The sequence below is a fragment of the Haemorhous mexicanus genome, chromosome 10, assembly GCF_027477595.1.
Source record: "Haemorhous mexicanus isolate bHaeMex1 chromosome 10, bHaeMex1.pri, whole genome shotgun sequence".
NCBI classification, from domain to species: domain Eukaryota; kingdom Metazoa; phylum Chordata; class Aves; order Passeriformes; family Fringillidae; genus Haemorhous; species Haemorhous mexicanus.
In genome coordinates this window covers 14,882,813-15,013,821 of record NC_082350.1, presented here as the reverse complement: position 1 = coordinate 15,013,821, position 131,009 = coordinate 14,882,813, and the positions used below count along the sequence as shown (strand labels likewise).

Here is a 131,009-nt window from a genome sequence, read left to right as displayed (position 1 = left end):
TCCCTCTCACATTCACCCTTCCTTTCTCCCATGTGTTCTCTTCCATTCAAACAGCCTTCCTCTTTTCCTCCTTCAAAATACACTTCCTCTTCCTTTTTTCTTGCAGAACAGATACCCTCTTTTTAGTGCCACTTCCAGCATTCAGTAATACAACATGCTACAGAGAAATTATGTGAAAGAGAAGAAATAACTGTTCTCACTTCTGTAGCATGACCCGGGACCTCAAAAAGCTTTTCACACTTGAATAGGCTGTTTCAAAAAACTGCTGGATAGCAAGTGAGTATTAGTGCCATCATCCTAAGACTGGCAAAACAGTACTGCAGTAGCTATGAAGAGCAATTGGCCTAGGGTACCAAGGGACAAAGACCAGGCAACTCCTGGCCTGATGCTCAGTGCATTTCATTTAGGTGCTGTAAACTGTAGAGGGAATTAACTGGAGCAAGATCCAGAAATAAGATGGAGCCTGAAATATATCATCTTAGAATATTTTACTGCAGTTGGTAATTAGAGCATGATGAAAAATGGGCTAAATTCATCCCTCATTTCATGGAAATTGTACCCAGTTTTAAAAATTTCAAAGTAGACTCCAGAAAGAGCTCCCTTTTCTGTACTTAGCACTGCAGCAGCTGTAGCTCAAAGCTTCATGTGGCATGGGACTTCACCAGGAACAAAATTGCTGACTGGAAGTGCTCTATTTTCTCCATCTGGTGGCTGCAATTTCTGCTTTGTATTATTGCAGTACCTTCTAAGCTGTTCAAGAGTCCTTTGTGCCTTGCGTTGCAGAAACCTGGTCCTGGCCTGTAGAACAGGCTGTCTGAGCAGATAAGAGGAGTGACAGAGCAAGGAAAGGAGCTGCTCACATGGAGAGAGTCGCTCAGTGGCAGACCAAGGATCCTGCTGTGCCATCTTCCTCCCTCTCCTTCACTGGTTTTGCACTCAGCTGTGCTCTTCCTTGATAGCTGGATCCTGGCCAAGACTTCTCCCTTTTCTTCTGTACACTTTTTCTGTGGGACCTCAATTCCCAGGTCTGCACCAGTCCCAGTAGGAAGGAGCCCAGAGAAGCACCAAACTTGGTTTCACATTAAGCAGGACCTCACTTTCGTTGAGCTGGTGATATCCTAGTGTACTGCAGCTGCTTCACTGCTCTTCAGAACTTTCCCTCCATAGCAGTCCCTAGTCTGGTTCTGTAGCAAGGCATTTTTGGGACTCCTGGACAGAATTGGAATGTCACAGAATGTCATGATGTAACCAAAGCACTCCTTGTGCTTCTTTATGTCAGGTCTTCCCTTCCTTCTGATGCCAGAAACTTTGCCTGTATTTCATTCACCCTAAAAATATCTTCAAAACAGCATTTACAGGTAGCAGTCTTCAGGCTCCACAAGGCTGGGATCTGCAAAAGCTGGGTTTAGTGCAGACTCAGGGCACACAGGGTCCTTCAGATGAAGTCTGGACTCATGATGTTTCCCTGGCTCTGCTTGTCAAGTTACATGCTTCAAAAGGGCAAGAGTTTGAGGAACTGCAGTCACAGAGCCCCATCACAGCACTTCCAGACTCTGGAGACCTGGAACTGGCAAGGAATTGGACTCCTGTTTTGTATTCATGGTTCCCTCTTAATTTCCCCCATTTTTAGGGTAAAATGAGCTCAATTCTAATAACTAATGCCATGAACTCCATTAGTTTCACCACCTGGAGCTGTTTCCACATGGCACATGTGTGGTCACAACTATTAAATTTGCCAGCCAAACTAGCATGGATTATACTCAGCTGTGTCCCTCTCCAAACACCTAGTGTCCCTCAGGTGTCTCCCAGAGAAAATGACAGACTCTGCTCCCTCCTTATTCCCCCTCCAGGAACCACAAATTTTGTGTCTGTAGCTAAAAATCTGGATGATTTACATGCACAATCTCAATATGCCAACTATTATGTCAGGCGAATACCATCCAGCACACACCACAATCTTCAGACAGTTTTAAAAAGGTATGTGTTGCTTCCTTGACAGACTTAAAATTCTTCTCCAGATTTAAAAAAAAAAAAAAAAAAGCCTTCCCCTGTGAAGAAGAGTTGTGATCTGCATCCTGTCAGTGGAACACAGCATCGAGCTGTCTGCATGGGAGCAGAGCTGTGCTCATTAAAATTTTTTGAAACAATAGCATTGCATCTGTCATAGCCAGCCTCAAAGTACCCATAATCAGGATGCTTAAAACATTTTCTAAAAGAATAGCAGATGCTTTTAAGTAAGCTTCTAAGAAGCAAACTCCTGATTCTCAACCAGCTTCAGACAACAACTATTGAAAGTCCCCAGGTGGATCATTTACTATTCTTGCCTCAGTGTCTTTTTTTTTTTTTTTTTTTGTCTTTTGCTTTGGTGAAAATATACTAGTTATGTGTTAATCTCATTATTGTAAAGTGTCATTAGATTGTAGCCAGGCACCTTTGAAGTTGTTCTGAAAAACTTCATAGTCTCTAAGTGGGCTGGCTCAGGACCTCTATAAGCAATGTTTGTATAGATTTCTGCTGCTCATTTCCTGGATTTATGTTATTATTTTGAAATTGGGATTTTCTCAAGCAGTAAAATTTGGATTAATATCTGAGCAGTGCTTTGCATTGCAGTGCTGCGCTGAAGCTAATGCTTTGGTACAGGGATATGACCAGAACATTAAATCCCTCATCCATGTGCAAATTTCTGCTACATTGAGAGGATAGAGATTTGGTGTTTGGGTTTGATTCCATACATAATAAATAAATTTTGGTGGGGCAGTTTGGGGAACACAAACAGTATGACATGCTCCCTTACACATCTATATGCATTATGTATAGTTTGTCTACTCACTGCTGTTGTTCATTTGCAGCTAATTGCTTGTATTACAAAATATCAAAACCCACAAATTACAATCAGGGCCCTATTGTACTGGAAACTAGATATAAATACAATGAAGAAGTGGTCATTAGCACTTCTATTTCATTTCCTTGTGTGCTCAGAGACCTCACTGGTGACTCTCTTCCCACCCAGGAACGTTCCCAGTGGATCTGTGCCTGCAGTGATGTACAGACCCACCAGACCCAATTACACCCTTTCTTGAGCCACCCCTCTGCTCACAAGCTGACTACCAGCAACGGTTTAAGTTTCCCATGGTATTCTGCAGCTCTTGAGCAGATTTCAACACAGCACTTTACATGCAAACTCAGTAAAACAGCAACTGTGATGTAGACATTCCTGCTGCCTCTTTGGAGCCTCGTAATGTACCAGTCTCAGCATCATTTCTTACTTCAAATTCCATTGCGCAGTGGCCACAGCTGTGAAATGGCTGTAGCTGTAAAAGATGGATATTTCTCCAAGTTTGAAAACAAGAAACACTCCAACACCCAGACTCTCCTATGAAGGACACACTTACTAGTTGTCATAAGGGTGTGGGGAAAATAGAGGTTTGCAGGAAATGCTACAATTCCCTGTGGCAGCATCTACACAAAGAGGAAACCCTCCCTTGGTCACATGTTTAAAGCCAAAAGTCCCTTTCTTCTGCCTTTCCCAACATTATGCTTCCTGTTAGAATATCCCAATCTGTAAATGATTGTCAAACCACACTGACTTATATATCAATTTCCTTCTCATTAGCATGAAGATCTAATAGATTTCTTCATGTCTTTCTATAAAAATACATTAACATAAAACGAAATTCAGGAGGCCTGAGCTCTGTACTGTATTTAACTGCCCTGCTTCACTAAAGAATCTCTCTGCATCTGGCCCCTGCAGACAAATTTTTAAGACCTCATTTTTTGTACTGTTTAGAAGCAGTTTCGACAGAGCTTTGGCTGATGCATGGGTTCATATCTGAGAAAGGGAAAATCTGAGATGGATAAACAAAAAGCAGGAACAATCTATAATAACAAAAAAAATTCTCCTGTAATTCTTGTGACAGCCTGAAAATGTGTTAGATAAAACATTTTAGAGGTCTATAATAATGAGTAGGAGTTTGTGTCCTGAACACAGGACTTGTCTGTCTGCCAAGACAGACAATTGCAAATAAAAAATAATGAAAGAATTGGAGGGGAGGAAGGAAAGGAAAGATGAGGAAAATCAAGGTAATTGTGCTTTTTATGAAAGGTATTAGTGAGCCAGGACTTGGTCAGAACTGCAACACACATGAATGGTTTTTCTAGCTTTAGTTCAACTTATAAATCTAATAACTAACATAATCTGTTTTCCACTTCCAGTACTGAGCATGCTGTTTTCTGCTTTCTGGGATGGTGTGTATTTACTCTTAAGTGTTTTGTGTTAGCAGCTGGCATGTGAATATCTGCAATGCAAGTGGATTCCTGGAAAATGAAAAGCACCTTTTAGTCTGAGATTATCAAATACCTTTTGTCATGTGGACTTTAATGCATGGGTATGCAGTGTTGGGATACCTGGTACAGGTATGCAATGTTGGGACAGCTTTGTAACATTTTCCTAATTTAATTTCTCTCAAAAAACCCTCAGTACCATTCAGTGCTAGAATCCCTCTGTGACTCCTGTGTGAAAGCTTGAAACGCTGTCACCTGGAAAGTCACATAAATCGTTGTGTTTCTTCTTCTATCCTCACCTCTTTTGCAAAAACAAGCAAATTCTGAGGTTGCTGTTGACATCCTTCTTCCATTTTCCCTACTGGGCACTTTTAAGGGAAGATTGAGGATAGATGCCTAAACTTTTTCTGTGACTTCTCTTGTTCCCAGATCTGCAAACCCTTGCATGTGGCAGCCTTAGCTGTACTGCTTAAGTTCAGGGTAACTCTGGCAGCACATGCTGGAGTCAGGCACCATTCAACGTGTTCCCCATCAGGTGGTGAAATAACAAATCTGTTGAAAAAGCACACAACTACACTCAGCAAGGTCTTTTCTTTCAAGGTCATAAAAGAAGAGAGCAAAAGCAGTTAGCATAAACCAAAAAAGGAACAGAAAAATGTCGCCCTGATTTTCTAAGATTTTCTAAACCTTCTGATGTTTACCTCCTTGTAGAGAACTTTATCGCACACTGTCTGGAGATAACACATTGTTTTGCATTCCTTTACGGAGGAAGAGAGACTTGATGAACTGTTAGTTTGACCAGTGACATTGGAGAAGTGGCACGGTCACCCTCCAATCCATTGTCACCTTTAGAAAACTATAAATGTTAGAGTCAAAAAATAAACTTCCTCTTTTGCTCTTCACCTTAGAGCAGCAGTGTGCGTCTCGTTCTTTCGTGTTCGATAGCGACAGAAAAGCCCATCAGAAATGGAAAACTCTCAAAGCAGATACTGTATAGCTTTTACTGCTGACCAGGGGAATAGAATAGGAGCTTGGTACCACTCCCAAATACATAAAGCACTTGACACTCCCCCACCACACTGCCATTGCAAGCATTTCTCAGATGCTTAAGCATGTTAACAGTGAGACCAGATCTGTGTAGCAAACCACTGCGAGATCCAGTTTTCCCTAGGTTGCAGTATTGGTATATATGAGGTGGAAGTGAGGGTGCTGGGCAGGGTTCAGGGAGTCCTTTTCTCTCAGTGCAACAAGTACTAGGGGAGGAAGAAACAGTCTATGTAGAGCACAGGCTGCTCAGGAGGGAGCTGGGATTGCCGCTGAAAGACCTGGCTGCTGCTCAGCTGAAGGAAGAAAACAAGGAATTGATCAATTATTGCTATATTACACATGCAAACATGGATCCTTGCATGCAAGCTTCCAGGCTATGATCAAATTCCACTGTCAACTTACTGTGTTAGTTTAGGGACCTGTAATCCAAAGTAAAGCTCTTTGCATCTCCCTAAAGCTGCAGAGTTTAGGTGGGAACAAGGGTCTGCCAACAGTAACTCCATGCAGGATAAAAACCTTAGCATTTTTCTACCTTCCTTGGCTATGTGATGCATTTTCACAGGGTTACAAAGATGATGTCCTGCAATTTCATGCACTCCTTTTTCCCAGAAACCAGATCTCTGGTCTCTGCTGTCTATTTTTGCCCTTCTTACTCTAATGAGTGTGCATTATAAAGAAAGGTGAACAGCATAATAGAACCCCCTGGAAATATTTGTAAATAAAAGGCTTTTAGAAACCTTTTATAGGGAAGCCCTATAGACATTAATAGATAGTGAACACTTTTCTAGAGGCATTGTTATTCCTCTAGTCTATACAATTCAATAGTGAATTATATTCTTGCTATCAAATCCCAAAGGATGATTCAGAAAACCATTACAAAGGAACTAATTCTCTGTAATTTTCTACAGTAATTAAGATAAAAGCCTTTCAGGGTCTCCTATATTACACTGCATGGGATTTTTCCACAGGAAAACAAATGATAAGTTTAAATTCCCCCTGGTTACTTAAGCAAAGTAAAGCCAGTAAATAATGAAGGTTTATTAAGATAAAATTTCCTTGCATTTCTGTGGGAAATTCAGTTAATTTCAGGAGACAATGAGGGCCAAAGACTAGGCTCCCTATATATAATTTTATAAGAGGTCATCAAACTCCACCTTCTGCTAGAGTCAAAGAGTTTCAGTGATTTTGCCACATCTTCCATTTGGTCTGGCAGGGAAGGGGTGCTCTGTGGGGGCGTTGCACACAGCAGCAGGTGCCATTCCAATAACACAGGGAGGCTCAGTATAGCAGTGAGCTCAGGGCTCTGAGAACCCTGGCACATCTGGGAGCTGCAGAGGGCTAACTGAAACACCACTTGTGTATCCCCCTTGTGTACTATCCCCCTTGGAAAGCTATCTGAGGACAGAGACAGTGTATCTAGAATGTAGTACTGTGGTCCTGTGAAACCCATGTGGTTTTTTAGCCCCTGTCTCCACATTTGCTGCCCCAGGAGAGGCAATAATGACCTCTGCAGGGAGCTCAATGCAGAGCCTTAGGAAGAGGTCACATATAGAAGAGGAGAATGAGACATAAAAGCCATGGTGACATATCGTAGAGCTTAAAGGCAAATATCACTCCACTGCCATGCTTTGTTGGAGCTCCCTTTGTGAGCTGTGACCCATGCTTTGGACTACATATAGCTGAGGTCAGACCTCAATGAAAACCTGAGCTTGATGACAACAATAAGAGCCTTTTCACTGACTTCTCTGGGTTTCTGGTGTGAGAGATTTGTCCATAGCTCTATCTTAAGTGTGGTCCAGGAAGTTCCCTCTCTGCCCATCCTAATGGCTTTTCCTCCAGCCTCCTCCACTCCACCCTTCTCCTCCACCACTCTTTGAGGCTGACTGTGAACAGTCCACAGTAAAATGACAATAGTAATAGCTTCTACTGTGTGGCATTTCTCATTCCCAGATCCTTTCAGAACCAAGTGCTTTAATATCTCTTGCCTTTTACATGCAGCTTATAGCTAGTTCTTCCTTGGAGAAGCCAGAGCCAAAGCTGGTTATAAATGATAGCACTTTGGATTTAGTTGTCTTCACTAAGTCTTGTGCCTGTATCTTTCCCTATTTCATGACCTGCATCCCAGACACATTGTGAAAGGAAGGTATTCCTGTTTCCAGGAGCAATGGCAGGTCCCAGCTGATTATACAAAAAGGTCATTAGGGGCTGGTATGTCTGTGAGAAATCATCCCTTACCTTAGCAAAGAATGAAAGCCTGCAGAAAATGGCTTATCAAAGATGTTCATCACCTCTGCTTCCCAGTGGGCATTTGGAGGTGTTGGATGCACTCATCAGTTATGAGACTTCCTGCTGGAATTGCTGCATCAATTAGCCACATGAAAATTGTCATCCTACTCTCTCCACTTCAAACAGATCTTTCATTTCAGTATGTGGTGCTCTCTTCCTCTTTATTCCAGAGTTATTTATTTAATCTGGTGGCACTGCAAAATTTCCTGACCTTGATACTTATTGTGCCTCCATGTACCAAAGTGTGACTTTGATCATGTCACTGTCCCAACCACTCTAAATCCTAGCCACTTATCAGTAAACTTAAAGTAAGTCACAATACGTTCAGAAACAAATTACTTAAAAGATAAATCTTCACTCCAAAACAGTCCCCTTCCTGTGTGGAGTGTTTGAGCTTATCAGTGGGCGTTACAGAAGAAGGGAGCAGTACGGAAAAAGCCTGTCAGCAGTGTGAGCAGGTGAACAATCTCCTTTCACTGGTGGCCGAGCTTAAGGAGGAGTAGAAAGACTAAGGAGTATTAGGGGAAGTGAATGGGAAATAGATCAGTGGGGTTCTGCCCTTCCATCCCTGAGGGATGCCCACCAGGAGTCAGAGGACTCCCGTGTCTCTCACTGTCAGGCAGTGGACACCTGGTGCATGAAAGGGAGTGGAAACGAGTCCCCACTCAGGGAGGTGATAAAAATTCCCTCCAATTCCTATCACCTACCCAGCTGCCACTTCAGAATAGGTATGATGCCCTGGATCTAGAGGGTAGACAGATGACATAGAAGAAAATGATCTGCCCAGTGAGCCTCCCAATTACATTTCATCTGTCAGATGGATCGCCACCTCTAATACTAAAAAAAATAAAAAGAAGGGCTGTTGTAGTGGGTGACTCCCTTTTGAGGGGAACAGAGGGCCCCTCAGATGCTAGGCTCAAAACTGGCTGGCTCCAGAGTTTTCAGGGGACTTGTTTTATCTAGCTATACAGATACCCATTCAGCTGTAGCCAAACCATAATAAATAATTTCCTGCTATTCTTACAGACAGGTGTTTTGTTCCTATGTGACAGCAAATCCACACATTTTCAAAAGCCTTCTGCCCATATGTGATGTTTGCCTTAGTGTACAGTGGAAGCATACAAAGGCTCCCTCAGTACTCTTCGATGAGATTTTTGCTGCACATGTCTTTTAGCAGCCCCTTTACATGAATGAATTTTATACAAACAAAATAGTTTCAAGATTCTTAGCTGAAAAGCACTATGTAGGTGCCTAGGGTTATTTTCAATTAACAATATCTAATTCCAAGCACACCATGAATCACATTTTTCTTCTCTCTTTAGAGCCAACATGTTAATCCTTTGAAACAAAAATGGCTGCATTTTAATGAGAGTTTAAAGGGGTGAAAGTTCTGCTCTAGTACACTGAGCATAATAGAATATTTTCATGATGTACATCTTCTATCCACTCGCTTTAATTTTCAGAATAATATCTGGAGAGCAGCCTGTTTTATCTCTGGGCTCTCCTCATTCACTCCACTTAGCTTTCACTGTGTGTATTATAGTTAATTTGGAGTTGATATTTGCTTTTCCTTATGGGCACAGGGTTACAGTAACACCAAAAAGATTACAGTGTTGTCCTTTCCAGGTTGGCTTGCACATTATATCTCAGAGAATTATTAATTATAATTGTGTTTTTACACTCTATTTCCTGGTATTAGAACATAAGATTTCCTTCTTGGATTAAGTCCTGAGCTGAAGATGTGCGGTATTAGCACAAGAAAGCTTTTCAGTGTCTGGCACAGACCCCATGTGGGTCTGCAGTGGGTTGGCTCATGTCTGTCCCTTAGTGATGGTGAAGCACTGTAAAGCAGCAGGCAAGACCACCCGTAAGGGTAGGAGAGAAGTTGGAAGCTAAGAAGGAAATTTCCTATCCCATTAATGCGAGGCCAATACGTTGTCCACAACTCCCCTCTAGTGTGATTTTGTGTCTTTCATAATCTGGTCCTCTGTTGCTTTAGCCAGCATTCAAGCCAGGAGTGTGAGGGAAAATGAGGTGTCTAAAAATACCTCTGTGTGCTCTTTCCCCACTTTGTGCTCAGCTCTAGATCTGAGAAGTCCAGGTAGCTGTTTATGTTGCAGATGGGAAGGGGTGGAAGTGCCCATGCAGAAGGTTTTTCCAAAGACTTATTTCTTCTCCTCTGAGCTCTGAGCTGAAACAGGTGAAGCAAGTGGATGACACCAGACACTGGCTGTGAGCCCAGTGTGATCAATTCAGTGCAGAGGTTTGTGTTTCCCACTGATGTATAGACAGCTACAATCTAACTTCAAACAGACATTTTAAGCTGGGTAAAACTGGCTTCTTCACTTTATGGGAAAAAGGAGATGTAAGGAATCCTGTATAATATTACTTCAAGCCTTGAAGAAAAAGCCTACCTTTAGACAGAAAGTCAAACTGCTTGAATTGGGCATCTCACAACTTCCTTTGATTACTCTGATCAGGGCATGTAAACAACATGCTGCTAAAGGAAAAGAAAATAAAGACTTTAAGTAGGAAGAAAAAAGGGTCTAACAGCTGCACAGGAATGAGTAAAATAGACACAAAGAACCAGCAAAATATTTTGGGTAAAACTACAACAAATCGTCCTTTCGGCCCACCCAGCCCAGGTACTGAGCTGCCACCCACTGCATTGTATCTGAGACAAGCAGAGGTGGGCAGGTCCATAGTGCAGAGGTGTTGTGGAACTGATAGACAGCTGGCTGACCATGTTTTGGCTGCAATGCACTGTGGCTGGTGTCTCTACCTATCCATGCTCTCTGCAGGTAATTTCGCTCCTGACTCCTCAAGCTATCCTTTCTCAGTTCTGTTCAATTACTGTCAATGAACTGTGACTTTTTAGTTTGCTTTTAAAGTATATTTACTCAACTTTCCAGCAGGAAATGTGTAATAGAAGCTGTGCCTGCAGCATGCCAGGAACCTGACACCGTAGACTGTGTATTAAAGTCAAAAGGTTGGTCAGTCAGTCATCTTCTGTCCATCTCTGTAACACCAGCACATTTTACTGTAAAATTTGGAGAGCTGTCACCAGTTCTCCCCATATAGACCCCTACAATGAAAATGTCATGGGTAAGATAAACTTCATTTTCTTGCAGATTTCCCTAACTACACCAATTTACCTTTTCTAACCAGCCTACAATATGTTGGGGCATTCCGTGCAGTGTGGCTTCCCCAAGCAGATCTATGAGCCTGCAAGAGTAAACAAGTTTTAAACTTGTTTATCTGTCTACTTGAGGGTCTTCATCCCAGAAGGGAACAGTCAGCATTGATGCATTCTCCAGTGAAAGTGGAGGGTGGAAAGAGGCCTCCAAATTTAAAATACAATTTTGTGTATGCAAATCCTTGCAGATGCAATAAATTTTTACCTGCCTAGTTACCAAAATTAGGGATAGGATGAACTGTAGCTATAATGATGAAGTAGACAATGACAACACAAGAGCACCTGCCAGCCTTATTCACACTCAGGAGCCATCAGATACTCTGTAGTTATATGTGATGTGTGAGCATGGGAAAAATGGACATATCCTCCATTAACAATCTGCTGAAATTTTTAGGTCATTTTGGATTATATATAAATTTACAGCATCTTGCATTACAAATGAAACCATAAAATCATATCCTTTCTTCCAGTAGATTTACAGATGGGCATGGTTCTCTCCTGGACTGGTTCATGGCAGTATCTGCTTCACTGCTGGGTCTGTACCTCTGCAATTTCCTTCCTCTGCCACATCCACTTACCCTGGCTGCAATCTCTCCAGATGTGACTGACGTCACTTGTGTCCAAATGAACTCAGGACAGGAGAGAAGCAGTAGCCAGAAAAGGACAATGTGTTAGTATGCTTATTTGTAATGGTGGCTGGATTCTCATGGCTCATTTAGACAAAAGCAAAAGAAAATTAATTTGCTGATGGAAATTAACTCTACAGGCATAACAGAGAGCTTGCAAGACCTGATCCTTTTTCCACTGAGGGATTTCAGATGCAATTTTCATTGAGTTAAATAAAATTTCCCTGGTATTAGCAAGGAAGATCAGGCCTTACTTTCAGCATGCTGATTAAAATATACATGAGAATTCTCCCCTCCATTGTGGCAGAACAAAAGCCATTCTCACAGCTCTAGCTGGAGAGGCTTTGGGCCAAAATGCATGTTAGCGTGTTACCTCAACTGACTGATTTTCTTTGCTGCACTGATGAGCAAACTAGGAGTCATCAACTTCAGCACATCGCAGGAATCAGGGCACCTGTCCCCTTGCACTCTGTGCTCTGCATGAGATGAAATAAAAAGCAAGTAGATCAGTGCATGTGAAGCAGAGCAGCTAAGTGAGCACTGAAACAGACTTGCAATAGCCTTGGCCTGGCCTGGCCTGACCTGACCACTCCCTCTTGACCCAGATTTACACCTCTGCCAGTTCAGGTAATGAGCATCAGTTCAGATCTTCTACTCTCTCCTAACCAACATCTTCACTAACAGCAGAGACAGCTTGTTCTTAGTAAGCAGGCAGGAGATTTTATTACTTTGATGGCGTAAAAGAGAAACTGGAAGGAAGATAAGAGTCCAGAGCACCACTTCCAGACCATGTTTCAGCATATTAAGTGCTTAATAGCCATACTGGTTCCCATACTCCACCAGTACTGCTGCTCATTCCCATTCACTTGCTGCAATGAACTCCCTTGGCCGTACAAGGGTCTGAGACTTTGCTTACTGGGCCAGTAGTGAATATATAGTTCCATTCTTTAGCCATTTTCTTCTTCCAAAAGCCAGGTCAGTTCCCTATTCTTGTTCATAGCATGGGCCTCAGAAACAGTTGCACTGATATAATTAAGAGGGTAGGTGGGGTGAGATGTAGGCCATGAGTATTCCCCAGATTGCTGACTTCACCACACCTTCAGAACATAAAACCCTGCCCCATAATGAAATCTCAAAGGGTAAAATTCACCTGAACACAAAAGCCTAGCACAAGAGCAACATGCAGTTTTAAAAGTCTGATTTTTTATTAAATATTGCTCATGTCAGAAATGTTTAGTTCTAGTTCACAAGAGCTGGTTATAAATTCAAACTTGTCAGATGCTGAAAAAAACAAAAAAAACCAACCAAACAAAAAATAAGTAGGATCTTTGTCTCAGAGAGCTCTCAAACAGGCATGAGTCTGTGAAGAAACACATGGCCAGCATGACAGATGGAGAGTTCTGCAACCAAATTCACCCAGCATCACATTCCTAGTGTTGCAGGAAAGGGGACTTTCCAAAAAAATGAAAATCACAGGTTTATTTTATTTTTCTCCTTTCATGTGGAAAATCTATAGAAATATGACATTTGTATCATCTGTCCAGGCTCACTGGCATGGTTTCAGTGACCCTCAACGTTTCTGAACATTTTGTTATGAAACTCAATTCATCAGGGAGATGTTAGAAATTGTCATGCAGCCTCACCATGTTCGAGTCTGATTACCCTTGACCAAGCTGGGTAACTTTGCTGACATTTTTCTCATCTCTTCTCACTGACAAGTATTGAAAAGTACAGAAACAGAGCCAGGCTTTGTCCACAGACAGTGAAGACACACATACACACAGAGTGAAAGCCCTAGGAAGTTTTCCAGAGCCACAAAAGACTAATATTCACCTTGCCATACTTTGGTGATTAAATGCTTCACTTATATTGTAGAGCAGAAAAAGCTGTTGAGATTATGGGCGTTAATGATGTATTATTCACAGGTCTATAACCCATAAATAAATACAACATTTCCTTATATTACAGACAACAAACCTCATAGCCAAACTTCTGTTCCTGCAGCAAACAAATTTGGATGGACAGTCTCCTGCTGCAAACAAAATGTGTATTTTGATATCTTGGAAACATGGCTGCAGTGTCACTGATGCCAATCAGCTAAAGCTCTCAGAAAGCTCTGGTGCTTCAGCCACATTCCTAAAGAAGGGTTTAGGAGATTACCCAGAGACACTTGGAAAAGCTGCCTGTCAAAGTTAAGACATGTGTGATTTAGGAAGAGCCACCCGTACCTTTTGGAGCTGATCCAACATGCACCGAAGATCTTAAAGTAAATTCATTTATTGACTGCACTCTGCCATGGATGGATTCTCATGATGAAGAGACCAGGATGGAGTAACAGAGTGTTATGATTAACAGAAGTGGATACAAAGGACTCCTAGAAATCACTGCAGGCAGGTTAACCTTGAGCAATGGAGCAGCCATTTCCTTCAGCTTTGTGGCAAACAAACAAATTTTCACAGGACTCTTTCCCTGGTCTGGATCTTTGCCCTTATTATGCCAGTGATGTAGTGTGAAACCTCAGGGCTTGCTGATCAGTGAACTTTTGAAAGGCAGCCTGCAACACAGTAAGTTGCAGAGTGAAAATGGAAAAGCCATTCTTGATTTACTCAAGGAGGAAGTGCTAGTAACCCAAAAGCAGAATGTTTCCTTCTGAGCAACCCTGAACCTTTTTATAAAACCAAATCAAAAGATGCTTATACTTGGATATCTACTTAAATCACTGGAATTTCAAGAGGTGGAGTTCCCATGGACAGTCAAAGATTTATGGATTTGAGAAGGTAAATGTCAGTACATTTTGGGTGAGCAGAATGGCGTAGAATCAGACACAGGCTATGGAGAAGTGTGAATTCAGCACTGAATCGATATTTCAGTCCCTTGTCCATCAAGACAGCCCCTGCTTCTCTTTCTGACTGATTAGGCAATGAGGTGAAATGCTGGTATCAAGGGTAGCTGTTATTCACAGCTATATCTTGTGTGTCTTTGCATTCAGAAGGAATTTTATTAATCTGTCAAGAGAAACAGGTCAAGATAAATTTCCAAGTTGTGTGGGAGGATGCAACCATGAAGCTCACAGCAACAAGGGCCCAGCACAGCAGCCTTGTGTTGACATAAGCAGATGGCAAATGTGGAGTTGTGAACTGGGGGCTGGCTGAATGGGAGCCCCACTTTTTTCCCTGCACTGAGGTCTATAACAATCATGCTGCAACACTGGCTGCAGAAGGTTAATTTTGAGAATTTGCCCGACAAGTCTGACCTAATGAGATGTAGAAGTGAATGCGTGCAGCCTTGTCATTAGAGGTACTCATTTCCTAGGTGGGCATGTGATTTCCCGTTTCCTTGGGCTAGGAAAATAACATAATTATACTCTGAATTAAAATCTGCTCAGGTTTAGAGAGAAGCAGGGTCTGATATACATATTTTTGAATGGATGTCACATTGCCATTGCACAGGAAACAGTATCAATTTCTCTTCTGTGTGAATTTGTATTTCAACATGTCAAGAGTCACTTTCATTTATACTTAAAGTCCAGAATTAATCTTAGTGCAAACTTTGAAAAAAAAAATAAAGGCATTCCCAGTGGAAATTAATAGATAGGTGACCATCTAGCTTCCTAAGTTCTGTTCAAGGAGTAAGACCAGTTGCACTGTTGACCACAGGAGCACAACTGTAATCTGTCAACAGATTTTCATTTTTATGCAGGTTTTTTTTTCATTTAATTTTCATTTTCTTTTCATTTCTTCATTTACTCACTTTGTACTTGACTGTAATTTTGCACTGTGGATATCTCATATTTAAAACATAAGTCTGTTATTTTGCTGTAAAACCATGCAGAACTCTCTTCTTTCTACAGCTCCCCCATTAAAATTTCACAGATGAGAAATTCAAGCACTAGACTCTTGCAGACCAGAGCCATAAACAAACCCTCTGGATTGTAAAGGCCCTAATTTTCACAGACACTTTACTCAGAAAGGCTTTGGGCTTAAAATGCCCATAGCTGAGAAATGGAAATTAGATTGTAAGTTGCTGGTTGGAGATATGCCAGCTTTATTCTGCTTTGCTTCACTTCTGCTCAGCTAGAGGATCATTGACCCAGTGCGGCCTTGAATTTGGATTGAGAGCTCTCTTCAGCACTTCACTGTGTCCTGCTGTTCATGTGAAAGGGCACCATGTTTTAGGGATGTGTAGTAGTCCACAGCCCATGCAGAGGTTGAGGATAACCTGCTTTTTAGGGACCAGATCTCATTTGAGATGGCAGGGGGAGCTCCACAACTCACACTCCTCTCCACATTCTGCTTATATCCCAGCCAAGCTCTTTTGTTCCCTACTCCCCCAGAGCAGCACTTGCTGCTTCACTTATCTCCACAAAGCAGAGGATGTCCTCTTTGCAGCAACACCCCACAATCCTGCCCCATATGGATCTGCAAGGATGTTCTGATTGCCTCTTTCATTAGGAAGGAGTGAAAGTCTCCTCTCTGTGCCCTTGAAACAGTGAGTCCCTGCTGGCCTTACAGACTGCCAGGATACTGAGTGCTATCAGTCCTGCTGATTCTGTGGGTGACAGAGCTCTGCAGACATTCCCTCAGGCTGTCCTCTCCATGTTAATATGTTATCTGGACTTCTCCAGCTCTAAGTGGGTCATTTCCTCTCTCATTTGTTTCATCTCATAGAACCCTGGAGGTTTGCTCACATTTATTTTTGGCTCTGGTGGAACAGATTTCCCTGTTTCAGTTTGATTTACCTTCATTCACAGACATTTATATTTCTCCTTCTTAGAGAGGCCAGTATTAAAGCAACACGTTCTTACTGGTGGTACTTTTGTAATCAGCATTTTGCTCCTTACTCCCTGGGAAGCTGGAAACCCTGTCTCCATTAGTAACCTACAAGTGGCTGGAAAGGTGCCCAAACTGTGCAGACACCTGTGCTGTGAGGACAGCTCCTGTGCAGATCAGGTCTGGATTGTAGGCTCCTACAAAGCTAAAGATGGAGGATGGGTTTCAAGCATCAACAAAGCCAAGAGTTCAGCCTTCAGGCAGGGAGCAGACAGTGTGGCCAAGGGCTGTTTGCCTTGGCATAGAAGGAGTGCCCGGAAAGCCACTGAGGGCTGTTTCCCTGGGAGTAAAGGGTGGTACTGAGACACACTCCACAGAGCACAATTTGAGCTCTCCTGCAACTTGGTCAGACATAGACATTATCCCTCACCCCCCGAGATACATCAGGAGGATCCATGGGCTGGGCTGACAAGGATGTTTGCTACAAGTTCCTTTTACTGGTAAGGGGGTAACACTGCTCACACAGCTGGAAGGCAGAGCTCAGGCCCTGCAAGCAGAAATACTGAGCTGAATATTATTCCCTACATCCAGCTGTAACTTAAAGAGCAAGGGAGGGCTGCTCCCTCCCCCACCCCATGCTTCAGGACAGGGATTATGGTGTTTAAGGAACCATGAAGGAGAAACTCTCTCAACAGTATTTCTAGTCTTCTCTGCAGCCTATTCTTGCCACTGTCCTGACAAGTGTAAATCATGTCTCAGTGTAAATATACCCAGTACATCTGTCACATTCAGGTGGCAATATTGGCTACGCTGTTTGTAAATCCACTGAGAATAATGTATTTGTGCTGTGGGATGACATCCCATAATGAGATTGTGGTATTCCATAGCCTCAGATTTGCTCTTTGTGACAAAGATGGATTTCATGAACAGAAGGCTGCCGGGAGATCCCCTAGACGTAGGGGACGTTCATAAGCTGGGGATCCTTCTAACCTACTCAGCCATAACTGAAATACAAGGGAGATACTTTTTCTCTTGCTTTTGAAACCAACAAATAAACACCATTAGCTGCATATGTGGCCATATATTTGCATTCAAAACACAACAAAGCACAAAATAACTAAATGTAAAAAAGCACTGTCAAGAACTGCAAATATTTACAAGCCAGCCTATCATATTGATCCAATTACCTCTTGAGTCGCAATCTTATTTCTCTGTCTCCGAGACCAGCTGTCTTGGCTTTATTTAAATTATTAGTCCTTCAAAATTACTTTTCTATGCTACTAGATTTCATATTCTTTACTTACATCATCACATGTACAAACATGGAAAAGAGTTTCATGTAAGTTAATAAAATACAAGAGAACCCAGGGTGTAATGTGAACTCCAAACCTCTAACCATGCAGAGCCCAAGGCACTTTCTGGAAGCTGAAGTCCTTCCTCCAGCTGGTGTGAAGCTAATGCTGCCTGCACTATGGGGAGCTGTAGCCAGTGACTCAGGGCATGCTCTTAGCCCTAATTTCCCACAGCTGGAGCACAGACACCTCATGTTACAGGTGGGCAAAAATATGAAAAAGCAAAGTGAAGCAATCTGTCTGTGGCCACACATGTGTGTGACCATGCAGAACAGGTCTCAGTGTTCCACAAGCCTGTTCTATCAGTCCCTGCAGCTGGAGCTGTGCATACTCCTCCTATGCTGGGTACTGGATACTCAGATGTATAAGAAAATGTGTTTCTGTAGGCTACTGCTTTGCTTCCCACCTTCACATGCCCCCAATATAACAGCTGATCAGGGCTGAATAAAGGTAAGAGAGGCTTACACATGAATTAGCACATATTTGAAAGCTGCCATTTCCCAGGGCTGATTTGGACATCTGGGGCCAAAACCAGCACTGGGGGGAGTGGACAGGGTTTCCCTTACATCATCAGTGTTGTGTCTCCTGAGTCACAGTGCGTGCTTGGCTCTCTCTCTATGGCCTCAATCAGGCAAAGGGCTTGTAAAGTGGTGTAAAAGAAGCATTGATGGGATTTAACATAAAAGGTAGAATCAGGCCACTGAAACTGACCATTTAAATCCAGCAGGTCACTGATTCTTTTGTCTTGATCTGAACTGGAATAATCAAAACCTGGCTGGGTTCCCCTTGCAGTCTCTCCATCACACCATCGGAATTTCCCTGCATTCAGAGAACACTCCCACTGCCTCTGTCCTGCTCTCTGAAGGAACAGTTAGTCTGAATTATAGGTTCCCTTTTTAACCACATTCTCTCAGAAATCCCAAATGCCAAAGACTGCACATCAGCCTGTACAATCTCAGCCATTCTAATGCACACATCAGTGATTTTTCCCATCTCTGATATATCAATGCTGTTTACAAAAATAATACTGCATATATATTTCTTCCCTTTAAAAAACTGTAGTAGTGTGACTGCAGTGACAGCCCCACATAACTGCAGAGGTTCTGTCCTAGAGACACTGCTGCCAAGGGGTGAGCTTGCCTGTAAACAAGAGGCTCGTGAAGCCTATGGGTATAGTTTCTAGCTTGTATTTGCATTAGAAGTCCCACAGGTTTTGTAAAGCAGGTAATGGGAGAACTTTTTCCCATGTTTTGTGAGCCATATTTCAGGTTTATAATCACCAAAGGACAGAAACCTCTCCTTGCATTACTAATCTTCAGGAAATGTCATGGCCATCACCACTGAAGATACTAAAACCAAATTTATCACTGGAATCTGGAAAAATGCTATTCCCATGGTATCCTCATTTCTACCTTGCCTGTCCAGACATTTGCCTGACACTAGTTTCCCTTCCAGAAGAGGCAGTGCAGTTGTGCTGGTGTACATCAGATAACAGAGATCCTGCACCAAGGCTGGTTCTGCAGAACTGGCCTCAGCCAGTGTTCTGCAAAAGAGAAGAAAACCAAGGAAAAAAATCTTAGAAAATAATCTTGGAAGACAATTTCCAAAAACATGGGGTGCTGCTGAGGAGCTCATAGAGTACTTTGAACATCTATTTTGCCTAGTCCCTCTGATTTCTACATCTTATCAATGTACCAGCCTGAAAACTTAGTAGCAGATATCTTTGGAAACTGGAGGTTTCTCCTCTATAATGTATCACCAAAGGATGTTTGGAAAAGTCCTTTGGAAAAGACTTTTATAAGCAAGAGAAAAGGCAGACAAGGTTCCAGACAAGATGAAAAGGCCTCACATCACACCAGGAGAGGCTCCGGTTCAGGCTGGGCATCCATAAGAATTTATTCACTGATGAATATTTATTTTTTTTTAATCAAATTTCACTGGACTCTTCCCCATATATTCAGCTCCATTTGCTCTAAACTCCATGATGGCAGCTCAGCATGGGACTGCAGAAGGTGTTCCAGTTGGAGACAATGGGTACAGTGGGAAGGGAAAGACAATGAGTGCTAGCCAGGCTGCCACAGAATTTGGCAGTTTGGGATGACATAAGTAAATAAGTTGAATGGCTCTATAAGGTGATCAGTGGCAAAATGGACTGCTGTTGAAGTAACTGTAGTAACTTGGTTGTGATAAATTAATGTGGATGTCTAAAAACTGGTTTCCCACACTGTTTGTCATATCAGGAAAGTTGTATTTTATCAGTGACGTATTTCTGAAATTTTCCCCACAGCTACAAGCACTTGTGATACCTATATTAACTGTATCTCTCCCTGCAGAGGAATGTCATGTGGCAAGAAACACTGAAGGATTTTGCTGGTCCTAGAGCAGGGCAGCACTAAATAAGCAAGCCCAAGTCTCTAAAAAGACTGCTGCCAACTCCAGTGGGACCAGTGCCCGCTTGCATCAGCACGTGATTCACTCACAAGAAAAAGGCCTAGTGGTGGGCTGGATTTTTTCTTAGAACAACTCTCTTGACTTCAGTGGAGTTTCCCTTGCCATGAACTTGTTCTGACACACTCACATTGTTCAGTCTAGCAAAGTAGCAGAGGCTCTGGCTGGCAGGCCGTAATCAAATTCCACTTCAAGTAACCCAGGCAGCCTGCTGCCAGAGGTTTGGAGCAAGGAGGGAGGCAGTGTGCCAAAACCATCTCCTACAGAACTTTTTTCTTTCCTATAATTTAGTTATACTGATGCTTACAAATGTATTTTAACATAATAGTAGAAAGACTTGTGTTGGAAGGGAGCTTAAAGATCATCTAGTTCCAATCCCCCTGCCATGGGCAGGGAAGTCAGTCCCTGGACCAGGCTGCTCAGGGCCCCATCAAACCTGGCCTTGAGCACTAGAAGGAGTGAGGCATCTGCAGCTTCTCTGAGCTGCCTTTGCCAGCACCTCACCACCCCATGAGTAAAGAACTAAAGAACTTGGCTCTAACATCTAATCTAGATCTCTCCTCTTTTATTTTAAAACCATTTCCCCTCCCTATCACTATCTGCCTGTGGAAAAAGACACTGTTCCTCTTTTTAAAGGCCTTCTTTAGGTACTGGAAGGCTGCAGTAAGGTCTCCCTAGAGCCTTTTCTTCTCCAAGCAGAGCTACCCCAGCTCTCTTAGCTTGTTTTCATAGGAGAGGAGCCCAAGCCCTACATTTTGTATTCTTTGTGGCTGCCTCATCAGTGTTCAAAGCTCAGGGTGACTTCTGATTAAGTAGCCAGACCACCATCCGTGGAGCTCAGCATCCAGTCTCCTGCAGTGTTTGCTGTGGTCACGAGCAGCACGAGGAGGCTGTGAAGGAGTTTGTGCTGGCTCCTCTCCAGGTGCTCTTTGCACCTCTGGCTTTGGGAGGCACTCTCGCTCTCCTCCACAGACACACTTGCTCTCCTCTGCTCCCGGCTCCTGCCACTGAGTGTGACAGTGCCTGCCTTAGTAATAGGAAGACAAGAGGATTCTGTTCCAGGTTGCCAAGGAGATGCTGAGTAAGATATGCAAAGTCAATTACTTCACCAGAAAACAGCAGCATGAGGAAGAAAAATAAACCTAAGCTCTTTCTGAGATGAGCATGATTATTTCTCAGAGCATGGGACTAGAATGTTAGAATGACTAGAATCATTAGCCATTTGTACCTCAAATTCTGGTAGGATATTGTTGGGAAGAAATAAATGTACACTGTATTATGACCTGGAACAGGAAATTTTATTTAGAAAGTGTTTGGAACAGATAGGCACAAGTCTAATGTAGGCCTAGTATGAACTACTCAATTTCTTTGAAAATGCTGGAAGACATCTTACCACACTGTGATTTGTAGGAGCTGAGGAATAAGACACTTCCCTTGGCACACTTTCACACAGAAATTCTCTTCAGAATTTCCCATGAATAATTTCCCTCCGACAAATTGTGACCAGCTCTCTCCTTACCCTTAAGAAAGGGAAGTTGGCCATTGCCAAAGTACTAAATGATGGACTTCACTAGTGGATTTCAATGAAAACAAAAGGACTATTTTTCATGAGAAGATAAACACTTCCATACACCAAAAAACATTTGTGGGAGGTTTTAGCTTTCTCTGGGAGGTCTTAGCTTCCTCTGACCAAGGAAAAAGCCCTCCCCTGTTGCTTCTCCCTCCCTTGTCTCAGTTAGTTTCAACCACAAAACTTAACAACAAGCTACCATGGCATTCTCTTAACAGCCTGACTGGTGCCCAAGTCAGAGGAGGCTGACTTAGTTGAGTGAGATTCCTCTTTGATGAAAATTGATTCCTTTTCTTTTCTGTTTCCTAGCATAGATGGTCGCAGACACTGGTATCTCGATGGTTGCTTAGTTGCTGTGATTGCAGAGACACTGGGTTTGGTCACTTTGAGGCTCCCTCCATGCCAGTGTTTCTTTTACTGTTGCTGAGAAAAAATGAGATTTGGAAAACTGAAACTAAACTTCCATGACTGTCACAGTGGGAATCCAAAACCTACTCCTGAATTCTTGGCAACATTCTGCAAATACTGTATCTTGTGTGAATCACAAGTCTTGACTGAGACACCATTCAATCTGCTCTGCTATGTCTGATTTGCATTCAGATTTTTTTTGCTCTGTTTGTTTCTTATGAACGCATCAGAGTAGTCAATGTGCATCCCAGGGTGGTGTACTGGAAGCTGTATCTTGGAGCCTGTGACTTCAAAAAAAGCCAGCAAAATTCTTTTTTTCACTGGGCTGAGCTCAGAATCTGTTTTTCTCTATAAAAAGGTCCATAATTTTTTGAGTATTTTCTTTTTTTTATTATTTAAAATTAAATTTAGCTGTGGTTGAATAGACTGACTTTATAGCTGGTAAAAATGTCACTCTACAGTATTGCAGGTGTAAAGGTAAAGCTATATAGTAGCTTAATAATGTTATCTTTTAGATAAATCCAATTGTGATTTACAAGCCCGTGAAGCTTGGAAGTTCTTATAACAAAGGATTGTTTGTGGGTCTGTTGTTGTGGGAGTGGCCTTCAGAGGATATGAACTACAGGGCTGCTATTACTTATGGCAGCCCCATGGTCTATGATTGCCTGTCCCAGCCTAGTGAGCAGGGATTACACACTGTCACCTCTCTGCAGCTGAGCAGGGGCCATAATTTGATTGCTCTCAGAAGTCTGGGGGAAAGACTTCAGTCCATCTTAAATTAAAATTATAGATAGCAAAGGTTAACAAGCATGTGCCAGAACATTAAAATCATCTTGGCTAAATGCCCATCAGTGAAAAGGAAAGATCTTTTATTTGTCTAAAATAAAAATCAGAAGGATATGGCAACAGGTTTTCTAGGATAATGAATGTGCTTTGTTGCAGCCTGAGATAAATGAAAATGATGATTACATTTGTCACAATCAGAATCACAGAATGGTTGAGGGTTGGGAAGGGACCACAGGAGGTCATCTAGTCCAACCTCCCTGCTCAGGCAGGGTCTCCTGGAATATGTTACTCAGGTCTATGTCTTGACAGTTTTTTATTATCTCTGGAGAGTGAGACTATCAGTGAGACAGCTATCAGGCGAAGGGTCTCCCATAACTGGTCTGCAAGCATTCTTGCAGGAAAATGTTCTGGCCTGATACAGTCTGGCAACAGTTTGGACTTCTTTTTTTCACCATGCCTCCATCACCATTTTCAGGAGAGATTCCCACTGGGCCAGTTCAGGATATAGGGAGACCAGAGCCTAGTTGGAAGTGGGTTGAATCCCTTTCACATTATTATTATTATTGTTATTATGAGACTTCATCTTTCCTCTTCTCCTATTCTGAGACTATTCATCTCTACCAATGCAGAACAGATTGCTGGTTCAGTGCATCCCCACTTCTCTGTGAGTGAATGAATCCCACTGGCCTATCCTCTACATAGTGATAGAGAGAGTGCTATCCAACATCATACAACTTTACTGAAGCATCAGCAGGTGCAGCTGAGGCTGGGGTAGCCATATGCCTTGTTTATGTAGTGGTGTGCTTTTGTTGCCCTGTTATTACATAACAGTCATTAACTGGAAAGTTGTAGAACAGAGTTTATTTGAGAGAGCTGATGTCTCCCACCAGGGACCCGAGAAAGAAAAGATTTCCTGACTACAAAAATGTCTGTCAAATGTCTGCCTCTGTCAAAGGCTTACACAGCCAGCACCTTCTTATGGTTAAAAATTTCTTTTAGAGAAAAATATATTCTAAGAAGCAGGTCTTAATCCTTCAACTATTGCTACAAAGAAGCCTTAGAATAAGAGTTCTTGCAGTATAACACTTTGGAAATGTATGTGCCAGCAGTGATAAAAAACTGATACTTGGAAAACAAATCTGTTTCAGTTGTGTGCACTCAGACATTACTTCTGATTTATTTAACATGCATCTTCTGTCCAGTCCATCTGAAAAAAGACCAACTTAATGAATCCCGAAGATGTAAGGCTTTTAAATATTTTCATTATATTGTGGATGAAGGAAGAACTGTGGGGTGGTGAGCATCAGACAACAGAAATAACATTGATATGTGTCTTGATTTTTTGTAAAGCAGCCATATGGCAAAGTTTTTTTGTTTCTGAATAGACAGCTGAATACTTTCAGAAGTTGCCACACAGGAAATCCCTAAGGAATCCTTACAGCAAAGAGACAGGTGGCCACGAGCTGTCCCACCACACATGTTGCTGTCAGAATGGAAATACAACCATAACAGAGCTACAGCTCTCTGTCCCACAGTAGCAATCAATTTCTGCCTGCCTCATCTGGCATTGCTTTCTTTAGGAAGGAACTCCTTTTTCTGCTGTGCATTCCAGGTCTCTGGTTTGGCTTGGCTCCAGGGCAAAGAGGAATTTGTGGAAATTGGCAGCACTTTTAGCTGCAATCACTGAATACCTTCCTCATCTTTAGGCAATGAATTTTGTCATCTCCTCCTTTCCTGTTGGCATCATTTCTTGATAGACAGTAAAAATTTCAGTCATCTCGTGGATAGAACATTTTCCTGTTCATGAAACAAGCTGAACCTGATTTAAATATTAACATTTATTTGGCTGCAAAAATAAGCTCCCCACACCCAATGACCTGTGCTCTATTCTACCCACAGACAGGAGCCTCACCCAAAATATAATCCAAGTTCATTGTCCTGTCAACGTAGACAGTCTTGTTCAAGCCAGAGAGATTTTGACAGTCAAAGGCAGGGCCCTCAGCAAAATTATTTTGGCTTCCAAATGGGTGAGTCTAGAAGAGACACTCTGCTTAATCTCTGTTATGATGATACACTGGCAGATAGGTGCTCTGTAAGGCAGAATGGGTCTGGACCTAAACATTTCTGAGATCAAAGTCAGTAGGTAAATTGCTGGTGCATTTTACTGAGTCTTGACAGGACACAGGAAAATTACATTGATTAGACAAGGTTTTACTGCCACCCACAGATTGCGTGTCCCTGCTAAGATCAGGCTTCACGTCAGAAAAGGGGTAGTACAAAAGGGCATTGATAGACAGGCAGGGCCTGAAAGACCTTGAGTCCTGACAGATGAAGATGAGAGAAAGAAAGGGTTTCTGTCTCTATGCTATAGGCGGACAGTGGAGGATCTCCAAAGTGCATGCTGCTGCTCAGGGCCCTGAACCCGCTGATAACACTTGGTGTAACTAAAAATCTTCATTTGGACGGGCAGAGGCAGCACCCTTTGACATTACCTTGAGCTGGCACACCTCTCATCCTGTCTTCATAGAACCATGGAACAGTCTGGATTGGAAAAGACCTTAAAGATCATCTAGTCCGAACCCTCCTGCCATGGGCAGGGACATCTTTCACTAGACCAGGTTGCTCAAAGCCCCATACAGCCTGGTCTTGAGCACTTCCAGGGACAGGGAGTCCACAACTTCTCTGGGCAAGCTGTTCCAGTGCCTTACCACCCTCACAGTAAAGAGTTTCTTCCTAATATCTAATCTCAATCTACTCTCTGTCAGTTTGAATCCATTTCCCCTTGTGGTGTCACTACATGCTCTTGTAAATAGTCTCTCTCCACCTTTTTGTAGATTCCCCTCAGATACTGGAACGTCACAATTAGGTCAGCTCTATGCCTTCTCTTTTCCACATGGAGCAGACTTACTAGATCTGTACTCTGTGAGCACAGTTGGAATTTCCAGACTAGATTGGTGATTGCACAGCCACTCTGGCTCTCCAACCCCCAGGTTCTGTTAATTTCTTGGTATCAGATTAAGCATGGCCAAGTCAACATCTGAATGCATACTGGAACATCCACCCTTCTCTATGTGAACAGGCTGCAAGGACCAGGATTTAACCATGGGTCTTCTGTCCAGTACCTAACTGCAGTATCTAACTGAAAAGAAACTTTCATGTTGGCCTTCAGTAATACCTTCATGTATTTCAAAGCTGAAGAGTTGGCAGAGGGCACCTAGTTGCACACATTTCACCATCTACTTGTTTCAGTCTGAGGAAGACTCAGGGTATCCATGGGCAATAGCTTGGAAATAAAACTGTGATATTTCTTTAGTAACCACTGCAGTAAGAATAGATAAATAGATTTCATTGCTCAGTATCATTCATTACCACATAACTCACTCAAAGAATCCTGATATAGAGACATGATGAAACAACCTTGAAGAAAAAGTTGATTTTCTGTGAAGTTTAAAATCCTTTCAGAAATTTGAGGGAATTTCCTAATTGGTCTTGTATAGATTCCTTTTACATCCTTAGTGTGTTAGGTACTATCTTTTGTCCATATGTACCTCAGAGTATGTCTCTTCTGTATTGAGACAAGTTTTTACTCACAGGTTTCAAGAAGGGTTTGTGATTTGTGATGCTCCTATCTAAGGAACCTACCTTGTTGTACCTGGAAATGTTGAAAATATTAAGCTATCTAAGATGCACCATCTGTCACTTTCAGATGGGAATGACTACAGGGCCCCTGTTCAGCTTCTACTCTGCACCATTAACCTGAGAATCAGACAACCCTTAAGATTTCATTTACATAACACTCTCAGTCCTGCAATGTCAAAGGGCACCAGTTGGAGTATTCCACTCATCTTTGTACTTTCTACAAAGTACAGTCTGCTCCAGTCTGGGAAATTAAAGAACATGACTCAAGACATATCTACACAATGCAGTGCAATGCAGAGATTTTCAGATACCACCGATTCATCCCATAGTGGAAGTTCCTTTGACTCACAGAAGTCATTAAAAACTATGAGATTATGTATAGCTTCCAGAGATAAAAATTCTGTTACAAGGCTTCAGATCTTTCAGTGTCTTCAAAGTCCCAGAGATTATGTTAGTTAGGTGTGAAGAGTTAAAATATTTTTCTGTGTGGGTAAACATTTAAATGACACACATTTGTAGTTCCTAGTAAAAGGCAGCCTAAAAGACCAACAGATAACTGGTACAAATTGACAATCTTCTGGTTTACTGTGTCAAGTCTTCAGGATATTTCACTTCTCCTGCCTATCTTAGTAATAACCTGAGGAAACTTGGTTTTCAGAGACCATCAGCAACTCAGCTGCTAAAAGTCTTGAAATGGACGCAATCAGAAAAAATTTGCTTTTGAGAATTTGAGCCATTAAAATTAGAACTCTTCTGCTGTCTTTATTTATGAGTGATATTGCCAAACTGAACAGTTTGGGAGAACCTAAGCCTCAGGCTTGGCTTCTCTGGGGTACTCCAAGCAGAACACGTATCATTTAAAAGCACCTCCCCCAAAATCAGTCAAAAAATCTACTTGGCTTGTGCTTTAAAATTCTAGTGACTTTTTCCTTGTTAAAGGCTATTATGTTCTCTCTTGGAAAAGTAATAGTAACTTGCTTGTCGAGAAGTGCATTTAACAGAACTGCGCTTCTTTAACACCACATCTGTTCAACTTCACTACAGTTTAGTCAGATTCCTGCAACTGAATTTCCTCTTCTGGCTCCACTTAGTGCATTTAGCAAGCTCTGGACCAGCTGTAGGTGAGTAAAGCCTCATTTACCCAGCACCAAAGTGCTGCTAAGGATTAAACAGGTAAATTATAAGGAATCAGATCTAGTATCCTGCTTCCTCTTCGCTATCAAGCTGCTGCCTCAATTCTACTGGACACAGACACATAGGAGAATGTCCACAGCCTGATCAAAGTGACAGGAACAGCAGAGCAGCTCAGACACATGGAAGGAGGAACAAAGTGCTGTGCTCTGCTCCTAGAAAGCAGCAGCCAAAGCAGTGGCAGATCAAATAGATCATATGCAAGTACTAAAACAGCTGAAGTGTGAGGAACTAATGAAAGCCACTGGTAATGCCATGAGGCAGCAGAAGCACTGAGTCTCATGTTACTGATAACTTTAAGGTATCATTACAAAACTGAGGAAATACTTCCCTTTATAGCATGTTTTAAGAAGAGAGGAAGTTACTACACACAAGAAAGTTATTTCACCACAAGCAAAAAAGTGTTAAAAAAAATCAAAAACAAACCAAGGAAACCTCTTGCCTTTATACAGCCTATAGATTCCAAGATTAAGTAATTTCATAATGACGTAATTTAAAAGTACCTAGGCTGCTTCCTTCACTGTATTCTCATTCCCTGTAGGCGTTATGCCATTTAAGAACATTTTTTAATATGATTTATCCAACAATATGTTTTCCAATATTCTTCGCTTCTTCTACCTGCTGTCTTCCAAATTACTTCAACATTTTCAGCAGGTTTCCTGAACCTTTGACTCCAGACTAATATAGCATGCTTCATATGAGCAAAAATGTTCAGTTAATTATAGCTGCCACAGCTGACTCAGTTTTCCCAGGCCCAAGTCAGATCAGCCCTCTGTTTATGATATTCAATTCTGCTGATTTTACACTGTGAACATCCAGTCTGTTGGAAAACTTCTTTAGCCTTTGAATTACTTACCTTCCTTGAATTTTAGCCTGTATTTTGGTCACAGGAATAGAGCTGTGTATTTCCCTTAAGTGAACATCCATGTATATTACATGCACTACAGATCTCTGTACCACCATTCTCTAGGTTGCCTTATCTAATATATCCATAAATGTCTCATCTGAACACCCTATCAGTCATCATTTTACGGTTTCTTCCATATCATTGTGCAGACTATGAAACAGCACACACCCAAGAAATCAGCCTAAGCTCCACACCCAAACTGCAATAATCCCTTGTTTATAGTTACCCATGGGTATTTAGCAAATAATTCAGCTGGGAAAGGAGCTCCTCAGGAATTAAAACATTCTCACAAAAACAGTTAGCACAATGCATAGGATGTGGCTTTTCTAGAGAATTGCATTGACTTCCAACTGTACTGGCTGCCAGGTAGAGATCATGTAAAAATATTTTTAATTACAAGGAGGTTTACTCAGGTATTCACAGCATGTGAATGGCCACACACAGGTATCTTAGATATCAGTTCAAGCAGGATAACTCTTTGAAAACATCCTCAAACATCTCTACAGCCTAAGGCATCAGCAAGTCTTTAACTAAAGGACCACAGCCCAGTTCGATCACAGCCATCATGTGCAGCACTGGGATTATTCAAGCGTTAGTTGAATAATGGACTAGCCCTAATGGTTCCCTCCTCCTCACACTTTTACCCTTGCTTCATTTTAGGCAGCCTTCTCAGTGTCTGATGGTCTCTGGAGATAGCAGAGGTGACAAAAATTAGCAGGAATAGCATCAAACAAGAATAGAGAAACTACTGTCTTTCTTCTGTTATTGCCCCCAGTTTTGGAGCCAGGGTGTTTAACTCCATGAGTTTGGCTTCAATCTAGTGCAGAGAGAGAATTATTTGTGAAATTCAGCCCTAAAGTTTGGAGGAACAGGAAGAAAGGACTATGCCTAAAGATATATGCAAGTGCAGGAAAAAAAATTGTTTGCCAAACATTGAGGAGATTTAGCCTCAGTTTCATAGAATTCCAAGTCTGGAATCTGCAAAATGTTCAAGAAAGCTCAAAAGCATCTGAGGCCTTGGCTAGGCTTACCGAGATCAATAGGGCAAAACATAGGCCTGCCAGAAGATGTTCTTAAAACTTTTATTGAAAAGGTCTGAAAGATAAATATGATCTTATCCAATCTCAGGAAATGAATGAAAAGCCAAAGGCCATGGTAGCTGGATATTTGACTTAACAAAAAAGCCCAAGATTTTCAGACATGTGCGAATCTAGAGAGCTAACTGAAACAATTCTTTTCTCATTTTTCTCATTTTGTCTGAAGATATTAAATCAGTTGACAGCTTTGTACCGTCATCAAGAAGTGGCTTGCAATGAAGAAGTAATTCCACAGGTCCAGTGGCTTGCAATGAAGAAGTAATTCCACAGGTCCACAAACAGGAGCAGGTGCTGGACCCCAGCCAGTTACGTGCCAGGCTGTGCTGTCACAGTGCACATCAAAGCTCATTCTTTTAACACCTGGTATTGTGAAAATGAAGTTTGGACTCAAGGAAGAAATCAATGCCATCAGCTTACTCAACAACTGAATTTCTCACTTATCAAAATCAGACCAGACACGAGAAAACTAACTAAAGAGTGACTCTGGCATGAACAGAAAATCGCTATGGCATTACTGCAGGATGCCCTGAATGTGTAAGCCCCACAGGGGACTGTGTAAAAGGTAAAACCATCTCAGCCTGAAGAATCTTTCCCTGTGAGGAGACAGCTGGTGTGACACACTGTGGACCTGCCCACCATAGCTTCCATCCATGTACCAGCCTCTTCCTTTTCCCTGTCCGTGGGAGCACCACACCACAGCCCCCAGCTGGCTGCAGCACAGGCCCCTCATGCAGCAGCGCTGACCCCCAGGCCTAGGGATGGCAGCCAGGCCCAGGGACAGGAGCTGGGCCTGGGGACCGGAGCCAGGCCCAGGGACAGGAGCCGGGCCCGGGGACAGGAGCTGGGCCCAGGGACAGGAGCTGGGCCCAGGGACAGGAGCTGGGCCCAGGGACAGGAGCCAGGCCTGGGGACAGGAGCCAGGCCTGGGGACAGGAGCCAGGCCTGGATGCAGCAGAGGCTCTGTGGGCAGCCAGGACCCAGCCTACAGCCAGGCAGGGCTGGGCTGCTGCAAGGCCAGAGTGTGGCCCCAGGCTGGACTGCTTTTAGTTCAGGTTTTGTGTACCAAAATCAACTCCTTGCTTCTGTGACCACCTGTAAATGCCAGCCTCTGTTTCTGCATCTCTGGCATGTGCCTCAGCCTGCTGGCAGGCAAAGGGAATGTCCTGAGCAAGGCCAGCTGTAAGCCCAGGGTCTTACAATGGTGGCTCTGAGAGTGATTGACCATCATGTCTCCCAAAGCACATTGTCTCAGGGAAGCCTGGCAGTGCCTCAGCCATTTGCCTTAAGGAGAGAAACCTCATCCTTCACCTCACTTTCTAATGCACAGGTTTTAATTTCCCCCATGGCAACCACAATGCAATTTGGCCACCTTCATGCCTTAAAGGTTGTAATCTGCTCATGTGCCAACAGGCTCCATCATTGCTGCTGTTTCTCTTTGGTAAAACCTAGGTGTTTTACAAATCATGTGAGTGCTCCAATCCCTGAGCTAACCAGGTAATTTCACTCACATTTTTCCTCTACAAGACTTGCTCATTTCCTGTGAAGAATTAAATACCCTCAGAAATCTAGGCTGACTCACATGGGATGCAGGAGACCAAGGTACAAGAACTCACCCTGCAGAACAGACATTTGAGATAAAGGAAAGGCCAGGTTTCCTTTCCAGTCTGTGACGTCTGACAAACCCTATCATCTCTTACTGTTCCACCCCGAAAACCAGGAACAAAGCAGCAGCTCTGAAATCTCAGCTTGAGGAAAAGAAAATCAGAAATAAGGGGAAACTGCGTGTGCAGTCACACTCAGTCACACTCACACACGCTCACTCACACTCACTCATACTCACTCACTCCTAATTACATTTTTAAATCTTCATAATGGAAATGGTCAAACACAGGAATCACAGAAGGACCCAGATATATTGTGATGTTTCCTTCTTGATTGGGCAAGGGCCAGACCAACCTAATATAATCTTGGAGTTACTTAAACTTTAAGCAGGGTGTGAACCAGGTAACTTTTAGAACATCCTTCTTTTTTTGATAATTCTGCAATTTGTATGCATTGCCATGGGCCTGCCCAACTAGGGAACCTTGACTGATATAATTCCAGATGAATCAAGGCATTGCTGTAATTTTACTCATACAATTACACACACAGGCATACTATCCTGAAATAAGGGTAGAATATTCTAATACTATTGATCTGGTCTGCAAACTGTAGTATTACTGTTCAATTTTCTTATGTACAACAAAAGAAAGAAGGCCAGATTGCATGTGGTAGACATATCTGCTCTCAATGAGGCATCTCTGCAGGTGTCTCATAAAGAGTTTTCCAGCTCTGCATTTTAAAGCATGTTGAATTTGCTTACTTCCATAGAAGCTTCTAGATTGCTGAGATCATATATGATTTTGTTGTAAGGACAATTTATTTTATCTTTCTGAATCATGTTAATAGCTACTTATGTCCTTGCTTTTATGAGTGTAACACAGTGATGCTTTTTATAAAATAGGGATGTAATAAATCACTGACTTGATTGCCGTGGCTTTGGTATCCTTGTTTCCAATAACTAATCGTTTCCTTGATTTGATGTTCATTTCCCAACACACATCCTCCATTCAGGCTTTCTTTCAGCAGTGAGATACTGCTTTGCCAACCCCTTCTATCTACTAAATGCTGAAATAACATATCCAGTGGCTTTTCTCTTGGGTCCATATCCACTGCTGTAGGCACTCTTTCTCTACAGATTATAATGTATTTAAAGGTTGAAAGATAATTTCTTAATCTACATCTAAAAAGCATTCTACATGAATGTGTTCTTTTTGATAATTAACATTTCAATTTACAGTAGTTGATAGTCTTCATCTTTTATCTATATGTGTTTGATTTTAAGATTCAGTGGCAAACAGAGAAGCTTAGAAGTGTGTAAACTTCTAATTTTGACCCAAAGCAGAACCCAAAATGAAACATTTTCTCTTGATCAAAATATAGTTATGTTATCTAGAATGTTACACTTTGAGTGGACTCAATATGTTAGAAACTGCTATCCAACTGTCTTTGGTTTCTGAAAATGGAAATCACAGTCATTCATTTAAAAAAAATCATTTTCTGAGGCCAGCTACATGTCTTAAACTTTGTTCACACAAATTTTTTTGTGTATATAAGCCTGCAAACACACCCAGGTGTCACCTGGAGTACTAAATGCCTTGCTGATGAGGAACTCTGTGTACCTCAAGAGACACAAGCCTTGTTTTCCTGCATAGCTCAAAACTCAAGTACTCCAGTGTAAATACAGTTCACTCCAAAGCAAACAACAGAATCACTTTGCTCTGAACCATCAATGACACCAGTGAGTTCCATTTCAGTTTTGTTCATTTCAGGTGTTCATTTCATTTCAGATGCAGAACAAAGTGCAAGTAGCAATGCATTCCACAACCTTCATACTTTGCTAGGGTCCAGAGTGGATTTGGTTTATGATCTGTGAACAGACTGCAACAGGTTAACTTTCTCTGATTGTAAAAGTGGCAGGAGCTGCTGGACTGAGACTTTTCTTAGCTGAACTCAGTCACCTCTCAGTGTGTTTTTTTATAAAGTGATCAGGGTGTTACCTGTGATCTAGGTAATGGAGAGTACTGCATAGCTCCAGTAGTCATGGCAAATGTAGGATTTAGATCAGATAAAGCCATATGAATATCTTTTGGCAAGTTTCTTAATATTTAAGTAATTTATAATTTTACATCTCTAAAAATTTACATAAAACCGAAATTGTATTATAATTTTTTTTGTGAAGCAACTGTAGTAACAAGTTATAATAGCTTAATTGCACAAACCATCTGCTATTCAGAGGGCTGTCTTCCAGAAGGGGCTGTAAGGTAACTATACCTTGGGACTGTAACTTGCGAGGAAACAGATTTATCCAGAAGACAGGGAATGGGAGAAGTCATCCTTTGTGAAATGACCAAGAAGAGTTAAGAGGCTTGCAGGATTACACAGCTCATGAGGAGCTGGGTTGGAAGGCAAAGGTCCCAATTCATTTGGGATCTGTAGCAAAAATAATGAAATAGACACAGACAGCTGTTTAAAATCATGTTCAAGTAAGTGAAAGGCTTGCTGAAGCCAGAGTGCTGATGAGAGGAGAGACAATGCAGGCTTCATCAGCACCAAAGGAGTCTGCAGTGGTGAGCTGAAAATTCAGACCTCAGCATTCATTAAGCCAAGCCTGAGATTGCTAATTTTTAACACAGCTGCTGCTGTAATACAAGTTATATTTAAAGAACAAGCCAGGAGCCCCATTTATTTAGATCACTATGAACTAGGACCAGCACCACCGGCTTTAAAAGTAGAATACTGAAATTCAAAGAGTGCAATAGTGGAATCAGACCTCTGTCTCTGTAGGTAACTTGCATTTACAAACCCATGGACAAATAAACAGCAACACTCTGCCTCTGAAAGAAAGTGTTATCAGGGTATGGTCTCTGCTTACCCCAGGTTTGTTGTGCAGTGTAGATGCAATAATAAATGTAAAATGTATAAAGGTGCAGATATAAAATTACTGAACTCCAGTGAACCAGAGACAGTTGCTTAGATTATCATTGAACCATGTAAAGAAGGCAGTTAAAGAGATAATCTAATTCTTCCTGCCAGGGAGCTACTCCCAAAACACACATTCAAAATTGTCTTTTATATTTTATCTATTATCTTATCTATTATTAAGAGGCAGACTTGGATAATTTCTGGGCTTCTATAAACTGATTTAGTAATCTTATGGTTGTAAGTGTAGCCCCCCCCCCAAAAATGAAGAAGAGTTTTACCTATTACAGTCTTTTCTTTCTTCAAATATCCACTGGAATACCAGCAAACCCTCTTTTTTGCATTAATTGGGAGGAATTTTATGGTTTTTACCTCCGTATCCTGGAAATAAAATATATTGTGGTAAGAAAGGCTGCCATAATAGTTACAGATTTAATTGTACATTATCTATATAGTACACATTTGTAAGCACTGAATAAACTCATGAATGTTACCTTGAAAAAACATTTCTTTTAGAACACAGGATAAGAACACTATTTGCCCTCAGGAATTTTGGCCCTAGGTAGTTGACCACAGAAAATACTGGCCAAAACGCTGCTATCTTTTTATTTCTATCATCTCTGCATTGTTCTAACCATGAGAAAAAGAATGAAATCTGAATCTGGCATCTGTATTCTAGTAAGAATGCCACATTTCATTTCCAAATTGATTATAGATTTCAGACCAGGAAAGAGATAGCTTGAATTTCAAATTGAAGTTTCAGTTTGGAGAGCCAGTAGTTAAAAAACAGCCTCAGCTTGTGCTCAACAGAACGCAAACACTTTACTCATCAAGCAAACATCCAGCATCCAGTTATAAGACACATTTTCTGTGTCCTATCAGCCTATCACCATATATTACTCAACAGTACAAAAGCAAGATTAGTTACACTTCTGTATTATCTGAATTTAACTGTTTATAGATTTATGGGTGCTGACTGCTTGATTTATAACCCCTTGGTGAATGTTTCTCAGAGCAGTGACTTGAGTGTAGCTCCAACAGGAGTCCGGTAAAGAGAGATCTCTGAAGGAATGGGACATCTATCAGTGCCTTCTCACCCACAATGTCAGTAAAGGCAGAATGGAGCCATAGGTCAGTGAGAATTCCAGAAACAGTAACAGAGGTAATACATGCTCAAAAAACTGACTCAGTCATTTGTGATGACAGAGGAAGAAATTATTAGCTGAACAGAAACAGAAACAGCAGGAGAATGCTTTTACTTACAAAAGCTGTATCAATTAAACTGAAATTGATGCAAAAAACCAGTGCAGTTAAATCTGTGCAAAGCCCAGTGAGATACAGTTACACTGTCTGAAAACCAGAGAAAGATCTTTCATTTCTATGTGCAAATTTACAGAACTTAATGTATTCTAAATTAAGGGAATCTGCACAGAAGTCTGCCATTTAAGGGCAGCCATTTAGTTAATTAATTTAAATTTTTTAATAGATATAGCCTCAGAAAAAATAAGTCTTGAGATACACATGCTTCAAGTGCATCCCAACAAGACAGCAGCATTTCATATCAGGCAGTCACCTCTCTTCTTTGTGCTAGGTAGCAGTGTAAGCAGCCTCCTGTAGTGTCACTGTGAGGCTCAACTGGCCTCAAACTGATGCCTTAGGAGAAAGAGGTTTTGTGTAATTTCCCCCATTCTTTAAGCTTTTCAAGCTCCCTAGCTTTCAACTGATTACGACACCACAGACTGAGCATTAGCTATTCAGTGAATTGCAATTGCTATTCATCAGAGAACACTTGGATTCAAGAAAATGGGAGGAACCAGATTTAGGTACTTGAGGACAATTACACCTATTGGAGTAACTGTGCAGCAAAAGCTGCACTAGACAGCACTCACTAAAATGGCTGAACTGCTGATTTTGCTTCTTTTATTATTTGATTTATCTTGCTTGGGCTTTTTTTGGTTTTGTTTTGTTCTGTTATTTTCTTCATTTTGCTGTCCCCCTGCGTGCATATCGAGCTGATTCTATCTCTTGGGAAATATAAATTCATCCTGCAAAAAATTAAGAGAGTCTCTTGAAGTGACCCTTTCTGACCACCAGACAGAATAAAGTTGTATGCAGTATTATCTGTCGTTTTGAGGGTGTTGCATGTCACACTGATCATTGACAAGCCCTATTATTGGCATCTTCTGCTGCAGATTTAATGTGGGAAATGTCTTGTATCACCTAAAGGCAAATAGTCCCCACAATCAGCCCCCATGTGCCTTGTCAACAGGCAGCAGGTGAAATATCTAATGTTGGCGGCAGATGGAGTGAAATCTGCTGTCAGAAGGAAGCACAGCAGTACAGAGCACTAGCAAGCCAGTCATAGGCATTACCAACCAGGTGTGCACCAAATGTACCCTGGATTTAAGGCAGAAGTACAACAAAAGCTGGTGAGATTCCCTGCAAATGCCCTTCCTTAGAAAGAATTTTATCTTCACTGTATTAGCAATTAAGAACAGATGTTGCTTTTCAGATTTTTCAGGTTACTGGGCAGTCCAGCCCAGTATTTTTATACAAAGGGCAGTGTCTCCCAGGCACCTTTCAGAGATACAAAGCATGCAAGTAGAGGAAAGAAATAGCAGGCTTGCAAAGTGATCAGATTGACTCTCAAGACTGTGGGATACTGTCACATCCCACTGGAATAAAATGACAAGTCATTTCCTTGTCATCCTTTCCACATGGAAAGAAGGTTATTAATATTTGTCCCTCACTGAAAAGCCTTAATCTGTACTTCAGTTCACCTTTCACAGAGTACCTGAGATGGCAGTATGTTGGAGTGACAGAAAAGTCACAGGAAAAGTCACACAGCAAGGCTTGGGGGGATGTTCATGGTGCTGCAGGGCTTCACCTGTGGGTGAGGAGGAGTCAAAGACTGTGTGAATGAACAGATGGTTTATCAGAAGGCTGCTCTCTTTCCAAGACAGACTCACATCTTGTCAGAATAGTACAGAGCAGCACCAGATTCAGGGCAAACCCCTTGCCTGCAGAAGGAAAGCATGTGAGTACATGGAGTACTGCACCCCACAGCAGTGCTAAGCACATCTGTTGCCTACATTTCCACCTGCTGGACCAGCATCTCAGGTGGCAAAGGGATTCATTCAGCCCTGCTGAAAATGCAGTGTGCACTATGCATCTGTGTCTGGTGGTCACTTGTATTCTCCCTGTCCCACTGAGCTCTCCTCAACTGAACTGGAAAGTGTGGTCAAGGGTTTTGTGCAGGAAATGCGTCTCTTTTGTCTCTAAATCATAGAAATCCTCTTCCCTCTTTACTGTGTGGCAAAGTACACACATTATCCTAGGAAAATATTTGCACTGGAGAGGGATTATTACCATCAAAAGAGCATCTACACTCTTGCTTGGGAGGGGCTTGCAAAGGACATGGCATTGTGGCAGAATGCAGGCCCAGGCAAATTGTCAGCACAATCCATTAACATCTAACTTGAAATACTTTTGTGTTTCTCCTTAGCCTCCCTTGATCTGCCCCTATTTCTCTTTCTTCTGTAAGTTGCCTCCTTTTGCCTTAATGAGTAAGGCAAAAAGGAGTTAAGAAATTCCAGACTTAATTTATGAGGGCTGAATCATCTTAATCATCAGAATGTAATAGAAAAGAGAAAGTGGTTGCAACTAAGAGGCCACTTTTACAGAAATGCCCACTCCCAGACTCATCCTCCTTTTAGATTAAAAAAAAAAAAAAAAGAGTCATTGTCTGGGCTTTCCTGGCAGTGCAAGGAAGCACTGTACACTTTATGATGCTCCTTTGACTGTCATCACTCATGAAACCAAATGGAGTAGGAATTTGTCTGCCTTTGAGCTATTTGTTGCAGGCCCCAGTGCAAGAAATGCTGCAAAAGAACAGAATGGTAAATGCCCAAGTGTCAGTGAGAATGATCCACCTGCTTTTTCTGGACTACCAGCAACTGACAGAGACTTCACGGAAGCCTAGAAAATGATCCCTTATTTTTAAGCAAGACCTATATGGTATAAGTAATATTTCAGCAAGTTCCTGAATTGTGCCCATGACAACTTGACTGTTGTGAGTAAATTGAAATGTTATCTGCTCTGCTGACTGCTAGTTTCAGAAAGAAAATTCAGTCAGAGTGAGAAATCTCACACAGATTAGCAGTAAAAGCTGGTCAGGAGTTTTAAAATGGAAAAAGTTGTCTTGCTATCTATGTCAGAAAAAAATCCCTTTAAATTTCCAGACTTAATTAATATGCAAGAGCAACAAGAAAAATTTCTAAAATCACATCAATTTCTCTAGCAAACAGCAAAGGGTGTCAAAGAAAGTGATGCAGAGTATGAGTCCTCAGTTCATAGGTGCTTTTCTCAAGGTAGACAGCCCAGGGAGCATGATACGTGGTCGGACAGATTTTTATAATCGCCTCCACCCTCTTGTCAATATATTCACCTGCTTCACCGTAGATCATCCCCTTTTCCTCCTTGCTCAGTACAGCAGGTGGATTACTATGCAAACTGCACTACACAGAAGATTTAACTCTGTCTTCTAGCATGGGGACCCCCTGGCACTTACAATACATTTTTATTTTACTCTGTATTTCAGTGCCAAGGACCACAGGGTAAGTAGCACACTACTACTAAATGTAGCTTAATTCAGGAAGATTAGCTGTTAATGATTAATATCCTTTCTTCACTTTTAAAATGTGGAATTTTTCTTCCCTTTTTAAATTATGAGTGTTGTACAATTGAACCATGTCATTTTAAAAAATAAATAATCTAAATTTGTTGTTACACTATTCTGCTCTGGCTTCTGTCTGAGAGAGAAACCTTTAACATCTGGACTTCTAATGGAACATCTGAAAAGAAGAAATCAGGACAAATAGCCACAATACTTATAAAATTCTCTTGACTCTGAATATACCTACAGTAACCTTTGCTTTAGGATTTGCCTGATGTGTAACAGTTTTAAGATAGCACTGAGTAGAGACTGAGTGGCAACAGGGGGGATAATAAAGCCTTGAGCAAGTTCCTAGAAAGTCTTTGCTATTATCCTGGTGCTGTCTGAGCTGAGATGTATCCATCCATCCCCCGGCAGTTGTCTGTGGACAGGAGAACTCCCCTCATTCCACTTCAGTGGTATACAGAGCAAAGGATCCCTCTCACCTTTGACTCACTCTCAGAGCTTTGCCATGAACGAGTAACTTCTATATGGGAAGAGAAATTCAGACATGGGTAAAACCCTGGGTCTATTCAGTTATTCAGTGAAACACCCAGAGGTGTAAATTGAGGTCCCAATATGCTTATTTAAACAGTTTTTGAGTCACTAATTCCACAAGGGTTTCACCCTGTTTTTTTCTTGACAGGATCAAGCAAAGACCAAGAGGTGGCTTGAGGACATGGGATCCTGAAACAGGTAACTGTACTGCATTGGTGCTGATAACCATCAATACACTTTGCACATACTGGCTCCTCTTCCTCACTTTCATGTGTTGTATTTTAGCTTACCTCACCAGATGTGATTTTAACAATAACTCAAGGCCATTCTGTGACTGGACCCAGCCTTGCAATGTCAACCAGGGAATGTGGATACGAACCAAGCATGACACTCCAACTGATGGAACAGGTCCTGATGGAGACTATCCTGATGGAAGTAAGTGCTCATTTGTGGCCTCGTTGATTCTCCTATTCTGACTACCTATTCTCCTTTCCTTGAAAGAGAAAAGAGATTAATGAAGCCCTTTGAAATGTGTCTTGTTTCTTTCATGCTGTCACCTGTCTTCGACTTTTCATCATACCAGAAGCTTATTACGCTGACTTGCGCATAATAGATTGGATATCTTTATGAGTGTAAGAAAGTAAAAGAAAGCAAAGTGTATCACGCTAAAGGCCTCATAGAGAATATAGTGACACAGAACAGATCATTTTTCAAGAGAGGGCTTCTGGTCAAATTCCACTGATACCAGTTTATGGCAACAAATGCAATGATTACTGCAGTGGCATGAGATAAAGTTCACACCAGCTAATTACAACATAAAGTTTGAAATTGAAGAATATTTTTTAAAACCTTGTCCTCTGATACCTGTGATTTAAAAACTGGAGTCTAACATGGTCACAGGATCAAACAAATACTCCATGGTTCCATCTCTGTATGTTTGAACCACTACCCTTGCCCCAGCAGATCCATTTAGGGGGATCAGTCTGCAGTCATATGGCTTCCTGTAATTATCCCAAGACTGAAAGGTCAGCTACTGTCAGAGTCAGTAAGCAGATTAGAACAGTATTAGTTGGGATTGTTGCTAAATAATTTTATGTATTTTTTCTATTTTGATGATAACAATTAAAATTGTCAGTTGGAAGGAAAAAATGAAGCATTTTTTTAAATTTAGATTAACATAAATAATAATGTTTTGCTTTTTGAATTAACACAGACCATATAACTTTAAATGTGACTTAGATTTTCTTGCCAACTTAAATCTATGACTGAATGTTAGATGCTATGTGTGGAGCCATACTTTACCAGATAGAAATAGTCATTCATTTATTCTTGATTCTTTTCCATATTCAAATGGGAGAGACTTGAATTTAGCTGCACTGGGGAAAGGTAACTTTGATCTTAGCCCATGTGAAGCAAAATATTTCAGCCTAGTAAAGCAAAATCTGATTTCATATTGAACCAATCAGACTAGAGCATTTCGAATCCTAAAGAAAGACTGCAAGTTCCTGAATTTTGAAAACTTTCCTTGCTTTTCATAATGTCAACTTTAAATATTTTGAAGGAAATATCAGCATTGCTTTCTATTTCTTCTGTTTTGAGACAAAACAAAATGCTGACAGTTTAGAATTTTCCTTGTGACAAGGATTTACTCATCTTGAGATCAAAATATTTATTTAAAAAAGGTATCCCACAAAAGAACATGTGTAGAAGATTGCCTTATTTTCCTTTGGGGAAAGTGGAAACTGAACATAAATCAGTGAGGCAGTGTCTAGAAGTGCTGTCTCTTGAAAGAGTCCCACGCCTTTAATTGTGATCCCAAAATAACTGTTCTTGTGAGATGAAATATATCTGCTTTGCTCTCAGGCTCACATACTACTTTGTATAACTACACAAGTTATCCATTGCAATGTGAAATCCAAACACCCTTTGCTTTGCTTCTTTACACTGATAATGATGCCTTAATATTTTCAAGATTTGGATTGTACTTCAGTTTTCAACGATACCTATTAAGTTATCAGAAGCTTCAACCATATTTTAATTTTTGTTTCACTCTGCAGAAGGTTATTTCATCTACCAAGAAGCGAGTAATCTCATCCCCTTCGACACTAACAGGCTGGAGAGCCCAGATACTGTAGTTTCTGGAAAAATATGCATAGACTTCTGGTACTACATGTTTGGATCAGAAGAGATGAATGAGCTGAGAGTGCTTGTCCAAGATGGCTCAGGGGAGTCTGTGGTGTGGCATCGGAAAGGAAACCAGAGTTCCTTGTGGAAATATGGTGCCATCACTCACACTTTTCCAACACAGAGGAAGATAAAGGTAATAGATTTGCAGAATATGTTTCTTTGTACAGTGTCAGCATTTGTTCTCACCTTGTAGGCTGCAAAATGTTGTGCATGTAAGCTAGAAAATATAACCAAGATTTGCTCGATTTCTATTTTGTAAATAGAATGGCCTCATGATTTCTGTTAATGAACTAAGAGAAGAAACCACCAACCTCCTGTTTTCGCCAATGCTCCTGGTTTCGCCAATGCTCTTAGTTAAGGGATAAGATTCAGTTTAGTTTTCTCTCTTTTTCCTTCCTTTCCTCCTTAATTTTATCATGAAGTTAAGAACTTAAGATGTTGTAATTAAATGTAGGTTTATCAGCTGTGAGTTTCAAGGTTTGAACTTTGGGATGCCACCTCTTGGACTCCTCTGAAGAATCCAGACCACTAATTCTCATAAATCATTTATAAGTCAGCGAAATAGAGGACAAGGTTTCTTGCAGTCCTCACCTTATTACAGAACTTTAGCTGTTATTGCCTCATTTTGCTGGTTGCAATTTTTAGCAAAAGAGCAGACAGGTTAGTTTGAAAACATGCTAAGAGAAATGGTCTTGTGTCTAAACATCTCTGATGCAGAGATCACTTTGTGTCCTGCCTAGGTAATTTTTGAGGCTGTCCGAGGACTGACAGAGTATGGGGATACAGCACTGGATAATGTGAGAGTAAGGGATGGACCCTGTGGTAAGTCTGCATTTGCAACCAAGTCTGTGCTACTTCCTCCTCTCTGTTTAGAGCTGAACACAAATTTCCATTATTCTACTCCATATAAAATATAGCAACCCCTCAGAACTTCAAACCACAAAAGAAAAATGACAAAAACTTTACAGCTCACTTCAGTTCAGTGTTATGTGCTTTGCTGTAATTTCTTCCTAAATCTTCCCTCATCACCTCCAAAATCCAAGACAAGCTATCCCTTTCTCTGCAAATGTGAACTTTTTCACCAGGTCCAGTAAAATTCACCTTCACTTCTAAGTCTGAAGTGCATCTCTAAACCTAGACAAGGCTTTGCACATTGATCTTGGCTTCCAGATTAAATGGTCTAATTGGCATTTTATAGCAAATATCAATTCATGCTAGCTCATTAAATACATAGTACAACCACATGTCACGAAAAGAAATAACAACGAGTCAATAACACTGAGTTGCGCTGCCAGCTTTGACTACAAATCAGCAATTTGAGCTCGATCTCTGACCCTGTAACAGATCAGCCAAGACTAGCACAAGCTGTGCATGGCTGGGATCCATTTTTACTGACAAGCATGAAATACCTACAGAATGTGAATTGACCAAGATATTTGCTGAAAAAGTTACAGAAAATTTCATTAGTTGTCAATAGATGTTGTTCTCTGTGAAATACTACTAAGGTAATGACATAACATGTTTCAAATGTACAATACCTGTGACAAAGATTTCCATTCAGGTCCACATTCTCTGATCATATGATTCTATTTAAAATTCCATGAAAAAGACTTGGGACCTTATTTTGTTTGAGGGCTATGGAGAGCCAGTTCGTAATTTTCCCAGTTGTATTAGCACATGATTCAGCCACTGGATGGTGCACAAAGGCAATTCCAAGAGACAAGAGCTTCTCTGTTCATCTCACTCTCATACCTGCCAGCACTCACTGAGTAGGACCCTCACATGTCTTAACACACACCAGAGGGAGTCACACACCCAACTGTAACTACAATTCCAGCTCCCGAGAGGAGCCTGAGCTCAGTCACCATGATCTATCAGGTGAGCTTTCCTAAGAGCTAAAAAGACCCACACATCCCTGATTTTAAACACAGGCAGTTCTACTTGCTTCACTAGAGAACTTCTAACTTTATGCTGCTGAGGAGTAAGTGAAAATTCCTGTATGTTGGTGTGCAAATAGTGTTCACCCTGTAATGTTAAAGCTTATTGTATTGCTTTGTCTTTTCCACTAACAGAAGCTGTCCCTACACCTGTACCACCAACACCTACACCAACAGAACCTACACCAGCTCCAGTGACAGGTAATTTTAGCCAATCATATATGCTACTCAATGAGTTGTAGGACATTTGCATTTTTTACTAGCAGAACTGCTTCTTTGCTTCAGTTAATTTCTATGGATATTTGTCTACGTTGTTGCTTTATGCCACACAAATCAGCCTTTTCTGTTTCAGTTCTTCCAGGTATAATCTACAAAATGAGGGTGATTGTGCAGTGGGAGGACACAAGAAGATGGGCTTTAGGGATATGTTTGTATGTTAATGAGACCATATTCCATTTTCCTGTCTCCAGAAGCTATTTGCAGTATACATGGGGATCCCCACTACAACACATTTGACAATCAGTTACACAGTTTCATGGGCACCTGCACCTACACCCTCTCCAAGCTGTGTGAGAGCAACAGCTCCCTGCCCTACTTCAATGTGGAAGCAGCCAACGAGCACAGGGGAGGCAACACCCGTGTGTCCTATGTCCGATATGTGGATGTCGATATCTACGGCTACAGGATCAACCTTGGTCAAAAAAGAGCTGTTAAGGTAAGGTTGGAGCCCACTGTCTATCCTTCATAACTCATTGCATGAATGAAGATGTTGTACAGTGACTACAAATTTCCAGCATCTATACAATAATTTTTAGAGGGCAGTCAGATATTTAGGAGCAGGAGTACTGTGGAGTTCCTAAACATGGGAATTTCAAAACTCAAAGCATAAGCTAGAATTCTGTGCTGTGTTGTTGAAAGGTGGGTTAAGAGCTGACAATCCAGATGGGGTTGGTGGTCTAGACTGCCTCTCTAACTTGCTTCCCCATGCTCAAGTTTGGCATGTCACTGGGAACAAAGAGGCTCTGAATTAGCTGAGTTCATGCTGGTGGTCGTTTCCCAATCCTGTGTGGTAGCCTGTAATGCTGAACACCTCTCCCTGATTTCTACTTATTCCACTTCACTGTTAACTTTACTTAACACCAGGCCTTTGCCATAAAGCAGGGTCAGGTGGCAGTCCTGGACTGACAATCTCATGACTCTCCTTACACTGGTTGTACACTTGGCCTGCTATTACATTCTAGGACATCTTCCTGGATCCTTTCCATAAAGGGCCAAGACAGTAGAAACGATTGAGCCAAACCCTCTGCATATGAACAGGTCACCTTGCTTCATTATTATCCTTTCCCATCTGATCTTAGAGACATAAAGAACTGATAGGTCCTCATTTGTCCAACAGCCTATCTCTTTATCCTTCCCCTCTATTTACTGGTTTTATTATAAAAAAGAATAGGCCTGTAGGCAGTTGCTGCAGACAGACCACACTATGTCTTGGACTTTTGCCAGCTGTGTCTGGCTCACCAAGACCGCACTAGTACGTTATGCTGCAGCCATGCTGTTAGGCTCTCAAAGCCTAGATTATGTGGCCATATGCGCATATACATACATATACTAGCACAGAGTGGGTTCTTACTGCTCGCTGTGTCAATATAGGGATCTAAGAGGGTCACTATTAAAAATGCTTCTTGTCAAGTTCTTACAATACTTGTCCTCCTCTGTGCCTATAGGTCAATGGAGTCAGCCAGGTGGTCCCTGTGACCTTGGTCCCAGGTGTCACTATTTCCCTCAGCGGGCAGTATGTTGTGGTTACTACTGATTTCGGGCTGCAAGTCAAGTTTGATGGAAACCACAGAGCAGAAATTACTCTTCCCAGTACCTATATGTCTAAAGTCTGTGGAATATGTGGAAATTACAACGGGCAAAAAGCAGACGACTTTCTCAACCCAGATGGAGAGATGGAAGCCAACTCAACCAGCCTTGGCAACAGTTGGCAGGTTTACAATGACTCCAGGTAGGACTCCTGCCAGGACATCAGGTCTTACATCTTGGCTATGCAATGACCAGTGTTTTATGGAACTCTTCTTTGGAGGCCAAAAATGTCTGACGTGTGGGATAAAATCTATCCTTGTCAGTGTTCTTACTTTATGCATCTGGGTAAAGTTTCACAGAAAATTTAACTGTGCTTTAAAAGGAGAACATTTCTTAGACTCTTAGAACTGCTTAGGCTGTTAGACCTTTAATGTCATTGAGTCCAACAGTTTACCCAGCACTGTTACATCCACCAACAAACCATGTCCTCAAATGCCACACTTAGGCATCTTCTCAGTTCCTTCTGGGATGGTGACTTCACCACTTCCCTGGGCAGTTCCAACGTTCAACAGCCCTTTTGAGTAGAATTTTTTCCTAATACTGAATCTAAACCTCCCCTGGTGCAACCTGACCCTACTTGCTCTCACCCTGTCTCCTGAAAAAAAAGAAGCTGTTCCCCATCTCACTACAACCTCTTTTTGGGAAGCTGCAGAGTGAGGAGGTGTTCCCTGAGCCTTTCCTCTCCCAAGGCCCAACAGCCTCAATTTCCTCAGCCACTCCTGATAAGACTTGTGCTCCAGACCCTTCACCTGCTCCATTTCCCTTCTCTGGATACAGCCCAGCACCTCAAGGTCTTTCTGGCAGTGAGAGGCCCTAAAGGGATCACAGGAATCAAGGTGTGGCCTCAACAGTGCCAAGGACAGGGGAGTGATCCCTCCTTCTTCCCCCTTCAAATCTTACTCCACATAGGCTTTGACAGTCCAGCTGGGGCGGGGAGGGGTCAAGGGTTTTTGTTCCCTCACATCATGATGATTCTTCAGCAAAAGTTCAGGCTTCTGCTGGGCTCAGGCAGCCAGAACCATCCCTGCAGCCTCACCATGGGGAGGTGCTTTGTCCGTATTGTTCAGGGCTTGATCCTGCCAGGTGCTGGGCACTGCATACACAGCACCCATACCTTCACATCACATACCCCTGGGCCTGAGTTTTAGGGTTACTTACGCATTGAGGTTTTCGGAACAGTGGCCAATCAAAGCAGAAAAACATATATATTTTGTAATGTCTCCATAAACGGTCTCTTCAGGCACCCTGATGCAACCCAGGGCACAAAGCTGCAAGCAAACAACACTCCCATATAAGAGACACTGTCTTTCTCATTTGCTTTGCCTTGCTGATAGGAGAGAGAGGCCACGGGAGCTTCTTTTGTCTCCTGGGGCTGCTTGAGCAAACACAAAGAAGGAGTATATTAAATACAAGCACAGGCCAGACAGGGAGAATGATCTGTGAGTTTTAGCATTGCCTAGGCTAAATTCCTTTTGTACATTTAAATGTACATTTTATTATTTGAATGAAACACTGAAGGTGCCCACTAAGATTTCAGTTATTGTTTTAGTTTATGAATGCTAATAATTGACTACATTGTTTCAACTCTTCTGAGATACTTGACTTGTTAATTATTTCACAGTATGTTATTTAATGATGGTAGGATTTGAACGTCAAACGCTTTCATTTTCCAATTCCTCTTCCATGTAAACAGCCTGACTTACCAGAAAGCCAAAAATAAATACCTGGGTTTCATCCAGGCCTCTTTAAGATTATCAGGTTGAGATCATATTAAAATCTGAATTTCTATCCTAAGAGTCTGAAATAGAGGGATTGGAAATACATTATATTTAGTTTAAGAAGAGACCTGCCGTTTTGGTAGATGTTATTTCAAAAGCATCTCAGGTGTTAGTGAATCCAAAGTTGATCCGTTAATTTTTCCACATATTTTTTCTTTTTTTCCTCATTAGGTGCTCACCAGATTATGGTCATACTCCAAACTGCACTGATGATGAAAAACACATGATCCAAAGCAATTCATACTGTGGTCTGATCACAGATCCAAGTGGTCCATTCCAGAACTGCCACGCAGTGGTCGATCCACGGAGTTATTTTGAAGATTGCCAGTATGATCTCTGTGAACTTCACTTGAACAATGCAGCCCTCTGTGAAAGCCTACAGGCTTATGCAGACATGTGCCAAACTTCAGGAGTCCAGCTGGCACCATGGAGAAACGCAACCTTTTGCCGTATGTATCAAAGATTGCTAGAAATTATCACTTGTCAGGAGGGTTTAATGAGGATTTCCTGAAGACAGAGCCTTACAGCCCTCTTTTGAATTCATGTAGCACTGAGAATCTTGACTGATCAGGCTAAAGATTTCAAGGTTATATGCAGTTCCTTGGTTTGATTCCTTTGGGAAGATGCTAGTGAAAATAGTTCAGTTGCTTTGAATGAAAGGGAAAAAATTCCATCTAATCCATCTTAAAATTGAATTGGAATTCTTCTCTGCAAAGAGAGCAAGATGAAGGAGGAACTCTTCTGACAAGCTGAGCAGGAGATCTGGGATAAAGGGAGTAGAGTGTTGTAAAAACTGTCAGTGGCACAGACTTCCATACGTATAAGAGAGTAGGGAGTGCTGACCATTCTTCCCAATTGGATGTGGAGGAAAGCATCAGAGTGTACTATGCCCCACACAGGCATAGTCATTCATGGTTTCAGATGGGAGGGGAGCCAACACGGATAGAAAGCCTGGAATTAAAGGCTAGGACTGAAGTCAAAAGTCTGTGAAATGTATATTGTAACAATGCTACTGAGTGTGGAAAACACAGGGAGAGTAGGAAAGTGATGGAAGAGACAGAAACACACAGAGGTACATGACAAAATGTGTCAAGTATTGAAGTAATAGATAGATGTCTGTGCTAGGGAGTAAGTAGGAATAATGATTTTTCTTTTTTGAGTATTGGTAAAGAGTAAATAAGGAACATTTCTCAAGCATTCAGGTATATATTAAAGGAAAAAAATCCATATTCTTTTAGAACAGAATTTAAATACAAATTTAATGCCTGAAATGCCTGAACAGATCTGTTCCCACTAGAAACAATAAAAGGAATGGGAAATAGTAACTCAGTGACCCATGTGCCTTCTGCTCTGAAGGAGATGGGGAGACTAAAAAGCTTATCTGAAAACATTGGAATTACTGAAGCCTAATTTCTTTTCTGACTTTTGTTTCCTATTCGACTTCAGTCTCCTTCTGGCACATTTTCTAGGTTGGGGACATTGCTGAGGCTTTCTCTCCTAGAGGTTCTAGAGCTTCTAAGCAGGAGTAAGCTGTCTCTGCATCTCTTCTTTCTGCTGAAAGAGCTTGCAGGATCCCTACTCCTCACCTTGTGCCTATTTTCTTTAATGAAGCTGTATATATTGTTGTCCTCTGCCAACCTCAGCAACTTATTTCCTGTAGAGCACCTGGGTCAAACTGGGAGATGGGCAGAGAAATGCACCAGGACATTGTATAATTTCTGTCTCCTTAGAAAAGTAAGGCTAAAGATAGAGTGAGAAAATATGTCATTACTAATTGCCTCACATCATATAAACATCTGGAAGCTAAAAAAGATTGCTCAGGAAGCTCCAGTTCTCAGAACTTCTCATAACAGTGTCTAAAGGATCTAATTACCAAGGGTAGTAAAATGTCATGCATGTGACAAAATATAAAAATAGAATAGAACATATCTACATCCTGATTATTTAACAAACCTTAAAGACCTCAGTGAAGTGAAAAAATAAGAATTAAGAAATTAAAACATGTCTGGAATCAACTATCAGAACTTTAGGTTAAATATAGCATGTCTAGTGCCAATAGCTAAAATGCATTGATATCCTCTCCCCAATGCAATAATTCAAGAAATCATCTTCATGTTCTAGGAAATGCTCTCTCTGAGTGAATGCTTAGACAGTCAAACACCAAAAAAAAATTCAAGTGTGTAAGAAAACCAAAGGATGCATGAAAATGCTGCTAATTCCAAGATGTTCACAAACATTTCAAAGAAACCAGAATATGATAATAAACAAACCCCAACAGTTGAGTAATTAAAAATTGTAATTTTGATCTGTATCTTTTCTTACACAGCACTGGACTGTCCGGCCAACAGTCACTACGAGCCCTGTGCTGCAGCCTGCCCTGCCACCTGTGTTGACCCAATGGCTCCCTACAACTGCAGCCTGCCATGCGTGGAGGGCTGCGTGTGTGACAGCGGGTACCTGCTCTACAACGACCGCTGCGTGCCCAGCCAGCAGTGCGGGTGCTGGCACAATGGGCAGCACTACCCCGTGGGCTCTGAGTTCTGGACGGACAACACCTGCTCCTCCAAGTGCACCTGTCCTGCACAGGGAAGCAAAGTGCAGTGCTTCAATGCCTCCTGCCCTGCGGGCCAGTACTGCGGGGTGCAGAACGGGCAACCTGTGTGCCTTGAACACTCCTACGGTATCTGCCACGTCCATGGGGACCCCCACTACCAAACCTTTGACAAGGTGACGCACAACTTCATGGGCAACTGCACCTACACCCTGGCCAAAGTGTGCTCCAACACCACCTCCCTGCCCTACTTCAACGTGGAGGCCAAGAACGAGCACCGTGGCAACCCCCACGTGTCCTACGTGCGCGAAGTCGTGGTTGAGGTGTATGGACAGCGCATTGTCATCCTCAAGCAGCAGAAGAGCCACGTGCTGGTAGGCAGTGGGGCTGGAATGAGCGTGGTGCAGCTGCAAGGCAGGGATGGCTGCTGCTGCTGGCAGGGCCTGGCACGTACCAGTAGTCCCAGGAATGGGTGGGTTCCTCTGAAGGCACTGGGTCGCTTTGTTTTCCCTTCTGGGAGGGGCTGGAGGAGGAGGAGTCAAATGGGGAGCATGGGCTATGTTGGGCACAGTGCAGAAGCCAGCACGCAGCTCTGTGAGCTCCAGGGGTGTTGGGGTGTGGGGATATCCCAGGCAGATGTTTGCCATGCCTGGGCTGGAAGCTGCTTTCCATGGGCAGTAGCAGCCAGGGAGGCCGGGAACAGGCCCGGGGCTCACTGTGGTGTGTGTGCCGTAGGTGAACAATGTGCGCCAGACGTTGCCGGTGAGCGCAGCAGGAGGGGCCATCACGGTGAGCAAGAGCGGTCGCTACATCGTCCTGGAGACAGACTTCAGCCTCAGAGTGTCCTACGACACTGACCACTCGGTGGAGGTGAAGGTGCCCACCACCTACTTCAACCTGACCTGTGGCATGTGTGGCAACTTCAACAACCGCAGAGATGACGAATACATGATGCCCAATGGGCAGCAAGCCACAGACTCCAATGCTCTGGGAGAGAGCTGGCAGGTGCCAGACAGTGACCCCTCCTGCGGTGTCCCCGAGCCCTCCCCACCCTGCAGTGCAGAAGAGGAGAAGCTCTACCAGTCCGACCAGTTCTGTGGCATCCTGACCACCAGGCCCAGCTCTTTTGAGAGCTGCCACGGTGTGATCAACCCCCAAGACTACTTTGACAGCTGCTTGTATGACTTGTGTGCCCTGAATGGTGGCCAGGAGTTCCTGTGTGCTGCTCTGGAGGCCTATGCTGATGCGTGCCAGGCAGCTGGTGTGACTCTTCTTCCCTGGAGGAACACTACCTTCTGCCGTGAGTTTCCACCATACAAAAATGAGCCTTTGAACAGCTCCATTTTGTCTTAACAGGCTGATTTTAGCCAGTAACTGCCATAGCTTAGATATCATAATAATTACACACATAATTACAAAAAATACTGAGAGACAAAATTCTTCAAAATTCATGCCATTATTGTTTCCTAGCAGAGAACAGAGAATATTTTTTTTCATTATCTCAAGAATCTTTGGTAAACCACTTGCAATATGCCCCTTTTAATGTAGTCTCATCTCTGAGTTTTAGGTGATGTTTTGCCTTTTATAATCTTTACATCTAATGATTTTAGCAATTCTTATACTTGCAAAAATGTATCATCTATGTACAAGATCTAGTGTAGAAAGTCGTAGTTTTCCTTGAATTTGGAGATGCTTTATAGCCAGGATAAAGCGTTAAACATACTTTTCTCATGTAGTCTATTTTCTTTTCTTCTTTCTGATAGTGGAATAGGAATGGAATTTCAGGCTTCAAAAAAACCCCCACAATTGCCACAAGCTCAAAACAATAATGTTATTGAACAGTGGTTTCATGTGGGTTTAGTTTTTTCATGCGGGTTGTCATTGTTAATGCAGTGCTTTTTGTTGTTTCTCAGCTGTTGCATGCCCTCCCAATAGTCATTACAATCCGTGCACCAGTGCTTGTCCAGCAACCTGCACTGACCTTCTTGCATCACAGAACTGCAGCAGACCTTGTGTAGAAGGATGTGAATGCAACAGTGGCTTTGTCCTCAGTGGAGGACAGTGTGTGTCCATGAGCAACTGTGGCTGCCTTCAGAACGGCAAATATTATGAGGTTTGTTCCGGAACATAATTCTGATGTGGGGCTTATTTCACAACTCAACACTACCTTTGATTATTTTAATTTATTTTTATTTTCTTGTCTCTAACAGAAAGGAGAATCTTTTTGGCAACCAGACTGTGTAGGCCAATGTGTATGTACTGGAAATGGAACTGTAGTTTGCAATTCAGACACATGTGAAGTGAGCGAAGTTTGCAAGGTGCAGAATGGACTCCTGGGATGTTATCCATTGAATCCCAGCACCTGCCACATTTTTGGGGATCCACATTATATAACCTTTGATGGGAGACTGTACCATTTCCAAGGAGACTGCAATTATACTGTTGTTGAGAGATGCACAAATTCTTCTGAAAAGTTCTCAGTGACAACCAAAAATGAACATAGAGGAAATCCAAATTGGACAGCCTTGAACTCAGTTGCTGTCACACTGAAAAATCTGCACATTGTTTTGAAGAAAAACAAAGAGACCTATGTAAGTGTTCTACTTTAGGCACAACAATCCATCACATCCATGCACTTTACATTTCTGCCCAAAAGAACTGAATCAGGCTTCCCTGAATTCTTCACCCCCAAGACAGCACATGCAAGAAGTCACAGAATTTATTTATTTTTCTAAAAAAGGCAGAAATCAGCATATCTTCTTTTTGTCCAGTTGTATCTTTTCTCAATGCGCTTGAAGGATAAAACAGCTTCATCTCTGTCTTCATCTATAACAGAAAAGTTTCACTAACTTTAAACTATCCCACAATTGCTTTGTGTGTAGTTATGACAGCAGAAAGCCAAAATTGTGCCACAAAGCACTATTCAAGGTCTGAGATAAGTGTATGCCTTTAGTCTCTGCTTAGTCTCAGGCTTCTGTTATCTGTACAGTTCATTAGAGTAAAGCTGACTCTTGGTTCTGTGGGGTTTGTTTTCTTTAGGTGAATGGAGATCAGGTTCATCTTCCTGTGGATTTGAACCATGAAGCCAGAATATCCATACAAAGACACTACATAGTCATTGATACCTCTCTAGGGATCCAGGTTAAGTTTGATGGTGACCAGGAGCTTTTCATTCTGGTTGATGAAAGTCTCAAAGGACAGCTGTGTGGTCTCTGTGGGACATTCAATGACAACCAACTGGATGACTTTTTAAACCCAGATAAAGTCCTAGAACAGGATCCAAATAAATTTGGTGACAGCTGGATAGTGAAGGATGACAACAGGATGTAAGTATCAGATAATATTTGTAGAAACAGCAAAATGCTTGAAGCATAGATCATCTAATTATAGGTCTAGCATACATTATTTACATTCCATAGTTGCCCTCTTTTGATAATTCTTGTTTGCTAGTGTGTTCACCTTTGGGTAACTTCAGTTTTCAATAGAAAGCATTTTGAAATTTCAAAATTTCAGACAACCTTCGAAGCTTTTCCACAAGACCTTTGTAGATTTTACTTGTGATTGGCATCCTTTTTGTGGATATAACTTGAATTTTTCCTTACTTCCTTATTCTAAAATATTGCCTAAAAGATCACCCTAAAATATTCCTCCTTCCTGCTATTGGAAGTCTCAATCTATCTCTGAGATTCAGCTCCTAAGATAACTTCACATAGATTAATGTAGGCATGGGGCATTTATCTATCTGTTAAAGCTTTCACATACAAATTACTACTCTTACTATATGCAATATTGAATTGAAATTATCTTTCTTGTGTTGGATAGCTGATTTTTTTGTTTCTTCTGGACTTTGTTCTGTGGATAGACAGTCACAATTTGCAGCTGTATTCTTAATGGGGATTTATAAGTTAAATTGCAATATTTCTCACTTTTAGTTTGACACACTAACCATGTTTATACATAACAAGCCTACAGAATTTGGGTTAACATTCCATCTGTTGGGGTGTGCCTTACAGGATAGAACAAAACACAAAGGTTATATAACCACTCTGCTGTTTTTCTTCATGCAGGTGTAATCAAGTTTCAGTTGTACCACCTGCTTGTGACACGGAAAAAGAGAAAGAATATGAAGAACTCTGCAAAATTATTTTGAAAACTGGTGGACCTTTCCAGTTCTGCCATTCACACATTCCCCCACAACAGTACTTTGAGAGCTGTGTCTACGATCTGTGTGCCACAGAGGGGGATTCTGATCAGTACTGCAAGATTTTAGAGGCATACGCTGCTGCTTGTGAAGTTGAAGGTGTACATCTGGGAGAATGGAGGGAGGATACCATCTGTGGTAAGTCATTAGGACATTTAGCAAATCACCATCTAATTAAATCCTCATGCTACAAATATAAATTCAAGTGAGTAAGGAATAGAGTAGAATTTCAGAGATGGGCATTCAACAAAACACAGGAAGCTTACAAGTACTTAGCATCTCTGTAAATTTGCCTTCTAATTAAGCTATTAATGGGCTTCCAGTATTCACTTTAGAATGTGATATCTCAACACATTTGATCCAAGAGTATTGTTCAGAATGGGGTCATGAGAGACAGCATGCATTGTCAACTAAGGGCTCAGCATGGGACAATTGAGCACTTGTCTAATAGATCACCATTTTGGCCTTAAGAAAATATTTTCTCTTTTTGAGAGGTGTTAACATATCACTTAACCAACCTGTCTACAGCTCCACATTTTCACCAAACATGCAAAATAAATTCCTAAGTATATAAACCAGAGCTTTAAAATCAGTAAAAAAGAATCCTGCAGCTTGAGGTCCATTCAGCATTGGGCCATTTTTACCTAGGTAGACTGGTTAACTCAGGGGTAAGGCAGGAGGCATGACATTCATAAAATCATAGAATAGTTTGGATTAGAAGGGATCTTCAAAGGTCATCTAGTCCAATTCCCCTACAGCAAGCAGAGACATCTATAACTAGAGCAGGTTATTCACCATCTAAGCTCACCCCAAATGTTTCCCAGATTTCACCATACTCATGGTAAAAAAATTCTTCCTTGTACCCTTAAATTGCTTTTTCTGAAGCTACCAAAGGTAATTACCAAAGCCAGCAAAAACCAGCAGCCTAAGAATGAGGCTATTACATAAAAAGGCATTCTGTAACTGCTTTCCAATTCTAAGACAATACTTCTCATCCCAGTTTATGAGCAGTAAAAAGCAATGTCAGACCATTCTTATTATGAAGTCTACATTTCCACTTAAAAAGCACTTTGAGAGCCAGTGGAGTACTATTTTGCCAAATAGCACAGCTTTGAGCAATTTGCAATGGCAAAGGATTATGACTGTCGCATAGTGAAAAAATATAGGATTTTAGTGTATTATGATGACACATGAGGAAGGGAGTTGTAAAATAACACACATTCTCAGACACTTACAATTTCATATTTTATAGTCAATTTTTCAGTACTGGTCAATTCTACCCATTCCATTGTAGCATCTTCAGATTTTTCATGAACATGGGTTCATTAGACTTAGAAGGGCATTTCTAAACAGAGACAAGATTCCAAACTTTATTGTGGAAATTCTATTTTTCTTTCTGTACCATATACAGCTGCACCACCAGCCTGCAATATGTCGTGTACATTTGAGGTTGACTTCTGTGAGTGGAAACAGGAAACTAATGACGACTTTGACTGGATAAGACACAAGGGACCGACACCCACACCCAATACTGGCCCTTCCCATGACCACACAACTGGAGGTGAGAACAGCAAGCAGCACTGGGTTGTGCTTCTCTTGGAAGAATGCAAGGAGCCTCTTGTAACAGCAAATCCAGGCCATGTGTTTCTAGGCTTAATCCAGGGTCTTCTGCACTAGTCAGGAATCTGTTATGGGTGGATGAGCAGGGCAGAACATTGATGAGCATTTGACCTCTTAGCATGAGTTCCTGTAAGGAGGCTTCTGCAAAGGTATATTCATGCTGACACTGGATCACTGTCACAGCTGACCTTTCCTTTAGAAGGTGCTCCTTTCCTTAAGTACAAGACAGGTGTAATCTCCTAGTAGTCCAATTGGGAATTGAAAGAATAATGCAGGGGCTGGGTAAAGTAACGCTCTACTGTACACACTCTGTAAATGAACTGACTTTGTCTTATCCTGGCCCATTAATATGAAAACCTGACATTCTGCTGTTTCCAGAGGGCTATTATATCTACCTGCAAGGAAGCAAGCAAGAGCCAGCTGATGTAGCCCGCTTGGTCAGTCCAGTGTGCAGTTCAGAAGGACTTCACTGCTTCCGCTTCTGGTATCACATGTATGGAGCAGCTGAAGCTATGGCTCTGCGTGTGTATGTAGTTCACAATGAGACATCAACACTGGAATGGAAAGATGCTGGAAACAAAGGGGACAGATGGAACTTGGGAGAAGTCACAGTACACAGTAGAGGCAATATGCAGGTAAGGACACAGACTCTCACTGACTCTCACTGAGATAAACCATGTTTTCAAATGGCAATTCATTTCTGTGGCAGGAACTAATGACAGGATCTATCCCTTTCCTTAGATTGTCCTGGAGGGCATGATCGGTGAAGATATCAGGAGTGATATAGCTTTGGATGATCTGTCCATTGTAAAGGGACAATGCACAGGTAATAACCATGGCTGGGGAGAGGACACCTTGAAAAAGTTTATGCTTTTTCTTGCACTAAGTTGAAGTGCTGTAATCAACCATAGTTGTGGTCTTCAACCAGAAGTGATCAAGGAGGATTCATCCCATTTCTACTGATGTTTCTTTCATAGACATTACGCCAACAACACCAGGACCCACAATCACAACACCATCAGAGGAGACACCCACATCAACACCCATGCCAGATTCAGGTAACTAGAAGAGACCTACATGGGACCACAGGCCTCTGTGAAGGGCAGGTTGGAGAGAAGAGGCAGTAGGAGGTGCTCAACTGAAAGTTTCCTCTGGTCTTTCCACTGTCAGGCACCTGTGTGGTGGAAGGAGACCCTCACTACCACACATTTGACAATCAGTTACACAATTTCATGGGCACCTGCACCTACACCCTCTCCAAGCTGTGTGAGAGCAACAGCTCCCTGCCCTACTTCAACGTGGAAGCAGCCAACGAGCACAGGGGAGGCAACACCCGTGTGTCCTATGTCCGATACGTGGATGTCGATGTGGCTGACCAGCGGATAAGGCTGGGACAGGGCGGAGTGGTGACGGTGAGCCTGAGGGGGAGATGCTGTGGGGCTGTGTGGGCAGAGAGAACTGTGCCAAAATGGACTGCTCCAATCCTGTCTGGCTTCCTGCCCTTCCAGGTCAATGGAGTGGAAGAGATCCTGCCTTGCAGCCCATCTGCAGGCGTGCAGGTCTTGTCCAGTGGGTTCTACACCATGGTCATGACAGACTTTGGCTTGAGAGTCAAGTTTGATGGGAACCATCGGGTGGAGGTGACACTTCCAAGCACCTTTGGGCAGAAGGTTTGTGGCATGTGTGGCAACTACAACGGGATAGCAGCAGATGACTTCCAGAACCCAGAAGGGACAATGGAGCCAGACTCCACCAGCCTGGGCAACAGTTGGGAAGTGTCCAACAACAGCAGGTGGGTATGGCCCCCAGTAGCCCTGGGGACACATTGGGCAAGGGCAGGAGGAGGAGGCACCAGGAGAAGTCCACAAATGACCCAGGAGTCCTTCTGCCTGTCTTTCCGCAGCTGCTCAGCAGGACCTCTGCCCACCCCAGCCTGCAGTGAGACCGACAAGCAACTCATCAGCAGCAGCCACTTCTGTGGCCTCCTCACCGACACCAGCGGCCCGTTTCAGGTGTGCCACGCTGTGCTGAGCCCCAGCAGCTACTTTGACACCTGCAGCTATGACCTGTGTGAGCTGGGGCTGGACCGTGAGACCCTGTGCAAGAGCTTGCAGTCCTATGCAGATGCCTGCCAGTCACTCGGTGTCCAGATACCTGTGTGGAGGAACTCAACCTTCTGCCGTAAGTCCGGACATGGTACCTGGGGCCAGTAGCCTAAGGAAAACACAGGACAGGATTGGAAGAGTGAGCTGGGAAATAAGAACTCTTCTCCCTATGGGCTGTAGGGATATACAGGTCGATATCAGGATTATAGGCATCACCTGTGTTGCCCCTGATTCATTTTAAACAGGTAGGGCTGAGAATACATGTAGAGCCAAAGAGACTGTAAAGAAAATAGAGAGGTGGCTTCTTTTTCAAAAGGGGATGTTCAGCAGAAAGGTGTATTTTGTTCCCCAAGTAATTTGTTGGGTCATCTCTCTCGGCAGCAATCACTTGTCCGGCCAACAGTCACTACGAGCCCTGTGCTGCAGCCTGCCCTGCCACCTGCGTTGACCCAATGGCTCCTGTTACCTGCAGCCTGCCGTGCGTGGAGGGCTGTGTGTGTGACAGCGGGTACCTGCTCTACAACGACCGCTGCGTGCCCAGCCAGCAGTGCGGGTGCTGGCACAACGGGCAGCACTACCCCGTGGGCTCTGAGTTCTGGACGGACAACACCTGCTCCTCCAAGTGTACCTGTCCTGCACGGGGAAGTAAAGTGCAGTGCTTCAATGCCTCCTGCCCTGCGGGCCAGTACTGCGGGGTGCAGAACGGGCAACCTGTGTGCCTTGAACACTCCTACGGCATCTGCCACGTCCATGGGGACCCCCACTACCAAACCTTTGACAAGGTGACGCACAACTTCATGGGCAATTGCACCTACACCCTGGCCAAAGTGTGCTCCAACACCACCTCCCTGCCCTACTTCAACGTGGAGGCCAAGAACGAGCACCGTGGCAACCCCCACGTGTCCTATGTGCGTGAAGTCGTGGTTGAGGTGTATGGACAGCGCATTGTCATCCTCAAGCAGCAGAAGAGCCACGTGCTGGTAGGCAGTGGGGCTGGAATGAGCGTGGTGCAGCTGCAAGGCAGGGATGGCCGCTGCTGCTGGCAGGGCCTGGCACGTACCAGTAGTCCCAGGAATGGGTGGGTTCCTCTGAAGGCACTGGGTCGCTTTGTTTTCCCTTCTGGGAGGGGCTGGAGGAGGAGGAGTCAAATGGGGAATGTGGGCTATGTTGGGCACAGTGCAGAAGCCAGCACGCAGCTCTGTGAGCTCCAGGGGTGTTGGGGTGTGGGGATATCCCAGGCAGATATTTGCCGTGCCTGGGCTGGCAGCTGCTTTCCATGGGCGGGAGCAGCCAGGGAGGCTGGGAACAGGCCCGGGGCTCACTGTGGTGTGTGTGCCGTAGGTGAACAACGTGCGCCAGACGTTGCCGGTGAGCGCAGCAGGAGGGGCCATCACGGTGAGCAAGAGCGGTCGCTACATCGTCCTGGAGACAGACTTCAGCCTCAGAGTGTCCTACGACACTGACCACTCGGTGGAGGTGAAGGTGCCCACCACCTACTTCAACCTGACCTGTGGCATGTGTGGCAACTTCAACAACCGCAGAGATGACGAATACATGATGCCCAACGGGCAGCAAGCCGCAGACTCCAATGCTCTGGGAGAGAGCTGGCAGGTGCCAGACAGTGACCCCTCCTGCGGTGTCCCCGAGCCCTCCCCACCCTGCAGTGCAGAAGAGGAGAAGCGCTACCAGTCCGACCAGTTCTGTGGCATCCTGACCACCAGGCCCAGCTCTTTTGAGAGCTGCCACGGTGTGATCAACCCCCAAGACTACTTTGACACCTGCTTGTATGACTTGTGTGCCCTGAATGGTGGCCAGGAGTTCCTGTGTGCTGCTCTGGAGGCCTATGCTGATGCGTGCCAGGCAGCTGGTGTGACTCTTCTTCCCTGGAGGAACGCTACCTTCTGCCGTGAGTACCTGCCTTGCCCTTGCCAGAAAGGGAAATAATGGGCCACAGCCTCGGCTCCGAACCTCTGGCCAATGTGTGTCTTAGATCTTTCCCTTCCCTCCAGGCTGTCCATGGTTGAAGTCTTGTTTGTCCTAACTTTCCCCTTCCCATTGCAGCCCTGCAGTGCCCACCCAACAGCTACTATGACCCCTGCATGACGGGCTGTCCTGCTACCTGTGTTGACCAACACGCCCCACAGAACTGCTCCAAGCCTTGCATGGAGGGCTGTGCATGTAGCTCTGGCTTCCTCCTGAGCGGAGACACCTGTGTGCCCGAGGCCAACTGCGGCTGCCACTTTGAGGGCAACTACTATACTGTGAGTGAAAACCCCACCCTGCTTTGCAGACCCCTGCCAGGCCACTCCTCTGCCTGTACTTTCCTGCCTCACACACTGAGGTTTGGTGTTTCTCTGCCTGCAGGAAGGGGAATCCTACGTGACTGAGAACTGCACTCGCCAGTGCCGGTGCGAAGCCAAAGGCCAGATGGTTTGCTCTGCCCTGTCCTGTGGCGAGGACGAGGTCTGCAAGATCCAGGATGGCCAGAGGGGCTGTTACCCAGCCAGCACGGCCGTCTGCCACATCTACGGTGACCCACATTACAGCACCTTTGATGGGAAGCTCCACCACTTCCAGGGCTCCTGCAACTACACAGTGGTGACGGGCTGTGACAACTCCTCCGTTGGCTTCAGTGTCACCACCCGCAACAAACATCGCGGCAGCCAGAGCTGGACAGCTCTGAACTCTGTGGCACTGTCCCTCGAAGGCCTCCACATTGCACTGCGCGAGCACAAGGCGGTCTACGTAAGCCTCTCATTTTGGTACCTGGGAACAACAGACACACCGGACACTCTTAAAATAGCCCACTGTCCCCAGGGAGAGCTTGCTGTTCCCCGAGCCTGCTGCGTGCACACAGAGCAGCATGGGAGAGCTCTGAGTGGGGCCACGAATGGCTGCTCATGCAGGCACAGCTTCTTGGTTGCTTTCCTGAGCTTTCAGTGTGCCATTGGGACAGTTGCTGCTGCCCTCGTAGGTCTGGGCAGGGTTTCTCATGGCAGCAGTGCTTCTGGCTCACTGGCACTGGCACTACCCTGGTGAGAAACAGTGACTTCTCTGTGGAGGGCACCTCTTAATGCTTCTGTCTCCCTCTGTTCCCCTTCTCCAGATCAACGGTGCCCTGGTCTCCCTGCCTGCTTCTCCTGCCCCTGGCGTCACCATTTCCCTGAGCGGCTCCTACGTGCGGGTTTCTACCAAGCTGGGCCTGCAGCTGCAGTTCAATGGGGACCATGAGCTCCTAGTGAAGGTGTCTGAGAAGTACAAGGGCAAACTCTGTGGGCTGTGTGGGACGTACACTGGGAGCCAGCAGGATGACTTCATGCGACCCGATGGGGTGGTTGTACCCGACTTCAACGACTTTGGAACCAGCTGGATGGTGCCGGATGATGAGTGGCCGTGAGTCCTTGTTCCACCATGCAGATGAAGGACCGAAGGGAGCGTGGGAGAGGGGAGCTTTGAGGGACATCAGGAGGGAGGGTTGGTGATGGCAAGCATGGGGCAAGGCAGAAGAGGCAGCTTCCTGACCCCTGGGAGAGCAGGCTGAGCCTGGGCAGGATGCTTTTCCTAAGCTGCTTGGATCACAGCTGCCTCAGTCGTTTGTTTCTGTCCACCTGAAACCAGGGAGAGCAATGGTGCCTGTGGGCACCACTGTTGCTCCACCCTTTCAAGTGACACTCTTTCATGTTCCCCCCTTTCAAGTGACAGCCATGGCTGCCTGTCTTAGTGAGAGATCTGGAATGCAAAAGCTGAGGTTATGGCTGGGGAGGAGCTCAGGAAACACAGTGCCGGCTGCCAGCAAGCTGCAGGGAACTCAGGGCTGTTTGTCTGCTTTGTAGGTGTGACCCAGCCATCAGCCCACCGGCATCCTGCTCCCCTGCTGAAGAGGAGGCAGCTAACCAGCAGTGTTCAATCCTCACACACCTCGGTGGCCCATTCCAGCCGTGCCATGCAGTTCTGCCACCCAAGACGTACTTTGAGAGCTGTGTCTATGACCAGTGTGCCACGGGTGGCAGCACGGAGCAGCTCTGCAATGACCTGGGGGCCTATGCTGCAGCCTGTGCTGAGGCGGGCGTTGATCTGGGAGACTGGAGTGCTGGCACTGTCTGTGGTAAGCCTTCTGTTGACCACCTTTGATTTCCTTGAATCTCAGAGTCAAAGAATGGGGCAGTTCTGGGGGCAGTACATGGGGCAGAGATTTCCCCATGCATCACATAACTAGCCACTCAGGTGGGCCAGCCCTTGCATGAGGAGACTCCTCTGGACAGGTGGAATCCCTGTCCTGCCCTTTGTTTGCAATGGTGTGGGGGGTGTTATGGGAATTGTGCAACATCCCCATTTGGGATCAAGTCTCCGTTATCAAACATACCTCCTCCACTTCTGTTTCACACTGTTTCATTCACCTGCTCCTGCAACCTTGCCCCCCTTTCCAGGCACTACAACGCCGCCACCACATACAACAACATCACCGTTGCCTGGGACAAGCACAGGTACTGTTGTCTCCCATCTGAGGTTTTCAGTGGCTGTGCTAAGCTCTTCCCCCTTGGCTGGCCACCCTTGCCTGTCCACGGGCATGCCCTGGATGTGCATGGATGTACCTGATCCCTGATGTTTATGGGGAAAAGGTGGCCCCACCCTCACTCTAAAACCTCTGCTGTTCTTTCTGCGCCATGTTCAGCTCCACCAACAGACTGCAATTTTGCCTGCACATTTGACGAGGACTTCTGTGGGTGGGTCCAGGCAGATTACAGCAGCATTGACTGGATAAGGAACAAAGGCCCAACGCCCACGCCAAATACTGGCCCATCCTCTGACCACACAACAGGAGGTAGGAACGGCAAAGAGGACACAGGCTGAGGGGTGTTCCCACTAAGATGGCAACAAACTTCTAACAGCAAACGCAGACCACGTCTTTGCTGGCCTTCCTCCAAAGCACTTTGTCCAGTGTCCCTGAGGGCCACAGGATTCCTCTGGGAGGATTTGCAGCCCTGGAAATCAGTTTGTGCTGACCCCAGAGCAGGCAAGGTCCTGCCATGCAGGGGAGAATGCAATGCACAGCTTGATGACCTGTCGGTCTCTTGGGAAGACAAATGAGTCTGTGACTCTGTTACGAGATCCTGGCTTTTCCAGAAGGCAAAGATGAGGGTTCTCCAAATATGCCATGTGAGGACTGTGACAATACTATGGAGGCATTGCCATGTCCCAGTCCAAAGCATGCGTCTGCCATGGCCCTGAGAGCACATTCATAGAGGTGCTCGGTTCTGGGGAGGGTTGTAGCATGTGAAGGAACTGTGTTTGCTCTTCCCTCCTTTTGCCTGCCTGAAACTGCAGCTGGGGGGCTCCCAGGACTGTGCTTGGGCTGTCCCTGGCTGCTATGGGTAGCTCTGATGCATCTGTGACAGTGTGGCTCGTGCTTTGTTTCAGATGGCTACTACATCTTCCTGCGAGGGAGTGCTGATACCCTCCCCGGTTTTGTGGCTATCCTGGTCAGTCCGGAGTGCAGCTGGGAAGGAACGCTCTGCTTCCGCTTCTGGTACCACATGTACGGAACTGCTCAAACAATGGCCCTGCGGGTGTACGTGCAGAAGGGTGATGAGCAAATGATGGTCTGGAAAGAAGTCGGGAACCATGGAGACAGGTGGCACTTGGGAGAGGTCACAGTGAACACCACAGGAAACATGCAGGTAAGGCCACAGGCTCTCACTGTCACCTCAGAGGAACCGTGCTTTCTAATGGCTCTTCACACATGGAGCTGGAGCTAATGCTGGAACCATTCCTTCCCTTAGATTCTGCTGGAGGGAGAATGGGGTGAAGATATGCGGAGCAACATAGCGTTGGATGATTTCTCCATTGTAAAGGGATCCTGTGCAGGTACAAGGCTTGGCTTTGGGAGCAGCAGCTTGAGACACGTCACTGACTGACGCAGCGGGCTGTGCTAGAGGCACAGCTGTGCTAGAGGCACAGCTGTGCTAGAGGCAGGAGCACAGGTTGTCTTTGGGCACTGATGCACCTTCTGCCCAAGTCTACTCTCCTCTGGGAGGTTGGAGCACTGGCAATGCCTGCAGTCACTCTTTTAGTTCACGTGTTACAAGGCCCACGGACAAGACATTTGTCACAGGTACAGAAGTGCCTTATCTGTTGGTGTCACGCAGCTAAGCTGGCAGCAGAGCCATGGAGTGGGACAGCTCTGCCTGAGATGACACTCTTCAATTCCTGTTCTGACTATGCCTGGTCATGGTGTTGGGTACTTCAGAAGGGTGAGGGAACCAGCTGCCTGCTACGAAACTCCCTTGTTGGTGCACATCTCTAACTCTCTCTTCTGCTAGGTCCATCAACACCAACACCCACGGTCCCCTCGCCAAGTACCACAACACAGCCTGTACTCACCTCCTCACCCGCAAGCCCCACACCCAGCTCAGGTACTGCCATGTTTCATCTCTGTCTCCTACTGCTCCTTAAAAGTGTTCATTTTGGTTTCCTCCATGTCCATCACCACAGGGCATGTCTGTCTCTTCCTTCATTCTGTCTGTTCTGGTGGAAGAGTTTTGGATGTGGCGTCACTGTTCTGTCTCTGTCCTGGGCATCCTGAGCCTTTCTGGTCAAGCTTTTTGGCTGTTTTTGATGAGTGGACGAGGTGCCTGCAACAAAACTCCCCTGTTGGTGCACAGGTCTTCTAACTCTCCCTCGTGCTAGGTCCTTTGACACCAACACCCATGAGAGCTGTGCCAGGTAGCACAATGCAGCCTGTACTTACAACCTCACCAACCAGACCTATACCACCTCAAGTACTGCCACCTCCCATCCTCTTCTGGTTCTGGTTGTTGAAACGTTTCATTTTGCTTCCTCCAAGGCCCATGACATGGCATGGATGGTCTGTACCAAAGGAGGCTGTGCCTCCTCCTATCTCCCAGCTCTGCTGCTGGTGGTAGCATTTTTGCAGAAATATAACAGTGCCATCCCTGCCCTGGATCTCTCGGGTCAGTGTGTCTGCTTTTGGAGGAAGGCTGGATTAGCTGCTTACAACAAACACCAACGTTGACACTTGCTACTTCTTCCTCTGTCTCTCCATAGGTCCACTTCCTACTACATCCCCTACTCCGCTCCCAAACATTACAACACCATCAACACCAAGACCAACAACTACACCTGGAACGACCTCAGGTCCACTTCCTACTACACCCTCTACTCCGCTGCCAAACGTTACAACACCATCAACACCAAGACCAACAACTACACCTGGAACGACCTCAGGTCCACTTCCTACTACAACCCCTACTCCGCTGCCAAACATTACAACACCATCAACACCAAGACCAACAACTACACCAGGAACGACCTCAGGTCCACTTCCTACTACACCCCCTACTCCGCTGCCAAACGTTACAACACCATCAACACCAAGACCAACAACTACACCTGGAACGACCTCAGGTCCACTTCCTACTACACCCTCTACTCCGCTGCCAAACATTACAACACCATCAACACCAAGACCAACAACTAAACCTGGAACGACCTCAGGTACTGCTATTATTCATAGAGTTTTGAGTCCTCTCCAAAATCCATACTGGGAACATGGTGCATTTGCACTTAAGGGCTCTTATTTGATTTATGTCAGTCTCTCTCCATAATTATACATGCAGTGAATGCACTTCCCTTTCTACAGGTTTGTGTGGGACAGCTGTGCTTCCAGCAATAGGATGTTTGAGTAGCTTTGAACAGTATGTGTGGAAAAATTAATAATATCATGATATAGATCTATAATACCTCTGCTTGTCCATAAAGGCAATAGACCAGTCATGCAATAGATACGGTTTGAGCAAAGTGAGCAGGGGAGAAGAGGCAGTAGGAGGTGCTCAACTGAAAGTTTCCTCTGGTCTTTCCACTGTCAGGCACCTGTGTGGTGGAAGGTGACCCTCACTACCACACATTTGACAATCAGTTACACAATTTCATGGGCACCTGCACCTACACCCTCTCCAAGCTGTGTGAGAGCAACAGCTCCCTGCCCTACTTCAACGTGGAAGCAGCCAACGAGCACAGGGGAGGCAACACCCGTGTGTCCTATGTCCGATACGTGGATGTCGATGTGGCTGACCAGCGGATAAGGCTGGGACAGGGCGGAGTGGTGACGGTGAGCCTGAGGGGGAGATGCTGTGGGGCTGTGTGAGCAGAGAGAACTGTACCAAAATGGACTGCTCCAATCCTGTCTGGCTTCCTGCCCTTCCAGGTCAATGGAGTGGAAGAGATCCTGCCTTGCAGCCCATCTGCGGGCGTGCAGGTCTTGTCCAGTGGGTTCTACACCATGGTCATGACAGACTTTGGCTTGAGAGTCAAGTTTGATGGGAACCATCGGGTGGAGGTGACACTTCCAAGCACCTTTGGGCAGAAGGTTTGTGGCATGTGTGGCAACTACAACGGGATAGCAGCAGATGACTTCCAGAACCCAGAAGGGACAATGGAGCCAGACTCCACCAGTCTGGGTAACAGTTGGGAAGTGTCCAACAACAGCAGGTGGGTATGGCCCCCAGTAGCCCTGGGGACACATTGGGCAAGGGCAGGAGGAGGGGGCACCAGGAGAAGTCCACAAATGACCCAGGAGTCCTTCTGCCTGTCTTTCCGCAGCTGCTCAGCAGGACCTCTGCCCACCCCAGCCTGCAGTGAGACCGACAAGCAACTCATCAGCAGCAGCCACTTCTGTGGCCTCCTCACCGACACCAGCGGCCCGTTTCAGGTGTGCCACGCTGTGCTGAGCCCCAGCAGCTACTTTGACACCTGCAGCTATGACCTGTGTGAGCTGGGGCTGGACCATGAGACCCTGTGCAAGAGCTTGCAGTCCTATGCAGATGCCTGCCAGTCACTCGGTGTCCAGATACCTGTGTGGAGGAACTCAACCTTCTGCCGTAAGTCCGGACATGGTACCTGGGGCCAGTAGCCTAAGGAAAAGACAGGACAGGATTGGAAGAATGAGCTGGGAAATAAGAACTCTTCTCCCTATGGGCTGTAGGGATATACAGGTAGATATCACTATTAGAGGCATCACTTGTGTTGCCCCTGATTCATTTTAAACAGGTAGGGCTGAGAATATATGTAGGGCCAAAGAGACTGTAAAGAAAATAGAGGTGGCTTCTTTTTCAAAGGGGGATGTTCAGCAGAAAGGTGTATTTTGTTCCCCAAGTAATTTTTTGGGTCATCTCTCTTGGCAGCAATCACTTGTCCAGCCAACAGTCACTATGAGCCCTGTGCTGCAGCCTGCCCTGCCACCTGTGTTGACCCAATGGCTCCTGTTACCTGCAGCCTGCCATGCGTGGAGGGCTGCGTGTGTGACAGCGGGTACCTGCTCTACAACGACCGCTGCGTGCCCAGCCAGCAGTGCGGGTGCTGGCACAATGGGCAGCACTACCCCGTGGGCTCTGAGTTCTGGACGGACAATACCTGCTCCTCCAAGTGCACCTGTCCTGCACAGGGAAGCAAAGTGCAGTGCTTCAATGCCTCCTGCCCTGCGGGCCAGTACTGCGGGGTGCAGAACGGGCAACCTGTGTGCCTTGAACACTCCTACGGCATCTGCCACGTCCATGGGGACCCCCACTACCAAACCTTTGACAAGGTGACGCACAACTTCATGGGCAACTGCACCTACACCCTGGCCAAAGTGTGCTCCAACACCACCTCCCTGCCCTACTTCAACGTGGAGGCCAAGAACGAGCACCGTGGCAACCCTCACGTGTCCTACGTGCGCGAAGTCGTGGTTGAGGTGTATGGACAGCGCATTGTCATCCTCAAGCAGCAGAAGAGCCACGTGCTGGTAGGCAGTGGGGCTGGAATGAGCGTGGTGCAGCTGCAAGGCAGGGATGGCTGCTGCTGCTGGCAGGGCCTGGCACATACCAGTAGTCCCAGGAATGGGTGGGTTCCTCTGAAGGCACTGGGTCGCTTTGTTTTCCCTTCTGGGAGGGGCTGGAGGAGGAGGAGTCAAATGGGGAATGTGGGCTATGTTGGGCACAGTGCAGAAGCCAGCACGCAGCTCTGTGAGCTCCAGGGGTGTTGGGGTTTGGGGATATCCCAGGCAGATGTTTGCCATGCCTGGGCTGGCAGCTGCTTTCCATGGGCAGGAGCAGCCAGGGAGGCCGGGAACAGGCCCGGGGCTCACTGTGGTGTGTGTGCCATAGGTGAACAACGTGCGCCAGACGTTGCCGGTGAGCGCAGCAGGAGGGGCCATCACGGTGAGCAAGAGCGGTCGCTACATCGTCCTGGAGACAGACTTCAGCCTCAGAGTGTCCTACGACACTGACCACTCGGTGGAGGTGAAGGTGCCCACCACCTACTTCAACCTGACCTGTGGCATGTGTGGCAACTTCAACAACCGCAGAGACGACGAATACATGATGCCCAACGGGCAGCAAGCCACAGACTCCAATGCTCTGGGAGAGAGCTGGCAGGTGCCAGACAGTGACCCCTCCTGCGGTGTCCCCGAGCCCTCCCCACCCTGCAGTGCAGAAGAGGAGAAGCTCTACCAGTCCGACCAGTTCTGTGGCATCCTGACCACCAGGCCCAGCTCTTTTGAGAGCTGCCACGGTGTGATCAACCCCCAAGACTACTTTGACACCTGCTTGTATGACTTGTGTGCCCTGAATGGTGGCCAGGAGTTCCTGTGTGCTGCTCTGGAGGCCTATGCTGATGCATGCCAGGCAGCTGGTGTGACTCTTCTTCCCTGGAGGAATGCTACCTTCTGCCGTGAGTACCTGCCTTGCCCTTGCCAGAAAGGGAAATAATGGGCCACAGCCTCGGCTCCGAACCTCTGGCCAATGTGTGTCTTAGATCTTTCCCTTCCCTCCAGGCTGTCCATGGTTGAAATCTTGTTTGTCCTAATTTTCCCCTTCCCATTGCAGCCCTGCAGTGCCCACCCAACAGCTACTATGACCCCTGCATGACGGGCTGTCCTGCTACCTGTGTTGACCAACACGCCCCACAGAACTGCTCCAAGCCTTGCATGGAGGGCTGTGCATGTAGCTCTGGCTTCCTCCTGAGCGGAGACACCTGTGTGCCCGAGGCCAACTGCGGCTGCCACTTTGAGGGCAACTACTATACTGTGAGTGAAAACCCCACCCTGCTTTGCAGACCCCTGCCAGGCCACTCCTCTGCCTGTACTTTCCTGCCTCACACACTGAGGTTTGGTGTTTCTCTGCCTGCAGGAAGGGGAATCCTACGTGACTGAGAACTGCACTCGCCAGTGCCGGTGCGAAGCCAAAGGCCAGATGGTTTGCTCTGCCCTGTCCTGTGGCGAGGACGAGGTCTGCAAGATCCAGGATGGCCAGAGGGGCTGTTACCCAGCCAGCATGGCCGTCTGCCACATCTACGGTGACCCACATTACAGCACCTTTGATGGGAAGCTCCACCACTTCCAGGGCTCCTGCAACTACACAGTGGTGACGGGCTGTGACAACTCCTCCGTTGGCTTCAGTGTCACCACCCGCAACAAACATCGCGGCAGCCAGAGCTGGACAGCTCTGAACTCTGTGGCACTGTCCCTCGAAGGCCTCCACATTGCACTGCGCGAGCACAAGGCGGTCTACGTAAGCCTCTCATTTTGGTACCTGGGAACAACAGACACACCGGACACTCTTAAAATAGCCCACTGTCCCCAGGGAGAGCTTGCTGCTCCCCGAGCCTGCTGCGTGCACACAGAGCAGCATGGGAGAGCTCTGAGTGGGGCCACATATGGCTGCTCATGCAGGCACAGCTTCTTGGTTGCTTTCCTGAGCTTTCAGTGTGCCATTGGGACAGTTGCTGCTGCCCTCGTAGGTCTGGGCAGGGTTTCTCATGGCAGCAGTGCTTCTGGCTCACTGGCATTACCCTGGTGAGGAACAGTGACTTCTCTGTGGAGGGCACCTCTTAATGCTTCTGTCTCCCTCTGTTCACCTTCTCCAGATCAACGGTGCCCTGGTCTCCCTGCCTGCTTCTCCTGCCCCTGGCGTCACCATTTCCCTGAGCGGCTCCTACGTGCGGGTTTCTACCAAGCTGGGCCTGCAGCTGCAGTTCAATGGGGACCATGAGCTCCTAGTGAAGGTGTCTGAGAAGTACAAGGGCACACTCTGTGGGCTGTGTGGGACGTACACGGGGAGCCAGCAGGATGACTTCATGCGACCCGATGGGGTGGTTGTACCCGACTTCAACGACTTTGGAACCAGCTGGATGGTGCCGGATGATGAGTGGCCGTGAGTCCTTGTTCCACCATGCAGATGAAGGACCGAAGGGAGCGTGGGAGAGGGGAGCTTTGAGGGACATCAGGAGGGAGGGTTGGTGATGGCAAGCATGGGGCAAGGCAGAAGAGGCAGCTTCCTGACCCCTGGGAGAGCGGGCTGAGCCTGGGCAGGATGCTTTTCCTAAGCTGCTTGGATCACAGCTGCCTCAGTCGTTTGTTTCTGTCCACCTGAAACCAGGGAGAGCAATGGTGCCTGTGGGCACCACTGTTGTTCCACCCTTTCAAGTGACACCCTTTCATGTTCCCCCCTTTCAAGTGACAGCCATGGCTGCCTGTCTTAGTGAGAGATCTGGAATGCAAAAGCTGAGGTTATGGCTGGGGAGGAGCTCAGGAAACGCAGTGCCGGCTGCCAGCAAGCTGCAGGGAACTCAGGGCTGTTTGTCTGCTTTGTAGGTGTGACCCAGCCATCAGCCCACCGGCATCCTGCTCCCCTGCTGAAGAGGAGGCAGCTAACCAGCAGTGTTCAATCCTCACACACCTCGGTGGCCCATTCCAGCCGTGCCATGCAGTTCTGCCACCCAAGACGTACTTTGAGAGCTGTGTCTATGACCAGTGTGCCACGGGTGGCAGCACGGAGCAGCTCTGCAATGACCTGGGGGCCTATGCTGCAGCCTGTGCTGAGGCGGGCGTTGATCTGGGAGACTGGAGTGCTGGCACTGTCTGTGGTAAGCCTTCTGTTGACCACCTTTGATTTCCTTGAATCTCAGAGTCAAAGAATGGGGCAGTTCTGGGGGCAGTCCATGGGGCAGAGATTTCCCCATGCATCACATAACTAGGCACTCTGGTGGGCCAGCCCTTGCATGAGGAGACTCCTCTGGACAGGTGGAATCCCTGTCCTGCCCTTTGTTTGCAATGGTGTGGGGGGTGTTATGGGAATTGTGCAACATCCCCATTTGGGATCAAGTCTCCGTTATCAAACATACCTCCTCCACTTCTGTTTCACACTGTTTCATTCACCTGCTCCTGCAACCTTGCCCCCCTTTCCAGGCACTACAACGCCGCCTCCACATACAACAACATCACCGTTGCCTGGGACAAGCACAGGTACTGTTGTCTCCCATCTGAGGTTTTCAGTGGCTGTGCTAAGCTCTTCCCCCTTGGCTGGCCACCCTTGCCTGTCCACGGGCATGCCCTGGATGTGCATGGATGTACCTGATCCCTGATGTTTATGGGGAAAAGGTGGCCCCACCCTCACTCTAAAACCTCTGCTGTTCTTTCTGCGCCATGTTCAGCTCCACCAACAGACTGCAATTTTGCCTGCACATTTGACGAGGACTTCTGTGGGTGGGTCCAGGCAGATTACAGCAGCATTGACTGGATAAGGAACAAAGGCCCAACGCCCACGCCAAATACTGGCCCATCCTCTGACCACACAACAGGAGGTAGGAACGGCAAAGAGGACACAGGCTGAGGGGTGTTCCCACTAAGATGGCAACAAACTTCTAACAGCAAACGCAGACCACGTCTTTGCTGGCCTTCCTCCAAAGCACTTTGTCCAGTGTCCCTGAGGGCCACAGGATTCCTCTGGGAGGATTTGCAGCCCTGGAAATCAGTTTGTGCTGACCCCAGAGCAGGCAAGGTCCTGCCATGCAGGGGAGAATGCAATGCACAGCTTGATGACCTGTCGGTCTCTTGGGAAGACAAATGAGTCTGTGACTCTGTTACGAGATCCTGGCTTTTCCAGAAGGCAAAGATGAGGGTTCTCCAAATATGCCATGTGAGGACTGTGACAATACTATGGAGGCATTGCCATGTCCCAGTCCAAAGCATGCGTCTGCCATGGCCCTGAGAGCACATTCATAGAGGTGCTCGGTTCTGGGGAGGGTTGTAGCATGTGAAGGAACTGTGTTTGCTCTCCCCTCCTTTTGCCTGCCTGAAACTGCAGCTGGGGGGCTCCCAGGACTGTGCTTGGGCTGTCCCTGGCTGCTATGGGTAGCTCTGATGCATCTGTGACAGTGTGGCTCGTGCTTTGTTTCAGATGGCTACTACATCTTCCTGCGAGGGAGTGCTGATACCCTCCCCGGTTTTGTGGCTATCCTGGTCAGTCCGGAGTGCAGCTGGGAAGGAACGCTCTGCTTCCGCTTCTGGTACCACATGTACGGAACTGCTCAAACAATGGCCCTGCGGGTGTACGTGCAGAAGGGTGATGAGCAAGTGATGGTCTGGAAAGAAGTCGGGAACCATGGAGACAGGTGGCACTTGGGAGAGGTCACAGTGAATACCACAGGAAACATGCAGGTAAGGCCACAGGCTCTCACTGTCACCTCAGAGGAACCGTGCTTTCTAATGGCTCTTCACACATGGAGCTGGAGCTAATGCTGGAACCATTCCTTCCCTTAGATTCTGCTGGAGGGAGAATGGGGTGAAGATGTGCGGAGCAACATAGCGTTGGATGATTTCTCCATTGTAAAGGGATCCTGTGCAGGTACAAGGCTTGGCTTTGGGAGCAGCAGCTTGAGACACGTCACTGACTGAGGCAGCAGGCTGTGCTAGAGGCACAGCTGTGCTAGAGGCAGGAGCACAGGTTGTCTTTGGGTACTGATGCACCTTGTGCCCAAGTCTACCCTCCTCTGGGAGGTTGGAGCACTGGCAATGCCTGCAGTCACTCTTTTAGTTCACGTGTTACAAGGCCCACGGACAAGACATTGGCCACAGGTACAGAAGTGCCTTATCTGTTGGTGTCATCCAGCTAAGCTGGCAGCAGAGCCATGGAGTGGGACAGCTCTGCCTGAGATGACACTCTTCAATTCCTGTCCTGACTATGCCTGGTCATGGTGTTGGGTACTTCAGAAGGGTGAGGGAACCAGCTGTCTGCTACGAAAATCTCCCTTGTTGGTGCACATCTCTAACTCTCTCTTCTGCTAGGTCCATCAACACCAACACCCACGGTCCCCTCGCCAAGTACCACAACACAGCCTGTACTCACCTCCTCACCCGCAAGCCCCACACCCAGCTCAGGTACTGCCATGTTTCATCTCTGTCTCCTACTGCTCCTTAAAAGTGTTCATTTTGTTTCCTCCATGTCCATCACCATAGGGCATGTCTGTCTCTTCCTTCATTCTGTCTATTCTGGTGGAAGAATTTTGGATCTGGCGTCACTGTTCTGTCTCTGTTCTGGGTATCCTGAGCCTTTCTGGTCAAGCTTTTTGGCTGTTTTTGATGAGTGGACGAGGTGCCTGCAACAAAACTCCCCTGTTGGTGCACAGGTCTTCTAACTCTCCCTCGTGCTAGGTCCTTTGACACCAACACCCATGAGAGCTGTGCCAGGTAGCACAATGCAGCCTGTACTCACAACCTCACCAACCAGACCTATACCACCTCAAGTACTGCCACCTCCCATCCTCTTCTGGTTCTGGTTGTTGAAACGTTTCATTTTGCTTCCTCCAAGGCCCATGACATGGCATGGAGGGTCTGTACCAAAGGAGGCTGTGCCTCCTCCTATCTCCCAGCTCTGCTGCTGGTGGTAGCATTTTTGCAGAGATATAACAGTGCCATCCCTGCCCTGGATCTCTCGGGTCAGTGTGTCTGCTTTTGGAGGAAGGCTGGATTAGCTGCTTACAACAAACACCAACGTTGACACTTGCTGCTTCTTCCTCTGTCTCTCCATAGGTCCACTTCCTACTACACCCCCTACTCCGCTGCCAAACATTACAACACCATCAACACCAAGACCAACAACTACACCTGGAACAACCTCAGTTCCACTTCCTACTACACCCTCTACTCCGCTGCCAAACGTTACAACACCATCAACACCAAGACCAACAACTACACCTGGAACGACCTCAGGTCCACTTCCTACTACAACCCCTACTCCGCTGCCAAACATTACAACACCATCAACACCAAGACCAACAACTACACCTGGAACGACCTCAGGTCCACTTCCTACTACACCCCCTACTCCGCTGCCAAACATTACAACACCATCAACACCAAGACCAACAACTACACCTGGAACGACCTCAGGTCCACTTCCTACTACACCCTCTACTCCGCTGCCAAACATTACAACACCATCAACACCAAGACCAACAACTAAACCTGGAACGACCTCAGGTACTGCTATTATTCATAGAGTTTTGGGTCCTCTCCAAAATCCATACTGGGAACATGGTGCATTTGCACTTAAGGGCTCTTATTTGATTTATGTCAGTCTCTCTCCATAATTATACATGCAGTGAATGCACTTCCCTTTCTACAGGTTTGTGTGGGACAGCTGTGCTTCCAGCAATAGGATGTTTGAGTAGCTTTGAACAGTATGTGTGGAAAAATTAATAATATCGTGATATAGATCTATAATACCTCTGCTTGTCCATAAAAGCAATAGACCAGTCATGCAATAGATACGGTTTGAGCTAAGTGAGCAGGGGAGAAGAGGCAGTAGGAGGTGCTCAACTGAAAGTTTCCTCTGGTCTTTCCACTGTCAGGCACCTGTGTGGTGGAAGGTGACCCTCACTACCACACATTTGACAATCAGTTACACAATTTCATGGGCACCTGCACCTACACCCTCTCCAAGCTGTGTGAGAGCAACAGCTCCCTGCCCTACTTCAATGTGGAAGCGGCCAACGAGCACAGGGGAGGCAACACCCGTGTGTCCTATGTCCGATACGTGGATGTCGATGTGGCTGACCAGCGGATAAGGCTGGGACAGGGCGGAGTGGTGACGGTGAGCCTGAGGGGGAGATGCTGTGGGGCTGTGTGAGCAGAGAGAACTGTACCAAAATGGACTGCTCCAATCCTGTCTGGCTTCCTGCCCTTCCAGGTCAATGGAGTGGAAGAGATCCTGCCTTGCAGCCCATCTGCGGGCGTGCAGGTCTTGTCCAGTGGGTTCTACACCATGGTCATGACAGACTTTGGCTTGAGAGTCAAGTTTGATGGGAACCATCGGGTGGAGGTGACACTTCCAAGCACCTTTGGGCAGAAGGTTTGTGGCATGTGTGGCAACTACAACGGGATAGCAGCAGATGACTTCCAGAACCCAGAAGGGACAATGGAGCCAGACTCCACCAGCCTGGGCAACAGTTGGGAAGTGTCCAACAACAGCAGGTGGGTATGGCCCCCAGTAGCCCTGGGGACACATTGGGCAAGGGCAGGAGGAGGGGGCACCAGGAGAAGTCCACAAATGACCCAGGAGTCCTTCTGCCTGTCTTTCCGCAGCTGCTCAGCAGGACCTCTGCCCACCCCAGCCTGCAGTGAGACCGACAAGCAACTCATCAGCAGCAGCCACTTCTGTGGCCTCCTCACCGACACCAGCGGCCCGTTTCAGGTGTGCCACGCTGTGCTGAGCCCCAGCAGCTACTTTGACACCTGCAGCTATGACCTGTGTGAGCTGGGGCTGGACCATGAGACCCTGTGCAAGAGCTTGCAGTCCTATGCAGATGCCTGCCAGTCACTCGGTGTCCAGATACCTGTGTGGAGGAACTCAACCTTCTGCCGTAAGTCCGGACATGGTACCTGGGGCCAGTAGCCTAAGGAAAAGACAGGACAGGATTGGAAGAATGAGCTGGGAAATAAGAACTCTTCTCCCTATGGGCTGTAGGGATATACAGGTCGATATCAGGATTATAGGCATCACCTGTGTTGCCCCTGATTCATTTTAAACAGGTAGGGCTGAGAATATATGTAGGGCCAAAGAGACTGTAAAGAAAATAGAGGTGGCTTCTTTTTCAAAGGGGGATGTTCAGCACAAAGGTGTATTTTGTTCCCCAAGTAATTTGTTGGGTCATCTCTCTCGGCAGCAATCACTTGTCCAGCCAACAGTCACTATGAGCCCTGTGCTGCAGCCTGCCCTGCCACCTGCGTTGACCCAACAGCTCCTGACAACTGCAGCCTGCCGTGCGTGGAGGGCTGTGTGTGTGACAGCGGGTACCTGCTCTACAACGACCGCTGCGTGCCCAGCCAGCAGTGCGGGTGCTGGCACAACGGGCAGCACTACCCCGTGGGCTCTGAGTTCTGGACGGACAACACCTGCTCCTCCAAGTGCACCTGTCCTGCACAGGGAAGCAAAGTGCAGTGCTTCAATGCCTCCTGCCCTGCGGGCCAGTACTGCGGGGTGCAGAACGGGCAACCTGTGTGCCTTGAACACTCCTACGGCATCTGCCACGTCCATGGGGACCCCCACTACCAAACCTTTGACAAGGTGACGCACAACTTCATGGGCAACTGCACCTACACCCTGGCCAAAGTGTGCTCCAACACCACCTCCCTGCCCTACTTCAACGTGGAGGCCAAGAACGAGCACCGTGGCAACCCCCACGTGTCCTACGTGCGCGAAGTCGTGGTTGAGGTGTATGGACAGCGCATTGTCATCCTCAAGCAGCAGAAGAGCCACGTGCTGGTAGGCAGTGGGGCTGGAATGAGCGTGGTGCAGCTGCAAGGCAGGGATGGCTGCTGCTGCTGGCAGGGCCTGGCACGTACCAGTAGTCCCAGGAATGGGTGGGTTCCTCTGAAGGCACTGGGTCGCTTTGTTTTCCCTTCTGGGAGGGGCTGGAGGAGGAGGAGTCAAATGGGGAGCATGGGCTATGTTGGGCACAGTGCAGAAGCCAGCACGCAGCTCTGTGAGCTCCAGGGGTGTTGGGGTTTGGGGATATCCCAGGCAGATGTTTGCCATGCCTGGGCTGGCAGCTGCTTTCCATGGGCAGGAGCAGCCAGGGAGGCCGGGAACAGGCCCGGGGCTCACTGTGGTGTGTGTGCCATAGGTGAACAACGTGCGCCAGACGTTGCCGGTGAGCGCAGCAGGAGGGGCCATCACGGTGAGCAAGAGCGGTCGCTACATCGTCCTGGAGACAGACTTCAGCCTCAGAGTGTCCTACGACACTGACCACTCGGTGGAGGTGAAGGTGCCCACCACCTACTTCAACCTGACCTGTGGCATGTGTGGCAACTTCAACAACCGCAGAGATGACGAATACATGATGCCCAACGGGCAGCAAGCCACAGACTCCAATGCTCTGGGAGAGAGCTGGCAGGTGCCAGACAGTGACCCCTCCTGCGGTGTCCCCGAGCCCTCCCCACCCTGCAGTGCAGAAGAGGAGAAGCTCTACCAGTCCGACCAGTTCTGTGGCATCCTGACCACCAGGCCCAGCTCTTTTGAGAGCTGCCACGGTGTGATCAACCCCCAAGACTACTTTGACACCTGCTTGTATGACTTGTGTGCCCTGAATGGTGGCCAGGAGTTCCTGTGTGCTGCTCTGGAGGCCTATGCTGATGCATGCCAGGCAGCTGGTGTGACTCTTCTTCCCTGGAGGAATGCTACCTTCTGCCGTGAGTACCTGCCTTGCCCTTGCCAGAAAGGGAAATAATGGGCCACAGCCTCGGCTCCGAACCTCTGGCCAATGTGTGTCTTAGATCTTTCCCTTCCCTCCAGGCTGTCCATGGTTGAAGTCTTGTTTGTCCTAATTTTCCCCTTCCCATTGCAGCCCTGCAGTGCCCACCCAACAGCTACTATGACCCCTGCATGACGGGCTGTCCTGCTACCTGTGTTGACCAACACGCCCCACAGAACTGCTCCAAGCCTTGCATGGAGGGCTGTGCATGTAGCTCTGGCTTCCTCCTGAGCGGAGACACCTGTGTGCCCGAGGCCAACTGCGGCTGCCACTTTGAGGGCAACTACTATACTGTGAGTGAAAACCCCACCCTGCTTTGCAGACCCCTGCCAGGCCACTCCTCTGCCTGTACTTTCCTGCCTCACACACTGAGGTTTGGTGTTTCTCTGCCTGCAGGAAGGGGAATCCTACGTGACTGAGAACTGCACTCGCCAGTGCCGGTGCGAAGCCAAAGGCCAGATGGTTTGCTCTGCCCTGTCCTGTGGCGAGGACGAGGTCTGCAAGATCCAGGATGGCCAGAGGGGCTGTTACCCAGCCAGCACGGCCGTCTGCCACATCTACGGTGACCCACATTACAGCACCTTTGATGGGAAGCTCCACCACTTCCAGGGCTCCTGCAACTACACAGTGGTGACGGGCTGTGACAACTCCTCCGTTGGCTTCAGTGTCACCACCCGCAACAAACATCGCGGCAGCCAGAGCTGGACAGCTCTGAACTCTGTGGCACTGTCCCTCGAAGGCCTCCACATTGCACTGCGCGAGCACAAGGCGGTCTACGTAAGCCTCTCATTTTGGTACCTGGGAACAACAGACACACCGGACACTCTTAAAATAGCCCACTGTCCCCAGGGAGAGCTTGCTGTTCCCCGAGCCTGCTGCGTGCTCGCAGAGCAGCATGGGAGAGCTCTGAGTGGGGCCACATATGGCTGCTCATGCAGGCACAGCTTCTTGGTTGCTTTCCTGAGCTTTCAGTGTGCCATTGGGACAGTTGCTGCTGCCCTCGTAGGTCTGGACAGGGTTTCTCATGGCAGCAGTGCTTCTGGCTCACTGGCACTGGCACTACCCTGGTGAGGAACAGTGACTTCTCTGTGGAGGGCACCTCTTAATGCTTCTGTCTCCCTCTGTTCCCCTTCTCCAGATCAACGGTGCCCTGGTCTCCCTGCCTGCTTCTCCTGCCCCTGGCGTCACCATTTCCCTGAGCGGCTCCTACGTGCGGGTTTCTACCAAGCTGGGCCTGCAGCTGCAGTTCAATGGGGACCATGAGCTCCTAGTGAAGGTGTCTGAGAAGTACAAGGGCAAACTCTGTGGGCTGTGTGGGACGTACACTGGGAGCCAGCAGGATGACTTCATGCGACCCGATGGGGTGGTTGTACCCGACTTCAACGACTTTGGAACCAGCTGGATGGTGCCGGATGATGAGTGGCCGTGAGTCCTTGTTCCACCATGCAGATGAAGGACCGAAGGGAGCGTGGGAGAGGGGAGCTTTGAGGGACATCAGGAGGGAGGGTTGGTGATGGCAAGCATGGGGCAAGGCAGAAGAGGCAGCTTCCTGACCCCTGGGAGAGCGGGCTGAGCCTGGGCAGGATGCTTTTCCTAAGCTGCTTGGATCACAGCTGCCTCAGTCGTTTGTTTCTGTCCACCTGAAACCAGGGAGAGCAATGGTGCCTGTGGGCACCACTGTTGTTCCACCCTTTCAAGTGACACCCTTTCATGTTCCCCCCTTTCAAGTGACAGCCATGGCTGCCTGTCTTAGTGAGAGATCTGGAATGCAAAAGCTGAGGTTATGGCTGGGGAGGAGCTCAGGAAACGCAGTGCCGGCTGCCAGCAAGCTGCAGAGAACTCAGAGCTGTTTGTCTGCTTTGTAGGTGTGACCCAGCCATCAGCCCACCGGCATCCTGCTCCCCTGCTGAAGAGGAGGCAGCTAACCAGCAGTGTTCAATCCTCACACACCTCGGTGGCCCATTCCAGCCATGCCATGCAGTTCTGCCACCCAAGACGTACTTTGAGAGCTGTGTCTATGACCTGTGTGCCACGGGTGGCAGCACGGAGCAGCTCTGCAATGACCTGGGGGCCTATGCTGCAGCCTGTGCTGAGGCGGGCGTTGATCTGGGAGACTGGAGTGCTGGCACTGTCTGTGGTAAGCCTTCTGTTGACCACCTTTGATTTCCTTGAATCTCAGAGTCAAAGAATGGGGCAGTTCTAGGGGCAGTCCATGGGGCAGAGATTTCCCCATGCATCACATAACTAGGCACTCTGGTGGGCCAGCCCTTGCATGAGGAGACTCCTCTGGACAGGTGGAATCCCTGTCCTGCCCTTTGTTTGCAATGGTGTGGGGGGTGTTATGGGAATTGTGCAACATCCCCATTTGGGAACAAATCTCCATTATCTTCCTCCACTTGTCATGATGTCTGTTGTAGAGGGATCCTGTGCAGGTGCAAGGCTTGGCTTTGGGAACGGCAGCTTGAGACACGTCACTGACTGAGGCTGCGGGCTGTGCTAGAGGCACAGCTGTGCTAGAGGCAGGAGCACAGGTTGTCTTTGGGCACTGATGCACCTTGTGCCCAAGTCTACCCTCCTCTGGGAGGTTGGAGCACTGGCAATGCCTGCAGTCACTCTTTTAGTTCACGTGTTACAAGGCCCACGGACAAGACACTGGCCGCAGGTACAGAAGTGCCTTATCTGTTGGTGTCACCCAGCTAAGCTGGCAGCAGAGCCATGGAGTGGGACAGCTCTGCCTGAGATGACACTCTTCAATTCCTGTTCTGACTATGCCTGGTCGTGGTGTTGGGTACTTCAGAAGGGTGAGGGAACCAGCTGCCTGCTACGAAACTCCCTTGTTGGTGCATATCTCTAACTCTCTCTTCTGCTAGGTCCATCAACACCAACACCCACGGTCCCCTCGCCAAGTACCACAACACAGCCTGTACTCACCTCCTCACCCGCAAGCCCCACACCCAGCTCAGGTACTGCCATGTTTCATCTCTGTCTCCTACTGCTCCTTAAAAGTGTTCATTTTGGTTTCCTCCATGTCCATCACCATAGGGCATGTCTGTCTCTTCCTTCATTCTGTCTATGCTGGTGGAAGAATTTTGGATGTGGCGTCACTGTTCTGTCTCTGTTCTGGATATCCTGAGCCTTTCTGGTCAAGCTTTTTGGCTGCTTTTGATGAGTGGAAGAGGTGCCTGCAAGAAAACTCCCCTATTAGTGCACATCTCTTCTAATTCTCTCTTGTGCTTGGTCCTTTGGCACCATGAGAGGTGTGTCAGGCACTACAATGCAGCCTGTACTCCCTACCTCACCAACCAGATCTTGTGAAAGCAATACTCAATTCAAGTTCCAGAAATTGTATGAGTTCTGAACCCCAGACAGCTGATAGTGCAGCAGTCTGTTCTTTCTAATCAGCCCTGTAAATTTTCTGATTTAATTCTTCCTATATAAGCCGAAAAATCCTTTCAGATGTAGCACTAAAAACTCTGTTCCCCTTTATAGAACAATGTCTTAATCATGACTTTTGCCCAACTTTCTTCATCAACCTCTAGCATAGATTTCTGCAACACCAGAGTAGATTCCAAAGATTGAAGGCTGGGTTGGCCTTTGGAGTCTATTGACTGATGTAACCACTGTTACATCTGAGCAACAAATACAGCATGAAACAAACAAACTGGGCACCTAGCAGCTGCAAAACTCTGCTGAAGACTGAGAGTGTCTTTTTCCTTCTTTACAGGTCGGGCTTCCTGCAGTGCCTCTGGGGACCCACATTACAACACTTTTGACCACAAAGTCCATAATTTCATGGGAAATTGCACTTACACCCTCTCCAAAGTGTGCACTGCCTCGGACAGTCTTCCATACTTTGATGTGTCTACAACAAATGAGCACAGAGGAGCCAACACCAAAGTCTCTTATGTGAAGTCAGTGCACGTGGAAGTCTATGGCAATCAGATTTCTCTGCTGAAAAACAAGAAAGTGAATGTAAGAAAATACTATTTAAAAGACATATATTTTTTAACTGACATGCAGATAATTATTATCTCAGTTGAGTTTCTAACAAAACTTTATCTTTTCGTTAATTATACATACCTCTTGTAATGAGATCTCCCCCAAACTTGCTCAGATGTTCTTTAATCAGTTCCAGTTCCCCTATGCACAAGATCCTATCTTTCAGCAATCTGTATAAGCTGCTGGTAGTTGTAGGAGTCCCAACAGCCATACACTTACTTTCACAATTTGCTGTACAGGTGAATGGTCACAGAATGAACTTGCCTGTATTTATTGAAAAGAAGATCAGTATTCAAAGCAGTGGTGGATATGTTCTCTTGGAAACTGACTTTGGACTGTGGGTGAGATATGATGGAAATCACTATGCAGAAGTCTCTGTGCCCTCTAATTACAGTGGTCTGCTCTGTGGCCTCTGTGGTAAGTGGTAGTGGGTGATTACTTTAATTTTTTTTTTCTTAGCATGTAGAAATTACAAGAGTAGTTTGCCTGGAGAGTTTCTGATTATTTGGTTTGGATCATCTGGAGTTTTCTAGTTCAATTATCTCTTAATGGGTTTTTCACACTTTCAATGCAGGAAATCTGCCTAAGAATATGAAATCTGCCTAAGAATAAGCAGTGCAAATAGCACTGCTTAATTTTTAGTCCAACATTCTGCATGTAGGATCCAAGAAAATTAGTAGGGTTTTTTTAGGTAAGTTTTTTTTCTTGGATGTAATCTAGTTACATAGCAACTTACAGACTCCCTGCTTCAAAAGTCTGAGCAGCAGCTCTTGTAAGTAATCAAAACACAATTCTGCTCTTATTTTGCCCAGTACAGATTGATGTTACATATTTTTCTCCCTAGAATTAAAATTCTCTCATTTTAATTTATTTTACAACTGGAAGCCTAGGTTTTTTCTACAGGTTTGAACTTCATGTGTCCCATAAATCTCTTTTTACCCTCACAGGTAATTATAATGGTGATCCAAATGATGATAATATCAAGTCCAATGGTGACATTGCAAGTGATTCCACTGATCTTGGAGAAAGCTGGCTGGTGCCTGAGAATAACACCATGTATGTAAAATCATTTCATCATGTGGCATTTGCTGCACAAACTCTTAAAATCAAATGTCCACCTACTTGCTGGCTTTTTCCCCAGTACCTTTCTACATCTTCCAGCTGCCCTTTAGAAGCAGGGAGCTGGGTTTTCACATAAACCAGTGAATGATAAGAGAGCTTGTGTCCTTTAAGTCTCATTTTCCAAAGTAGGGACTGTTTGTTGAGTGTGAGGGGGGATGGTACATCAGTCCAGTCCCCTGATTGGAAACCATAACTGTTTGGACCCCATAGCTCTTTTTTTTTCAGCTAAGAATGAGCCTTTGAATCACCCAGAAGGGATCAAAAAAGGAGTCCATTCAGTGAGAGGGCTGACATCAGCTTTTCAAAGAAGCTGGATAAAGTCTTGTGACAGAAATAAAATGCACTCTTTTGTTCAGGGTAGTGATTTACTCATTTTCCACTGAAAATCTGATAGTAGGAGATGTGAAACATGTGTTTGGTTTGCTTGCTTTCCCCAGATGCTCCAATGGTGGGAAAGAAGAGCAGTGTGATCCTGTGTTGGAGAGTGAAGCAAAGAAAAACACAGCATGTGGCATGATCACAGACCCAATAGGTAGAGATCTCTGTGAGCCATGTGATGGAGCATGGTCGAGCTTGTGTTGTCCCTTCCCTATAATCTCTTTTTCTGAGCTTATATTGGAAGCATATAAAGCCTCTGGTGTGACTGGCCAATGTAAAACCCATAGGTGCCTGGCTAGAATATGCCATCTGTTTAGACAATGCCAATGTGTCCATGAATTTTGTCTGAGAACCATGGCTGCTCTTTGTGTTATAGTGGCTTGTACTCTGCTTGCTAAAAGAAGCAGCTCAGATGGACTGTCAGTGTGTGTATTACGGACACTTTATCTGAAATTCTGTACACGTTCCCAGCAACAGTCTAGAATTAGTGGTTTTCCTAGGCAGCAATGCTTAATTTATGTAAGTTATGTTGTATCAATCATGCAAAAAGAAGAAAACCTGATCCAGGGAGCCCATTCTTATAACGTGCATTGTGTATCTATTTCAAGTACTAGATTAATTTAACACAGCCTGGAACACCCACAATGTGTTTGCTGTGACAGAAAATACATGGTGGCCAGTCTTAACATTCCAGTGGGTTATTTCTATTTTTTTATGTATATCTTCCTTGATTTACACAGGAATCTTCAAGGACTGTCACAGCAAGGTGCCTCCACAGAATTTCTTTGAAAACTGTGTTTATGACATGTGTTTCACTGGGGGACAGGCAACATCCTTATGCTATGGACTGCAGGCCTATGCTGAGTCGTGTGTCAATGCTGGCATATGCATAGAGTGGAGGAATGCTACTCTGTGCCGTGAGTGTTTTGATATAAATATCTATTTTGAATTTTAACTTCATTGTCCTCTACGTTCTCCATGCATGTTATTTCATTTTACGTAATGTTCTGAGTGTAGTCAGTCTTTTACAATGTCTTGAGCCTGCTTCAGATTCAGAACCATTCCAGGACTTGTATATGCCACTAATTTTGAGAACATTAGAATACATGCAGGTTAAATCCTTAGAGTTTTATAATATTTATAATTTGCTATTATTTCTTGGAAAAGTCTGATTGCATTCAACTGTGTCTTACGTGAGCTTCTGCATTGAAGAAATAGGTTCCTTTGCTTCAGTGAAAATCTACCATCCTCAATGTAAGTGGAGCTGGTAGTCCTCCATAAACATGATTATCAATGGCATTTGGTTAAAAAAAAAGAGACCTTGAAAAGCAGGTGTTTCTAGGAAGTGCTCTATTTCTCTCTAAAGAAAAGAAATTGAGTACTGTTATGTCTCAATTAATTCTCTTCAGAATGACCTTATGGCAAATTTAATATAATGAACTCATGTTTCTTAGAATAAAGCTTTCCAGGGGTTCCACTGGTGCTGATTCTAAGCAACACTGGACAGCTTTTTGCTTTTCAGACATACAATCATAGAATCATAGAATGGTTTGGGTTGGGAAGGACTTTAAATACCATCTACTTCCAACCCTCCTGCCATGGGCAGGGATGCCCTCCATTAAAAGAAACTTTCTCAAAGCTCCATCCAAGCTGGTCTTGAATAATTCCAGGAAGGGGGCATCCCCAACTTTTCTGGGCAGCATTTTCTAAAGGGCATTTAAGTCCATAAACCACACACCTGGAGAGAAAAAAAAAAAAGTCCTCTAAAGGTCAACCATACTTAAATAAACCATAATAGTTCTTTACGCTTTTTTGATTTACACTAATTTTTATTATACCAGTTTCCCCTGGATTACCTTCTGCAGATCTGCACCTTTTTTTCTTTTTCTTCTTTTCTTTTTTTGATGTGATCAACAATTAGCTCTGCATTTAAACTAAACCATAAAAAAATGGATCAGTTCTAGGAGCTGGTCAGTTTGGAAAAAGAATTCCTGTGATACAGCACACAGTAAGTCAGCCCTAAGAGGACAGGGCACAGAGAATTTTTATATAAAAAGAAGATAGAACAAGAAATTACTGTTTAACCCTCCAAATTAGATTAAAGCTGTGGACATCCTGACTCTATTGTCTGAGGCTATAGGCTAGGACCTAAATATCTATGGCTTCATTATAGTAATAGAGAAAACTCAGTAACATTGGAAAGATTGACTCTCAAGTGCTCTCTTCATCAGTGATTCAAATAAAAATGCAATTAAAATCCTGACCAAGGGAAGGAAGTCTGGCTTGGTGACTAGAGATGTCAGCTGCAATTGTCTGACAGGACTAAGAGATCCTGTTGTAGGGACAGAAATAAATGAGAATCATATGTAGTGACTTACAACAGAATCCAGCAAACCCATGTTTTTCTGTGGTTTTTTTTTAAACAACAGAAATGGACAAATTCTTCAGGATTTCTGTAAAATGTAACATTATCCCTGGGGACCATGTCTTGAGCAATAGAAGCCCAATTGTACCATAAGCAGAAGGGGTGTGAAAGTATATTGTTCTCAAGAAGTCTCAGTCAAAGACAGAGTGTGATTTTTAGTTCTATTTTGGAATATATAGCAGATGCTCAAATAGTAACTACAGTAATGGGGACATATCAGCTGGTATGGCAAAATATTCTTCTATTCCCATAACTGGGTCACATTATGCCTTTAAATCAGCAGAAAAGGGTTTGTACTCAGCACTCTCCTGTCAAATTTTCTAACAGCCATTTTGTATATTTTCAGGAGCAAACAGTGAAAGCATCAGAAAGAACTTTATTTTGATTTTGCCCTTTTTAGTGATCTTTTTTTTTCTCTTTATTTAGCAATGTCCTGTCCTGGAGGCAGCATCTACAAGAGCTGTGGTTCTAGGTGTCCCTCTACCTGTTTGAACATCTCACCAGTTGATTCCTGCAGTTCTTTGCCAGTGGAAGGTTGCTTCTGTAAGGAAGGCTATGTTTTGAGTGGAGACAAATGTGTGCCAGAAAGCAACTGTGGTTGTGTTGATGAAAAAAACCAGTATCACCAGGCAAGTTACATCAGATATTTAAAGAAAAAAAGGAAAAAAACAAACCAGGGGGTCTCATTCTTTGCCACTGTGAGGGGAAAACCATATTAATAACATTACCCAATTCATATTTACACCATTAATAATTTCAAAATGGGTCTACTTTGCCAGGTTTCTTGGTCCATAAACTGCATACGATTGCCCAAATGATTATATATCATGAATATTCAAATACTAATAATTTGATTGTCCCTTATGGTTTTACCTTCCTATTTATCTTACAATATATACTTCTACACCCTTTTTTCCCATGTAGCTGAATGAAAGCTGGTTCCCCCATTACCCCTGCACTAAGCGCTGCACCTGCAGGGCAAATAACACCATTGAGTGCATATCCTGGGAGTGTGGAGTCCAAGAGGAGTGCAGTATTCTGGATGGTGTGCTGGGCTGCCATTCCAATGGTGAGTCCTGCCTGAAAACCAGCCCAATGTCAATTCCATCATTAGATCCTCTTCTTCTTCTAGCTTTATTATAAATATCTTTTCATATGGGATAGGAAAAAGTCCCAGCTGACTACCAGTGTTAAGAGATGAAAATGCATGATGTTCTGTCATGCAAGCACAGATGTCCTCCTGCTGTAGTGGATATCAGCAAAAACTGATGCTGCCCAAAAGTTTGCAAGGTTGCTTGGATTCTATTTGTCCTGATAATGAAAATTCAAGTCCCACATCACCAGTGCTGCAAGCTTAAAATTTGGTTGCATTTCTGTGAGAATTGTATTTCTGTGGGCCTGCATAATGACAAGTGCATTATGTACTGATATCTATAGATGCAATTTTATTTACTTTATATTTACATCTGTATTTGTACAGTTAATTATGTATTTTTATACAGATAAGTAGAAAAGCTTTGTATTACTCTCAACCATACCATAAATCATAGCTACAACAGCATATAGAAGTGTATACAGAAGTTCACTTGCTGCCAAGTTGTCCTTTCGAATACAATTTGCTTTCTGGAAACTTCTTATTTACAAATAAATGTCATTGGCATGAACCTGAGATGCCCCTCTGAAAGTTTGCCCACATAATAACACTCAGGATGAGGTTGCTATACTAATGCCAACTGCTTTGGTCACCTGAGTCCATGGTGAAATCCAGTACAAAATTCTTAGATGGTTTGTTTCACCTTCAGGTCAAGCAATATGTCAAGTGGTAGGAGATCCCCATTATTTCACTTTTGATGGAATGAAATACACTTTTGTGGGAACCTGCACCTACACTTTGGTTGAGGTTGTCAACACTGCCACCAATGTCATTCCTATAACCATACTTGGCAAGAATGAAGACCGAGGACTAAGAGGGGCCACATACCTGAAAGAAGTCTACATCGATGTGTATGGTGTACGAATCACCCTTCAGAAAAACCAAGGAATCCTGGTAAGTGGTGGTGCTCTTTTTGCTGGCAAAATATATCTTAAAATTAGCTCGCTTAGAATAGCTGTAGGAAAAAGGATCTTCATATATGTCCTAAGGAACATATATGCATATGCTTAACAATTGTGGGCACCCCCATAAAGTGGATGTAATGAGAAAATATAATTTCTCACTAGTTCCCAAGACTTCTGGTTTGGGTTTACTGACCTATTGTCCTTGTCTTAAAGATTAAACCCAGGGCCTCCAGACTGGGGAATTGTTGCCTGAATTAAAATATGAGACTCCCCACTTCAACAGTTTTTATCGAGCCAGTCACCTCTAGAGAGCAAGGCATAATGTATCAGCCTAGAAAAACATGGGGAGCCATGGCAGGGAATCTGCCTCAAGGGTGAGAAAGGGCTTGGTCACAACCAGGGATCTTTCCAGCTCCCTGTTAAAAGCACTGCCTATGAGTCCTGCCCAGCCCTCCTCAGCTAAAAGGCTGATTCCTGCCAACCATAGTTGAAATATGCAATGGTGTAAGTGTGAAGAGCTAAAACTGTCACAGAGAAATCATCAGCACTGCTAGGAATATAGACTGTGAGTTTCCATGGAAGAATGTCCATACTGACAAATGACATATCTCTCCAGCTGAACAACGAGAGAGTCTACACTCCAGTGCAGAACCGACTGCAAGGCGTGTCCATTGGAAATGTTGGCAGATTTATAGTAGTGGAAACTGACTTTGGTCTGATAGTGAAATATGATGGCAATCACCATCTGGAAATCACCCTCCCACGCTCTTATTTCTCACAGGTAAGATTTAATATACAAACAGCTGGAGTTGTTTCAATGCTGCTGGTTCATGCATTTACTTCTAGTTCCTTTTATTCCTGTGTTTTGCTGTTGCATCCTTCTTTGTAGCTGTATTGTACCAAATGTAATTTTTTCCCTCTCTGTTTTTTTCTATTCACAACAGTTTCTTTGTGTTCCAAGGGGGTAGTTAAAGAAAATTACCTGTCTAGGGGAATACTTCCAACTTAGAGAAATAAACAGCTTGAAGCCCTAGGGAATCACAGATTTACTGTAATTTCTGTTCTGTTTCTCCATGGGTGCAGTCAAAATGTCTGAAGTGTCTGGTACAGGATTGGTTGTTGGTGGTGATTTGGTCACATTATTTCATAGGCAACGAATAAGAAGTTATTGGGGAAGTTGATGCAAGGAGGTCATGCTTAGAATATGGCTCTTTTCCATCTGCAGGTGCATGGCATGTGTGGCAATTTCAATGATAATCATGAAGATGATCTGTCCTTGACCAATGGTACAGCTGTCACTGCCCCACAGTTTGGAAATAGCTGGGAAGTGGAGGAAGACAGTGATAAGGGGTAAATGTTAAATAATTTTCATACCTCCCATCTTGCTTCAGGAACACAGTGAATTGTTTTCAATTGTTTTGACTGCCTGCTACTTTGTAACATATAAGCACTATATACCAGACTTTTCTTGAATTTGTAGCTCAAAAAACAGCCATCCCCACAGGATTTTCCCACAGGAAACCATTTCCCATTGGAAACACTGCACAGGAAAATCACAGCTGTTCTATCAATCTACATGCACACTTGGAGAATGAGTCTTTGGGACAGTCTGCAGTGTGGACTCTGTTTATTTCACACTCGTAACACCCCGAGCAAGATGATGGTGCTGGGGAATGGGGAGGGCCAGCTACTCCCTGGCTGACAGGGAGCCATATGTGACATACACATGTGACAACACAGCTGAAAAAACTGTGGCCTCACCAGGCAGGGTCCATTGCACTCTACTTGAGCAAGGCAAGCAGGGAACTCCCACAGATGGAAGCTAAGGTCAGCCTGGCTCAGTTCAGGTCACCACACAGAAATATATTGTGATGAGACAGATCCAAGGTCAAGCTGTGAAGTCAACCCTCTAGTCAGGGTCAAGTTCAATGAGAGTAACAGGTGTCAGACACAGCATGGGGGTTGTCAGGCAGGTCTACTTCTGCTCAGTCTTTCATCCATTGACAGAAGGAAATCAGTCTCCAGCATTTTCTACTTTTCATTGGAAAGAAACTTTTCAGTTTCAGTCTGTCTTATAGCAGCTCATGTCTGTGCTTTCTTGCAGTTGTTTGCCAGACTTAAGAGAAGATGATGAGCCTCCTTGCACTGCTGAGAATAAACAAGTCATTGAAAGACAGTGCAATGTTCTAAAATCAGCGAAATTCGAAGTGTGCCATAGCCTAGTCAACCCTGACGACTTCATAGAGATCTGCATCTATGATATGTGCCAGTATGATGGTATGAAGTCTGCTCTCTGTGATATAGTTCAAGCTTATGTGGACACCTGCAAGAATCATGGAATCACCATTAAATGGAGGAATAGCACATTCTGTCGTAAGTACACAAGCAAGTGTAAAAACTGAAACCTGAATGACTGATAGCATGAAAAAAATAGCACAGTTAATTGAACAAGTAAAAGAAAATTAAATGTAAATTATCACAAAATGCAATTCTACTATCATGATTCCACTGCTGCACTGAACTGTGTTCAGGTTCAGATAAACCCAGAGATAACTCAGAACTAGACAAGTTATGGATATTAATGTGGAGTTAGAATGGCACTGCTAGCCAAATGAGATAATTTAGTGAGCCTAAAATGGAGAAATAATATAACCAGAAGACTAAAAGAAAGAGGGATACTGTGTAAGGACACAGGGCTCAATGCCACCCACAGTGATTTGAACAAAAACTGTCAATTTGCCCAGTTATTTATTATTATGGACCCTGTTCTCAGATTAATTCCCAGGGTATATGCTTCACTCCACCCATTCAACAAAGTTACAAACATATGATATAACAACTAGTATAGATAATGTAGAGGGGTTTTGTCTGTGTGACCTTTTTTTACAATTGAGTATTACACTGTGGGATTATCAAACAATGTTGTGGAGGACAAAACAGTTAACTAGTTAGGAAGCAAGTCAGATGAATGTTTAATAGATCCATCAGAAATCCCTAGTTGCCTCCTTACCATGAGTGTAGGAAAATATTGGACTGACAAACATTTTCTCATGTTACACTGTTTCTTGACCTGTCCCCTTATGCATGTCTAGTCATTGGCAGAAATAAGGTTTAGAGCTAGATGAACTTGCACTCTGACAATGCACATCTGCTGCTCTTGCATGTCTATAGTTAAGCTAAATTAACATCTGGTTTGCGTCAATGGAAGATTGAATATTTTAAGGAATTTGCCTTTAAGAATCTCATTTCTAGCAGTGCCCAAAGATGCATTTGCAGCTGAACTGGCATACTAAATCTGGTGATGGGTGGTTCAGTCATACCTGTAATAAAACTAAATAAGCAGTTCCAGAGAGCATTCTTTGTTCTGTTTTTTGTTGGGGATTTTTGGGGTTTTTTAAGTAAAATATTAAAAAAAAAAAAAAAAAACAGGTGATGATCAAAATCAGCTATTAAAAGGCAGTTCTGTACTACCATTCCTACACCATAGGCCAAGGTGTAGCTTTCAGCGTTTGCAGTGCACTTTGTAAGTGTATTTAATAAGGTTGGCTCTGTTCTCCCCCACAGCATTGCCCTGCCCATCCCGGAGCCACTACAAAGACTGTGTCTCTCCCTGCCCATCAACATGCAGTGACATTTTTGCCTCTTCCCTTTGTGAGAAGACAGAAGAGTGCACAGAGGGCTGTGAATGTGATGATAACTATGTGCTCAGCAATGGCAACTGTGTGCCTCTCAGCAGTTGTGGCTGCAGGGACGATGACAACAATTACTACAGTGTAAGTAGTTTAAGGAGCAAATCTCTGACTTCAAAACTTATAGAAAATTGGTCTCCTGCCCATCTTAGTATGAAAGAGAAAGAGAGAGATCAAAGACTTCAGGATCTACCTCTTAAATACCTTTCATCTGATTAGTAAAAGCTGCTGCCTTGGGTATTAGGAGATACAGAAGCTTGTTTGGCCTCACTTTGCACGTGAGGCCAAAACTGAGGCCTATTTTAAAACAGTCAGCTGATCAGAATTATTCAGGCAGTCTGTCCTAGTCCAGTTTGTGTTCAAATTCTTATGCTGAAGACAGTAGGACAAATGGACTGAGATCCAATCTCACAGGGTCTTGCTGAGACTACACTTAACCAAGCAGTTGTGGAAATGCCAACTGGACAAGGTTGCACCCAGCTAGTGTCCACACCTGTGACTTTTGAACTTCCATTGCACTGCAAAGCTGAGCACCTTGACGATGTATTAATAACACAACTTGTGTCCAGGCTGGGGAGACATGGCTAACTCCACACTGCACCAAAAGATGCCAGTGCCAGAAGAATGGTGTCATCAGTTGCAGGAGCTACAGCTGTGATTCCAGAGAAACCTGCGTGATCAAAGATGGAAAACACAAGTGCAATCCAACAGGTATGTGCAAGCAGGTCTTCACTTGGGGTTCACTTGAGGGCTGCAGAAGTAGGGAGGATGTGGGTGTACATACTTTCTTTCATGGAATTCCATTCTTTCATGGGGAAAGAAGGAAACACTGACTGTTTTGTTGACAACATGTTATCAAATACCAAAAGGCCTCAGTTCTCATAACAGAAGGTTCCTATTCAATGTAGAGAATTTGTAGAGGGAAATGGATACCTGGGTATAATTTACTTATATCTAGAAATTTGAGAGTTCAGTCTGACTAGTTTGACTGAAATTTCTTTTTAAAAAATCCCACTGCATCTACCGAACCCAGTTTGTGAATCCCATCACAATGACCCTGTTTTTTCCATTGCATGTTGATTTGAGAACAGAATAAAAAACCCAAGAACCAATAAGCAAAGCCAGGACAGAGCAGATCTGGACAGACATATGATAGGCCAGTCAGAGGACTTTGGTGCTTTTCATTCAGCTTTTGTTTTGGTTAGGCAAAGTTAATCCCATATTCTCTAGGTAGGTTGGGTTGATTAGGAGAGAGCTTGTTGCATAGTGTCCCTACACCTCAGTTTTGAAGAATAGCATGGCATCAGTCCTACTGTATTGAGGATCAGTACAAAAGCATAAGGCAAATTCAGTGTCCCCGGTTCATTCTGGCAAAATATCTCAGCAGAAGCACCCAGCAGTTAAGGGTATGGATATGTAATAGGCCTTCCTATGCCTTGCTCCTGGAATAATGGTTTACTCTGTGCTCAGTGGTCAAGGAGAATACATAGATGATGTCATTGTATCTGATTGTTACATCTGGTAAACCCAATGATCAGTTTAGTAACCTCAGCAGAAATCAGTGACAGCACTGAGTCAGCCAAAATTAAACATTGCCTCTCAATTATGTAACAACACATGGCAAAGGTTATGAAAACAACATCTCTTATTAGGCCAGTTCAAGATGTGCTGGTGTCGTTCCTCTGCAGAAGGCCAATGTGCACAACTTAGTCTCCATAAATTCTATAAACCCTAATGTTCTGCTTCAGCTCAGTTGGCTCCCAGTGGTTCTCAGCAGAAGAATGAGTTTCTCTGTCCATCTCTCCATTTGAGTATCTATTCACTAGAGTGCAGCCTGAGCACCCATCTTTGCTTTCAGACCTGCATGCTAGCAGCAATCATTTTTATCTAACACTTTGGACCAATCCAGGCAAGCCATCTGGCACACGCACATTTAGACTGGAGAGTAATGAAGCTCTTCCCTTGCAGGTTTTGGGAAATGCCAGGTCATGGGCGACCCACACTACATCACCTTTGATGGGCTGGTGCACCACTTCCAAGGGAAATACACATATATTCTGGCTCAGAGCATCCCTGACCTACCTGACACTCTGACACAGTTCAGCATTGAGGGCGTGAACTATCCTTTACGTGGAATTCGACGCATTACTTACCTGAAAGAGATGCTCATCAGCGTTTACAACCACACAGTGCGATTCAGGCAGAACAAGCAGGTTCTGGTAAGTCCCTCCCTGACTGCAGAGCACAAGGAAGGCCCTCCCTTGGAGTAAAACACTTTTGAATGATGGGCATTTGTTTTGAAAAATTAAAGTATTAAAGTGAACTGTATTATTACAACAGTGCCGTCAGGCAACCACAAATGAGATTTTCAGTCATGTGGAGTCTTTTTTCTCCATAGCTACTATGAAAGATACAATTCTACATCAAACAAATAAATCAATAGGTATAGTTTTAGCAATGAAACCCCGAATATCCCAAGGCTTACAATAAAGCCACACCAATTTTATCAGTGGTAAGGAAAGGTTTGTTTTATGCTAGGATAATTTAATTTCCTTCCTTTTTATTGGTGTGTAAGAGCATACATAGCTGCTATATTGCATTTTTAGCATCCAAAGATATTTCTTTGGATGATATGAAAGTACTGCATTCAGATCACTTTTCTCAAAACACAATTTTGTTAACTTAAAAAAATAAATGCTGTTATATTATCTGATATATTTATCATAAAACCAGAGAAGTATTGGATTGTAGCATTGACCTGTACAGAAATCAGATTAAATTTGGCCTATATATAATGAATTTTATTTTTTTCATTCCTTGTTAGTTGGATGGTGTGAGAGTGTGGCCCCCTGTTCGACCTCATGAGGGTATTCGTATATATCAGAGGACAACAAGAATTTACCTGGAGACAGATTTTGGCTTATACGTGAGCTATGATGGCAGTGAAAATGCAGGTAAGTGATGCTATAAAACTTTGCAGAAATATTTATGCACAGCCCCCAAAAATGTTCTCATTCCAGAGGAGGTCTAAACTCAAGGCAAAATTTGAAATCTTCACCCTTTGCTCTTATGGTCCTTTGTTATATAAAATACCAGAAAATAATCAGAAAATACTAGAAAAAAGTGTTTCCCAGGAACTAGAAACACCATAAAACTGGTATTTCTCTATTTGGATCCCACTGAATTTAGGAGAAATGAGGTATAGAGTCAGACTGTCATATAGTTGCTTCATGTTAAGTAAGGTCTGAATGAAAAAAAAAAAAAAAGAAAATCACTTCAAATTGTTAATTGGGATGATGTGGCAAAATGGGGATCTGCCCCTTTGCCAGCTGAACCCAGTCACAGGGGTTGTAGGACTGAGATCCTGAAGCTATACACTGTGAGTGTATCATTTTGCATGCTTCCTCTCAAGCCTACTCCAGATAATCCCATTCTTCAGTCTTTGTCAGGACTTCACATGGCCTATACACATCACTCATGTCAGCTGGACATATGGTACCTCCTCTGTTCAAAGCAGAGCTACTCCTGATTTACAACAGCACATAGCTGTAGTATTTCTGAGAGCATGGTGAAAGTATCAGGCTCTGTATTTACATGGGCATCTTTCCAAACCCTGAAATTCAAGTGCAGAAAGCAAATGTCTGTCTATAGAAATTCCCTTTCTCAGTGATGTAGAGGATTTTAAGTGAAGGGCAAAAAGTGGGTGATGCATTCCATTTCTTGCAAAGCAGTAAGCAGCATGCACTAAGAGCACCCAAGCAGTGATATCACGTTATATAAAAACTTTTGAAAATTTACTTTTTTCATGATCCACATTGCAGAGCACAGAAACTGTGAATACCTGTATGAACAGGTATGTTCAGGGCTGTGCTCTTATGCTGCATATTAAACCCATGTCATATTACCGTCTGCAAGCTGAATCATGACATGTGGCACTTGACATTGATTTCTACCTCTTCCATACACTCAGTGGCAACAATTTCTGTGTAACAGCTTTTTTTCCTTCTGACTTTGCCTAGACATAAAGCTGGCTACCACCTACAGAAGCAGAGTGGAAGGCTTGTGTGGTGACTTTGATGGGATATACAGAAATGACTTCAAAAATCCAGATGGTGTTTGGGTGAGGAATGTGAATGTATTTGGTGAAAGCTGGAAAGTTCCTCTGAAAAGAAGCTCTCGCCTCAGGTACTTGATTTTCTATTTAATATCCACAGCAAGCACTGCCACTAGAAGTGAGTGAATTAAGTCATAGTTAACCTCAAGGAATAACTACACTGCCTCATTTCTCTTATCTTTCTTCTTCCCTTTGTTTGTGTGCATGGACTTTTCCTGCTCATCACTAAGGTGAACTATCAGTCTCCTTCTCTCTGGCCAAAAGAGGGCTGAACTGTCAGTGCATGACTCCAGTTCAGTATCCCTCTTAGGAGTCACAGCCATTACAACGTCAGGGCACAGGGGTGAATAACATCTTTGCCAAGCTGATGATTCCTGAAAAAGATAAATACATGTGCTAGATGGGCCTGAGTGAGTGCAAATCCTGATTCAGTGTCAGTCTTTCCTCTGGAACATGAAGGTAGCTTTGAAATCCATCAACCTAAATTCACAGTTCCTCCCATAAAAGGTTCTTGAAGAGTCTGATTTTCTTGCTTTTATGGCTGTCTATTTTGTTTTCTGACAGTACACAAAAAGTAAGGACGTTCTTTCCACCATACATGAGGATAATATTTGTGGTCAGGAAAATTCTGTGCTAAATAGTCCATACACAACATTGAAAAAGGTTTCTCTTGTTTCCTTGAGGTTTCCTTCCTTCCTGCCTTCCTGCCTTTTTTCCTTTATCCCCGTTGCTTTGAAAGCCCTTTGGAAATTGCTTAGCCATTAACACATTGCTTTTTCAGAAAGTAAATGGAACTGTATTAGCTGTCTGGATATATTTTGGCTGCAAAAATTTGCCTGCCAGAATAGCAGAAAACATTATCCAGGGCAGTGTTGAGCATAAAGGGGCTCTGGAGTGTGTGCCCATAGGAAAATTCTGGCATTTCAGGTATGCAGTGAGTTGTTCAGTGAAAGTGAGCATACATCCAAGAAATAGGGCTTTATTCCAGCTGCATCCTTCCGACTAATATTCAACTTTTGTTGAATAGATGGGATGGAGGAGGCAATGGATAAAATATGTATCATTCAGAGTTTGCAAAGAGATAACTACAGATATCCTGTTTACTTTAAATATCCATAAATCTCTGAGATGGTAGGAAGTGTTCCAGTACATCTTTGATTTGCTATATCTCCTTCCCATTCAGGATAACACATGAAAGATAAATACATTTATCTTACATTTACACCACAAGGCAGAAGTATTCTTGCAGTGCTGCTCAGAGTGTAGTACCATGAATGCTGGATGCTCACAGAACACTGATGATTTCATGATGACTTCATTTACAGACGAGATGTCAACTCAGAAAATGAGTCTGAGGAGGAACCAGATCCAGGGCTTTTCCAAGGTTGCAATGAAAATCAGCTGGAGCAGCAAAACACAACTTCCAAGTGTCAAATCCTGACTTACTTGAATGGTCCTTTTGCCAAGTGTCATTCTGCAGTCCAACCAGATTTCTATTTCACGTAAGTGTCTACTGCAGACAGTTTTTCTCCCCATTTCCAAAATAATTTTGGCAATAGCTTCTAACAAGAACTATCTTCAGTCATCTGGAGTCTCCAGGCTATTAATAGGAGCTGAAGATAGTAAGTGTCTTTGTAGAACTGAACCCAGGGATTCCATTATTGATATATTTACATCCCCTTATTTATTTTTAAACAGTTGTGATTATCTATCTTTCATCTATTCAGATTTCACTTCTCTGCTAGTTCTACAAAGCAGCTTTCCTCTTTTCCCACCCAGATAAAGCAGCAGTGTTAAGCATTATCCCTGTAGGCTGGAATTTCCAATGTGCTTACAGTTCTCATCCACATTCAGTGAGACTTTAGAACCTGGGTCTGTTGGGTAGCAGTCCTAGCTTCATAAAATTTGTATCATGCCATAGCCAAAGGCTGAAGCTGACAGTGACACTTCTTGAATTTTTCATGGAGAAGTACAAAAACCAGATTAGTGAAGATTAACCTGATATCTTCAAGAAAGTTCCCTCTGCTGTGTTTCAAGGTTGCTCTGCCTCCTATATATACAATTCCAACATACCTAATTCTGAGCTGTATTCATCCCCACGTTCATCTTTCATGCTTCATCCATCATCAGTCACAACTTTGCCAAGTAGCTGCCAGTTTTCTTTAGTTACATAGTTGTGCCTAATATTTAAAGACAGATAATGCTCACCCCAAAGTCCCTTTTATCTGGGAGAAGAATGTTACAGTACTTTAAGCCAAATAAAGTGGACCACTATCCATATTCTTTACATAAGCCTACTTTTCTCATCACTCTAGAATTTGGTTGGGCATCCTGCTCTACCTGCTTAGTGGTTGCCCTGATTTTTCTGAGGTGCTGAATATTTGCTGATTCCATTCATCTTGGATCTCAGTGCCTCTGAAAATCAGGCTGTGAATATTCAAATGATGAGCAAGACTGAGAAAGTAGCACTGGCAGACAAACACTGGATAAAACAGAATTCTGTGTCAACATTCAAGGCAGATGGACAAGGGGAAGGTACCCATGTATTGAAAGAGGCATATAGTTCAGCTGTAAGACTTAGCGGCACTAAAAAGTGCTGTATAAGCAAGATGTATCCTGTAACAAGTAGAGGGCAAAGAAGAACTTACTGTGTTAAGTCAGGTAACTGTTTATTACTTTATTAGATTGCATATGAGGAAAACTTTCAATTCAGGGTCACAGTTTAGTAGTGGGCCTGGTAGAGTTAGGTTAAAGGTTGGGCTGGATGATCTTAGAGGCCTTTTCCAGCTTTAATGATCCTTTTTGGACACCTCACATAGCAGCAGCAGCTGCACAACACATGACCTGATCTTTCCAATCACCTCCTTGGGGTATTCCTCTGTTTTCTGTCAGCCAGATAGTTTTGTTGGAAAACAAAACCAAGTCAGAGTCAGGCAGAAAAGCAGATGAAAACCACCAATAACAAATGTACTGGGAATTAATGTTTTCTCATGTTGCTCATAGGAGCTGCCTGTTCGATATGTGTGTGGAAGGAGATGAGGTTGCTATCTTATGTCGCAGTCTGGAGGAATATGTGCTGGCTTGTCAGCAGCAAGGAGTCAGCATGGATGACTGGAGGCAACAGACAGACTGTGGTAAGCACAGGAAGAAACAGAAAGTAGGGATTCTACCTACAGGACTCTTTAAATCTGAAGTTTAAGCCTTTACCTATATCATATCTTCTCAGGGAATAAAAACATGTTGATTCACACTTTACTCACTCTTTACAGTTAAGCACACTTGTTTTTCTGGCCTCTGTTCTGTGACCTATGCTGACTTTTGCATTTAAACCCCAGCTTTGAGAGATATTTTGGAAATCAGAGCTGTCAGCTCCCTGTCATCAAAAACTTTGTGAGTGAAAAGATGTCCCCATCCCCAATGGGACAAAAAGTTTCAATTTTGGAGACCACCACAAGCTACAAATCTGAAGGCAAAACATTGCATTTCACACTCTCTTTAAATCTACAAATATTCTAATTATCTTTTTTTGCCTGTGAAATTTCAAGATTAAAAAAAAAAGATTCAACTGAAAACTCAAAACTCTCAGACTAAAAAAATGCTGAAATAAGACTTATAATCATCTCAAACATATTTTTCCTCATTTTATATTTAAATTTGGAGATTCATCAAACCATGTTTTTCCTGTGTTTTCTATGGTTAGATGACTTTGTATTTCTGGTGAAACAAAGTTCCCAAAATTGTGGAACAGCTCTGGCACTTGCAGGGATGGCAACCCTGAAAGTGTGAGAAGTTGTTCTGGGAGCAGTGTATACCAGGAATGAGAGCACAGTACACAAATAGCTTGGATGATGCATTTCCTGACTTTGGAGTGCTTTACTTACAACTTCAGAGCTATTATATATGTATGCACCTCTGTATGTGTGTATTTATCATATTGCCTCCTACACAATGGATCAGGAAGGGAATTCTGTAAGGAAGTAAAACACAGCAGCCTGGTATAACTGGACTCCTTATTTTTACAGGTATGTCATGTCCTCCCAACAGCAAGTACAACTCATGCATGTCTGCATGTCCAGCATCCTGCAACGACCTGACCAGCCCCTCTGAGTGTGAATCACCCTGTGTTGAAGGCTGTGAATGTCTACCTGGTTATGTTCTTAGTGGCTTTGACTGTGTGCCTTACAAAGAGTGTGGCTGCACATACCTTAACAAATACTATCAGGTACGGTCTCTCTGTGGGTCAGACAGCTCCCACTAAACAGTATTTTCTCTTGTTAGTTATTTTGACCATCTGCTCATAAACCTCAGCATGTATTTTTGCAGTAGAAGCATTAGAAACAAAGAGCAATTGTTTAATAAAATTCTGGTTTCTGAAGAAAGGGAAGAGAGGTCAAGATCTCCTGGTCTCCCTCTGAAACCCTGAAATGGCAGATAGCATTTCCACATTGCATTGGAGGTATGATGTGATTCATCTGCCTCTCATCCCAAGCAACAGTTGCCTATTTTTGGTTGCACATGTACCCTGCCTGGGGCTAGGATTGCATGACCCAAACATTTCTTTTGCTTTCTTTCTTGGGTCATCTTCAAGTTTCAGAGAGCTGCATTAATAATCTGCTTGCTTTGTTGGTTTTTTTTTTTTACAAACTACTTAAAAAAAAAAAAATCTGCCCTATTTCCATTCATCAGGAAAGCATTGGAGAGAGCATAATGAGTGTTCCAGGGCTACATTCATGTTTTTTCTCGCTGATTTTATTTGATCTTTTTTTAACATCTAACTCCTGTTTTTCCAGATTGGAGAAATATTCACCACTGATGACTGCTCTCAGAAATGCCAGTGCACAGAAAGCTCCACTGTTTTCTGCTCTGATGAAGTGTGTGGGTCTGGAGAAATCTGTGGCATTTCAAACTACAGTCGTGGATGCTACAGGAGTGAGTCAACCACTATCACATTGTCTTTGATGCTATGAAGTCTTGACTAACTTTAAAGAGCATCTTTGGGTTAGGGATAGTTGCAAGAGAGAGTGTACAGAAGAAACTATTCAAGGGTTCTTGCTCTGATGCTTCGCTGGAGAAACAGTGTTTCTTTCCCTTATTCATGCTGTCAGATACAAGAAACATGCTAAAATACAGGGGATGTGCAGCATTAGGAGTCAGTGTAATCTAAGCAAGAACAGTTCTCTTCAGGGTTGGATTATCTGAGAGTCAAGCATTTCTCCTTTTTTCCCAGGTGGCCCATGTATGCCAAATCCTTGTAAGAATGATGGCATTTGCTCTGAAACTTCCAACAGCACCTCCCTCCACTTCTGTGAATGTTCAGAACTTTACACAGGACAAAACTGTGAGGCTGAAAAAATAGGTAATAAAACTATTCTGTATTTCTCTGTCTGCATTAAGCACATCATTTTCAAAAATGGATGTTGTTGTGGAGAACTGGGCTTGCTCTTCATTTTCATGATGTAGGTTAGTAACCCAGTGGGTTGAGAGCCTGTGGTCATCCAAGCAGAGAGAAGGGTCAGAAGTCCAGTGGAGAGGTACCAGAAAGCAGGACAGCAGGGCTTGGTACAGCACACAGGACTTGGGTCTGACACCACTCCAGAAAGCCACAGAGAACACAAAAAAACCAATCAGACAGAAAAGGCTGGGGAAAACCCATTTCTGTTCACAGCATGGTTAGCTTTCAGTGACAGGGCTCTTGTTTGTTCTTCAGCTGAAGACCCTGCCACAGAGGATTCGGATTACACCATTGCCATTGTCATCGGAGTTGTGGCAGGAGTAGCTGTTATTGTCATTCTCATCTCCTCTACAGTGTGCCTGTTCGGGTAAGGCTTTTCCCAGCTTTGCTACACTCAGCAAAGTAAAGACACCTCTTTTAGCACCTGTAAACCTCAAAACTCTCATCAGTCACATACCTGCAAGAGCAGAAAGGAGCCACAGCATTGGGAATCTCTTCTGAGGAATGTGAGGGAAAACTTAGCTTTTTTTATCAGGAGTGAACACATTCCATTTCTTTTACACAGGGCATATGCATCACTTATCATAAAACTCTAGCTTTTCCAAAACCCAGTTCTGTTCATGTTCACAGCATTGTTTGATCTCTCACTATAAATAAGAATTGAAATTAAAAGAGTTGTTCTTTTCTTTTTTTTCCCCCCATTGTACAGAAGGAAGAGAAAGACGGATACAGTTGTTATAACAAGGGATTCTTCTTTGAAAGGGTCCAGGAATAAATTGGATGCCAGAGTACGTGAGCAAGATTATGGCTGCATTGTGAACAGTGCATTTGATCAAAATGAATCCTCAAATACACACCTATAGTTAACAATATTATTCCTAATAATTTGTCATACTTTTTACTCTGTATTTTAATCATATTTCTAATATTTTGAGGAGAAATAATAATAAATTTATCATTGCATTTGTTGAAAACCTGTGTAATTGTTCATTTAAAATAGCTCTCAGATCTCACATTGTAGGCCCAAAATGAAATATGTTCTAACTAACGTAAGAGACTCTGTTGTCTTCAAAGGATATTTGAAAAGCATAAATTCCAGACAGACCTTGATGGCACAAATGTGCTGCACAACATGAGATACACACCTTGGAGAGGTGTACAAACCATAGGCTGCTGTGGTCAGAATTCAAACTGAAAGAGAGTAGGTAAAGATTAGGTATCTGAAAGTTGGTTAAGGTTAGATCTTAGAAAGAAATTCCTTACTATGCAGGCAGTGAGGCACCGGAATGGGTTATCCAGAGAAATCGTGGATGCCCTGTCCCTGAAAGTGTTCAGGGCCAGGCTGGACAGAGCTTTGAGCAATCTGGTCTAATGAAAGGTGTCCCTGCCCATGGAAGGGGATTGGAATGGGATGATCTTTATGTTCCTTCCAACCCAAACCATTCTATGATTCTATGAACGAGTTATAGCATCCCAGGCAGGTCTTCATGAGAGCTTACCCAAATCCTTCCATGGGGAGGGGATTAGCTGACCAACATGGACACAGTTCTTCACCCCGCTTCTGGCAAGGCATGTCCAGCTGGGGAGAGAAAGAAACAAGACACTGAGCTCACCTGAGGACACATGTAATAAAAAGTATGAGCTCCATTATCCTCTTAGAGTAAGTAGATGGGATAAGAAGCAGGTTTGTCATCAGTCCCCAACCTGTAGGGACTAAATAAGAGCATAACTTTACAAAAACTTTCTGAAGAATGAGATCATATCGTAATGTCTCCTTGGGGGTCTTTGCAAACTGAGAAGCTGCCACACTGATGAATGTGAGAGGAGCTCTGCATCAACTCAGCCCCAGACCATACCTAGAACTCCCCGACATCAGGAGACCAAAGGTATTTGCAGCAATGCCCAGTTACATGCTGTGTGTGAGACCCACCCCATGACAGACCACTCACAAAGCTCAGGGACTGAAGCATTGCCTGAGCCTTGTCCAAGCCCAGAACAAATTAGCAGGGCTGTGAGTGAAGCTTTGAGACCTAAAGCACCATGAAAATATTTCTGGTGCTTTCCCAGTTCATAGTGGGTTACTTTCTGACTTTTGAGGAAGACATATACTGCAGGTAGCTCAGTGTGCAGCTGCAGTGTAAGATGCCGACTGAGCACTGAATGGCAAGGTCTGGCTGAACTGATGCCCACCCTTTACATAGCAAAGGGCAGGGGGACCTGTGCCACAAGCACATGTACAGACACTCAGAGATACTGCAGGAGCTGAGGACCCCAGACTGTGAGGGTACAAAATTCACAGGGTTTCTTTTGTTTGGGGCTCCTCCTTGGAGGCATCCAGCTCAAGCTCTTGCTTTGTTGTTGCACCATTATTAATTTATTTTAAGGATCCAGATGTTTGAGACTCTGCTATGGCAAACCTGGGGCTGTGCAGGTGAGAAAACTTTGGATGTGTGAGTGTGAAGTGTACTGGGAGTCAAGGGGGGCACCTCAAAGGGACTCTGACAGGGTCCTCAATCCCAGCTCAAGTACAGCAAGTGAGACTGCCAGAGTGGGATGGTTGGACAGGAGGGTTTCCTTAACAGGACTTTCTGGTTTTTCTTCTGTAATGCTTGTTATTATTTAATTGCCCTTTTCCCTTTCCCTTGTGTCCCTAAACTCATGTGTACTGTTAGCCAGAGAAGTATTTGCAGTCTCCGTGGTGATTTAGGTTATTCTGGTCCATTCAAGAGCACAGCAGCTGTCTATACACACAGGCTACATCTATTTTGGAAAGGGTATGAATAGAAAGGGCCTTTCAACCTCATTACACAACGAAAATGAATCAGTGAGGGAAGCCTACTCGTGCACAAATGAACTGTCAACTTTATGCTGGAATTTCACTGTGTTTATAATACCATCTTTGCTGCCTGTTCAGTGGCAGCTTCTATTGCACTCTCGTGCCTGCCACAGCATGATTCTGTGACTGCCAAGCAGTGCTGACCACACTGACCTCCCTTTGCCCTGGGTGGGAGCACAAGCCAGTCCCTCCTCTGCAGGATCCCAGCCCAGATTCCCCCAAGCAACAGGACCCTGCTGCGCCCAGGTAAAGCAGATATCTGGCTTTCTGTGTATATGTTTGGGGTTTTTTTTCATACCACAAGAATTGCCTTGGTGATTAAATTTACACTGCAAATCTTTGCAAATAGTTCAGATTTAAAGAAGGGGAGGATACAGAAAGCAGAACTGTTGTTCAACACTCCTCTGAATTAACAATGTCACTGGAAGACAAAAATATGGCAAATCTTCCACTGTTCTCATCTTTTATATCAACCAGCTTGCTTGCCTGACTTCTGAAAATGCAAGGCTTTAAATACTGCTTAGTTCAACTTACCCAGAGGGCACTTTTCTCATTAGTTTTAGCACACTGTGCCAGCAGCAGTAAAGGAGATGGCTGTACGGGCTCAGCTGTGTTTATTTCTTGGACCAGGACCCTGGCGGGGCACAATCATGAAATTCCTCTGCTGTCCCAAAGGAAATGCACAGGCCACGTTATAAAAACACACCCTAAAAATCCCTTTGCGCTAAAATTATTTCGCTCAGAGCTCCACCTTCTTTGTTTCTCATCACGGTGAAGTAGAAACGCAGCACCCCATTTTTCTCTCTTATGGTTTCCTGCTGAGGGGCGCTCACTCACCGCTCGGCCGAGCGGGACCGGAGCCACTCCGCGGCTGGAGGAGATCGAGGAGCTGCGGAAGGCTCCGAGAAAGTGGCAATGGCACGTCCTCCTGGGGGCCAGGATCGGATTTTCCACTAAACCAGCGGTTTTCGAAACAGTCTCGGGAGCAGAGCCTCAGGATGGGAGGGACGGTGGGAGGGAGAAGGCGGGGGCGGTGGGACGGGACGAGATGGAAGAGGAGACGGACGGGGTAGCTCTCGGTCAGCGTCGCCCGTGAGCCCGACAGGGTCCGCGCAAGCGCCATCTTCATCCTGTTTATAGCGGGAGCAGCGGGCCGGGAGGCCGGCCACGGCAGCAGCGGGACAGGCGCCGGGGTGAGCGGGGCTCAAGGGATGCGAGCGGGCGTTTCCAGCAGGATGCGGCCCCTCCAGGCTGCCGGCGGCGGGCGCGGCTCTGCCGGGCGGCCGGAGGTGCCCCAGAGGCCGGGCACGGCTCGGCACGGCGGGCAGCCCCGAGCGGAGCGCGGCCGGGAGGGGAGCGCGGGCACGGCGGCCGGGCGGGGGCGGCCGGGCACGGCGGCAGCAGCCGGACGCCCGCCCGGCCCGGCGGAGCCCCGGGCGGAGGCGCTGCCTGCCAGCGGGGCCGTTCGCTCCCTCGCCCTGCGCCGGCGGGCGGCAGCGGCCCCGGGCCGGCTCCGGCCCAGCGGGGTCCCCGCTCCGGCGGCCGCTGCCCTCGGCGCCCGCCCCTGACACACACCCTCCGTGCCTGCCCTCCCGGCAGCTGCCCCTGCACAGCCCTCGCCATCCCGCTGCGCGCTGCCCTGCGTTGAGCCAGCCCAGCTGACTGCACCATCCCGAGATGGCAGAAGGCAGGCGCGACCCCAAGCCCGGGGACCTGATCGAGATCGACCGGCCAGGTTACCAGCACTGGGCCCTGTACGTGGGGGATGGCTATGTCATCAACGTCACACCTGTAGGTAAGGCTTGTGCAGCCTGGCAAGGTGCAAAATGGGTGTTGAGATGCCCCAGGAGCCCTGTCTCCCTCCATGTGCTGCTGCTGGTAGACTCTGTGTGTGTAGATGACATTTCCAGGAGGAAAGAAAACCCATCTGAGGTTGTGGAGAGGCCAGAGAGGGTCTGCTTGCCTGCCTTATCTCTTCTCTGACTTCCCCAGATGAAGGAGCCCCATCTCTGTTGGTGAGCACCACATCAGTATTCACCAAAAAGGCCAAGGTGAAGAAGCAGCTCCTGAAGGTGGTGGTGGAAAATCATAACTGGCGTGTCAACAACAAGTATGACCGCTCCCGCACTCCTTTCCCTGTGAAGGAGATCATCCGGCGTGCTGAGCAATGGATTGACAGGGAGGTGCCATATGATGTGCTTACCAGCAACTGTGAGCACTTTGTGACAATGCTTCGATACGGAGAAGGAGTCTCAGACCAGGTGAGTGGCACGGGGTGAGCCCCTGGGTGCCTCCCAGGGCAGCTCCTGGCTGCTGGCTGTGAGCCGAGCACTGGGACACAGCCTGCAGCCTGCAGGGGACAGCCGAGTGCCAGGCGTGGGATCCAAAGCAGCGCTGCCTCCCCAGAGCCCCTGCCCCTGGAGGGTCCCTGTGCTCTGTCTGCAGCCTGACAGTGCCCTCTCCCTGAGTGCCACCTCCTGGGGGTACAAACCTGTGTGCTGCCCCTTCTGCTAATGGGGCGCATGCCTCTCACTGATTTATTTACCCTGGATATCCCTGCCTTTTCCAGATTATCATACTAGGGGGGGAGTAAACATAAGTGCTCCTCATATTTCCAGCCTGTGTTTTACTTTCCCTTTATAGGTCACAAAAGTAGTAATTGGTACTACAGCAGCTGTAGGAGGTATCATTCTTGCTGGTCTTGCCACCGCTGTTGTGAAGGGCTTGTTTGGGGACTCATCCAAGAGAGAGAAGAAGTACTACTGACGGGCTGTCAGGAAGAGCTCAAGGCAGGGGGATCTCCTGGCCACAGCAGTCACTGGTCAGCTTTTCCTGCACCTGCCATCAAGGCTTCCTAGCAACTGTGCCACCCTTGCTGTAATCATTAAATAATTTTAATATAAGAATAAATAATTAATATTTAATTAAATAAAATGTCAGAAATCCAAACTTTAATTGCCAAAAAATCTTCTTTTATCTAACTTTGCATCCAAGTTCAACTGTTCAGCCTTGCTTTTTCCTGCTATATCATTAAGTAATGAAAAGTCAGGATTGGCACCATTTAGAGTGACCTCCAGCAGCACTAGCCTGGTTGCCATTTCTACTTTTATTTCATTGCCTGTGGTGATTCTTGTGGTTGCCTGGGTGCATTTGCACTGGTGCAGGCTTTTCATCCATTTTCATCCATTGGTTCCTGTAAACTTTTTCTGTATATCTGTGATTTTGACCTCAACTTTCCAAAAAAGTCAAACAAGTACTGCTGATGGCTTTCCATCTGAGGGTCTGTATAGGTGAGAAAGCCATGGCTGCAGTGTCTGCAAAGGAGCAGGCAGGGCATGTACAGTGTCTTGAGTCTGTACTTGTGCTGCTTAAACTGAGAAACTCCTGGGAGGTGGGAGGGAAAGTCGGGTCTTATAAGCTGTACCCCTCAGAGTTCTACAGGAGTGCTGTGATTTTGGCATGATGGTGTTTTGTATGGTTTTTCCCTGCCTACAAAGTGTTTACAAATGTACTGAGCCACACCATCTCCTTGTCACAAAGCTGATGTGTGCATTGTCTTGGAAGAAAACTCTTCAGGCTAAGTGTGCTTTATTGTCCTTTATCTGGAGGATATTTGCTTTGAGTGTTTGGAATCAGGTTACTTGCATCCCACCTGGGAGACACAGAGTCTGGGTTGCTTCTGTTACAGGCAACTGCCTGGACTGCAGGGCCAGGTGAGAGCAGAAGAGCAGTGTGTGAGAGGCTGGCTGGTTTTGTCTGCTCTGAACAGGTTGTCCAGGTTCAACCCCAGCCAGCAGCAAAGCACCAGGCAGCCACTTGCTCAATCACTCCTGTGCCAGCCCCTTGAGGGAGAGAATCAGAAGAGTAAAAACCTGTGGCTTGAGATAAAGTTGGTTTAGTAGGTAAACCAAAAGCTTTGCATGCAACAAAGCAAAACAAGAAATCACTTCCATTGTTTTTTTAAACAGCAGGTTTCCAGTGTTTGAAATAACCAAGCCAAAGTTTCCACTTGTATTTTGTACTGCCCTTTGTTATTACATCTGAAGAAAGTTCTTAGTTTTAACACAGGGCAACACATTACAATCAAACTGAAAGTGAAACTCCTTTCTGGATTCCTGGAAATGGAATTGAAAGTTCTTTCATGGCTAAGCTATTAAGGTGGTTATACAGAACTTCCGAACTTTCTTGCACTCAGAGCATTCTCTCTGCACACCCTGACAAGTGAGTGCTGTGTGAGGGCAGCATATGGACCTCTCACATCTCTACTTCATCCTGGAATACAAGAGAACTGGCATTAGTTTGTCTGAGGAATTGTCTTGTTCTTGAAAGCTGTAACATTTCCCAAAGTGCAGGAGTTTGCAGTTGTACTGGGCATCTCCTTGCAGTCAGGATGATGTTGTTCATTGTGTTATGCCTTTTCATGGAGCCTGGTCCGTGCATTGACAGGATTTGGTGGAACACTGCCCAAACAATAAGGTGAGAGGATGAGGAGGAGCAGCAAAATCCATCAGTAGCTACATTCTACACTTCTGAGCCTTTCTAGGAAATGCTGGCAAGACCTGAAGACCTGGTCAAGTTGCCATGGAGTAGAGTCAAGGTTGTTCTTTTCCCATACAGCTGAGAGAACTCTCGTTGCCTGTGCTGTGGGGCACACCCAGCTCAGGCACAGTGTGTCCCTAAAAAAGAATGGCATTTGTAGGACATTAAACAGTCTGAATCTAGTGCACAACAGAGGATGAAAACCTGGGTTGATTCAGTACAAGACAGGGAAGCCCCAGCATTGTGCAGCCCCGAGCCTGGCTCAAGGGCCTCACCTGGTCCTCTTCATTCTGTTTGTACAAGGGGTAGCGTACATCTAATCCATCAAGTTGTTGCTGTGAAATTTTTTGCATTTCCACAAGGCCATTTGCACTGACCCTTTACATCCTCTCTGGGGTTGGTACTGGTTGACTGGTACACAAGCCAGACTATAAACATGATCCAGAGGTTGTTCTTTTACAAGAGGATATCCTGCCATACGTACAGGAGCAGTGTCAGGGTTGTTGCCTGCTGTGGAACAGAAGCACCCCTTGAGGACAGGGGCATCTGGCAAAGAGGAGGTGACCCAACTGCTATGGGGCAGGACTAGATTTTTCACCCAGCGGTGGTTTGGGCAACAAACTTGAGAGCAGAGCCTTCCTGGAGTAGGTGGCGGGTGTGCCCCGACGTGATGGCCCCGGGGAATAAGACAGTGAGCCCAGCGGGTCACACCCAAGCACCTCCTGCTCCCTATTTATAGCGGGTAGAGGGGACTTTGAGCCCGGCCACGGCAGCAACGGGACAGGTGCTGAGGTGAGCGGAGCTCGGGGGATGCGAGCGGGCGTTTCCAGCAGGATGCGGCCCCTCCAGGCTGCCGGCGGCGGGCGCGGCTCTGCCGGGCGGCCGGAGGTGCCCCAGAGGCCGGGCACGGCTCGGCACGGCGGGCAGCCCCGAGCGGAGCGCGGCCGGCAGGGGAGCGCGGGCACGGCGGCCGGGCGGGGGCGGCCGGGCACGGCGGCATCAGCCGGACGCCCGCCCGGCCCGGCCGAGTCCCGGGCGGAGGCGCTGCCTGCGAGCGGGGCCGTTCGCTCCCTCGCCCTGCGCCGGCGGGCGGCAGCGGCCCCGAGCCGGCTCCGGCCCAGCGGGGTCCCCGCTCCGGCAGCCGCTGCCCTCGGCGCCCGCCCCTGACACACACCCTCCGTGCCTGCGCTCCCGCCAGCTGCCCCTGCACAGCCCTCGCCTCCCAGCTGCGCTCTGCCCTGCGCTCAGCCAGCCCAGCTGCACCTGCACGGCCTGACTGCACCATCCCGAGATGGCAGAAGGCAGGCGCGACCCCCAGCCCGGGGACCTGATCGAGATCGAACGGACATTTTATGACCACTGGGCGGTCTACGTAGGGGATGACTTTGTCATCCACGTGACAGGTAGGACTTGTGCAGCCTGGCAAGGCGCAGAGTGGTTGTTTGGATGCCACGAGAGTCCTGTGTCCCTCCACGGGCTGTGGGTGGACGCTGCGTGTGTAGCTGTCTTCTCCGGGCGGATTCAGAAACTCATCTGATATCCTGGAGTGGCCAGAGAGGGTCTGTCGACTGCCTTATCTCCTGGGTTTCCCCAGATGAAGGAGCCTCACCTATTTTGGCTAGCAGCACATCAGTATGTGCCGGAAAAGCCAAGGTGAAGAAGGAGATCCTGAGGGAAGTGGTGAAAAATGATAACTGGCGTGTCAACAACAAGTATGACCGCTCCCGCACTCCTCGCCCAGTGAAGGAGATCATCCGGCGTGCTGAGCAATGGATTGGCGTGGAGGTGCCATATGATGTGCTTAACAGCAACTGTGAGCACTTTGTCACAGAGCTCCGCTACGGTGAAGCACTCTGTGAGCAGGTGAGTGGCACGGGGTGAGCCCTTGGGTGCCTCCCAGAGCAGCTCCTGGCTGCTGGCTGTGAGCCGAGCACTGGGACACAGCCTGCAGCCTGCAGGGGACAGCCGAGTGCCAGGCGTGGGCTCCAAAGCAGCGCTGCCTCCCCAGAGCCCCTGCCCCTGGAGGGTCCCTGTGCTCTGTCTGCAGCCTGACAGTGCCCTCTCCCTGAGTGCCACCTCCTGGGGGTACAAACCTGGCTGTTACCCCTTCTACTAATGGGACACATGTCTCTCACTGGTTTATTTGGTCTGATTTTATTTGCTTGTTCTTTCAATATTATCATGCCTGATGGGTTGTAAATATAAGTGCTCATCATGTTTGCAGCCTGTGTTTTGCTTTCCCTTTTATAGGTCGAAGAAGCATTTAATGACGGTGTTACAGCAGCAGCCCTAGGTATTTTGGCTGGTGTTGCCGCTTTTGCTGCGAGGGCACTGCTCAGGAGATAGTGCTACTGATTGCTTGTCAGGAACAGCTCGGAGCAACGCAGGCGGTGATCCTGGCATCAGTGGTCGCTGGTCAGCGTTGGCTATACCTGTCCTCAAGGCTTTCTAGAAACAGTGTACAATTGGTGTAAACATTGAATAAACCTCGAGAAAAATTCTGAAATCCAGACTCATATTTCCCTGAAATTCTCGTTTATCTATTTCAGTATAAAATTGTTTGCCACTTTACCATTTCAGCCTTGCTTCTGCCTGCCATCCCAGTAAGGAATAACAAGTCAAGATTGTCACCATTCAAGGTGATCCCCAGCAGCTCGAGCCTGCTTGCCGCACGAGTTTTTATTTTATTGTGTGTGGTGGCTTTTGTGGTAGTCTAGGAGAAACTGCAAGCGAGTTATCCATTCCTTCCCCATCCCACACACCTCCCCTCGAGTGCTTTGCCGAGCACTGGTGCAGACTTTTCCTCCTGATTTGATCAGCTATCTCCTGGAGGCTCATTCTGTGTATCACTGCAATAGAAAGGATTGCTGAGGGCTTACTGTGTTTTCCAGTTGAGTGTGTGGTGCCGAGCCTCAGCACCGCCCCCGACACAGTGCGGGGCCGGCACACGGCGCAGCCCACTCCCGGCACAGAGCGCAGCACTGCCCGCGGCACCGCGCGACGGCTCCGCGTCCCCCGAGCGCAGGAGAGCACCACCAGCTACAAAACTGCCAAAGCCCCCATTTCCTCCCCCCATAAACCATTCAGCTGATGTGCCAGGCATATCAGTCACTTCCCTTACATGACTCATTCACCTGCCATCCATCTTCACGCAATCACCCTCTCCTACTCCCAGCATCTTCACAATGACAATGGGAAAAATTCCCCTAGAAGCCTAAACCCGAATGAGTGGGAAAGCCCTGGCTGCCGGGTCTGCAAAAGGACAGGCAGAGAATGTGCCGTGTCTTGAAACCTTAGGCAGCTTGGGCAGCTTAGGCTGCCCAAACTGAGCAGCTCCTGGGAGCTGGGGAGATAGGAAGCAAGGGCAGGTCTTACAGGCTGTATCCTTCCGTGTTCTACAGGGTCATTCTGATTTTGGTGCGATGGTGTTTTGACCAGTTTTTTCCTGCTTGCAAAGTGTTCCATCCCCTGGCTCATCTGGCTCTCTGAGGCAGCAGCAGACCCCCAATGTGGGGAAGTCTAACAGAAAAACCCTAGGTCTGACAGAAAAAACCCCCCTGCCTTTTTCTCAATCAGCTTTTTCATCCACTGTGCCATCAAAATTTCCATCTTCACCTCAGGTTGTGCTGTGATTGTTGGCCTTCAACCTGAAAAAACCTGTTGGGTGATTTTTGTGGTCTCTTCCAAGTCTCAACCCGTTCTAGGATGCTGCTCTTTGAGATGCCAAAAAAACACTGCAGGGCTTAAAGAACTACAAAGACAGCCAGATGACTTTGGCCCTCAGAGCTGTGGCCATTCTTTCTTCAGGGATCAAATGTAGATTATTAAGAGTTCATAAGTGATCTAAAGCAACAGATCAATCATCCCCCAGCCAGCAGGAAGTCAAAGCCAGGGTCCCTGCAGTGCTGGGAGTGAAGGATGAGCTGTGCAGCACCTATGCTTCATCTCCCAATGTACTGAGCCACACCATCTCCTTGTCACAAAGCTGATGTGTGCATTGTCTTGGAAGAAAACTCTTCAGGCTAAGTGTGCTTCATTTTCTTTTATCTGGAGGATCTGCCTTGAGTGTTTGGAACCAGGTCACCTGCATCCCACCTGGGAGACACAGAGTCTGGGTTGCTTCTGTTACAGGCAACTGCCTGGACTGCAGGGCCAGGTGAGAGCAGAAGAGCAGTGTGTGAGAGGCTGGCTGGTTTTGTCTGCTCTGAACAGGTTGTCCAGGTTCAACCCCAGCCGGCAGCAAAGCACCAGGCAGCCACTCACTCACTCACTGCCCTGCCAGCCCCATCAGGGAGGGAATCAGAGGAGTTGCTGTGAAAAACTTGTGGCTTGAGAAAAAGAGGGTTTAGTAGGTTAACCAAAAGCTCTGCATTAAAAGAAAGAAAAGGAAGGAATTAATTCACTGCTTTTCTAAACAGCAGTTTTACCATGTTCAAAATAACCAAGTCAATCTTTCTTTTTATTTTTGTTCTGCCCTTCATTATTACATCTGAGTAAAGACGTTGGCTTTAATACAGGAGAACACATCATAATGAAACGGAAAGTGAAATTCCTTTTTGAATTCCTGGAAATGCAATTGAAACTTCTTTCATGGGGAAGCTATTTAGGTGATTATACAGTAACCCATGAGCTTTAACCTTTCTGCACTCAGAGCATTCTCTCTGCACACCCTGACAAGGGAGCACTGTGTGAGTGCAGCATATGGACCTCTCACATCTCTACTTCATCCTGGAATAAAGAGAACTGGCATTATTTTATCTGAGGAATTGTCTTGCTGTTTGTGAAGGCTGCAACGTTTCCCAAAACGCAGAAGTTTGCAGTTGTATCGGGCATTTCTTTGCTGTCAGGGTGATGCTGCTCATCATGGGCTGCCTTTCCATGGAGCCTGGTGGGTCCACTGACAGGATTTGGTGGAACACTGCCTGAAGGATTTGGTGAGAGTGTGAGGAGGAGCAGCAGAATCCATCACTTGCTGCATTTTGATCCTTTGTAGGAGCTGTTGGCAAGGCCCAAGATCTGCATTAGCCATGGAATAGAGTCAAGACTGTTCTTTTCCCAAGACGTGAGAGAAATATCCTTGGTTGTGGCCAGGGGCAGGGGCACAGCCTGTCCCTAAGCAGAAGGGCTTTTGTAGAGATTTGAAGCTCTGAATGTGGTGCACATCAGAGGGTGAAAACCTGGGATGATTTTGTGCAAGCCAGAGAAGCCCTGCACTGTGCAACCTGGTCCTCTTGTCTGTGTTTTTGAGTGGGGTTAACATAAATCTAATCCATCAGCTTTTTGCTGCAAAGTCTTTTGCGTTTACCCAAGGCCATTTGGGATTCCTCTGCAGCATCCTCTGCCATTTTTGGTAGCAACTGATAGACTGGTAGGTTTTAAGACTGAATCCGTGGTTGTTGTTCTGCAAGAAAACCTCCAACAGAGCGACAGAGCGCAGGGTCAGGACTGTCCCATCACTGGATGGGAGGCTGACTCGGGGATACTGAGGAGGCGGCCCAACTTCCTCAGTACCAAGACGACATTCTCCACTCGACGGGTGTATTTAGCACTACCTTAGGGCAGCAGAGACGTGCTGCTGCACGGGAGGGTGGTGCCAGACGTGGGCAGGAAGGGCTGCGACCCCTGAAGGATTGCGCAATTTCCTCTAAAGAACTATTTATAGGGGGTTCAGCGGGCCGGGAGCCCGGGCACGGCAGCAGCGGGACAGGTGCTGAGGTGAGCGGGGCTCGGGGGATGCGAGCGGGCGTTTGCAGCAGGATGCGGCCCCTCCAGGCTGCCGGCGGCGGGCGCGGCTCTGCCGGGCGGCCGGAGGTGCCCCAGAGGCCGGGCACGGCTCGGCACGGCGGGCAGCCCCGGGCAGCCGCGTCCCGGCACCGGAACGGACCCGGCGGAGCCCCGAGCGGAGCGCGGCCGGGAGGGGAGCGCGGGCACGGCGGGCGGCCGGCGGCAGCAGCCGGACGCCCGCCCGGCCCGGCGGAGCCCCGGGCGGAGGCGCTGCCTGCGAGCGGGGCCGTTCGCTCCCTCGCCCTGCGCCGGCGGGCGGCAGCGGCCCCGAGCCGGCTCCGGCCCAGCGGGGTCCCCGCTCCGGCAGCCGCTGCCCTCGGCGCTCGCCCCTGACACACACCCTCCGTGCCTGCGCTCCCGCCAGCTGCCCCTGCACAGCCCTCGCCTCCCAGCTGCGCTCTGCCCTGCGCTGAGCCAGCCCAGCTGCACCTGCACGGCCTGACTGCACCATCCCGAGATGGGACAGGACAATTGCAAACCCCAGCCCGGGGACCTGATCGAGATCGACCGGCCAGGTTACCAGCACTGGGCCCTGTACGTGGGGGATGGATATGTCATCCATGTGACAGGTAGGGCTTGTGCCACTTGGCAAGATGCAGAATGAGTGCTGGGATGCCCCAATGTCTCCCTCCCTGGGCCGCTGTGTGTATCTGTCCTTTCCAGGAGAGTCAGAAAATCATCTGAGGTCTTGGAGGGGCCAGAGAGGGTCTGCCTGACTGCCTTATCTCCTCTTTGAACTCCCCAGATGAAGGAGCCTCGTCCATTTCGCTCAGCAGCTCATCAATACATGCCAAAAGAGCCAAGGTGAAGAAGCAGCTCCTGAAGGTGGTGGTGGAAAATCATAACTGGCGTGTCAACAACAAGTATGACTGCTCCTTCACTCCTTTCCCTGTGAAGGAGATCATCCGGCGTGCTGAGCAACGGATTGGCATGGAGGTGCAATATAATGTGCTTACCAACAACTGTGAGCATTTTGTCACAGAGCTCCGCTATGGAGTGAGAGTCTCTGAGCAGGTGAGTGGTATGGGGTGAGCCCCTGGGTGCCTCCCAGGGCAGTTCCTGGCTGCTGGCTGTGAGCCGGGCACTGGGACACAGCCTGCAGCCTGCAGGGGACAGCCGAGTGCCAGGCGTGGGCTCCAAAGCAGCGCTGCCTCCCCAGAGCCCCTGCCCCTGGAGGGTCCCTGTGCTCTGTCTGCAGCCTGACAGTGCCCTCTCCCTGAGTGCCACCTCCTCGGGGTACAAACCTGGCTGTTACCTCTTCTGCTTTTGGGGCACATGCCTCTCACTGGTTTATTTACACTGAATATCCCTGCCTTTTCCAGATTATCATGCTAGTGGTTTGTAAATATAAATGTCCCTCATGTTTCCAGCCTGTATTTTGCTTTCCCTTTTATAGGTTGAAAAAGCAGCTGCTGGGGGTGCTGCAGCAGCTGTAGGAGGTATCATTCTTGCTGGTGCTGCTCTTATTGGGAAGGCATTGTCCGAGGGTGCATCCAGGAGATAGTGCTACTGATGGGCTGTCAGGCAGAGCTTGACCGAGGCAGGCAGAGTCCCTGGCCACAGCAGTCACTGGCCAGCTTTTACAACACGTGCCATCAAGGCTTCCTAGCAACAGTTTCACCCTTGCTGTAAAGATTAAACAATCCTTAATAAAATGTCTGCAATACAAAATCATATTTCCCTTAAATCCTCCTTTTGAATTCAGTTTTGTGTGCAAGTTCAGCAGTCCAGCTTTGCTTCTCCCTACCACACCATCAAGAAAAAAAGTCAGTGATTTACAGGCATGATCTAATTTTAGCATGATCATGTTTTGCTCAGTTTTTCCCTGCCTACAAAGTGTATCTTTCCCAGGCTCTTCTCACTCTCTCTGGGATCAGCAGACCCCCAGTGTGGGGAGGTCTGACAGAAAAACCCAGTGGGGTCTTTCTCAATCAGCTGTTTCTTCCACTGTATCATTGAAGTTTTCTCCCATCACCCTATAAGTGCAGTGATTGCTGGCATTGGACCTGAATAAGCATGCCAGGTAATTTTTATGGTCCCTTCCAACCCAACCCATTCTAGGATTCTACTCTTTCAGCTTCCAAAAAACCACTGCAGCTTAAAGAATTTCAAAGACAGCCAGGAGACTTTGCCTGCTAGAGCTGGGGCAAGGTCACTTGCAAGGACCAAATGTTGATTCCAGTGCATTCATAGCCCCAGCACCAGATCAATCTTCCCCCAGCCAGCAGGAAGGCAAAGCCAGGGTCCCTGCAGTGCTGGGAGTGAAGGATGTGCAGAATGAGCTGTGCAACACCTGTGCCTCATCTCCCAATGTACTGAGCCACACCATCTCCTTGTCACAAAGCTGATGTGTGCATTGTCTTGGAAGAAAACTCTTCAGGCTAAGTGTGCTTCATTTTCTTTTATCTGGAGGATCTGCCTTGAGTGTTTGGAACCAGGTCACCTGCATCCCACCTGGGAGACACAGAGTCTGGGTTGCTTCTGTTACAGGCAACTGCCTGGACTGCAGGGCCAGGTGAGAGCAGAAGAGCAGTGTGTGAGAGGCTGGCTGGTTTTGTCTGCTCTGAACAGGTTGTCCAGGTTCAACCCCAGCCAGCAGCAAAGCACCAGGCAGCCACTCACTCACTCACTGCCCTGCCAGCCCCATCAGGGAGGGAATCAGAGGAGTTGCTGTGAAAAACTTGTGGCTTGAGAAAAAGAGGGTTTAGTAGGTTAACCAAAAGCTCTGCATTAAAAGAAAGAAAAGGAAGGAATTAATTCACTGCTTTTCTAAACAGCAGTTTTACCATGTTCAAAATAACCAAGTCAATCTTTCTTTTTATTTTTGTTCTGCCCTTCATTATTACATCTGAGTAAAGACGTTGGCTTTAATACAGGAGAACACATCATAATGAAACGGAAAGTGAAATTCCTTTTTGAATTCCTGGAAATGCAATTGAAACTTCTTTCATGGGGAAGCTATTTAGGTGATTATACAGTAACCCATGAGCTTTAACCTTTCTGCACTCAGAGCATTCTCTCTGCACACCCTGACAAGGGAGCACTGTGTGAGTGCAGCATATGGACCTCTCACATCTCTACTTCATCCTGGAATAAAGAGAACTGGCATTATTTTATCTGAGGAATTGTCTTGCTGTTTGTGAAGCTGCAACATTTCCCAAAACGCAGAAGTTTGCAGTTGTATCGGGCATTTCTTTGCTGTCAGGGTGATGCTGCTCATCATGGGCTGCCTTTCCATGGAGCCTGGTGGGTCCACTGACAGGATTTGGTGGAACACTGCCTGAAGGATTTGGTGAGAGTGTGAGGAGGAGCAGCAGAATCCATCATTTGCTGCATTTTGATCCTTTGTAGGAGCTGTTGGCAAGGCCCAAGATCTGCATTAGCCGTGGAATAGAGTCAAGACTGTTCTTTTCCCAAGATATGAGAAAAATATCCTTGGTTGTGGCCAGGGGCAGGGGCACAGCCTATCCCTAAGCAGAAGGGCTTTTGTAGAGATTTGAAGCATCTGAATGAGGTGGACATCAGAGGGTGAAAACCCCGGCGAGGCCAGAGAAGCCCCAGCATTGTGCAACCTGGTCCCCTTTTCTGTGCTTGTGGGTGGGGTTAACATAAATCTAATCCATCAGCTTTTTGCTGCAAAGTCTTTTGCGTTTACCCAAGGTAATTTGGGATCCCTCTGCAGCATTCTCTGCCATTTTTGTTTGCACCTGTACCTGACTGGTACCCACGGGAGGTTTTAATCATGATCCAGCAGTTGTTGTTCTGCAAAAACTCATCCAGCAGAGTGCCAGAGCGCAGGGTCAGGGCTGTCCTATCCCTGCATGGGAGGATGACTCGGGGATAAGTCTCCCCATAATGAGGTGGTGGCCACACGTTCTCGTCAACAAGGTTACCTTTTTCACTCGACGGGTGTATTTGACACCACCCTAGGAGATCGGAGTATTCCCGCTACAGGGGCATGGGCGGTGCCAGACGTGCAGCTGCTGGGGCAGGACGGGCAGTGACCCCTGAAGGACAGCGGAATCGTCTCTGTCCCGGTATATATAGCGGGAGCAGCGGGCCGGGAGCCCGGGCACGGCAGCAGCGGGACAGGTGCTGAGGTGAGCGGGGCTCGGGGGATGCGAGCGGGCGTTTGCAGCAGGATGCGGCCCCTCCAGGCTGCCGGCGGCGGGCGCGGCTCTGCCGGGCGGCCGGAGGTGCCCCAGAGGCCGGGCACGGCTCGGCACGGCGGGCAGCCCCGGGCAGCCGCGTCCCGGCACCGGAACGGACCCGGCGGAGCCCCGAGCGGAGCGCGGCCGGGAGGGGAGCGCGGGCACGGCGGGCGGCCGGCGGCAGCAGCCGGACGCCCGCCCGGCCCGGCGGAGCCCCGGGCGGAGGCGCTGCCTGCGAGCGGGGCCGTTCGCTCCCTCGCCCTGCGCCGGCGGGCGGCAGCGGCCCCGAGCCGGCTCCGGCCCAGCGGGGTCCCCGCTCCGGCGGCCGCTGCCCTCGGCGCCCGTCCCTGACACACACCCTCCGTGCCTGCGCTCCCGCCAGCTGCCCCTGCACAGCGCTCGCTTCCCAGCTGCGCTCTGCCCTGCGCTCAGCCAGCCCAGCTGCACCTGCACGGCCTGACTGCACCATCCCGAGATGGGACAGGACAATTCCAAACTCCAGCCTGGAGACCTGATCGAGATCGACCGGCCACGTCATCAGCACTGGGCCCTGTACATAGGGAATGGATATGTCATCAATTTGATACCTGCTGGTAAGGGTATTGCAGACTGGCAAGGTGCAGGGGGCTTCTCGGGGTGCTCGTGGAGCCCTGTCTCCCTCCATGGGCCAGTGGTGAGCCCTGTGTGTGTAGATGACCTTTCCAGTAGCTAAGGAAACCCCTCTAAGGTCTTGGAGGTGGCAGAGAGGGTCTGCCTTCCTGCCTTATCTCTTCCCTCCCATATACAGGTAAGCAGGACCTAAAGGTGGGAGTCCACACCCTGCCACTATTCATCAGAAAAGTGAAGAAGCAGCTCCTGAAGGAGGTGGTGCGAAATCATAAATGGCGTGTCAACAACAAGTATGACCACTCATACAAGCCTCTCCAAAAGAAGGAGATCATTTGTCGTGCTGAGAGATATGATGACAGGAAGTTGAACTACTGGGGGTTTGGTAGCAACTGTGAGCACTTTGTGACAAATCTCCGCTATGGTGACAAAGTGAGTGCCAAGGGTGAACCCCTGGGTGCCTCCCAGAGCAGCTCCTGGCTGCTGGCTGTGAGCCGAGCACTGGGACACAGCCTGCAGCCTGCAGGGGACAGCCGAGTGCCAGGCGTGGGCTCCAAAGCAGCGCTGCCTCCCCAGAGCCCCTGCCCCTGGAGGGTCCCTGTGCTCTGTCTGCAGCCTGACAGTGCCCTCTCCCTGAGTGCCACCTCCTGGGGGTACAAACCTGTGTGCTGCCCCTTCTGCTTTTGGGGCGCATGCCTCTTGTTGATTTACTGTTCTGATTATCCCTGCCTATTCCCCATTATCATGCCTGGGACTAAATGAAAGTGTTGTTTGTGTTTCCAGCCTGAGTTTTGCTTTCCCTTTATCTGCCAAGGTAGCAATTGTTTGCATGCTGGCAGTAGGGTCTGTGCTGTTGCCTTCACTGTGTGGGTGGGCTTGCTGCGGGTGAAATCGAGAGAGGAAGAGAGCACTGATGGGCCATCAGGAAATGCTCAGAGAATGGCAGGGATTCCCTGGCTGCAAGGGGTCTGTGCCCTGCTTTTGCCACCCTTAGAGAAAGTATAAAATGAAAGCCTTAATAAAATGTAAGAACCCAAACTCATCATACCTAGAAACTTTTTTTCTATGAATATAGCTTTGCATGCAAGTTCAGCATTCTGGCCTTGCTTCACCCTGCCATCCCTCTAAGAAATACCACGTGATGCATATCATCATTCAAGGTGATCCCCAGCAGCACTGGCCTGTTTGTCACATGTCTTTTATTTTTTGTCTGTGATGAGTTTTGTGGTAGTCTGCCAGCACTTGAAAGCAAATTTTGCTTTCCTTACATCACCACCTCCCCTCCCATGCTTTGCTGAGGGCTGATGCAGGCTTTCTACCATCCTGGTTTTATCAGCTATGTTCCATTGGCTCTTTCTATGGAAAAACTGATTTAAGCTTAACTTTCTCAAAAAGCAAGCTAAATTTGTTGCTGTTTACTGTGTGTTTTCCAGCTGAGCACTTTTGTGGGTAGTGAATTGCAAAATCTTGATATGACAGAAGACAAGAACTCCCCCAACCCTGGGGACCTGATCGAGATCAAAATGGGAGGATCTTATGAGCACTGGGCCCTCTGCGTAGGGAAACAACATGTTATCCATATGACACCTCTAGGTAAGGCTGGTGCAGCCTGGCAGGGTGTAGAGGGGGTGTTGTGGTGTTCCAAGAGCTCTTTCTACCTCCATGGGCAGCTCCATGTGGACCCTGTGTGTGTAGATGAGCTTTCCAGGAGCAGTCCAAAAGCCATCTGAGGTTTTGGGGGGCCAGAGAAGGTCTGCCTACCTGCCTTATCTCTTCCCTGCCTTCCCCAGATGAAGAAACCACAACCCTGTCAGCCAGCAGTGAGTCAGTACTCACCAGAAAGGCCAGGGTTACCAAGGAGCTCCTGGAAGCAGTGGCCAGAAATGATGACTGGTCTGTCAATAACAAGTGTGACCTTTTCCGCACGCCTCTGCCCGTGGAGGAGATCATCTGGCGTGCTCATGGCTGCATTGGCAAGGAGCTGACATATGATGTGCTTAGTAGATGCTCTGAGGATTTTGTGACAAATCTCCGCTATGGTGGCCCGGTGAGTGGTATGGGGTGAGCCCCTGGGTGCCTCCCAGAGCAGCTCCTGGCTGCTGGCTGTGAGCCGGGCACTGGGACACAGCCTGCAGCCTGCAGGGGACAGCCGAGTGCCAGGCGTGGGCTCCAAAGCAGCGCTGCCTCCCCAGAGCCCCTGCCCCTGGAGGGTCCCTGTGCTCTGTCTGCAGCCTGACAGTGCCCTCTCCCTGAGTGCCACCTCCTGGGGGTACAAACCTGGCTGTTACCCCTTCTGCTAATGGGGCACATGCCTCTTGTTGATTTACTGTTCTGATTATCCCTGCCTATTCCCCATTATCATGCCTGGGACTAAATGAAAGTGTTGTTTGTGTTTCCAGCCTGAGTTTTGCTTTCCCTTTATCTGCCAAGGTAGCAATTGTTTGCATGCTGGCAGTAGGGTCTGTGCTGTTGCCTTCACTGTGTGGGTGGGCTTGCTGCGGGTGAAATCGAGAGAGGAAGAGAGCACTGATGGGCCATCAGGAAATGCTCAGAGAATGGCAGGGATTCCCTGGCTGCAAGGGGTCTGTGCCCTGCTTTTGCCACCCTTAGAGAAAGTATAAAATGAAAGCCTTAATAAAATGTAAGAACCCAAACTCATCATACCTAGAAACTTTTTTTCTATGAATATAGCTTTGCATGCAAGTTCAGCATTCTGGCCTTGCTTCACCCTGCCATCCCTCTAAGAAATACCACGTGATGCATATCATCATTCAAGGTGATCCCCAGCAGCACTGGCCTGTTTGTCACATGTCTTTTATTTTTTGTCTGTGATGAGTTTTGTGGTAGTCTGCCAGCACTTGAAAGCAAATTTTGCTTTCCTTACATCACCACCTCCCCTCCCATGCTTTGCTGAGGGCTGATGCAGGCTTTCTACCATCCTGGTTTTATCAGCTATGTTCCATTGGCTCTTTCTATGGAAAAACTGATTTAAGCTTAACTTTCTCAAAAAGCAAGCTAAATTTATTGCTGAGTGTTTACTGTGTGTTTTCCAGCTGAGGGCTTTATTATGTGGAGAAATGCAAAATCTTGATATGACAGAAGACAAGAACTACCCCAACCCTGGGGACCTGATCGAGATCAAGCGATCAGGGTACCAGCACTGGGCCCTCTACTTGCGGAAAGGATATGTCATCCATGTGACAGATGTAGGTAAGGCTGGTGCAGCCTGGCTGGGAGCAGAGTGGGTGTTGTGTTGCTCCAGGAGCTCTTTCTACCTCCATGGGCAGCTCCATGTGGACCCTGTGTGTGTAGATGACCTTTCCAGGAGCAGTCCAAAAGCCATCTGAAGTTTTGGGGGGGCAGAAAAGGTCTGCCTACCTGCCTTATCTCTTCCCTGCCTTCCCCAGATGAAGGAAATACATCCCTGTCATCCAACAGTGGGTCAGTATTTCTCAGAAATGCCATAGTGAGGAAGGAGCTCCTGAAAGCAGTGGCTGGAAATTATAAATGGCGTGTCAACAACAAGTACGACTGTTACCGCACTCCTTTCCCAATGAAGGAGATCATCCGGCGTGCTGAACCATGGATTGGCAAGAAGCTGCCATATCGTTTGTTCCGCAAGAACTGTGAGCACTTTGTGACAAAGCTGCGCTATGGAGATGGAGTCTCTGAGCAGGTGAGTGGCACGGGGTGAGCCTCTGGGTGCCTCCCAGAGCAGCTCCTGGCTGCTGGCTGTGAGCCGGGCACTGGGACACAGCCTGCAGCCTGCAGGGGACAGCCGAGTGCCAGGCGTGGGCTCCAAAGCAGCGCTGCCTCCCCAGAGCCCCTGCCCCTGGAGGGTCCCTGTGCTCTGTCTGCAGCCTGACAGTGCCCTCTCCCTGAGTGCCACCTCCTGGGGGTACAAACCTGTGTGCTGCCCCTTCTGCTAATGGGCCACGTCTGACCCAGATTCAATTATCCTGAGTAACTTTGCCAGTTCTCAATTATTAGGTTGGGGTAAATATAAGTGCTTATAATATCTGTAACCTGTGTTTTACTTTCCCTTTACAGGCCAAGACAGCACTTCAAAATATCAATTCCGTTTCTTCTGTAGTGTTGGGTGGGATAGGAGTTGGCAGTCTTATTGCTGCAGCCGGTATTCCTGTGGTTGGTCTTCCTCTTATGGCTTCTGCTTCTTTAGCGGCTGCTGGTGGTGGTAGTCTTCTTGGCAGTATTGGTTTCACTTTCAGCAATATTGCTGATTCCTTCACTTCTGCCAAATTTGAAAAGGCAGGGAGAGATATACTAGAAAAGAGTTGCTGTTAGGAAGAGCTCAAGCAAGTCATGGAGTGCCTGGTCACTGTTCAGCTTTTGCCAAAAGTGTAAAGAAGGCTTACTAGCAACTGCTGTGATAATTAATTCAAAGACATATTACAATGTAAAAATTCAAACTCATCTTGCCTAAAATTGTCTTTAATCTGTTTGAGGACAGCTTTGTGTGCAAGTTCAACAGTTCTGCCTTGCTCCACTCTGCCGTCCCCCTAGAAGTAATAAATCATGAATGTCACCATTCAAGGTGACCCCCAGCAGCACTAGCCTGGTTTCTGCATCTGCTTTTATTTCATTGTCTGTAGTGATTTTTGTGGTAGTGCACAAGCACTTTTGTTCCAGATTGCAAGGCAATATGTATTCTATTAACATCTGTATGGCAGTTGTCTGGCGTCAAGTGGGCAATTCTCCTTATCTCTCCTCCTGAGTGATCATAATCACTCCTCATCTGCTGATAATAAGCTATTGAATGTGACTAATGACTGATAAGAACTGTAACATCCCATCGTGAGATGCCCCGCCCAGAGGGAGGAGCCAAGCATTGCTGCCCAGTTATAATCTGGAGGTTCTGACACACCAGCACGGCTTCCCACTGGATTTCCCAGAGGACCAGCAGCTGCTTCTGCTTCCACGGATCTGCGGAGGAAGAATACATCCTTTTCTACAGGACCCCCTGCTCCAACAGAACCACACCTGACACCTCAGGAGGACTGCAGCCACTTTTCCAACTGGATGGCTACCAACAGCCTGACCAACAGGGTGTCAGGTTGAGTTCTGACTCTGTCAGTGTTGTTCTAGTGCATTGCATTGTTTTATTTTATCCTTTTATTTTTTTTCTTTCCCTATTAAAGAACTATAATTTCCTGCTCCTGTATTTTTTGCGGGCAGGCTTTCTACCCACATCCTGGTTTCATCAGCTACATCCTGTCACAGTTGAGGCAGCCATGATACACAAAGTAACACCACATCACTTCAGAAGGCTTCAAGCACCTGCACTTTCTTGTTCTTCGTCCCAGTCTTTTATACCCTTCATCTTACATGCCTTACACCTGTGTGCCCTCTGTACCCTTCTGTAGTTGGTCAGGGCAGCTGGGCACTCCATGTCTCATTGCCTTCCTTACTCTTCACCTGTCCTGCACAGCTGTGACCCACTGGGGATGAGGCTTGGCCACAGCCCCACTCCTACTTACCACAGACTGTGCACCTACAACATCCTATGGGCTCTTTCTGTGAATCATTGATTTTAACCTTACCTTTATGAAAAGGCAGAATGAAAGTATTGCTGTGGGCCTGAGCAGGTGGAAGAGTCCTGGTTGCCAGGTCTGTAAAGGGCAGGCAAGGTATGTGCAGTGTCTTGGAGCCCCTGCCTGTGGTGGCTAAATTGAGCAGCTCCTGTGAGGTTGTGAGATGCAAAGAAGGGAGCTGAGCATCCTAAACCATGCTGGCAGGATGGGTCAACAGCTGCCAGGAGCCTCCTGGTGACTTCCTGACTGCCAGGGAGGGGAGGAGACAGAGCTAAATAGGTGGTTAAACCAAGGGAATTGCCCTTTGCTTTCTTCTGGGGGTGCTTGCCAAACAGGGATAAAACACAGAGAAGCAAGTGCAGGTTTCACAGCTGATAAATCCTCTGTCCCATCTCAGCCTGGCAACTGCTTGCAGCTTCTTTTTGGTCTTACCTGTCTTCTGTAGGGGATCAATTCTCTGTGAAATGGACTTGGGACCTGCCTTTTAACAAAATTCCTTAAAAAGTCAACTCTACTAAGATTAGCAGGGTGGTGCTGGAGCAGCACTAGATGGGAAAATCACACTCCAAGAAAACACCTTATTGATTTGGTTCCAAGAGAAAACAAAAGGGAACCTTGTTGGAGTTCTGAAACACTTCAACAAGGCTGGACTTCTGGCCAAAGATAGTCACATTCACCATTAACTGCAAGAAAAAGCAGTGGGCTGCCTTGGCAGTATTTGTGCTTCCATTGCTCCACTGAGGCAGTATTAGACCTCCCTGGTGGGTCCCTGACACTTGTAAAATGTCCTAATCCCAATTCTCAAACCTTGACTTGGTTTTGCTCCCCTTAGGGTTTAGGTGTCCTCTAACTGAGTATTTACCCTGCTGTTTTCTGCCTCGCCTCTTCTGTCAGAGGTCTGAGGTGCCAGTGATCACCACATGCTCTGCAGCAGCCTTCAGAGCAGCCGGGCATGGCAAGGGCTTCCCAAGAGCAGAACAGATGGTTGATGACAGCAGCAATAACCCTGCTCAGCCTGAGGTTTCTTCTACCTGAAACTCTGGCTAAACAGTATAAAATCTGAGAATCTGTCCCAGCTCCAGCTTTTTAATGGACTGTGTGACAGGAGTTGAAAATCTCTGCTGCTAGAGGTGGTTATTTCACATTCCTGGTGGTCCTGCTGAGCAAGGCCATTGCTGGCTGTGGAAGTGGCACATGGTCATGAGGTTGATGTTTTTAATTAAACTGGAATTGAGGAGGGGACCATGGAGTAACTCCACTGTGCAGCTGCTCACAGCACCACAGCCACCCCTGGTATCTGAAGGGTTACAAGATGCTGAAAACAAGATGTGCAGGTCAAACCTGAGGCATGGTGGAAGTTTGCCTGGAGTTGTCAAAATGTGACGTTACAGCTGCTGACAGAAAAACACTTTGTCCCAACAGAACACCACTGACATGAAATAAAACAGGGGGACAAGTAAGTGCATTGTTTTCTCTGAACCTACTTTTGACAGCAAGCTGTGGAAGTGCTTGACAATTATCTGAGAAAACTTTTCATTAATTGTAAAATGGTTTCAGGCATCTTCTTCCAAGGTGATCTTTACCTCAGTATGAGCATACACCTACTAGAAATAAGACATCATTTTGTTTCAGACTGAGGTCTTAATATGCCATTTCCCTTCCACCTTGTCAGCCTCCCTCCAGGAAACCAGGGACACAGCCTTCTGCAAGCTCCCTTTGTAAAACTTTCACCTGGCAATACTTGATTCTTTACACATTTTCACACATACCAGCCTGCTGTTAGCCACAGGCTGCTAGTACAGACACAAATTTGGCCCAGCAAATTGTCAAACAGACAAGTATGTATAACAGCATTAATTCTGCACACTACAAGCATGACTGAGGTAGCCACTGCTGCATCTGCAAAGCCTTGCCAGTTATTACTGTAGTAATGTCACAAATCCTGAGGAAAGAACCACTCTATTAATGATTTCTCCCCAATGGATGCATAGCCCTAACCACACTTCCATATGCCCTGGGGTAGATATGAACTAACCCCTAGGTTTCCCCTGTTCCTCAGAGCTACTTCTGAATCCCCAGCAAGAAGACAGTTATTAGGCATTAAGAGCATTAAATTCCCCCTGGCACTCAAAAGCAGCCATCCCTGGCTGTGCTTACAGAGGGAGCAGCTGTGTTTGCCTTGCATTTTTCTGCCAATCTCCAGGCAGTGGCAGCTGGAATGGAACCCTCCAGTTTGTCTGCCTCAATGAGCCTGACTTTGCTGCCTGTCAGTAGTAAATCACATGACTGAAGCAATTGCTTTAATGTTTATGTGTTAATGTAGGAATTCTTCTAGGTACTAAATTTTCAATTTTCTGGTAATTCCTGTGATTCTAAAAGCAAAGAATTCCTTTTAACTCTGCAGCATTTTTGTGCATATACCTTCTACTACACACTGCAATCACAGCTTTACAGTGTAGTACCTACTGATTCATTAAGCTGGAATCAGTAGAGAAACAATCTAAATAGGATAAGTGGAGCTATTGAGAAACCTAGGAAAGTAGAACATAATTTTGAAGACATATTTCTTGCTGCTGTTGGTTTGTTTGGAGGTTTGTGTCATTAGATCTTATGTTCTCCTAAATGAATCACAGAATTGTTGTGGTTGAAAAGGACTCCAGAGATCATCCAGTCCAACCTCCCTTCCAGGCAGGGTTACCTGGACCAGGAGACACAGGAACCACCCATGTGGGTTGTGAACATCTCCAGAGAAGGAGAACTCCATGACCTCCCTGGGCAGCTCTTCCAGTGCTCTGCTGCCCTCAATAGAAAGAAATTCTCCCTCATATTGAAGTGGACCTGTCTGTGTTTTCGTTTATGGCCACTGCTCCTCCACTGAAAAGAGTGTGGCACCTTCCTCTTGAGACCCACCTTTGACATATTTATATTAATTAATGAGATTTCCTCTCACTTTTGCCCAGACTATGCAGGCCCAGCTTCTACAATTTCCCCTCATAAGAGAGATGCTCCAGACCCCAAATCATCTTTGCTGTACCCTCAGGTAGCTCCTTGTCTTTCTTGCATTGAGGAGCTCTTCACCTCTTTGCAGGTCAGTGACACCTAAAATAACAGACCACAGAGCCACAGATCACTGGTTCTGTGTTTGCTAGGGATTGTTTTGAGGTATTCAGTGAATCACAGGGGTGATCTGAGTATCAAATTTGCAGATAAATTTGAGTACAAGTCTATAATATCCTGGATAGACAAAAAAGAAAAGCCTGTTCTTCTTGCATCAAGAGGACAGAAGCCTTGGCTCGAGTGTTAAAATCAATTATCCTTAATAACAGTAATTTCCATGTCCACAGTGAGCTTTGCACTGCTAAGATTTAAAGCCTTTACAAGCTGAGTCAGTAACTCAATGCTGAATTTACAGGCAATAAGTTAGGAGGATATTTAAGAACTTGGGCAGCACAACACACTTGATGTGACACAAGCAATTACCGTGATCCTACATCTGCTCTGGATATTCTGACATATCAGTATTACTTATGCACTAAATCTTCAGCAGATGCAAGTCAGCTAAGAGATACACAGCAGCTGAACTTCAGGCTATGCATCTCTCTGGTTGCTGGGCTCTGTGCATCTTTAACTTACAAGCAATAAAAACTCGTTTGCAGAATTAACTAATGACCTTTAATGAGCCCAAGGCTCGTTTGTGGAAGGAGTCACATACATGCAGTGGCAGCGGGGACAGTGGAAATCCTTTTAGGATTTCAGCTCCAACATAAGCTCTGATTGAAGTTTTGATTAAGGTTAAAACCACTATAAAGTTGCTCTTTTTGTATGAATATATAAACTCCACATGACTGTTATGTCTGCAGAAGCTGGACAATATTTCTGGTAGTACTTACACATACATGTTGTACTGTTCCTCCCTGATCTTCTGTGAAACAATGGCTATTCTCCACAGCCCAGAAGAAAATGGGAATTGAGGTAGGATTGCTATTCCTTCCACAGGAGCCCAGAAGAGGTCAGGAAAGTGAGATATTATCTGGGTCATTGATTACCCAAACTAATTCCATCCTGAACTTTGCATCTTTCTTGATAAAGTGAATTATTAATAACAGGTGACTGTTTTGTTTTTGACAAACTCCCATTCTCTGTCTTCTGGCTGGGTAATCAGACCACTGACTTCAAGTTTATGAACCATCATCTCAACAACGGTCATCTCAGCATACTTCTCAGGAATCTTGGTGTTTTTCTTTATATTTCACTTGTTTTCCAGTCTTTGTCCCAGCCTTTCTCTTAATAAACACATGTTAGTGCAATATTCCTGAATATACAGTCCTGAAAAACTGGAAACTGAAATTTGATGAGTTACAGTGACATTGTCATGGGAACAGAGCAACCTGTGAAACAAGACTGATTTCATTGTTGCCATAGCACTGTCTTCCTGGTATTATTACGAGAAATCCTGCTCCTTCTGCTAGGAAGAAGCTGGTTGGGTATAGATTTTCATCTGTCAGAACACAGAGCTTCCCAAGGGCCTTTGAAGGTCAAATCCAGAGTGTTATCTGATCATCTTTCAGCAAGCAACAACCAGGCTCTCCCTCCCCTGCCTTAGCCTACAGTGTTTCCAAGTCAAATTAAGAGAGCAAGTGCAGGCAGCCCTGAGTCACTCAAAACTCTTTCAGATCCAGGGGATTTCCCCAGGCAGAAGATGGAAACCTAGGGATTTTCTGAAACTTGAATATTGAAAGCATATTATTGGTGGGACTGCTTTTAAGAGGGCCAAATAGTATTCAATGATTAATTCTCATGAGTTTTATCTTGATGTGAAGTAACTGAGATGGGAGAACACTCTGGTGGGCTCTGACAGGAGTCTTATTTAGCAACTGCTGTGTGAGCAGAAACAGCCCTGTTGGAGAGGAAACAACCCACAGGAGGGTTCTCAAAATATCCTGGTGATGTGCCCTTGGAGAAGGGTTGTGAGGCTGCAGTGTGCAAAGGGAGTGCATCTGCTTGGGTGGGTGCTGCTCACTCACAGGGCTGGATAAGCACTGCTAGCTGCTCCCAGTGATCCTGGGAAAGCCATAAGGAGCCCCAGCTTCACTTCCAGCTGTAGATTTTACATTTGCGTAGCCACAGGCACTTTGTCCCTCCCACCTTGGTGTTGAAAATGGGTCAGTTGGTCAGACCCTTTTGACACCATGCCTCAGCATAACTCAGAGATCCATGCCCCAGACTCTTTCTATGAAAGAAACTTCTTGCTGTTTCTTTCTTTTGTCTTTCAGCCTGGTCTTGAGGTTTGTTGCCTCCTGGGCATGCAGTTCAGACTGAAGACATGCAAGGCTGGGCTGGGTGAAGATGCTGCAATGTCATAATGGAAGTGAATTCCCCCCTAAGGAGCTGCTGGCTGACAAGGTGTGTCTGCCAGACCACAACATGGCCCATCACCATTTAGTCTGGCCTGTTAAGGAGAACTTTAAATGGATATATTTATCTTTGATCACCACTAGCATCCCCTGTTACTAGCACAGGCACAGTGAAATTAATCTGGAAGAAAGCAGCTCTATTACAAAGCACAATTAATCCAGGACCTGTTGTGCCTCTGGGCCATCAAAGCCTCTTCTGTTTCCTGCACATTATACCTTGTTCTCAGACTGATCATAATTGGCTTATTAATTAATTAATACTTCAGAGACACTGTGAAGCTGCTAAACATCACATAAAACCAACAAATATTTATATCTTATTAAACACAAAATAAGATATTTTGTAAGTAGAATTAAATTCCTTTACTGCCTCACAGTTTTAAGCTTAGCTGACAGCTAGTCTTACAATACATTTAAAAATGTGAACATTTAGAAAAGGGTAATTATGCAAATAGACTAATGAGATCCATGCCCACAGCAGCAGCTCCTCCTCGTGTTCTTGGCAAGAGGTTACCAGCATCTTCTGAGCTGGATGCACATTGGACATGTCTGCAAAAAGAGCTTTACATTGTGATACCTTCCAGAGGATGTTTTTAATTACATGAATTTATTCTGACACATGGATCCAGTTTTGTTCTGCTGCTTACGTGAGACACTGCCTGCAAGGGTACCTTGGTGAAAAATCACTCTGGCACTGCTTGAGCTGCCTGCCCTTTGGTGGGCTGTGAGCCTGTTCAACATGAACCTCCTCAGTGGGGCCTCCCCGGAGCATGGGAGGAGGGCCAAGAAGAGATTGTACTACGTGCCTGCAGTCTGGTCCCACTGGAGGAGTATTTTATTGGTTGACACTTATTAATTTCATCTCATTAATCTGCATCAGATAGTAATTTCCTCTCTGCTTTCTTAAGAAGTATTGGGAATGTGATTATTCTCCTCTTGCAATGAATTTCTTCTTTCATTCATTATGGCATAATTATCTCTGTGGTGTTGAAGTATCTGGTGTACTAATAACTACTAATGAACCTGGGAGTTGATATGGGGTGTATGATTTGTCCTGGCCACTGGAAAAGATTAACACTTTGAGTTTGGCATCACATACACTGAAGTGCTGAAGTCTGTTATTGTATTTTGCAATATGAATTAAATAGTACAATGTCTAATATAATCAACGTTCATGTTTATATGGTTATTCCTTTATGATTTCAATGGTCTTTAGGCTTGGAATTGAGATCTAGCCTGCCAGGGTTTAGGGAAGTCCCTAAAGACATGTGACCTTTGCAGCTCTGATCTGTGGTCTGATGGATTTTGCAGAAGGTAGGAGTTATTTGACAAGCACCAAAATCAGCAAGACTTAATTTCAATAGGAGGAGCATTATCCTAACATTTACAAGATGAAAGGTTTATTGACTAGATTAAGAATATTTATTAACTGTGCTGAGAATGACATAATTGAACAGCCCTGTGCACATTCTCCTAATGCCCTCAGGGTAATTAAAAGCACTCAGGCTGCTGCTGAGTTCTGTTTGCCTTGAATTAGCAGCCTCCTTTGGGCCTCCTTTGGGGCCACAGCAGTGCCCAGGTGTCTTCCTCAGAGGGAAGGAGCTGAGTAGGAAGCAGGGACACCCACCACACTCTGCCTCCCCAAAACCACCTGGGTATCTCTCTTGACAAGAAGCTTGACAAGGAAGGAGAAGAAATGGCAAGGCAGTTAACTGTAGATATCCA

The 131,009-nt window shown here is 45.9% G+C and overlaps 5 protein-coding genes and 1 long non-coding RNA gene across 8 annotated transcripts; all 6 read left to right on the top strand.

Moving 5' to 3' along the window:
- Positions 1-43,995: 43,995 nt before the first annotated feature.
- Positions 43,996-101,468, top strand: LOC132331999 (IgGFc-binding protein-like). The gene is made up of 70 exons (XM_059855990.1): positions 43,996-44,175; positions 45,185-45,468; positions 47,276-47,472; positions 49,431-50,029; positions 50,391-50,955; positions 51,569-51,768; positions 53,856-53,994; positions 55,855-56,111; positions 56,218-56,302; positions 56,647-56,888; positions 56,985-57,268; positions 57,380-57,657; positions 57,963-58,561; positions 58,923-59,487; positions 59,643-59,842; positions 59,946-60,326; positions 60,688-60,974; positions 61,415-61,686; positions 62,009-62,065; positions 62,254-62,403; positions 63,000-63,213; positions 63,902-63,994; positions 64,647-65,006; positions 65,219-65,241; positions 65,468-65,709; positions 65,806-66,089; positions 66,201-66,478; positions 66,782-67,380; positions 67,742-68,306; positions 68,462-68,661; positions 68,765-69,145; positions 69,501-69,787; positions 70,228-70,499; positions 71,067-71,216; positions 71,813-72,026; positions 72,700-72,792; positions 73,444-73,803; positions 74,016-74,038; positions 74,265-74,506; positions 74,603-74,886; positions 74,998-75,275; positions 75,579-76,177; positions 76,539-77,103; positions 77,259-77,458; positions 77,562-77,942; positions 78,304-78,590; positions 79,031-79,302; positions 80,036-80,128; positions 80,890-81,137; positions 81,404-81,581; positions 82,112-82,220; positions 82,724-82,818; positions 83,405-83,581; positions 85,516-85,718; positions 86,990-87,136; positions 87,764-87,928; positions 88,373-88,497; positions 89,252-89,520; positions 90,712-90,920; positions 91,406-91,547; positions 92,805-93,055; positions 93,661-93,790; positions 94,856-95,021; positions 96,276-96,452; positions 97,954-98,084; positions 98,973-99,172; positions 99,741-99,879; positions 100,178-100,306; positions 100,658-100,769; positions 101,112-101,468. The coding sequence occupies exons 1-70, from the start codon at positions 43,996-43,998 to the stop codon at positions 101,263-101,265; spliced, it is 17,316 nt and encodes a 5,771-aa protein (XP_059711973.1). The 3' UTR covers positions 101,266-101,468.
- On the top strand, positions 86,019-88,249 carry LOC132331739 (uncharacterized). Its single transcript, XR_009487670.1, has 3 exons — positions 86,019-86,158; positions 86,892-87,136; positions 87,764-88,249. It is a non-coding gene; the product is annotated as an uncharacterized LOC132331739 (long non-coding RNA).
- Positions 101,469-104,292: 2,824 nt separating the features above from the next.
- On the top strand, positions 104,293-106,187 carry LOC132331737 (phospholipase A and acyltransferase 1-like). The gene is made up of 4 exons (XM_059855474.1): positions 104,293-104,431; positions 104,838-105,033; positions 105,231-105,499; positions 105,882-106,187. The coding sequence occupies exons 2-4, from the start codon at positions 104,916-104,918 to the stop codon at positions 106,002-106,004; spliced, it is 510 nt and encodes a 169-aa protein (XP_059711457.1). The 5' UTR covers positions 104,293-104,431; positions 104,838-104,915; the 3' UTR covers positions 106,005-106,187.
- On the top strand, positions 104,309-110,283 carry LOC132331738 (phospholipase A and acyltransferase 1-like). 2 transcript variants are annotated; one of them, XM_059855475.1, is made up of 4 exons: positions 104,309-104,431; positions 108,976-109,180; positions 109,372-109,640; positions 110,028-110,283. In XM_059855475.1, the coding sequence occupies exons 2-4, from the start codon at positions 109,069-109,071 to the stop codon at positions 110,121-110,123; spliced, it is 477 nt and encodes a 158-aa protein (XP_059711458.1). In that variant the 5' UTR covers positions 104,309-104,431; positions 108,976-109,068; the 3' UTR covers positions 110,124-110,283. The 2 variants fall into 2 exon arrangements, with proteins under 2 accessions (XP_059711458.1, XP_059711459.1); XM_059855476.1 differs by lacking the exon at positions 104,309-104,431 and adding an exon at positions 108,490-108,569.
- A 3,030-nt stretch (positions 110,284-113,313) lies between these two features.
- Positions 113,314-115,235, top strand: LOC132331736 (phospholipase A and acyltransferase 1-like). Its single transcript, XM_059855473.1, has 4 exons — positions 113,314-113,492; positions 113,926-114,130; positions 114,307-114,575; positions 114,958-115,235. Exons 2-4 carry the CDS (start codon positions 114,019-114,021, stop codon positions 115,063-115,065), a joined length of 489 nt encoding a protein of 162 aa, XP_059711456.1. The 5' UTR covers positions 113,314-113,492; positions 113,926-114,018; the 3' UTR covers positions 115,066-115,235.
- A 1,493-nt stretch (positions 115,236-116,728) lies between these two features.
- LOC132331735 (uncharacterized) lies at positions 116,729-123,490 on the top strand. 2 transcript variants are annotated; one of them, XM_059855471.1, is made up of 8 exons: positions 116,729-117,661; positions 118,095-118,305; positions 118,500-118,747; positions 119,749-119,911; positions 120,109-120,365; positions 121,372-121,528; positions 121,726-121,994; positions 122,369-123,490. In XM_059855471.1, the coding sequence occupies exons 2-8, from the start codon at positions 118,188-118,190 to the stop codon at positions 122,621-122,623; spliced, it is 1,467 nt and encodes a 488-aa protein (XP_059711454.1). In that variant the 5' UTR covers positions 116,729-117,661; positions 118,095-118,187; the 3' UTR covers positions 122,624-123,490. The 2 variants fall into 2 exon arrangements, with proteins under 2 accessions (XP_059711454.1, XP_059711453.1); XM_059855470.1 differs by having other exon boundaries at positions 116,731-117,661; positions 118,500-118,750; positions 119,752-119,911.
- The last annotated feature ends 7,519 nt before the right edge of the window (positions 123,491-131,009 follow it).

What these genes read in the sequence shown, in the direction of transcription:
- LOC132331735 (XM_059855471.1), top strand. Translation starts at nt 118,188, where the DNA reads ATGGGACAGGACAATTCCAAACTCCAGCCTGGAGACCTGATCGAGATC. An exon ending in CAAATCTCCGCTATGGTGAC is followed by an intron (nt 118,748 to 119,748) that starts AAAGTGAGTGCC and finishes CTGTGTGTTTTC; the next exon opens with CAGCTGAGCACTTTTGTGGG. An exon ending in CATCCATGTGACAGATGTAG is followed by an intron (nt 121,529 to 121,725) that starts GTAAGGCTGGTG and finishes TGCCTTCCCCAG; the next exon opens with ATGAAGGAAATACATCCCTG.
- LOC132331737 (XM_059855474.1), top strand. Translation starts at nt 104,916, where the DNA reads ATGGCAGAAGGCAGGCGCGACCCCAAGCCCGGGGACCTGATCGAGATC. An exon ending in CATCAACGTCACACCTGTAG is followed by an intron (nt 105,034 to 105,230) that starts GTAAGGCTTGTG and finishes TGACTTCCCCAG; the next exon opens with ATGAAGGAGCCCCATCTCTG. An exon ending in GAGAAGGAGTCTCAGACCAG is followed by an intron (nt 105,500 to 105,881) that starts GTGAGTGGCACG and finishes TTCCCTTTATAG; the next exon opens with GTCACAAAAGTAGTAATTGG.
- LOC132331738 (XM_059855475.1), top strand. Translation starts at nt 109,069, where the DNA reads ATGGCAGAAGGCAGGCGCGACCCCCAGCCCGGGGACCTGATCGAGATC. An exon ending in CTTTGTCATCCACGTGACAG is followed by an intron (nt 109,181 to 109,371) that starts GTAGGACTTGTG and finishes GGGTTTCCCCAG; the next exon opens with ATGAAGGAGCCTCACCTATT. An exon ending in GTGAAGCACTCTGTGAGCAG is followed by an intron (nt 109,641 to 110,027) that starts GTGAGTGGCACG and finishes TCCCTTTTATAG; the next exon opens with GTCGAAGAAGCATTTAATGA.
- LOC132331736 (XM_059855473.1), top strand. Translation starts at nt 114,019, where the DNA reads ATGGGACAGGACAATTGCAAACCCCAGCCCGGGGACCTGATCGAGATC. An exon ending in ATATGTCATCCATGTGACAG is followed by an intron (nt 114,131 to 114,306) that starts GTAGGGCTTGTG and finishes TGAACTCCCCAG; the next exon opens with ATGAAGGAGCCTCGTCCATT. An exon ending in GAGTGAGAGTCTCTGAGCAG is followed by an intron (nt 114,576 to 114,957) that starts GTGAGTGGTATG and finishes TCCCTTTTATAG; the next exon opens with GTTGAAAAAGCAGCTGCTGG.
- LOC132331999 (XM_059855990.1), top strand. Translation starts at nt 43,996, where the DNA reads ATGGGCACCTGCACCTACACCCTCTCCAAGCTGTGTGAGAGCAACAGC. An exon ending in GAGGAATGCTACCTTCTGCC is followed by an intron (nt 77,104 to 77,258) that starts GTGAGTACCTGC and finishes TTCCCATTGCAG; the next exon opens with CCCTGCAGTGCCCACCCAAC. An exon ending in GAGGCAACAGACAGACTGTG is followed by an intron (nt 98,085 to 98,972) that starts GTAAGCACAGGA and finishes TTATTTTTACAG; the next exon opens with GTATGTCATGTCCTCCCAAC.